Here is a 144179-nt window from a genome sequence, read left to right on the forward strand (position 1 = left end):
GAGATTGTTATTGTCTGTCACCATCAGCGGATAGTTGCCTTGGAGAAAAAGAAAACACAGAGGAAGGAAAGAATCTACAAGCAGAGAATAACACTCATCCACATGGAGATACTGGTAGCTGTATCCTCTTCTGACTGCTGCATTAGAGGAATGGGTTGTGGGGTAAGGTTCTCTGCCATTTCTTGTGTTTGAACTTCCACCAAAATATGTTGCAGCCTTTTGCAGTGTTTTGTGATTTTTTTAAGGAAGTACATGAAGCACATGCTTTTGCGCTGCGATGCAAGACTATTTTTGCACATGCGCTAGTTCGCGACGCCTCGCATTGTAAATATGATGCAGCGCTATTTACTTTCACGCACGCAGCGCTAAGGTTTTCTGGTGCAGTGTGAATTCTCCGTGACCTTTGAAAATCTGCCGCACCTATATAGGTGCTGCCATATAATCATAATTGTACATCCCCACATAGTCTGTTACCTTACTGTCCTGGACCCAGCCATCCAGTGCACATTCAAGCCAAGTTTGGGAACCAGACTTCTTGACGGTCATAAACTTTACCTTGTACTGCTCTGGGGTGAGACCTTAACTAGTGATCGGGCATCCTTCTTGGTAGAGTAGGTGAGATTCTGTGCTGGCCCTAGAGCTGTCAAAGTGTCCCTCTCCTCTACTTCAAAGTGCTTCCAAAGTCCTGTCCCCCCAGTGTATGTCAGGGACCTGCTACACATGGAGAACTGACGCATACCCCAAAAACCACCAGTGTATGCCATCCTCCATGTTGTAATCCTTCACTACATCTTTGGGGATGTACACCCTCCCCTCAGATTGCATTGGACGTGCACTACCCCCATTCATGCTGGACTCTGCCTGCTTGGCCTCAATGTCCAAATCCTTCAAATTTAGCTCATGAGCTAAAAGCAGTTTATTTTCCACAAGAGCTAGGGTCTTATCATTTTCCTGCCTTTAATTCTCCAATCTCCTGCTTTCACTTTCCAATCTGAGCTACTCAAGCTTGAGTTCATGCTCTCTGGCAATTTGTCTGTCGTCTAGCTCCTCTGGAGACAAAACCTTTGAAGAGACACTGCTGCTTGCCATGGGGGGGGGGGGGGGGGGGGGGTACCTCATCTCCAGGCAAGTCCAAAGTCAATAACCCATCCTGTTGCAGAGTTTTCCCAGCCTCCACCATAGGAACCTCTGAATTTCCACTTGCATTCTGAGCTGCTACCCAGGCCCTCTGAGCCTTTTGTGGCATCTCTTTCCTGGCGAGGCATAAAAAAACTTCAAAAAGGAGGAAGACAAAAAGAAAACAGTATGTGGTTGCTTAGTGGTCTGCAATTTGGTAGTAGTGTACACCAATCACTCAATGTCAAGTACCAATAAAAGTCCTATACTCACCGCTGACCACCAATGTTAGAAATGGGTGTCTCTAGCTCACAGTGGTTCGCACCCTGTCCAAGTTGGGATCCTTTCTTCTTGTCAGGGTAAGGGGATTTGTGGTAAATAAAAATTCCTTTACCGGGACTGAATTTGATACAGAAACATTATAAAATAGCTCAGTAAAATGAGAGGCAGAATCCGTGATATTAGAGTTTCGGAATGGGCTTTATTCCAATAATCGATTATAATCGGATGCTTCAAGTTCCATCACCACGGGGGTTCAGGAAGTGAAGTACATACTTTATTGACAAGAAGTAACTTTTATAGTACATACATTATAATGAAGTGAATACAGTAGGCGTAACAATTGATAAGGACATTGACGTTTGGTCTGCGTAACCGAAAATGGGTGTAATAATGAGTAAAAAGGAACATGATTGGTTATGATGTAATACATAGGTGGATCTATAAGATAATACTTGGCATAGATGCGCGCGCAGCAGTATGACGTGTAATTGACGTGTAACTAGGGGGTGACGGGGACTTGACATTTAGCTCTATATGTGGAGACGAGAAGTCTGGGGGGTCAAGTCAACCTAATCCCAAATCATATCTAACATCCTATGTTTAAAGAACTATGTTATCCATAAAAGAGGGACTCTCGGACAGAATCTATTCTATACTGACTGTGCGTGCGTGTACAAGCGTCTAAGTGTCTACACTGAATGCGAGGGGGTAGGAATATTCCATGGTAACAGGGCTATGAATTACTTGCATGAGGACAGAGAAGATGGGCCTTTTTGCTTGGTAACTGGAAGAATGTTTACTTAAACTACTAGGCAGGAATGCATCGGCTGAGGGGGAGGCAGATAATTCGAAGGTGAAATACAGTTCTTGGCAGAGAGTAGGCTGATGTCAGGCTTCGTGAGCCGCGCAGAGAATGAGACAAAGTTCATGGTCACAGATGCAGGCTCAGACTGGAGCTTTCAGAGGCAGAAGGCAAGAAGAGTTCGATGACAGAATCAGGGCCTACTTGCCTGGACTGTAAAATGGCATAAGTGAACCATATAAAGCCGGTGGCCTTTCATATTTAGGAATGGGATATCCGGCCTATTCATGGCGGATCTGTCAAAGGACATGTTGACGGTGGACGCACATGTATTTGCGTCTTCATAACTGGAACTGGAGGGAACATACATGTACTTGTGACATGCACATGGAACCGTTGGGGTCCAAGATAGGGGACATAACTGACCAGAAAAATCCATATTTCCACATTCCCTCCTTGTCCCCTACTTGCCCTTCAAGAGATATCAATCTTCATCAATCCATTGATCTGTTCATATAGCATCATTTGTTCTTCTTTCTTCTTCCGGGATCTTGAATGAAAATCTTGATGTGGAATGCACGATGTGGCACACAGACCACAAATTGCTGGTCCACATTGTAGACATAGACAGCAACTGAATAGTATGAGAAGGCCAATACCTAGGAAGGATAAAACTCTCCATCCCCAGGCTGATACCGCATTCCAAAACCAACTGGACCAAGTCCAAGTGCCTGGGTTCTGGTGTATCTGGCTTACAATCTTATGAAGGCGAGTGATGGCTTTATATACAGATGGCGAATTTTCTGGTATGAATACGCAGCAGCTTGATCCGATGACCCTACAAGCTCCGCCCCTATCAGCCAGGATGACGTCAAGGACAAGACGATTTTGAAGCACAACAATCCGCATAGCAGACTGCTCTTCCGTTAAATTGCCTAAGGCGGAAATAGTCTCGTTCACTACTGCTTCAAGGGTTCTAGTTAATCTACGTATCAGCTTACTATTAGTAACAGTACCTATATAGGGAAAGATGCCTTTATTAAAATCTACATACTTGTCCCATGCCGTCTCAGTGTAATCGACAATGGGGAGATCTCTCCGTTCTCTGTTGAGTACTAAATGAATATTTCTGTAATAATCAGGAGGAGCTAGGAAAACAGGTGGCAAAAGGAATGCAATGTAGCAGGTACCATCCCAATCTAGAGGTAGACGCATATATGCAGTCTGACCACATATAAAGTAGGAGTGGCGAGAAGCTCTAAATGAAGATTTTCCTTGATCACTGAATTCTACTATAGTAGTGCATTTACTATGGCCCATATGTATGGAACCAACCTTTCTTACACATAATTCACCCCTCGCTGGGAATACTGACATGGTGGGTAAGACTAGTTCAATTTCAGATACGACATTTAGAATCATGAGATTAGGTGTAAAATTACCTAATCCATATACTTCATTTTCTAGATCAGTTCCTGTTCTTTTGGGGCGACCCTCCTTGTCAGGGTAACAGACCTTGAGTAAAGCTAGGTTCAGATTTCCCCATACCCAATGATCTTGGTAAACTGCTGTGTCTGAGTCTATGGAATTAATTAAGCTAAACCATGCTCCACAGGAGCCATTATGTGTAAATGGATGTGGAAAGAAAGGCAGGACTCCTTCATAATTCTGATAGGGAGGGAGTCGGCCACACACCCAACAATTGGTGGCATTACTAGTCTGATGGGAATGATGTAACATACTAATGAAAGTGTTATTGCGCAGCGCAAGTCTATAAGACAATTCATGCGGAGGTAAGTCACTAAAAGAATGTTCAGCAGCAACATTATAAACATGTCTAGAAATAGGGTAATATATGTGCAACAACATACTTGTAATAATTATTAAAAGACTCAATAAAAACAAAATTAATAATGTCACTATGCAGTGGCTACGCAGTGATTTACAATACGCCTGTCGTTTCAACATTTTTCGGGTATTTTCTCTACTCAGGTCCAAGGGATACATGTCAGAGACAATTCAACCGCTTCACCTTGGAGAGGACTTAAACAATCAAATTGCTCGACTGGTTGGGCCTAAGCTTTAGTTTGTAATTTTCAGATTTGTTAGGTTCAACAAAAGGGAGTTTTGTATCAGTCTGTGAGGGAGTGCAGGGCACAATGTCTATATCCGAAGATAGTCCATGAAATTTCTTGATGTGGCTTGAATGAATCCAGCCCTTGCGGCCCTCGATCTTCACGGCTGTTCTTGTGGTCAACAGGACCAACTTGGGTGCTTTCCACCTGGGCTCCAGCTGAGTCTTTCGGTCGAAATTCCTCACAAAGACAAGATTACCCGGAACAACGTCATGGGGTTTCACCTCAGTGTTGTCGGGAAAGGCTGCAGCTACCTGTGAACGAGAAGATTGTAGTGCAGACATCAAGGAAGCCAAGTAATCTGTCAGCATATTACAGTCAATATCAGTTATTTTGCGTGGTATAGGCGTCCCCCACATATTCGGTGGTCTACCGAAGATCACCTCATACGGGGATAGCCCTGTTCGAGAGTGTGCTACCATTCTCATGTAAAAGAGTGCAACTGGTAACGCTACTACCCAGTCGACACCTTTCTCTCTGCATATTTTGGACATTCTAATTTTCAGTATCTGGTTATGTCTTTCTACGAGACCTGCTGCCTCGGGATGTCGGACACAGTGGAATTTCCACTGATATCCTAACAGAAGTGAAACGTGTTTCATTAATTCGGATGAGAACGGCTGACCGTTATCTGAGTAAACAGCACGTGGTAAACCGTATCGTGGGAAGAATTCTCGAACCAACTGTTTGGCAGTAGTCGGGGCAGTGTAATCTGAAACCGGGTATGCCTCCGTCCAACGGGACAGAGCGCAAACAACTACGAGAACATATTTGAATCCTCTGCATCGTTCCATCTGGATATAATCCATCTGGAGTACTTCAAAAGGATGATTAGGGGTATGAAATCCACCCTGTTCTACGGGAACGCTTTTTCCTGGGTTGAACTGACAACAGATCATACAGGTACGGACCTTTTGTTTTGCTGCTGCTCGTAAATGTTTATTGAACCAAATGTGTTGAATGCTGTCTAGCATAGCTTTTTCTCCTAAATGTGCTGGACTATGTATAGTGTTAATTATGACTTGGACCATTGAATCAGGAAGGAACCATACAGACCTTTCCTTCATCATCCATCCTTGGTCCGTTTGGATCCCTCCTAATTCAGTCCATTTCTTTATTTCGTCTGGTGTAGCATGTGTCTGTATGTCAATTACGTCAAGAGTAGGATCTTTAACTGTCATACAATGTGTCGGTGTCGGGACTATTGTCTTTGTCATATCGGGGGTTTGAGTTTGAGCAATCAGTTTAGCTGTTCTGTCGGCTAGATCATTGCCTTGGGAAATGATATCAGTAACCTTTGTATGGGCCTTACATTTCATAATTGATATTTCAGTGGGTAGATGTATTGCATCTAATAATGCATGAATGAGGGGTCCGTGCTGAATGTGGGCACCGTGGGAAGTTAAATAACCTCTCTCTCGCCACAGCACGCCGAAGTCATGTACAACTCCGAATGCATAACGTGAGTCAGTGTATATGTTGACTTTTTTATTCATGGCTTGAATACAGGCTTGTGTCAGAGCGATAAGTTCTGCGGCTTGAGCTGACAAAGTATTTATACGATTAGTTTCAATGACCTCAGTATCTGTTGTGACTGCGTAGGCGGCTACTAACTCTCCTGTACTTGTTCTCATGCATGAACCATCTACATACAAGGTCAGGTCTGGATCTGACAATGGGACATCGGTTAAGTCTTGTCTGGGTTTTGTTGTTATTGTAATAACTTCAATACAGTCATGGGCTAGTGGGTCTGTTCCGACTACTGGTAAAAGTGTGGCAGGATTCAATGTGTTACAGCGTCTGATTTCTATATGTGGCTGAAACAATGTAAGCTCGTATCCTGTAAGTCGCGCTACAGTCAAGTGTTGTGTTTGCGTTCTATTTACAAGAACCTCTACTGCATGTGGTACTTGAACTGTCAATGGATGTCCTAACACTATGGCATCGCTTTGTCTGATTGCTAAAGCTGTTGCTGCTACTGATTTTAGGCATGCAGGCAAAGCCTGAGCTACGGGATCTAATGTACTAGAAAAATAAGCACATGGTTTGTGTGCTCCTGCTTGTTCCTGTGTGAGTACTGACAAGGCCGTACCTTCGCGTTCTGTAACAAAGAGTGTAAACTGTTTTCTGTAACATGGCGTTGCTAAAACGGGTGCTTGACATAAAGCTTTCTTTAAGCTTTCAAAAGCTTGTGTGTGTTCCTGAGTCCAAGGGAGAACAGTCGGTGTGGCTGCCTCCTGTGTTGTCAATTGAATGAGTGGTTTTGCTAGAAATGCATACTGAGGGATCCACTGTCTACAATATGAAGTGAGGCCTATGAAAGCCCGCACCTCCTTTTGTGTCTTGGGTATTGACATGTTAGCAATTAACTGAATGCGGTCGGGTGTAAGCTGCCTTCCCTCCTTGGACAGCGAGTGACCAAGATAAACAACTCGCTGGACACAGAATTGCAGCTTAGAAGGGGACACCTTGTGCCCCTTTTCGGCTAGAAATTGTAAAACTGTCAGTGATGCTTTCTCACATTCGGGTTCGCTTCTAGCGGTGATCAGCAGATCATCGACATATTGAAGCAGGGCAGTGTTAACCGGCATGTGGATACTGTCAAGTTCTCGTTTCAGTGCTTGGCTATAGATGCTGGGGCTTTCTGTAAATCCTTGAGGTGCGCGGGTGAATTTAAAGCTACGCCCATTTAAACTAAATCCGAACAAATATTGGCTTTCCGGATCTATTGGGACGCTGAAAAAGGCATTTTTGAGATCAATTACAGTAAAGAATGTTGCTTCGGAATCAATAGCTGTCAATAATGACGAGATATCTGGGACCACAGGAAATTGTGGCACAATACATTTGTTTAACTCGCGCAGATCAATAACCAATCGATATACTGGCGGAGCTGTAGGATCTGTTCGTTTAAGAATCGGAATTATCGGTGAATTACATACATTGGAGTCTGTTTCTACAACTACTCCTTGGGCAATAAGCTCGTCAATGATTTGTAGTAAAGCCGTTACAGCATCTGGTGGTAACTTGTATTGTCGCATTCGTGGTAGCACCACTCCTGCCTTTAGTGTGACTCGATATGGTGTAATATTCATGCAACCAACATCAGTAGGGCCTTGTGCCCATAGATGTGTAGGTAAAGTCTGCAGTCGGGGATCCATGTCTCTAGATACATAGTGACCTTTTAAATCACGTAAAAACAACCTTACTCCTTCCGGAGAACAACATATTATGGCTCCTAGGGCTTTCAACGTTTTTATTCCTAACAAGTTTTCTGGACATGATTTAGTAAGCAATAAATCTGTAGTTCGGGTCAGAGGTCCTATCGTAAGTGGAAGAGGCTGTGACACTTCATTAACAATAGGTTTTCCTGAAAAACCAAGGGAAATATTCTGTGAGCCTGAGAGGGGTGCCCCTGGGACTTCACTTCGTTTTATAGTTGTTCGACTTGCCCCTGTATCGAGTAAAAATTTTCTATCTTGACCTAATAATTCACTATGTACATAAGGTCCTTCTTGATCTACAGGAATCTCGATAAGGGGTAAGTCAACTTCCCTCTCTAGGCTAGTTCATGCGTAACGTTGATACTCCGGATATTCATACTGTGCAGTCTGATACATTTGTCGTGTTGTTGTCTGTGTGGCAGCAACAGGCAACGGTGGTGCAGCTGGCACAAACTGTATTGGCTGTTGTGCGGCTGGCATGGCCTGGGCATGCTGCGTAGCTCCTTGTTCATTCTGATCTTGTCTTAGTGGCCGTGATCTTTCTTGTGTTTTACCTATGGCGATATTATGTTTTAGCACTGGACAATCGTGTACGTAATGACCTGGCTTTTTACAATAATTGCATGTCCCTTTTACAGGTCCTGCTGAATCGGAATGTGTCATACCCTTTTTATGTCCTTCAGCTGGAACTGTCTGGGAAACTAGCATTTTCATTTTCGTGTCTTTCATGCGTCTGTGTTCATGTTCTTGTTCCTCTTTAATTCTATTGTGGTGGTACTGTAACATTTGTAACATTTGTGTTGGAGTGTTACCTTGCCAGGTACTCTCGAATTTTAATACTCTATTCTTTACTGGGGGCAGGGCATTTTCCACTAATTTTGTTACAAACAGATGCGGGTATGATTCGCTACTTGCTTTTATGCCACTATTTATACCAAAACATTTCTCGAATCGGGCATAGTAATCGCTAGTGTCTTCATCTTGCTTCTGTTTACAGGCTGAAATTGTACCCCAATCTTCCTTTTTCGTAGTTAATAAACGTGGCAGTACCTGTACTAGTAGACCTGGTAGTGCTTTAGTTTTGTCCCCAAGCCCCGAACCTGGACCTCGGGCCCTTTCTTCTGCTTCTAATGCTGACCATTCTATCTTTTGATCACCTACCTCCCACTCTTTTTCCTTGAGTTTCTCATAAATGCCAGCAGGCATCAACACCTTTAATATTGTCATAATGTCGGGGTAGGTATACTCTCCCATGAGTAACATGTCTTTAATTTCTCGGTGAAAACCCGCTGGGTCCTTGTCATGACTGGGTACTACTTTCTTCATTTCTAACAATTCTATTTTCGATATAGGCGTATATACAAATACACGTTTAAACTGATTGTCCTCGCCTTTTATTGGGTGTACTTCTCGTAAGGGATTCTGTCTATCCAGGTGATACGTCGTTCTTTCCTTGACAGGCAATGAGACATGCTCTGAGCATACAAAAAGAATATACTGCTTTCTAGATACTAGAATTTCTTTAATTAATTTGGTACCTGGACCTCTCCATTTATTCATAAGCAATTCAGTCAATATGTCAGGTAAGGGACCAGGGTCCGAATGCTGACTCTGATATAGTATAATGAGTTGTTGAATCATATAAATCCCAGCTAACCTCTGCTCATCTGGGGTGAGATTCAAAAATGTGCGTACTACTGTCTCATCACTATATTTTCCGGGACTGTCCACCCAATGAACAGCTGCCCTCGCTAAATCTTGTTCATCCATAGAATCGAGAAAATGATAACCCCTTCGTTCTCGGAGTAGTTTGTCGGCGGTTTGGAACGAATGCTCGTTAGACCTTATGTTAATTATAGGTATTTGGAAATTCCTGTCATTATCTGGACATATTGGACGTATTGGGTCAGTATGACATCTAGTCTGATTCCTATTACAAGATCTTCCTCTACCTACATAGGCTATGGTGTCTGACTGTCCGGCGGGCAGTCCTGACCCTTCTTCCTCGCTTTGCTCGAACTCGTCTGTCTCTAATCTCTCTTCGTGTAGGCGTTCTATTTCTTTACGGATCTTTCGGCACATGGCTATTATACAATTTTGCTTATCGTGTCTCCCTTCTGATATATTCTGGCTCCATTTTGTAAGAATTTTCATTGCTTCCGGATCTACCCCCGGTCGGTCTTGATTTCTGATCACACAGTTTATGAGGAAACGCAACAGTTCCCCCTGTATCTCTACTTTCTGGTATTCCATAGCTCTGTTAATACATTCTGGATCTCGCCCTGTTTGAACAAAATGATATATTTTATCTAGATACGCAGTCATTCCTGGTAGCTTCGCTAAATACCCTGCGGCTCGTCTGATACGTAATGATGCCAGGATCATTTCGTCCTCTTTACCGAGCACCGGGTCATATCTACAATCTATAAGAAGTTCCTTAAGCGTACGATCACTTACGAATTTGGGTGTACGTGAATGCGCTGACTCTTGGAAAATAAGTTTATTTATTCTAGGTGGCGTAGAAAAAATATTGGTAGCACCTCCCGTGGCCCCGTCTGGGGCGTCGGGTGTGAAAGGATTCGTCGAACGTGACACAGCAACTATAGGTGTGGACTCAGCTATAGAAGTACCTGTAGGAACAGATGCAGAAACAGATGTGCTTGCCGGAACTTGTGACTCGATTTGTTGCTGCAGGGATACGGGTGCTGGATCTCGGCGTTGGACCTCCCTGGTATGCGGTCTACGTGGGGCGGAATTAGCATACTCGGGAGCTGCGTCATCTAAATATGAGGAAAGAAAAACATCTTCTGCGGTTCTAGGATGCCCCTTAGGATGTACCTTGATTGGGAATAATGGGGGTGGCAAGTCTTTCGGTATCTCTGGAGTAGCCTTAGGTAATCCTTCGGCCAGAAGGGGATACATACCATTCATAAGGGCATTTCTTTGTCTGTCTACTTGTTCTGATTTCACTCGGATACCTTCCTCAATTAATAGATTTTCTTGAATTTTGTTTGAACTCTCTTTACTCTTCTCTTCCTGTCTACGTGCTTTTTCCGTACGTCTATGAGATTCTTTACGCCATAACTCAACGGCGTCTTTCTGTGACTGTCTGACTTTCCTTTTCCATAACTCTTCCTCGACCTTCATGATGCACTCTGCATCCCAGGTTCCCGCTGCGGGCCATCTCTGACTTTCTGGTAATCCCTTGGTGTAGTCTACCCATAAATCAAGAAATAATATAGCGTCTAAGCCATGTTTGTGATACATGAAGTGCCCTGGAGTATCCCTAGGAGGAATAGGGACGGCTTCTTCAAGTACCCCTTTTCTAGTAGTGATCTGTCTTAATTTCGAGAAGAGCGGCATATTGACAATCTGATCTGATACTTAATCTTGAACACACTAAATACAAAAGCACAATAATGGACAACCATTCATACCACAATATGCAGGACGTTTAACACATTAAACATTAAAACATTAAACCTTTAACTGAAACAACAATGATGATCGTCTGCATAACTAATCACCATGCTTAATTCTTGACACTTACTAGATACTTCGGAATACTTGATATACTGCTAAACAGTACAGATACACTGCTAAAACAGTGCAGACCGGATTTGTGTACCCAAACCCGTCTTGACCGGCACAACCTATGTGCACGTCAGAAATGCCTCCCCAGTAATGGTACTCACCGGGTAGCTTCGGAAACGGAAGGCCTCGGTAACTTGAACTTGAACCGGACTGGACTCGACTCGCCTCGTCGGAAACTGGGCTTGACTTCGAACTGGTGGGTCTCTGTGTACCTCGGATCTTGCTCTCTCAGCTAGGCTCTGGTCGGGATACTTCGCACTTCTCACCGCCTCGTCTGGGTGTTGATCGCAGTCTCAGTCGCCCCCGCTTGACCGGAGGGAGATACAGGAAATCCTGCTGGTACGCGTTATTGTCCGTCCAGCTGTGGCAGGAGACCGGGCCTGCTACTCACCGCCGGCGCGTGAGATGAGAAAGTGTCCCTGTTCGGGCGCCATCATGTGGTAAATAAAAATTCCTTTACCGGGACTGAATTTGATACAGAAACATTATAAAATAGCTCAGTAAAATGAGAGGCAGAATCCGTGATATTAGAGTTTCGGAATGGGCTTTATTCCAATAATCGATTATAATCGGATGCTTCAAGTTCCATCACCACGGGGGTTCAGGAAGTGAAGTACATACTTTATTGACAAGAAGTAACTTTTATAGTACATACATTATAATGAAGTGAATACAGTAGGCGTAACAATTGATAAGGACATTGACGTTTGGTCTGCGTAACCGAAAATGGGTGTAATAATGAGTAAAAAGGAACATGATTGGTTATGATGTAATACATAGGTGGATCTATAAGATAATACTTGGCATAGATGCGCGCGCAGCAGTATGACGTGTAATTGACGTGTAACTAGGGGGTGACGGGGACTTGACATTTAGCTCTATATGTGGAGACGAGAAGTCTGGGGGGTCAAGTCAACCTAATCCCAAATCATATCTAACATCCTATGTTTAAAGAACTATGTTATCCATAAAAGAGGGACTCTCGGACAGAATCTATTCTATACTGACTGTGCGTGCGTGTACAAGCGTCTAAGTGTCTACACTGAATGCGAGGGGGTAGGAATATTCCATGGTAACAGGGCTATGAATTACTTGCATGAGGACAGAGAAGATGGGCCTTTTTGCTTGGTAACTGGAAGAATGTTTACTTAAACTACTAGGCAGGAATGCATCGGCTGAGGGGGAGGCAGATAATTCGAAGGTGAAATACAGTTCTTGGCAGAGAGTAGGCTGATGTCAGGCTTCGTGAGCCGCGCAGAGAATGAGACAAAGTTCATGGTCACAGATGCAGGCTCAGACTGGAGCTTTCAGAGGCAGAAGGCAAGAAGAGTTCGATGACAGAATCAGGGCCTACTTGCCTGGACTGTAAAATGGCATAAGTGAACCATATAAAGCCGGTGGCCTTTCATATTTAGGAATGGGATATCCGGCCTATTCATGGCGGATCTGTCAAAGGACATGTTGACGGTGGACGCACATGTATTTGCGTCTTCATAACTGGAACTGGAGGGAACATACATGTACTTGTGACATGCACATGGAACCGTTGGGGTCCAAGATAGGGGACATAACTGACCAGAAAAATCCATATTTCCACAGATTACACAGCTAAAACAACCCTTGCGCCAAAATCAAAGACGAAATCCGGCACAAGGGAGGTGAGGCACTGAAAAGCAAAGTGATGCGTTGGTTCCTTACATGCAGGGAAGGTTATGTATTGATTCCTTGCTCCCAGGGGAGGTGATGCGTTGGTCCCTTACTGTGAGAGGAGGTGATGCGATGCATATGTTTCTTACCGTGAGGGAAGGTAATGCATCATTTCTCCAGACACGCGGCCTCCCTTCCTTACTGAAGCCCAGCATTAATGTACACCTGGTGCATAGGTGCGATGTGTGGAAAATCGGGACGTACTGAGGTCAATGTGGTGGTGGCGAGACATGCGCTGTTTAGATTCTCTCAGCCATGAGCAGATGATGTGTCTAATCTTCAGCCGCACAGCAGGGCTTGCGTCCGAGTTGGAGCGGGTGCCTCAGATGGGTGCCTCAGATGTCAGAGACACAGGGCTGAGGACTCGGGCTGCGGCAATCTTGGAGCAGCATGACAGGTGCTGCATTGATTTTTTAGCCACACCATGGCGATGTGTTAATTTTTCAACCGCACAGCAAGCTTGCAGTGGGAAATACAGGTGCTGCTGACAGATATGTCGATTTTCTTCCTTCTTGCAGCAGAAGCTACCTCCAAGGGCCCAGAACTGGAATTGGTACCACTTGGCAGGTCAGAACTCCCAGCAGAGGAGTTCAGGGGCTTCACGTGAAGTCTTTATGGCCCTAAAACTTCCAACAGGAGGTACACACACACAAGCCCTTGGAGAACTTGTATAGTAGATGTTCAGAAAGCAAAGTCCAGTTCTTTTACTGCTCACAGACAGAAGCAGCAACTGCAGGACAACCCAGCAAAGCAACACAGCAAAGGGGCAGTACTTCTCCTGACAGCTCTTCAGCTCTTCTTCTTGGCAGAGTGCCCAGAAGTGTTCTAAAAATGTGGGGTTAATGGTCCAATACTTATTCCCCTTTTGACCTTTGAAGTAGGCAAACTTCAAAGGACAGTTTTGTAGTGCCTTGCCCTGTCTTGCCTCCAGACACACTAGAGGGGCGTGGAGACAGCATTGTGAGAGGACAGGCACAGCCCTTTTCAGGTGTAAGTGACAATTCCTCCCACCACCCTAGCTCAGGAATGCCCAACAGCCTGGTGATGGACAATCGGGATATGCAAGACACACTTCAGCTCCTTTTGTGTGACTTACTAGAGTGAATGCACAAACAGCCGAACTGTGAGTCTAAACCAGATGTTAATTCCACAGGCTGGCAGAGGCATAAGATGGTAAAGCAAAATTCATGCCCACTTTCTAAAAGTGGCAATTTCAAACACACAATTTAAAAACCACCTTCACAGAAAGATGGGTTTTCAAATACTGAGTTTAGAGATTCCAAACCTCTAGCTTTTCCCAATTGAAAGTTACACTTCTGAGATGGTACACGGCAGCTCCAATGATAAACTATGTGAGAGCTAGTCCTTGTAATAGTGAAAAATGAAATTGGCAGTATTATACCAGGACATGTCAAACACACTGCACATGTACTACCTGTCAAATACACTGCCCCCTGCCCATGGGGCTACCCTGGGCCTACCTTAGGGGTGACTTGCAGGTAGTAAAAGGGGAAGGTTAGGCCTTGACATGTGGGTGTACTTGCCAGGTTGACACAGCAGTTTAAAACTGCCCTTCTTAACACTGCAGTGGCAGGCCTGAGACATGTTTACAGGGATACTCATGCAGGTGACACCTTCAGTTCTTCAGGCTCGGTAGTAGCATTTGATTTACAGGCCGTGGGCAGACACTTTACTAGGGACTTACCAGTAGATCATATATGCCAATAATGGATAACCAATCATTATCACAAATTACACAGGGAGCACTTGCACTTTAGTGCTGAGACGCAGTGGTAAAGATCCCAGAGTTAAAAAACAGAAAAAACTAAGTCCAGCAAACAGTTAAAATATAGGTGGTAGAGGCAAAAAGACAGTGGGAACCATGCTAAGGATGCCGGGTCTAGCAATCACATTAGACGTAGGCAGAGAAAACACGGTGTCTCAGAGAGTGGGACCCCCCACCAGGCCTGGGGGTGTCATGTGTCCTAGCTAGGCCTAGTAGGAAACAATGCCATTTTTACATATACATGGATCTTTCCTAAAGTTGCCATCCTTTTGTCACATAGACCTTTGACGCACATTTACATTTGTGACACTTGGGTTAGTTTCTTGGAAACACCAACCATGCCACTGCATGATGAGGAGGGGGTATTTCTACTCTGTCCCCTATATGTTTCTTTATGTTTTTTTCTAGTAAAGGGGGCTGAGTTTCTGAGTCCTAAAATGTCTGGCATCACGTCGGTGTTTGATGTGGTGGCAACCAAACAGAACTCATCATGAGATCTGTTGGCTATGCAATCCTCCACAGTATTAAAGATCTATATTTGTTTTACCTTAATTTCTCTGAAACTACTGAACTGGATAACACCAAACCACAAAAGGACACTTTCTCGACTAAGATCTTGTTTTCTGCCAAATTTGGTGTAATTCTGTTTAGCTGCTTTGCCTGTAGCTGTGTCTAAGTTGAAAATATGGATGGATGAAATATACTTTGGGACCCCCACTTTCTCTGCCTCCACTTTACGGATCACCCTGAAACTCTTCAGGACGGAGCGGATCTGGATAAACTTTTTGTGTGCGTTTTGTGAGTACTCGTTAAACAGTGCCAAAGTTATTTGCATACCAAAAATGTTTTTCCTATGAAAACATAATCTTAAGTATACATGCAGAAAGGCTCAAATGGATAAGTTGCCCAAATCTTGCAAAGGTGGCCACCAGGGTAACTGGGTGATGTGCTTTTTGATTCCTGTGTAGAACTGTAGAGGCATGGGGCATGCATGTATCTCAGCAACTTATTTCACAAATGTAAGGCATGCACACATAAGACGCACAGATGCAATTGCATTTGCTATGCCTGGCAACCCATGTACTTGAACACTGATGCAGTGCCCAGGAGGCCCAGCAGAGATATGAGCAGTAAACCGATGGGAGTCTGTGGGTGAAAGCATTAAAAAAAACATATGTTGAGAGAGCTAACTTAAGTGTGCCTTAGTGTCAAGGGTGAAATGGCCGTGCCACTGATGACAAACAGCTGTCACTGTTGCAGCTGATTTTCTGTTCTTTATCTTGTTCCTTCAGCTATAATAGTACAGGCATTGAGTTGTCCTCCCGAAAATGTTTTTTCATTGGTTCAATAGCTCTATTGTTCTGAAGATTTCCTTCACCCTGCCTTTTTAATAGTGATGGCGAGTGGATTTAAATCCACTTGTGCCAGTTACACTAGCTAGCTGTTGGTGCCTAGCATGTGGGTTTCAAGGTGTGCAATCTTCATATACTTTTCACATAGATTGCAATTCACCTCCTGAAGCCAGACGCTTTGTTGCCTTCAGGTAATTTACAAGATAACTGATAAAATGTACACATTTAGCACCAGGGCAGCTTTATTGGTAGGTCTAGTCAGGTTACCTCAAAATATAACTTAACACATACACATCTGTTAGGTTGTGGATTTTCTTGCGCCTCTTACAGGTTGTTTCCTTTCCTTGAAGCACATAGAGTTGCAGTACTACAAAGGCCAGCAGAAATTGGGTTTTTCAATTCAGTTCAATTTTATTCACGACTTGGAACTCAAATGAGGTCCACCTCAAACTGGACATTATGGTAACTAAGATAGAGACCATTAATATACATTTAAAAAACATTCAATTTTTTTAAAACTTTTTAAAAGATAACTCCATTCTTAAGAAAGAAGAGAAATTGTTGAGCTGCCGCTACTTTCTTAGTATTGCGATTTAAAAATATTGGGCTTAAAATATGAGGGTGAGGAAAGTGCAGTGCAGCACAAACAAATAGTATATAATTTAAAACCCTGAGTACCCATGTTACACAAATTACACAGCTTCTTGTTATATTTGGAATTAGACCAACTCGCTTTGAACTCATTTAGAGGAAGTAAATGCATGGGTAACAATGTTCAAAAACGACGAATTGCATGCTCTAAATTCCAAGACAAATACTGGTGGGCTTCCTGTAACAGGCAGGAGGAGGTTATCACCTCCTATTTTGTCCTTGTTTTCCTTAATTCACTGTGTTTTATATCTAACTGTTGACTAATAAGAATAGACGAATGCTTTAACAACCTTTTAAGTTGAATATAAGAGATGGAGGCTGGTAATTCCTGCTTTAGAGCAAATTGATTCAACGCATAATTAAGATCCCTAGAGAATCCATATTTATTTAATGCTAAATTAAAAAATTATGAGCGCAGAAAACCCCTCAACGAATCCTCTTTGCCCTTCTTCTTTTTTCCAGAGAGGAAATGGACGTAAAAACACCTCATATTTAATGCCGGTAAGCCTGGTAATATTATGTATGTGTTGTAATTAGTTTCATTCTGGAAAGTATTGACACAGAGACACATTTGCTTCCCTATGGCTCATGTGCCAGAATATCGACTACAAAATGATCAGCATTCAAAAATATAGTGGCCTAACTATCAAAAATGTCAATATTGGAAATATAAATCTATTTGTAAGTGTAGGTTTACTATCTCAACTGCATATCTACGTGCTTTGACAATATGTATATCACCAAGGTAAATATATGTGAAGCTAGGTATGATAAACCTTTCCTTACCTTCACTATACTCTTGTTGTCGATATTCTGGTCTCAGAATTTGTGCATGGTGATATTTAAAACTCAGAATTCTGGCACACTGCCTTCTAATGGGCAATTGTGAATTGGAAGACATTACACGAGTAGCTATCAAGCATACGACTCACCTGTTTTTTATATATTTTTTCTTGGAATTGTTTTGCAATGTATGTGCTATTTTAACGTGCACAACTTCTAAACAGTGTTTTAAAATTAATATCTAGATGTGTGAATCATAGCATTCTAAGCTCTAATGTGCTAAAACATCTCAATACATTTAAAATTACCTCACTCCTGAAGAAGGCTCAATTAGGCTGGAGCCTAAACCCATTGGCAGCTTTACTGTATTGAACTCTTCCACACATCTATACATTTTAGACATCTAAAAACTGGGTGTTAAATATGACAGATGACTACTTAGTAATGTGACCCATGATTAGTATAAACGAGGTATTTTTTTGGCTCCAGTGTTGACTTTGAATCTGTGATATACATACATGTACACATTATGTGGTACACATGTCTTAGGTTCTGATGAAAAATACATTAAACCGATTTGATACTTATTTGGGGAAAAAAATAATAAAATTGAATTATGTAGATGAACATAATCGCTTGGAAAATATAATCTGTATCGAAGCATAGGGGCAATGAATAGCTTGAAAGAAGGAATGGCGGGATGCGTTCTGAATTACTGTTGATTTCTATGATATCAGTGTATGTTGATGACCATCTAGAGGCAGATTTACAAGCCCCATGAGCCACCAGTTCGTCACTTTTTGTGTCATACCGGTAGCGCATGTTACTGCCCCATATTTACAAGGACAGGGAAAGCCACCCTGCGTGACTTTTCCTGACCTTGTAAATATGGCCCCTTTACATGCAGCACTTTGAGTGAAAGGGGCATTTTATGGGTGTTGCTGTGGGTGTACTCACGCAGCACCCTTGGAACCAGACACATTTCCAGATTTACGAGGAATCGTAAATCTGGACATGCGTGTCAATGTTACGCCTCCGAGACGCAACGAGGAGAAATGTATTTATTTCTCCTCTTTTGCTTTTCCTCTTTCTATGCGTGCTGCATTCTGCAGCACACATAGAAAGAGGAAATCACCTCTGATGATAGTTTATTTACAGGAAGGGTTTCCTTCCTGCACATAAACAATCATTGAAACAATTACGTTTTTTAACTTCTATGTGTGCTAATGCAGCACACATAGAAGTTGAAAAACGGCAATTCAGATTGTTTTTGTGCAGGATGTGAACCCTTCCTGAACAAAAACAATCTCTCCATGATGCAGGCATCCTTGCACCAGGAGTGCCTGCGCCGGTGCATGGCAGCGGTTTGTGCGCCACCGCAGGGGGAAGCACAGAGATGCAACATATTGTTGTAAATATGTCACATCCCTGTGCTTTGAAAGTTACTCAGTGTGGCTCAGCCAAATGGCTTGCGTTCCGCACTGAGTCACTTTCTCGTAAATCTGCCCCCTAGAGTCTTCAAATGCAGGCTCTCAAAGGGTGTACATTCTGAATGCCTTGTTTACTTGATACATGGAAAAGCCCTGGTTTAGGTTACATTGTGTCTAACAGCTTCCGGGGCAGAGAGGCTGAATGACACTGGCCGAACTTGATTCACACAGTGACAGCTGGCCGTGTTGTTGGATTATGGTGATGTTAAGGGCACATTCAGCCAATGGGCACACTGTTGCGTTTGGACTTCTATGCAAATTCTACAAAGCAATGTCACATTAAGGGGCATATTAACAAGCCAGGCGATAAAATTATCGCCGCTTTAGCGGCAGAAAACTGCCGCTAAAACGGCGATAATGGGCTTGATAATATGCTCTATGGAATTCCAATTGAAGCCCATGTTAAATGTGAAGGACGTCTAACATGGGCTTCAATTGGAATTCCATAGAGCATATTATCAAGCCCATTATCGTCGTTTTAGCGGCAGTTTTCTGCCGCTAAAGCGGCGATAATTTTATCGCCTGGCTTGATAATATGCCCCTTGATTCGTAGGTTATGAGCTCACACATCTGCCGAGAGTAATCCATACAGGATTGTCCATTGCAATATGACTAGCCACAAAATCTGGCTTTTCAACTTTAGCCTTGGAGAAACAAGATTCTGAATTACTGCAAAAAATGCAGGCTGAATGTAATGTTTCTATTACTAGTATATTTCAGCCCCGCAGTCATGATGGGAAATGTTTCAAACAACATGCTGAAGGCATGGATAGTCATAAAATATTCAAAGGTATTAGGATCGTGCGATGGACCGGGCATTAATATTAGATCATGGACGAACGGCCTTCTGTTTTCCTGCACTGGAACCACCTGGGAGGAGATGGTGAAGCTGATCTGTGTGCATATTAAGAGGATGTGGCAGCAGAGGGCCTCTTCCCTCAAGCACCCTTCTAAACCAATTAATGTGGCCAATTGCGTTCTGTAAATTAGGTGAATAGTTGCATTGTGTAGGCGTTTATAGGTGAACTAGGCCATTGGAAACACCATTTCAATATCTTCATCTGTGGACATTTGTATTCAGAATAAAAAACTGATCGTAGGTCCATAAATAACAAGAGCCCCTCAGGACATATGTATTCTGCTGTGATCAATTAAAGAAAATGCATTTATTTGTTACTCTCTTTCCAAAGCAAACCCATCGGACATCCTCACGATTTTGTATTCAACATAAAAGGCGAAAGGGTTAGAGAATAGTTTTGCAGCCACATCCACTAAGGACATTCAGATGCAATTGGCTAGATTTGTCTTGACACAGTTTTATCAAGTAGCGCTATCTCCTGTTAGCAATATTCTCCATGAGGAAAGGGAACTCCTCCTAGGTAGGTATTGGGAGGATGGAATTGGAAGCAAATCCTGGGCTTTTTTCCTCCCTGGTCAATAATTTGAGGGGAGGGCCCTCCGAGGGCCCTCCCCCTTGGATAAAAATACTATTGCAAATCAGACCCTTAACATTTGTTGTGAAATTCAGAAAAAATGCTACATGATGTGTTTTCCATAGTGCTCCATCATTTTTCTCCTTTTGGAATGTATTGTAGTAAAAGCCAGGTTTTGAAGGTCACATAAAGGGTCTTAAAAAGGGCAGTAGTTTCTTTTAGTGGCAATGTAAATCATTTATTGGTGGTGCCATGCCGCAGCTTTGCTGGTAATTGATGAACTAAAATGAGGGCGAAGCACATCAGCTGGCTAAGGCAATCGCGCATTCCTTTTTTGTGATCCCCGAGGAACTGGACAAGAGGAGAAGATGAATTGGAGAAATCAACAATATACATAAAAAAACAACCATTGACTACACCTAATCAGAGTCCTCATGGAAACACTGATGAAGCACGAATCAAAGAATAACACTGAGTAGAATGCAACTGGAACCAGCACTACGAAACAGGTGAACACATGGAGGGGCCTGTTAGGAGCACTGGAGGTCCAGGATGATGGTCACGAGCACATATAAGTGGGGTTAATGGAGTAGGGTAATACTTCCCCAGTACAATTGACAGACTCAGAAACAAGCCACCGAAGCAAGCCAAATGCACTCATGTGACTGTCAACATGTGGAAGCCCAGGACCAAGAGAGAGAGAGGTGATGTTTGAAACTGGCACATGAGATAGGGAGCACTCCACAACCCATCTCCTGACAATAACTCTGGATCATGCCTACCCAAGAAATGGAACAAAGATGGGTACTAGATGGTAGGCACATGCACAATGGCAGCCACCTCACTCTTTTTCCCCCACTGTTTGCATGTATGAAACTCCCTAGCCATAGAAGCACAACATGAGCAGACTCTGGCAATTATGCAAGCAACTCAACACATTCTAACTATACCATTTCTTCCATCGTATGCCCCTCCACACATCGCAAATCCAAAATCGCATGAGGCATTGGCCCCAGCAGCAGCCAAGCCTCATTCTGTGATTCTTTTGTAGCATTCAATGCACCTTCTGTTAGGAAAAAACGTTCCTTTTCCTCAGCTACTACCCCTGCCTTCTCTCTAATGACCTACCCGCCCACATGCCCGCACCTACATTCCTGAATTGCTTGGAACAGGTGGTAAATCGGTGCAGTAAACCTCCATGGAAAAGCAAACCACTTGTGGTTTCACAACTATAAAAATCAGTCCCACACTGTGGCTCTCCATTCATAGGTTTAGCTCATAATTGCACCACACTAGTGCAAGATTACTGCAGGTAGCAGTAAAACTGCCTGCAAATTTACTGTTATCCCAGTACCATGCAAAGAGTAATCGGGGTCTTAGTAATCTTACTCTCTTCTGCAGCAGGCCCTTAGGTCTCTGTTCCTTACATTTTCCAGCCTCTTACATGGCCAACTCTCAATTCATGCTTTGATTGGAGATATGGAGAGATTGCGTATTATGGTGTAACTGTGTTCCAATCTAGTGATGCAGGATGCTTTGCGCACCATGTTTCAGTGAGGGAGTTGAGAGTTTTGGACTTCTCAATATGGAGGAAAAATCCATTCATACTGTGTCCACAGTACATATTAAGAGTGGTAGAAAAGTTGTTAAATATATTTTATCCATTTATAAAAAAGTTGTAAGTGTTGTACATAACAATGCTCACTTGTATGGGATACTATAATCCATGCAGAGCTCTCCAATTTCCGCTGACCATGAATCAGTAGCTCAATCGCTTGCATTTCTTTACTTGTAGTTCTGATCATCCCATCATAAAATCAGGACTACAAGTCCCTGAATGCCAAGCAAAGATCTAAGGGGCATATCAGCAACAACCGGTGATAATTATCGCTAAGCGCACTTAGCGCTAGGATAATTATCGCCGGCTAACGGGGATTTTTATCGCTGCGATAGCGTGCTATTAGCAACGCTTATCTCATTAGCGATAAAAATCCAAGCGCAAACTGCCTAACGTGAGTTTATCGGGGAAACTCAGCGATAATCTCATGGAATGTGGCGTTAGCTTGATGATAGGGCCTCACAAACTTAGCCATGATATCCACATTCCATAGGATATCATGGCTAAGTCAGTCCTGAAGCAGGCGTAAGGAAAGTAGCGATAACAGGGGTTATCGCTACTTTTCCTGCCGCTATGCTTCATAGCGTGGGGCTTGATGATAGGAGAAATGTCGGTTAGCGACATTACTCCTGTCATATTAGGTCAGGAACGCCCACTTTGCATCTCATTAGAGATGCAAAGCTGGTTGCTAAGAATCTTGGCGCTAAAGCAAGGTTTCACGCGTTAGCGTGACCTTGCTAATTAGGTGATAAAATTATCGCCGCTTTTCGTCCGAAAACAGCCGCAAAAGCAGCGATAATTTACTAATATATTGGATAATATTGGATACACAACCTATGCATGGACCTAGTAAACTTGAGAAACTGTTCTTGTAGTATTTATAGTGTGTGTTTTTTTCACATGACAACAATGATAAATATTGTAATTTGTAATGGGTGTAGCTTGTTTACCATGGTGTTTCCACAACAATTTTTAGAACTAGATCATTTTGGGGTCTAATGGCTGCGAAGAGGGTCAAACACAAGATACTATATGATGTTTAAATGTTTAATGTTTTCACGTGGCGCAATACCAATTGGTTTCACTCCACATCATTATACGGCCCGAGCTGATATGTTTTTAGATCGAACAGCCACTGATATTTCTTACAGTGAAGTCCACTAATAATTTGGGCATGCACATTTTCACGGGCAGACCATTTAAAATCTTCAGTTGTGTGTTACGCTTGGGTAAAAAGTTTAAAAATGTTGGCTGGGAGTTTGCGTAGTACTGAATCGACCTCATGGCTCTTCCATCCACTGTCAGGAACTCCTTTCCACTTTACCTCACTCATACAGGTTCCTGTTATCTTCCTCTTACATCGTTTTCCTTTCTCTCCCTTCCTATTTCTTTCACAGTTGTGTGCTTTACCCGCTCTTGTCCACGATCAATGTCTGATGAAGAAAAATACTTGCCGGTCCCCGAAAATGAGGATCCAGCATATACTACTTAGGGGCATATCATCAAGGGCTGGTGACATAATTATCGCCGCTTTTGCTGCCGTTTTCGGCCGAAAAGCGGCAATAATTATATTGCATCATTTGAAAGGACACGCTAGCGCGTTTCCTTGATTCAGCTCCCGTTTTGTTCACGCCTCGCTTTGCATCTCTAATGAGATGCAAAGGACGCGTGCCTAACGAAACACCATGGGAAAATATCGCTACCCCAGCTTCGCGATATCATCAACGAGGGATAGCGCTATTTTAAATCCCGTTAACTATGCCTTCATGCAGGAATTTAACGTCTGTTAAATTCCTGACTAAGGCATAGGTAACATGGGAGGTGGATTATGGTGATACGACCTCAGGGTCGTAACACCAAGGCTATCTCCATTTTGGGTGCAACACAGCTGGCTTTCCAGCGATGTTGGCCCATTTCCCTGGAATATTATCCCCCTGGAGTAACGCATTGTTAATAACGCGTTACCAGGGCGATAAATTCCTGCGATAGACTGCGATAAATAAACAAGCACTAAGCGCGCTTTGCGTTTATTTATCACTGTCCTAGTAAATATGCCCCTTAATTGTTTTGGGTTGTCATTGCTACGTCATGTATGTAGCATGGTTATGTTAGGATGTACAGAGCATCTTCCGTTAATACTCTCTGTTCCCACCTATGCATAAAGCCCAAGTCTAATGTCTTGGATTGTTCCATTTGTCCGCAAATAGTGCAATTATCACAAGGAAAGTGTCCCTAGCCCCTGGGGAGACTACAAAGGAGCATTTATGTGCTGTGGTTCTTCCTTGTCAGAGGAAGATTCTGGGCCAATTTGTTGTGTCGGTTACTGTTCCTTTTGAAGGGAAACAGGGGCTTGGAATAGTCACTTTGGCAAAAATTGAGTGGGAGTGCGGGTGTCCTTTTGTCAAACGATGTCCTAAATGATGTCCCCAGGGGTGCTTCCTGTGATTGCTGAATTCCCTAATTCGGGTTCTCTTAAGAAGTTTTCTGGGGTAGGGTCTAGTCTCCAGCCACTTGAGAATCAAAGAGTATTCCTCTAGTCTCTCAACATTGATACAGTTTTGCCTGATTCTCATTATTGCCAATGTGTGAGAATATCCTGAGGATCTTAGGGGGGTAAGTGTCATTAATGAAATGGGATGCTGGTGTGCAGGCCCACAGTATATTCAAAACCGTGCACATACGAATTGGCGAGGCTCAGGGAAAAAGTTGCAAGCTTGGACATACCATCGATATGTTGATGTCTAGAATCAAAGCAGTTTTATATGAGTGCTGTAGGAAGGTGGAATCTGACTACATGGTTGCCCCCACTTTTTTCCTGGTGTTTTGCTGGTTTATTACTTAGTTGGACTGGGACACTGCTATTCAGGGCCCCAGCCTATGTGCTTTCTCTGTAAAATGGTTTACATGTACATTAGGTACCTATCTAATTGGATTCTGGAGTGTCTTATAAGCCCCTAGTATATGGTATACTATGTACCTAGGGCATAGGTACCTCAGAGGCCTACCAGGGGCTGAAGCATGTATTATGCCACCCCTGGGGAGCACTCCTAAATGGCACCACAGGTCTGCTACTGCTTGCACCCCTTACTGTGGTATAGGCTACCTATATCACTACCCTATACAGACACATATAAACCTATAAGCCACTCCTATGGCAGGCCTTGACAATCCTGAAGGCAGAGTGCTTGGTTTTATGTGAGAGGGTGCCCAAGCATGAGCTGAGCCCCTCTGCAGCTTTTGAAAATACTTCCTTATGGTTGTTCTGTGATACAGCCATACCATATACTCTTAAGTGCATTATAACCTCGCGGTAAATGCTAACTTTGGCATGGCTGCGTCAAAACATGTTGTGTTTGGTGTCAAACTCTTTGGAATACTACCCCCCCCCCCACCAGTTCTGGCAGCAGGGGAAGCATTCCACCCTTCTAGAGGGAGAGACATGTTCACACTGGCTAAACCCGGTAGGACTTTCCTGAGCCCTGGCATCACAAAATGGATGCCTCTGCCACAGACACAGGTCTGGCCTCTTGCTGCTGACCGAAACTCCGGCAGGGGAGGCCTGGACAATAGGTTTCCTGTTGAGGGGAGGTGTCCCCACCTCCCCAGACAGGCTGATGTGTATTGGGGCTGGGCGGGAGCACTCTCTGGTGCTTTGAAGTCCTGCACTGGGGCACACTTTGTGTCCCTGGGCATACTCCAGTTCAAACCGGTTGCAGGGGCTACCTGCCGCTGCTCTGGCATGAAACTGGACAAAGAAAATGGCTTTAACCACCCCTCTTTCCTGGCCCACCCATAGGTAGGGCCTTAGAGTTAGTCCATCCCCTAAACTTACTATAAGTATAGGAATCCAGTCCCTAGGACTTTAGATTACCCTGGACGAAACTCTGCAACATACATCCTGGACCTTCGACGTTCTATCCTGACTAGAAGACTGAAGAGATCTCCCTTGGGGTCAAGGAGTGAATCCCCTGCTTGACAGGCACCAAAGAAGCAACTCACTAGCCTACAATTCTGAAGCTCCCGCCAGACGATGAAGTCTCTGCATCCCCAGAGGTAGATTTTCAGATTTCCCCGAGGCTACCCGGAGGCCACAGCAAAGCTGAGGCCCGTGGCTATCGTGGGTGACGTGGAACCGTGACCCATGGACACCGTAAACTTTTGCAGCAACACTATCTTCCAGGTCCTCCTTGAAGTTGTGCTTTGGGCTCCGAGTAGCCCCAGCCTCGAGCATTTCCTGCTCCGAAGATTGTTGGCCTCCACTCCACGAGTGACCCATGGGCCAGCTTCCAGTGTGACCGCTTGACGCTCCTTTGCGATCACTAGCCCGTTGGCTAGCAGGTCCCCATGAAGGCAACTCCTTTTCTGATTGGGCTTTCCTGGTTGCTACAGACATGCCCTGACTTACCCTTGCTGGGTGAGTCCCACAGACCTTGCTGTTCTGCACTGCAGTCCTTTCTCTGAATTCCAGTGACTTGCCGTTGCCAAGACTTGTTGGGTCCATTCTGGTTACCGACACCACAGCACTTTACAGACTTTGTGGCACAGCTCGAATCCAGTTTGTGGACTTCGTCGATGCCTCCTGGACCTCGTGGCTGAAGAGTCAAGACACCCATCAACTCACCTGAAGCACCCGACATATGTGGGCATTGGTCCATCCTGCCCTAGGTTACTGGCAAGTGACCCAGACTCCGTCCCCTCTGCTTTCAGGTTCCTTACATCCCAGGTCCAGGCTTGGATCTCTCCGTACACTTCTCCTCTTCACAGCAGCAGCAGTTCTTTGCAGGCTCCCTTTGAAATCGACGACGCGGCCCGACACCAAAAGACACCAATGCACCCGGCTTCCCTGGGTGAGGTAACTTGAGTACTCTGGTGCTCTCGTGGGTGCAAGCCCTAGAACTTCTTAAGTCCAAAAATGTTTGGTCCTGACTCGATTAGAAGTGTCCCTAATCTTTAAATTTCCAACCGTGACATTGCTCATAGAAGATAACGGGAACCTGCGGTTGTGTTTACACACTGCATACAGTCCCCGTGGGTCCCCTGTGTCACTACCTTGGGTGGTTCCTTGGGGTCTCAGCGATTCTACAGGCTATAGGACTAGTGTCTATTCCAGTCGTGGTTCTTATACCACTTTTTGGGTATTTGGTTTGGCACCCCCCTAGGGCCCCAAACGTGTATTTGTGCTAATACTGATGATTGCTCACTTGTAACTTAAGTACTTCGAACTCCAGTCTCATAAAGAGACTAGAGGGGTGTGTGTTAACCTAAATACATATAGTTTAAATATATACCTGGTGTGGTTGTCCTTTCATTTGATAATTCAAGAGATTATAGACTGGTAAAACAAGCTGCTTTACATTCCTTCATAACTTAGCCTGAAGGCTGCTCTCCATAGCTACCACTAGGATAGCTTTCATATAAGGTTGTCTTACACTAATCCCCATAAGGGGTTGTTTGGACTGATACAAGGTGCCCACTAGAACTAGTGGACAGTATATATCAGGCCACCTTCTCACAAGTGCAAGGTCAACACGTTGTGTAATGAAAGACACCGGTGTCATAGAAGGACGTGTCCTGTCACTGTAGTTCATCCAGCTTCAAGGATGGCTGGCTGGAGGATGGTTGTATATAATGACTCCACATCCAAACTAATCCATAGATGTGCATGTGGGTCTTGTGATAGTTTGTCCACAATGTTGACAACAACGTAACTGTCGTTCAGAAAAATTGTTATTTTCAACACCTTAGGGCAATAAAAGACAGGGAGAGAGGTTCTAAGAATGTTCTTATGCCTGGCAGTGTTGGGCTTCATTCTGGAGGAATCCTCCCCATGTGTATTTGGAGAGGGTATAGAAGTTTGAAATTCTGGGCTTCTTAAATACTAGAATATTGTGCTCCTTCTTCATTATCCATCCTGCGATCTGGAACTCCACAGCAATATTTATGGTTTTGTTCTGAAGAGCAGTACCAATAAAGAACTTAGAAATGTTTGTAATGCCTATGGGAAACTCTAAGTCCTCTCCGGTTAAAGACACATACTCTCCGGCCTTTGAAAATGCTTTGCCCCGCACTGATCAATTTTCATTTTCTGAAATACCTTTAGGCTGTAACCCTGGATAGAACCACAAATTAATTTGACTAGGTCATCAGAAAGCATTGCATGAACACTATCTGATCTACAGCATTTGCCCACAAGAGATAGAAAAGCTTTGACAGCCACGTAAAAGACACTTTTGAGGTAAGTCAACAGTGTCATTGCATGGCTTTTTTTTTCGGCATTGCCCAGTAAGAGGCACCTTCTGCCATGTGAGGCCTCTGCCTCTTTTTCACATGTATTCATTGCAGCTTCACACAAAAGTGTAAGAAACCTTGTGGAGCCACACTCGATACTTATGCTAGAAAATATTGAGCACCAAAGACCTCTTAGTCTGAAGAATACTGTGCTTGCAGCAGCACAATGCAGGTTTTATTTGGCAATGTCCACTTGTGAGTTGGCTTAACAGCTTCTGCTAATGGGACCCCAGTGTCCAATCACATGGTTTCCTTGAAATGGATACCATTCCCGTTAGGGCAAAATTGTAGGCGACAGAGTCCATGTAAATGAATCTACTAAATGTTCATAATTAAAATCAACTAAAGCTATTTTTCTTTGGTTTTTTTCTTTCATTTTGTTTCAGCTGTTTGTGTTGGTTAGGTAATGCATCTTGTTTCAGCCCCTAGGTATTCTCAGTAGGTCACTCTTCTTGACCTATGGGTACAAGTATGTGTCCCTGAGTCCCTTTCTTCTTCATCCAGCTTGAGGTGTGAGCAGGCTCAATAGACATATTCCTGGGCTTCATGTAAGTAAGCGCATGTAGGAGTGTCACTCACTACTGTTCACAAGTAATCTCTAAAGTGTACTTGGTATGGCTATGGCTTTCCAGCGCCTGCCTGATGTTTTTCAACCAGTCGTTATTGGATGAACTCTTACGATCATCTATGACAATTGACTTTATTCAGCCCATTCCTGTGAGATGATATTGTTTTGTTTTAGTGGTACCACACAAACAAAACAATGATTGTCTGTATCCAATGCAAGCCTTTCACTGTCTCAACACTCACAATTGTCTGTATCCTTCAGCCGCCTGCTGGTTGTTCTTTTTACCCCCAAGTGTTAGATGTGGGGGTGTCTAGTTGGCACAGGTATGCACTTGTGACAAATAGGGACCCTGCCTCTAGTCAGGGTAAGGGGGTACACTCCTAAAATAACCCCTGCTCACCCCCTTGGTAGCTTGGCACGAGCAGACAGGCTTATCTCAGAGGCAGTGTGTAAAGCATTTGTGATCACATACAGTAATCAAGTGACAACACTACAGATGGACACCACACAGGTTTTATATAAAAAATAAGTATTCTTTATATAGATTTAACACAAGACCATAAACGACAAATATCCACAATACTGTTACTTAAAAATGGTAGTTTTAGCTTAGTTATCTTTTAGATCTTAAATGCGACACTTTGAGTCAATGTACCTTTAGATGCGACACGCATGGCAACGAAAGTGTTGCAACGATGGTGATGCGATGAAAGTTCGGTGCAAAGAAATAAAGACGTGAAGATCTTCCTGATGCGGCACGCTTCTCTGATGTTGCGAGATGTCTCGGCTCGATGCGTCAGCTGCAGCGGCGACACCCTTATCCAGTGATGCGACGACAGCCGCTTTGGTGGTGACATTCTTCTCCGACGATGCAAGACGCTTCCGCTCAATGCGACAGCTGCAGCGGCGACACCCTTGTTCAGTGATGCGACGGCAGCAGCTCCGACGGCGGCACACTTCTCCGTGGATGCAAGGTGCTTTTGTTGATGCAGTGCAATGCGACAGCTACAGCAGCGACATCCTTGTTCAGAGATGCGACGGCAGCGGGTGCGACGGCGACACACTTATTCCTCGTTGCGAGACTCTTCTCGTTATGCGATGCAATGCGACAGCTCCAGCGGCGACACCCTTGTTCAGAGATGCGGAGGCTGCAACGGTGACACGCTTCTTCGGTGTTGCTTGACGCTTCTCGTGATGCAGTGCAATGTGACAGCTACAGAGGCGACACCCTTGTTCAGTGATGCGCCGGCAGCGGCTGCGACAGTGACACGCTTCTTCTCCATGAGTCGCGCTTCCAGCTCCTTGCGACACGCAGTCCCTCAGAAGGCCCAAAACAGCAGCAGGCACTTCCAAAGGACTCTGGGGAGCTGGGGGTTGACGTCTGTTGTCCCTGAGACTTCAGCAAGAGGCAAGCTATTTTCCAAGCCCTTGTAGATCCTTACACAAGTTGAATGAAAATGCACACAAAGTCCTTTCTCCTTTCTTTGGCAGTCAGGCAACCACTGAAGGCCAATCCCCCAAGCAGCACTTCAGCTTAGGGATAGTCTCTCCTCAGTTTCTTCTGGTTCCACTCCTCAGCAAATGTTTCTTCTTGCTTCCCAAAGTGATCTAAAGTTCTTGGATTGGGGTCCCAATATTTATACTAAGTTTTCCTTTGTTCTCTGAAGGCACAGAGGCCTTTGCCTAGTCCAAACCAGTTCTGGTCAGTCCTGGAGCACTTTATTTACAAGACTCCTTCTTTCCTTGCAGAGTGCAGGGCAGAGACATCAGACGCACCACAGGAGGTGGAGCCAGCATTGTGGAGGGAAGGCACAGCCCTATTCAGGTCCCAGGTGCAACTCCTCCCTCCCATCTAGATACAGATCTCTCTATTCACCACTGGGGTGCCTCTCCTGTCTCCTGGAATTCCCCAGCCCTGTCATTCAAACTCCAGACAAGGAATACACATCCCAGCAGAGGCAGGTTTGAATGGTTAGAGAAGAAAATACCTACTTTCTAAAAGTGATATTTTTAAACACAGAATGTTAAAACCAACTTCACTAAAAGATGTATTTTATCATTCTGAGTTCAGGCTTACCAAATTCGAATTTCTACCATGTTCCCTGAGTCAGTTAGGATTATAAGAGGTAATAATCAAACTGCCCATTCTGGCCTATGGAGAACAGCCTTGCAATAGTGAAAAACTAAAATGGCTGTAATTCACTATTAGAACATGCCACACACACCAGGGCATGTCCTACCTTATACTTACAATGCACCCTGCCCTTGGACCTACCATAGGGGTGTCTGATATGAAGAAAATGGAAGGTTTAGGGACTGGCAAGTGGGTGCACTTGCCTAGTCGGCATGACAGTACCAGACTGCACGCAGGCTCTGCAATGGCAGGCCTTAGACACACTTTTACAGGCTGCTTCTGTGGGTGGCACAACCAGTGCAGCAAGCCCACCAGCAGTATTTGGATTATCAGCCCTGGGCACTCCTGGTGCACTGTATTAGGGTCTGACAGGTATCCCAAACTAACCAATCATGGAAACACTAATTCATACATCAATTTACAATAGGGAGCACGTGCACTGTGGCACTGGACAGCAGTGGCACAGTGCCCAAAGCATCTAACACCAGCAAAAACACATGAGGCAACAGCAAAAAATGGAAGAGAGACCCACGCCAAGGTGCCAGGTCTAACACCAAGCAAATGAAATAAACCCTCAATCATGACTGCCTGTACCCAATGCATTCTGTGGGCGGACCAACAGAGTCCCCTATAGTCAGGCATAATCAAGCTGGATAAATAAAAAAATAATATAAAACGAATGCATTCTATCTCTCACACCTTATTCTTCCATTACATTGCTAGGCCCTAAGACTACATACGAACACCACTCTGGGCATCCAGGCACAACAACCAAAACTTCCAACATCAGCCAACCTGCAATTTCAACCACCGTGCAACCGAGCCCTTTCCCACGCTTCCGAGCTCTTCCCGTCTGCTAATGCACTTCAGAGCCTATTCAGGAATATGAAGCACTTTTTAAATGCAATTAAATTCAATTACAATTTGATTCCATTTGTATTTCCTAGCAATCACCTCAGTCATAGTAAGTCATGAGATCGATAAGAGAAAGTCGTGAGGTCAGCCAATGCTACCCTAGCATGAAATGGAGGGTATTCTAAGGAACTCTTGGCTGGAGCTCATAAGTGCAGCTGCTAAAGGACTTTTAGGAGCACTACAACAGTCCATATACAAGTCTTTGAACACGCTCCTCTGCAGCCCTTCAGATGGATGATTTTACATACACTTTACCAATTAGATGACTTTACATACAACTTATCGATTGAATGATGCCGCATGCCTGGTGGCACATCACTAAGGGGCATATTAACAAGCCAGGCCATAAAATTATCGCCGCTTTAGCGGCAGAAAACTGCCGCTATAACGGCGATAATGGGCTTGATAATATGCTCTATGGAATTCCAATTGAAGCCCATGTTAGATGTCTTTCACATCTAACATGGGCTTCAATTGGAATTCTATAGAGCATATTATCAAGCCCATTATCGCCGTTTTAGCGGCAGTTTTCTGCCGCTAAAATGGCGATAATTTTATCGCCTGGCTTGTTAATATGCCCCTAAGTTTGCAGTCATTTTAGAGCATGGAATGTAAGTCATGTTTTTCAGTTCTATATTAATGTTATAATTTTTTTTAAGCTGCAATCAAATTTGAAGTAGATAACCAGGGTCTCCTTCAGTCTGACACTACTTCTCAAGCAATCAGAATTCAATCGTTGGTCTTAACTCTTTCCTGTTTATCATCTAATGATATAAACTCTGCCATATTACTCATTTTATTATTTATAAACTTCTATCATAATATGTGATATGTAATTTGGATTCTTTTGGTACGACTTAGTGGAGAGGAGTATTTTGATAAGTGCACAAAGTCTCTCCTCCAGTACCTGTGACTGCATCCTCTAAACTGTATTTGATGTTCCAATCCAACGTGACCAGTTTAAGAGGATAACTGTGGGGCCTACCTCTCTGAGCTGGTAGTAGATTTATAAATTCTCCTCCCTTGAATGTAAGGAGCCCCCTAATATTTTCCAACAATGCTCCACTTGTGCGGCCAACAAAGAGAGACTCACAAAGGACTTGCTCAACCCTTGGGAGTGGAACACAAGTCCTATCCACACCGGAGATAGAATGCTCCATCAGTGCACATGACTCCCTTCCCTTGTTGGGAATTCAAGGGATTACTGAGTAAATGCCAGAGATACCCTATATCCCTTTAGTGTTGGCAGCATTCATGGTGGGTCTGCCTGGAGTCCCGGCACACATCACCAAGCTCATATCTGCCACCGCTCCACAATTCCCCCAGCAAAACAAAAACATAGACGCCCTTTTACGAGTTAACGCTGCAGATGGCGACCGAGGAATAGGTGGCAGCAGAATTCAGAGCAGCATGGAGATTGTACAGATGCCGCATCTGAATGGTGCTAAAGACATTCCAAAAGTTTACAATGTTTAAATGTTGATTCAGTTCATGGAAGTCCTTGGATTTCTGGTAACTATTGTGCCCTTCACTTTTGCCCCCACAGATTGACCTCACTTCTCAGCGGGTTGCCATAAACTCCAGTATTGTCATTTTGTGTGTAGTCATTCTTTGATCTCTTAGGGCCCGATTCACAATAGGAATCTAAGACAAAATCCTAACTTTACGACTTTCGGAATTCACAAAAGGCATTTAGTTGTAGTAAAGTTAGGAATCCTAACTTTACTACTACTAAATGCCTTTTGTGAATACCGAAAGTCTTAAAGTTAGGATTTTGTCTCAGTTTAGTAGTAGTAAAGTTGGGAATCCTAACTTTACTACTCCTAAATGCCCTTTGTGAATACCGAAAGTCGTAAAGTTAGGATTTCGTCTCAGATTACTTTTGTGAATGGGGCCCTTAATCATTTGCAAACACTGCTGCATCTAATCACCACACTGCACCGCAGCCAGTTACCAGGCTCTGGGGCATTACCTGTTGAATAACCCTACATTTTGACAGAGTCAATGACCACAAGAGTCCAGGACCACCTGCCTTTCAGACGCCAGCCCAGCCCCGCCTCTTCCGTCGCTCATTCCAGGGAAATGGACTGACGCCATCGCATGTTATGAAAAGCCTTTTAAATTGTCATTCAGATATGTGGCTATTCTGACAGGTGGCACAGGGGCAAAGAATAATAGCGCCGAGTCGCTTAATTTAAAACAGTGTCAGGTGACATACGTCGATGCAATTCGAGGAGAATAAAGACAGCAATTGAGGAGTGAGGGGAGAACTCAGCAGAAATATCTCGGGGCAGATCAGAGCAATTGCTTTTACTGCAGTCGACTGTGATGAATAACATTCACACTCTTAACACGAACCAATAAGGGGGCCAGGATCTCCAGACAGGCTCCTAACTCGAATTCATAAAGTAAAAATTATTGACGATCCTGCGCCTGGGGCCTTTGTTTTATATAAGCCAGAGAAATGGTGTGAAATTATGTCTTCCTTTTATTGCCTTGTTTTTCAAGTAGCAGGCTAATGTTTTAAAAACCCATTTTCTCAAAAACTATTTCTCCATAACGAAGGCTTAGTTAATAAATTCCCCGGGTGTCAGCGGGAGAATATTCCCGTCATGACAGACAGAGGAAATGAAACATTTTGGCCTCGTATTTCATATTTTTCCACGGAATGATAATGCATATAGGATATAGACATTAAAAAGGACAGCGGCGCTTTTTATCGGTCTTTTTTGTCCCATGCATCTGATAAGAATTACTGCGCAAATAAAATGATAGCGCAAGATAGTTCTAAGCAGCCTGCTTGTAATAATTAATTTGTAGACTACCCTAATTAAATTTCCAGGGCCCTGCGATTTCATCTGCATATCTTCAGAGCTGGTGCAGAGTGGAGGTTAGCATGCGAAAGGAAAGGGTGTCCTCAAGGGACCCCTAGAAGAATCCCTGGAGTGGAAGGCAAACTCGGTCAGAGATGGTGGCAAAGAAAATATGCGGCAATTCTACTGCGGTAAATGGTGCGGTAAACGTTGCATGAAAAGAGCACAGCTTGCAATACTTAACAGGGGATTGCACACTGGAACCGCACATAAAGACAAACATTGGTAGAACCAATGGATATTGTGTTGACTGTCAGTCTAATGGCTTTGCAAGTGCTTCTTGTTTTAGTTTATTTGTAAAGTTTTACTATAAAATGACTGCCTGTGTGCGCATGCATGCACACACACAGGCAGATGCCTTCAAATGTTTCTGTTGCAAAGTTTTACAGAAACATTCACAGGCGAAGACAACTATCTTTTAATGGATTAGAAAGAGAGTCAAAGATGGACACCCCTGTTTTCACATGCAAGACCAGTCATCTTTAAGTAGGATAACAACATATTGTCAAGGAGTCACTGAAATGAGGGCATCTCAATGTTCCTTTTTGATTGCATGAGGAAAGAGCAACACCTCCCAGTAGCCATGGTGCCAAAGTGCATTGAGTATGCATGGTGAAGGTTTGAAATATTTCCTTTGTTATAATCGATATAAGTACCCTATATAGGCACAGGTCACATTGCAACCTTTCACCTATATTCTTTCCCACATTACATACATAACGGTTCTTAGGGACTGACCTTTTACCTAGATATGACACTGCATTCAGAACTCACGTTTTTCCTTAGTTTAATCTCATACATCATGCATGAGGCTTCTTGGAAGCACAGCAGGACTATTAGCAGGACTAACATCTCCTGTGTAATATCTCTGTATAAAGTTCAGGACCAAAATCATCCTTTAGGCCGACACAGTAACACAGCAAGGTAGGACCCCTGTGGAGACCTATGGGTATATATACATCACATCTTGCTTAGAAGGAGAGAGGAGACGAGACATCTCGGCTGACACACTGACCAGAGACGCTAAGGTTCTTGCATTCAGACGCTCCAGCTCGAAGTGGTCCAACGTCCCTCGTGGGGTGTCCAACTCGAGACCTGGACGGGGTCCCTTATTCTCTCATTCTCAGGTAATGGGGTTGACTAGATCCTAGAGGGATTCTTGGCATAACACCTACACAGATGCTAGGTACATTTAGGCACATCTATCTAGAAAGGCATCGTAGGAGTACACACTTTTTATCATGTGTTTTATATACTTGTATGTATTCATGATCATTACAAAATGGTAGAACTTTACCACCCCTTTACTTTCATAGTACTTCTAATCATATGCCCTGCTACTGTCTAATGGTTGTTGCAGTTCAACTATTCTACTCTAGAATAACAACTGTTCAATAAATTCTTATTGAAAACGCCCAGCCTGTTTATTATGTGTATCTCTCTGAGACAAACTAAGGGGCAGATTTACAAGCCCCTTGCTTCACTTTTGCACCGTTGTTGCGTCACTTTTGTTATGCAGCGGCAGCGTAAAAGTTGCGGCCCATTCACAACGTGATGCATCTAGGGAGATGCGTAAAGTTGTGAAGCCCTGTGCCACATATAACCTGCGTCAGGTTTAATGTATGCAGGGTGGGCGTTCCGTTGCAGGAAGCCCCGTAAAAGTGACGCAGTGAAATCTACAAGATTGAAGCAGGCCTAAGAATTGACGCAGCATGTTAGGCACAGGGCGGCCCTGAGCATTGATGGAGTCGCGTCGTGCTTGCGACACGACTCCAGCAATGCGTGACTTTTCCGTCAACAGATGCGTCAGAATTTCTGACGCATCTGTCAATCCTTGCGCCATGGTGTGCTGTATTGTAAATACGGCGCATCCATGGTGATGCAAGGATTTGGCATGTTGGCGCAGGGAAAGTGACGCATCTCTACAGATGCGTCACTTTCTTGTAAATCCGCTCCACAGTGAGCACGAGTGACTGAGCGAAAAGTAGTATATTGTTTCCACGATTCTGAGGGATCAGAGTTGTCATCTTCTGAGGTTGCCAGGAACTATTCTCTCCCAGATAAGAGGAGATTCTAGTGTTACTGTGAGCTAGCTGATACAAACAGGTTAACGTATCCGGTGGGGGTGCACAGAAACAGTCTGCCACCAGTTTATGTTATTCAAACGCGCAGATCCTGTATAGGTCATATAGGATCTACACAACACCTTAAGAAGTTTCCAATTAGAAGGAAAAAGTCACTAAAGGCAAAAAAAATCCCCTTGACAATATGGATTGCTTGTTTAAAGGAGAATCCAAATACAGAAGTTGGCAAACAAGGCACCCTAAATCAGGTATCAGAAAGATCGCAGCACAACTAGAATTTCCAGGCAAAAATCCAATAGGAAAGCAGAGCAAAAGTCAGAGATTAAATGAATATCAAGTCGGCCATGGATGTAATGGAAAATAAGGGAACAAATGCATTGCAATGCATCCATCTCAGGACCGAGGCTCCTTATATATGGTCAAAGCAGGAGATGACATCACAGGAAAAATATTAGCACCATCTTGGTTTGGGAACTTTAGATAAAATCACTGGGAAGGCAACAATCTTGGATAGGAGTAAAGGTAAGGTTACACACACCCACTGCTGCCTAGGAATGGAGCCTTTCAATCATCGAATGAAGTACCCGTTTTGGCGTGATTCTTTCCATGTTATTTTTCATGCCCTGTCCAAGGACCTTGTAAGATAACACTGTGGAAAGTGCAAATCACCCCTCCATGTGAAAACAACAACCACAGAATGATGTCAAGCTTAAAAGAGTGGTGCAGATGACGATGCCTCTCTGCGATTTGAGCGCGAAAACCAGAGACATAATCCCATGGGTTCCAGGGAAGCCAAGTCCCACTAACACGCTGTTGCCTCCAATAAGATGCAACACCCATTTCAAAACATGTACACATCTAGCACTAGCAGTGGGCAGATAGAACGTGGTGCACTGTAAGCTGCATCAAGGGTTCGGTGAGAGGTGTGGCACAGCGGACAGAGCAGCTAACTCTGGAGTGCAGGGCTCATGGTTCGATTGCTGTGGCAGCTCAGCTCAGCACCAAGTGACTCTGGGTAATAGCTCACTTAGGGGGATATGTACAAGTAAGTGGCAGAGCGGGTTGTTATCCGCCTTGGCTTAACGACAGGCTCCGCCACTTCTGAAACGCAAGGCTGCATCATATTTACAAGAATTTGGTGCAGCCTTGGGTTTCCCCCTGCGATGGCACTAAGCTTAACAACTTAGTGCAAACACAGGCACCCTTGCACCAGAGTGCAAGGGTGTCTGCGTGCAGGCGAGGATTGTTTATGTGTAGGACGGTGTCCCTTCCTGCACATAAACAATCCTAAAATGCAATTCTGTCACTTTCATGTGTGCTGCTTCATGCAGCACACATAAAAGTGACAAAATGGCATTTGTTTAAATGTTTTGTTTCTGTACAGGAAGGGATACCTTCCTGTACAGTAACAAACCATTGCATTCTGCTTTTTCTGTGTATTCTGCACAAGGCAGCACACATGGTATAAGCAAAAACAGGGAGAATTAATGCATTTCTCCTCAATTTCGCCAGCTTAAGACCAGGGTTTTCCTGGTCTTCATTTTGGCGCTGCCTCCTATGTACGCCACCCTTGTACTTAGGGGGCAGCGTCAACTATAATGGGTGTTGCCAGGGGCGTAACACAGGCCCCCACCGCCCCCCCCAAGTGCGGGGGGCCCGAGCAGCAGGGGGCCCCCTCCGCACAGTACTTTGTGGCTCCTCGGAGTTCCTGCATGTCAGTGCTTAATGTGTGCCTGTGGTTTTCGGTGCTAAGCAGCACTGGGACTTCATTTTCAGGCCTGGCTCTACACCCGATATTGGCTGCTCATTAAATTCACTCGGGTCTCACCGGGGAAGAGCTGATCTCGCACGTGATTGTGTGTAAACTATTACAACTTGGACGCTGCAGCAGCCCACCTTAAGAGGCACACACTGAGAAACTGCCAGCGTCCCTGCCTCATTGTAAATTACAGGTCATTACAATCAAGTGCTAACAATGATGACCGCTTACAAACTATGGTGCACATGCATCAACATTCTGAAAAGCGATTCCTTATTAGCGATAAATAAAGAATCGTTATTAAGGAATCTCTTTTCAGAATGCATCAACAGATTCGGTAAAAATGAGCGATTCCTTAAAAATCACTAATATTTACCGAATACACATTTGCGAGTACAGCACACACCGAATAGCAATTACCGATATCGGTATTAGCGTAATCGGTAATTGCGACTTCGCTAATACCGATATCGGTAATAGCGATTTCGCATAAAACGGGTCGCTCGGGAACGTCCTGATGACATCAGCACCAGGAAGTACAGCTGCCCCACCCTCATTCACTCGCCAGAGGAGCACACAGGAGGAGCAACAGGAGGCAGCCTGATCCCACAGATTGACCACTGACAAGACTTCCACCCCACCCTCACCAGGATGGACAAAGATGCACCATCCAGCGCTGAATCTGCAAGGAAGAGGCAGCGCAAGTTCTCCGACCGGGAACTGGAGCACCTGATCGAGGGGGTGAGCAGCAAACATGATCGGCTGTTCGGGAAGCTGTCCCTCAAGGTGGCAGAGGCTGAAAAGCGTCGCATTTGGCTGCGCATCAGAGAGAGGGTCAATGCGGTGGGAGTGACGCCCCGCAGCATAGACGATTTAAAAAAGAGGTGGTACGACCTCAGGAAGCGGGCCAAGGAGGGGATCGCTGAGAGGCTCCGGGAGGCATCTGGCACAGGAGGGGGACCATCGACAGTGCCTGCTAACACTGCCCTGGAGGAGCTAGTAGAAGGGACCATCGAGCCAGAGGCGGTCGTGGGAGTGACACAGATGGACACCTCCGGCGCAGCCACAAGTGCCCAATGTAAGATGCATGGCTGTGCCCATACTCCGCATTGCGTTAAACCAATCCCATCCCCCCATCTCGATCACAGTGTGCAGGCAGAAGTGCACCACACATCTCCACCCATTACAGTAGTGCATCATGGGAGTTGTAGTCATGTTAGCCTGGTGTGCATGTACAGTAAGAATAGCAACAATATGTTCATCCAGCAGTAGAAGATAGACATAGATTCAAATATTGTGATTTAGAGAAGGACATGTATGAAATATTACAAACTGTAGTAGTAACAATCCCACTAACCATGCACTGTTTCACACACAGATGCATCTCCTGGCTATTCTGATGACAGCGGCCGGCTAATCATCTCAGAGACACCAGCAGATTCTGAGGGCGACACACCGGCGGAGGGTCAATCCCCACCTCCACCAGCATCCATACCACCACTACCAACACCTGCTGCTCCGCGAACCGCAACAAAACACCTGAGACGTCGGGTACAAGTACCCCCATGCAGGTGATGGATGCATGTCCGAGTCATGCAACACCATTGCCCAGAAGTCCAACACCCGTCCCACCGCCTGCAGCACCACCAGCATTTGTCCGAGTCCCACGGCGGCGCAGGTCCCTGCGCAGTACATCGGATGCAGGCGACCATGCAAGCTCCCCATATGTTGGCATCGAGGCACAGATGCTGCATGTCCAGCGCCTGCAGGGGAGACACATGGGTACCATCAGCATCCACATGTCGCGCCTAGCACAGGAAATGTGTACCCTGACTGAGGCAGTGCGGGACATGACCAGTGTGGTGGCAGAGGGTAACAGCAGACTCAGCGAGGACATCCAGGACCTCACCCGTGCCATGAGAGCAGGGCATCACTGCGAGAGACGGAGGCACAGGCAGACCTTGCTCCGTTCCGCTGCTACTACCAAGGCCATCACTAGGCTGTGCAACAGCACTGCTGTTCTGTCCCGCCGCTCGGTGTCACTGCAGGTGGACCTGGGCCATTATTGTGGTGACACTGCGAAGGCCCTAGGTCAGGTTACCACTGCAGTGGAACATTTGCAGACCGGTTCTTTCAGTGGCAGTGCCTTGGGAGGGGAGGACGGCAGTGAGGCTGCCTCAAGTGTCAGCAGTGTTTCCGTGGTGGAGGCCAGCACCAGGAGGCGCAGTTCGCACTGCTCCACAGCCACAGGGACAGGCCGTGGTGAGGTGGAGGAGACAAGTGAGAGGAGGCTGGGCGTTCGTGGCAAGCGCCACTAGATAGACTGTAAGCCATCCATGACCATGTGGGGGTAACCAGGGTCCTCTCCTATTTGACACTTGCACACCCGTGACTACAATGGGCAGGTTTAGTGACTCTTGTTTTTTTGTGCTGTTATTTTTGTTCATGAGTGCCGGCACATACATCAGTGCTCCTGTGCATTAAACAGTAGCACCAAAAATGAAATTGTCATGGTTCATTCTTACCTGGGTCAGAAATTATGTTGCGTGATGTATGTCCGCCTCCTTTGGCCCTCAGCTGTGTTAGGGACATGTGCCTGTCGGTGTTGTGCGGGTGGTTGGTCATCCCGGTAGTCGTCATTCCTGTCCACCTCTATGGGTATGCCCCTTCTGGTTGCGATGTTGTGCAGCATGGCACATACAGCTATTATCCTGCAGCAGGTGTCTGGTTTGGATTGCAAGGCACCACCAGTCTTGTGTAAGAGTCTAAATCGACTCTTCTGAATCCCAAAGGTCCTCTCAATTACATTTCTTGTGCTTATGTGCCCCGCATTGTATCGTTGCTCCTGTGGCGTTGCAGGATTGATGTAGGGGGTGAGTATATATTCCCGCAGGGCGTATGCACTGTCACCCAGAAGATGGAAGCAAAGGTTTAGCAACGGTGATGTATATACATGTGTGGTGCACATTTTAGGTAGAGGAATGTGTACGTACCAAGCAGGAGTCCCTCTCCAAATTCTCCGTTGAGTAGGCACCTGTGGATGCCACTGTGTCTGAAGATGTAGGAGTCGTGTGTGCTCCCCGGAAACTGTGCCACTAGGTCCGTGATGATGTGCTTGGCATTGCACACGACCTGCACGTTGATAGAGTGGTAGGACTTCCGGTTACGGAATATGTACTCATTGGCTGAGGGTGGACAGATGGGGACATGCGTGCAGTCGATGCATCCTATGACATAGGGGAATTGGGCCACCTGGTAGAAAGCCTGTTTGGTGCGGTCCAACTGCAGTGGGGTTGTGGGGAAGCTGATGAGGGTGTGTATCATTGTCAGCATGGCATCAATGAATTTGTGGAAGAAGCGTGAGAGTGCGCTTTGCGATACGCCTCCTGCTACGGCGATGACCCCCTGGAAACTTCCAGAGGCCAGGAGGTGCAGGCTGCATAGGACCTGGACGTGCGCAGGAATTGCATTGGTCCGATGTGTCTGGTGCTGCAGTAGTCGTTCCAGGTCTGCAATTATGCGCAGGATCATGGCACGATTCAGTCGATACTTGTCGTACACCTCATCCTCATTCTGTCCTAGCAATGTGATGCGCACTCTGAACACTCTCTCCTGGACCCTTCTCCTGCGCTGTCCTGCTGCATTGATTCGCATCCTCCTTGCAAGCACATAGAGGGCTGCCATTTTGTGCAAGCCAACAGGGTCTCCTGGGCCAATTTTAATGGCTTACTGATTGGTTCCATCTGTGGCACATGTGGCTTGTTTTTTTGTAAATATTTTTTTTAAATGTAACTTTACCTCCAGGTTCTGATTCCCCTTAATCTGCTCATGCTAAATAGCGATTTTTGAGATTTTCGGTATTTGCGATTTTTGATGCATCATGTAGCGAGTCGTAATTTGCGATTGGCACTTGCCGGGAGCTATTAGTGATTTCGGTGATTGCGATTTCGCTTTTTTAGCGATTCTTTATTTTTGCGAGTTAGCATTTAGCGATTCTGTATTTTTTCCCAGTTTGTGTTGATGCAGTGGGATTCGGTTTTTGCCAGTCGCTAACGGCTGATTTTTGCGATTCGGTATTTTACCGACTGGATTTTTGCTTGATGCATGTGCCAGTATATTATTAGCCCACTCCGTCCCTACTTGGCAAATCAGCAAGTGTGTGTCCTGAGTCGGACAAATGGGGTCAGTATTTTCGCCACGCCCGCCTAAGCCTACTGCGCAGCCGCAGCTCTTTTCAACCGATGACATGAAGAAAGCAGCGTGTTTCGCAGAAGGCCTCTGAATAATTAAAACTAAAAGGCAGTCCCAGTAAGTAGCGATTTATGGAATGTCGCTACGTTGCATGTCACATCATTGTGCAGTAGGTGGGGACTCACCATATATTCGCTTAGAAATTCCCAGGATAGTCACAGAGTTTTTTGCACATTGTGTTTTTTTATTTATTCGGCCCTCCCTCCGTTTTAAGTCTCTCCTCACACACCACCTCTGCACTGAAACAATAACACTACATGGTCCTCTAGCAGGCGCCAGCCGTGGGCACTAGCTGCTCGCCCCCTCTCTTGAGGTTGAATCGAGAGACGTGCGCTTATTTTGTTGGTAATGTTCTCTGCACACTCTCCTTTCTGTCTGCTTTCCCCTCTGTCATCCAGAGGCAGTCTCCCACCTGGGGAAATATGACAACCGCCCAACAAGCCTCTGAAAGGCTAGAAGAGCGCAGAAGGAGTCAGTCTGGTATCACATCTGTGGTCACAAAACTCAATACTGGTTTTATCTGCCTCATCAGGGGGCGAGCCCTCAGTGACAGGACTACAGGATGTCACCTCATGTTACATAGGATTGGGGGAACACTACTGCAAGGTCATTAACCTCAAATATTAGTCAGAGAGCCCTACGGTTAATGCCTGGCTAAAATGTTATTTTTCCCGCTAAGCTACAAGGGTTTCTTGTCACCTCACTTAAAAGCCTCATTATGCAGAAAACAAAGGTCAACTTTCACTGCCTCAGGTCCAGATGGGGATGTGTGAGGAGAAAAGGTCAAGCTCGGCCACGGAACCACAAGTCTTCCTGTGGCTGAATAAAGCCACATGTCATGCAGCCTGACTCGGGCTGAGCAGATAGGTAGAACGCAGCAACAACAGATCTGTGTATAAAGTCATGGCTGATACGAACTAAACACATTTTGTTTGCAAACCCAGTGTAAGAAGTGCAGACTTTCCAGGCCTACGGTTGTCAAACTTGATTCAGGAGCACTGACTGTTGGATATATTGGGCCTCAGGTAACAGTCTTTTAAATGTGTTGCACTTTAAAATGTTCTTTTCCCTAAGGTGGACTGCTCTACATGCAAATCGAAAGATTTTGTGATAGATCAAAATGGAACAAGACAGAAAAACTGTGACAAGGGGAAAAAAGCAGGGATGAGAAGGAACCTGCAAGAGTGAGAAAAAGTGGTAGGGAAAATTTTGGGGGTGGATTAAAAAGGCATACGGTGGATTAAAGAGTATGCAGCCTTCATACTCAGCCTTTGAACTTGTGAAACAAGTTATATAAGTACTTTTCAAGCTATGTAATTTGGCATGGATTTGAGCTTGCTGCAGATAATGTTTGTTTCATTACTAGGGAAATCAACAGGAACAATCCAGCCCAGTAGACCATAAAACACTCCACAAACAGCCAAAATAAATGGGCCACACAGTGACTTGTCTGACCAGCCCATCGGTCACTACCTACTTGCCCTGTAGGCTAATCCGACGCTGGTAAACTTGGCATTCTGCACGCTGACATTCATTAGCACTGGCCATTCTCTTCTCAGTAAAACTTTGAGCCTTGGCACTTACTGTTTTACAAATTGTAAGTAAACAATATCTATATGACAGTGTCAATTGATTTGACTATGAAAGTACTTGCATTACGTTTCCAAAATGCCTGTGAACATTGAAAGCTTAATGGGCCAAGGCTGCAGTCGGTACGGCGGACACAGTAGCCGGCTGTAAAGGGGCAAAGCAAAGCAACAGGGTCTCTTGGGCTGTATTGTCAGGGAGTGGGGGTGCAGGTTATTGGAGAAGTCTGGGTCTGTGGACGTGCAAGGGTCCCGAGGCCCTTGTGGTTACAGTGGACAATGGCGTGTGAGACACCGTGGAACAGTGAGGGTTATAAGAGGAGCCCTTGGAAAGAGGCATGTGCTGCCTGTCCATAAAACAGAGGCCACCCACCTTCCTCCAATGCAGAGATGGTGTCAAGTGTCCTTACTGCACACATTGTGCTGCTTTTCCATAATACCGAATGGTGGCAGACTACTCTTTCCTACACAGAGTGAGCTACTTGCCCTTAATGTAAAGACTGCCCTGTTCCCTTTAGCACAGACCTCCATCTGTCCTTAATACATGAGCCGGCCAAGCTGTAGCAGGAGGGTGGAAGGCTGGGGGCCACTTTTATAGCAGTGCAGCACTTTTAAAGCACTCCTTCTATATCCAACAGTTTTCAGGCAACAATAAACGTGCCAAGATAACTCAGTGGAATGCTGCTTATGTCACAGAGACCCTTTTGTTACTGTGCAATTAATAAGATACAGTCATGATCTAGCACAGTGAGCTATGAACTGCCATCAAAGTGCTAGATGTAAACAACATGGTACAGGTTAGAAAGTTAGAAGTCTCCCTTGCTGAAATTCAGATCGGGTATTACATTTGGCTTTCAGCAGTGCCAGTTGAGGATGTGGGAGGAGCCAATAGAGTAAGTGGGTGGGGCCAGTGGAGGAAGTCGATGGAGCTGGGAAAAATGGGTGTGGGCTCCTGGACTTAATATTTTACAAATTAAGCACTGTTGTGTGTACGCTAATTGTTCAGCTTGGGCTATCGACGAAGACAGAGATTTACTTATCAAAGAGGCTCTGTTGATGAATTGATTGTGTCAGTTTCCACAAAAAGGCACGCAGACAGCCACGTGACAGGCGACGCTGGTTTTTGTTAGTTTAAAGATTAAGTGCTAACAACCATGCTCTGTAGGATCAGTTGTTTTCTGGTTTTTGTTTGCAAAACAAGTCTCTAATTAAATGCTTTTAAAATGAATAGCTATACACCTCAGATTTTTAAAAGACGGGTGTAATTAATCGGTCTTGTTAAAACATGATGTTCATCAGCTGCCAAGTCTGGGATCTTTGAATGTCCTGCATACCAAGACTTGCAGGAGGGTCCCCTGTGCACCAGGTGGCCCCCTCCATGTAACTTGCAGGGGGGCCCCCTCAAGTTTCGTTACGCCACTGGGTGTTGTGGTAGAACGCCCACCACAACACCCACAGCACGCCCCTTTCATGCTGGCCAGAGCGTGAAAGGGTGCCTTATGTACAAGGCAGAGTTTAGCCATGTTAAGTGGCTTAACGCTGCCATGTACATAAGGCGCAACCCCTATCGTCACCACATCTGTAAAAGTGACGTTGTGGTGGCGATAGGGTCTTGTACATATGCCCCTTAATCTCCTCAGCGGTCTCCAGCATCTGAGAAGCTAAGGGGAGATTAGTTTGCGCTATACAAACACCAGGTTTATTTACATTGGCTTACAAGTCCCTGGCAGTGAAAAGGACTATTACAAATACTACAATTTCACAATTGAGATTACCGTCATTTGAACCCACTACATACTCTTTTAAATTAGCAGAATCTCACACTCTTTTAATGCCTCGTTCTAAGCTAGTGCACATTCAAGAAGAAACATTTTCTGTGCCTGTTTTTGCAACTGCTCTCAGTTTAAGTGCAGGGCAAATAGCGCTATCTTGTTCAGCATTTTTGATGCATTTGCCCACTCCTATTGCCATAACGAGGACATGAACATTTGCACAAACGGGCTGAAAACATTACTTGCAAACTATAGCCTCTCATTTTGCACAATAAATCCCCAAAATCCATTGGAAAATCAGTGCAAATATTATTTGCTCTAGGGATATTGTATTCTAAATTCAGCGCTTTACTTCGAACAGGGCTGCATGCTCGCCTTTATTTCCATATGTGCACTATTCCACTTAAGTGACTCCAATAACAAACCACAACCCACGTACACATTCATGACTGAACGGGAGGCAGCTAACATGTCTTCTTCAAATAGCAATAATCTGTGTGGGCGCTAATAATTAAATAGCATTCATTGCCAAGAGCGTGAATGCGCTTCAAGAATATGTTATTCAGTATGGATTGCAGAGGGCAGCCACAAACTTCGACTTCAAAGGTAGTTACATTTGAGATCACCAATGTAAAATCAATCTGTAAAGCAGTTTGACTAATAGATAATTTATAAATGATATGTCTAAACTCTTAGCTTTTAACTGCGGCGTTAAAATTTCAGAGCTACAACTATTGCTGTTTGATTTATAAGGGGAGAGCACAGGAAAGCCAGACCTCAACATTTGTCTCACACCGTGATTCGACCAGGCTGTAGACAGAGGTACTTAGATGGTATTAGCAATCAGAATGCAATGAAAAACATCTGCAAAACCATAATTCATGGAGTGCTAAATCACAGATACTGCATCGTAATTCTATCAAGAGGAGCGGCCTTCTGGGCACGTACATCTATAACAAATCCTCTCTGTAGTGTGGTGTGCAGATAGCAGGACCTCTCTGGTCCCTGACAGACTCCGTAGAGTAGTGATGTAAGTGATTCTGTGTGGTTAAGAAACTTCATGACTTAGTACATTGAATTACCCTCTGACGTATAAAGATGAGTAATACTGAGCTCCATGTGTACACACGTTGTCATCCACTTCTTCACCACAAGAAGTAACTATGCTTTTATCCTTCCTTCATATGGCCAGTTACTGTTCAAGGTATATACGTGACTTTGCCACTGTAAGTGCCCCGATGAGAGACCTAACAAAAAAACAAAAAATGTTCCATTTCGATGGTCACATGATTGTGAGCAAAGCTTCAAGAAAATTAAATATGTGATTGAGAATGCCACGGAAATGGCATACTTTGATTCAAAACTACAATTAGGGATTGTTGTTGATGCCAGCCCTGATGGGTTAGGTGTCATATGTGCTCAGCACAATGTTCATCCGAATGCATCAAGACACACTGTGGCTTATGCTAGCAGGAGTTTGTCACCGAACGAATGTGCTTATTCATAACCTGAAAAAGAAAGCCTTGCTGTGGTTTGGGCTTGTGAGCATTTTAATGTGTTCCGGTATGAAAAACAGTTCACAGTTTTCACCAGCCACCAAACATTACTCACCATTTTCAGCAATCATTAAGCCAAAATGCCCCCACACATTGAGGGGTGGAGGATGTGATTGCATGACTATATTTGTAAGATTGTGCATCATCCATGGAAAGATCAAAACCCTGCTGACTACTTCTGACATGTACCAATACCCTGCCACTGCATTATTTCTAAAGCAGCTGATGCTTATGTTAACTTCAATGTGAAATCCAGTACCCCTGCTGCCATATCGGTGGAACAAATCATTGCTGCCACGAGCACATGCAGAGATTTGCTAATACACAAAGACATTACTACACATTACTTGTGGTGAAAACATACTCGACCTCTCCTTGATGACCTTGAATAACAGATGTGTTGGAAGAACCTCTAGTTACCCCAGAGGGCACTATCTTGCGAGGACGAGAATTGTCATACCTGAGAGTCTGAGACAAGAAGTGATTGAACTGGCACAAGAGGGACATCGTGGAGATGTTACTTCTAAACGAACTCTATGGGACCCAGTGTTGTTCCCTCGTCTTGATGAATGAATTGAAAAATATTTACGTGCGTGTCTTTTGTGCAACTGCTTGCCAACAAAAACAACCCGCATTTTCTAATCATGTCTTATCTTCCAAAGCATGCATGGGAGAAAATTGCAATAGATTTCTTTGGACCCCTTGACAATGGACATCATCTACTAGTAATTGTTGATGAATACTCCTGTTTTCCCCTTGTGGAAGATTTGTTGTCAACTACTCATGACAGAGTCATTGAGATATTAGAAAGTATTTTTGCACTTTGTGGTGTTCCTTTGATTATGAAATCTGACCTTGGCCTGACTAGTGGAGAATTTAAAGATTTTCTCACGCACCTAAATGTCAGGCATCAGAAAAGCACACCTCTCTGGCCCCAAGTAAATGGTGTCATTGAGCAATTTCTGAGCACCCTGAAAAAAGACTGTTTAGCACAGGGTGCTGGAAAGGCTTGCACTCAAATCCGTTCATTCACTCTCTTCTTCGTGCATATCGGTCAACTTCCCATTCTACCACAGGTGAAAGCCCTGCCAACTTAATGTTTTGGAGAGCCATGGGAACTAAATTGCCCCAATGGTCCTCTGAAAGATATATTGACCTTGATAAACATTGCACTACTGATTCATCTCACAAACGGAAAATGAAGGCCTATGCGGACCAACATCGCTGTGCTCAGAACAATGTGTACAACAGAGGAGACCAAGTCATTGTCAGGCAGAAACTGAAAAGCAAGCCTGATGATCCTTTTGATGCTGCACCACTGAGGGTTGTGACTAGTAAAGGACACATGGCAACTGCTAATCGTCTCGGAAAGTCCATCACAAGAGATTCTTCTTATTCCAAACACTTTCCTTGAGGTTTATTGACTCCAGACATTCAGAGTGAGACCATTCCATCTGGGAGTCAGGAGAGCCCAAAACCTGCACCTGTGTCTGTGTCACCGGTCCCTGCCACAGATGCCTCTTTTAGGTCTCCTCAACTTCACACAACAAGATCTAGAAGATTGATTGGGGTACCTCGATGACTCATTGACGAGTAATGATGTATATATGTATTTTTCTTTATTCTTTGACAAGGGGGGGGGTAGTCTTGTGTGTATTAGAGATAGCGGGACCCTTCTAGTCTCTGATGGACTCTGTAATACAGTGACGTAAGTGATTGGGTGTGGTTAAGAAACTTCATGACAGTATGTTCAGTTAAAGGTTATGCTCTAAAACATAAAGACATGTAAAACCAAGCTCCATGTGTGGCTTGTCATTGACATGTCCCCTGGCTGGGGAGACCCCTACAATCTCCTTTTCTCTCAAAAGCCCATTAAAAACCATCTTTAGCTGCCAGCACAGTAACATAGGAGAACTGATGAACTGCACATCTCTAAAACCATGTGCAAGAATGACACAATCAACAATGAAGTAATGAGGCCCTCATGCTCAAACGCCAGCTGTGGTGCGTTTATCCTTTCCAGCAAGTCTGTAGAGGGAATCTAATGACACAATTCCACAAACAGAGGCACATTTTGAAGTGCACATTGGGGAGTGCCTGCGGTGGAGAATAGTGACGCTGCCTGCTCCTCTCGATATACTCATCATACGCAGTGTACGCTGTCAAATATTGACAACATATGCTTTGTGAATGCATACTGCCTTCCCATGGCCGTAGAGAAGCATTAAGGGGCATATCAGCAACAACCGGCGATAATTATCGCTAAGCGCATTAAGCGCTAGGATAATTATCGCTGCCTAGCGTGGATTTTTATCGCTGAGATAGCGTGTTATTAGCAACGCTTATCTCAAAAGCTATAAAAATCCTAGCGCTAACTGCCAACGTGAGATTATCACTGGAAACCCAGCGATAATCCCACAAAGTTTGGCGATAGCTTGCTGATAGGGCTTCACATACTTAGCCATGATATCCACCTTCCATAGGATATCTTGGCTAAGTCCGTTGCAAAGCAGGAGTAAGGAGAGTAGCGATAACAGAGGTTTTCGCAACTTTTCTTGTCGCTATGCTGTTTTGCGTGAGGCTTGATAATAGGAGAAATGTCGCTTAGCGACATTTCTCCTGTTATTCTGGGGAGGAACGCCCACTTTGCATCTCATTAGTGATGCAAAGATTGGCATTAGGAATTCAGGCGCTAAGTAGGGGTGGGCGGAATTTGCGAAATTCACTTTCTCAAATTATCGCGAAAATTTTAAAAATCTCCGCAAACACTCAGAAATATCGCGAAGATGCAGAAGTTTTTTTCACGCCCGTTCGTGGTATTTTCTACCTGGTCGCGGTTAGCCAACTTACCCATGCGGTTGCTCACGGACATGGCCATCTTGTTTTCACTTGTCTCGCGGTGCATGATCGCGAGAAGAAAGACGTGATCGCGCGACGAATGACGTTACCGCGGGCGTGAACTGTCGCGAGACAGAGCAAATGGCTACCAACAATCCAACATCTCGTGGAGAACGCGACCGGTTTGGAAAAACTTGTCGGGTAAGACGATTGCGCGCATGCGAGAATGTGTTATTTTACAGCGTGAACAAGCAAAATATTTCCGGTAAAATGCGGATTGCGGAAATTTTGACATTTTCGCGCTCTCCGCGGAATGCGAAAATATCAAATTATCGCAATTTCCGCGAGCGGAACGGAATTTTAGCCCAGGCCTAGCGCTAAGGCAAGGTTTCACGCGATAGCGTGACCTTGCTAATATACCGATAAAATTATTGCCGCTTTCGGCCAAAAACGGCCGCAAGAGCGGCGATAATTTTATATCGCCACCTTGTAGATATGCCCTTTAATGATTTGCATTCGCAAGTGTTCACAAAGCATTTGCGCATTGCAGTTTGAATTGCAGGGCAAACCGCTTTGCATCCCCATTCTCTTTTGACTTGCAAAGCTTTGAGATATGTGCATTGCAATTCGCAACAGCATGTATAACTCGCAATGCACCTTTGGGAATTGAAAATTGTGACTTTGCAGTCTCAAAGTCAGTGTGCTGGCTTTTAGAATGCAAAGCCTTTCCAGCATCGGGCCTTTGATTGATGAAGGGCTCTTCGGTCAATAAGGGGATCCCAGGAGTGCCAAATGGGGCGAAACAATTTATTATTTCCAAATTTTAAAATCTCAGATGTAAATAGAAATTGAGTATCACGAGTGCAATCCTAATTTACATTTCATTTTTCATTGAGAAGACATTCTTAAACTTACTGATAACTTTGGCTACCGTGAATAAAAGTGCAAGACATTTAACAGAGAAACACCATGAGTTGAGTCGTAAAAGAGTGGCAAAATTCACAGCGGGGTAGAAAAAGTTCTAAGTCACAACGCAAAATTTACAATGATAACATCTTTTGCTGATAACTTAACAATGGATCCTCTCAGGCATTGACTGTGTGGCCTGGCCTGCAGCCATGCCCTAAGTTCAATGTCCCAGGCATCCCAAGATTTCCAGCAGCCAAACAAAGGACTGATAACTTATTTGTTTTTTCTTGGTTTTGTTCTTAGATTCACAAGTTTCTTGTGATGCAACATTTCTATTCATATTCTTCCTATACCTGTCAAAGACTGATAGCAAAGGTCTCTTCAGTTGTCTTCCCAACTACTTGAGGAAAGAGTGACACCTCCCAGTAACAATAATGTCACTCAGCACACATATAAAATGTGTCAAGTATATCCTCATAAGGGTCCAATTATGGAGGAAAAAATAACAAAGGGCAGAAAAGGCCTCTGAGGCCATACATGCAATTCTTGATTGTAGTTGATAGTTGATGCTGAGACTGAAAAGCAAGGGACCAAAACAAACATGATGTCAGGGTTGAGAATGCGCCCATTACAAACCTCTCAGAAGATAAAATCGAGAGGATCCCTGCTACAAAAAAGGCAGCTACAAATCAGGGACAGAAATGCAACTAGGAGAGTGAAGAGCATGCTGAAAAAGGGGGAACAAATGTATTGTAACTCACCATTCTCAAGGCCATGTCGTCTCGAATAGGATCAGGGCAGGAACTGATAACACAGGAAAAGAGCCTGGTACAACATTGGATTTGGAATACTATGCAGTGAACACTGGAGAAATGTCTGTCTTTATCTTTAATTGGCATAGACATAATGTTAGTCACCCCTATTCTTCCATTAGAATGGTGTTTTCCTAAAATGGCAGACCAAGGAAGAACCTCATTTTTGAAATCCATCATATCTTTTCACTTTGCCAACTGCCTCCAGAACTTAGGGGCATATTATCAAGACAGGCGATAAAATTATCGCCGCTTTAGCGGCAGAAAACTGCCGCTAAAACGGCGATAATGGGCTCGATAATATGCTCTATTGAATTCCAATTGAAGCCCATGTTAGATGTCCTTCACATCTAACATGGGCTTCAATTGGAATTCCATAGAGCATATTATCAAGCCCATTATCGCCGTTTTAGCGGCAGAAAACTGCCGCTAAAGCGGCGATACTTTTATCGCCTGTCTTGGTAATATGCCCCTGAGTGCTCTGTATGTGTTTAGCATCTTTAACTACATCCAGGCAGAGTGAGGGGTAACCTTTTACCATATGCCAGGCATGGGAATCAAATGATGCACTGTCTTCTCATTGCAAGATGCAACTCAAGGGGAATACACAGCTACTTGTCAGGCCAATTCTGTGATCACAGATCCCTGGTGGTAGCTGTCCTATGTCGGTCCAACCACCCAAATCATAATACAGAGGTCGGACTGGCAGTGTGACAGTAGCTGTGCTGCTACCATGTATTTAGCAGTCCATCAGACCGCCAAACCTGTAACCAGTGCCTAAGTACCAATGCAAAACCTCGGTCCAGGTTGCACCTGTTTGATATATATTCTACTCACACTTCACCACGGTTAGTCTGTAATCACACTTAGCTCCCTCTCTGCAGAGATCAGTTGATCCTCATTGATGGTTATTGCTTTTTGTCACAATTTTTACTTAAGTCTTCTAAAATTCATATCTTTGGTTCCCTTTATTTTATTTTTGTGCTGTTCCGTTCATTAAATCATTATCTATTTTCATAAATTGGAGTGGGATTTTTACTATGCTGTATTTTTTACTTTTTAACTGTTTTGGAACTTCTAAGTGCTTTACATATTTTCTCTAAGTTAATCCTGCCTCGTCCATGCCATAGCTACCAGTGGTTGACATCAGGAATATATTACTGAAACTTTTAAATGGACCTAACAAGATAGTGACCTTATTACTTTTGGTAGACTACCATCTAGCCAATTTAATAATTCACTTTCTCACGAAAGTTGCTAGTTTATCATCTACTAAGTGTGTTTTTCATTTACTTGTTCAGTTTTTTTACATCTTTTTGTATATCTGTACACCAATTGTGGTAAAGAACCGGTCTTGGGGTCTGCACTTCTCTCATTTGCCATTTCAAGAACACATGAGTGTTTGCAAATTGGCAAAATTCAAGATGCCAGGAAAAAAGAATTCAATCAATTAACAAGAAATTCATATTTCATGAAAATTTTAATTTTGAGTTTTCAGCTTGCACACTTAACAACTTAGACACACTTGTGAATTAATCCTTTAAAACCCATGTTAATACCTTTTTCAAACACAAATATATCAAAAATTACTGAACAGACTTTCAAACAAAACACGCTTCTGAGTGGAGTTATCATTTTTCGCCAAGTTAGATGTAAATCTGTACAGCAGTCTTTGCTGCAGTGATAAGCTAAATTTCCCACTGGAGTTAAAATAGGAAATGTGTCTTTTTGACCTACCTTTCTCTAATTTCCCATGCATAGATATGCACAAAACTTGACATTCCGAATCTTATCCGGTTGCAGTATGTGTATGCAATATGTCTGCAGGACAGCATCAAAGTTATTATCAATCTCAAAATGCATTGCCAATGGAAATTGCAGATGAATCATAGTTAGAGTAGACTGAGATAGAGCTATAGATAGAGCTAGAGATGGAGAAAGAGCTAGAGATATATTAACTGAAAACAAAGTTATAGTAAAGTTATGGTAATTTGTGCTCATAACAACATAATGTATGTTTACTAACCGTTTAATTGCTGGGCTTCCCCATCCCAGGCTAAGCCCTTTTTTGGTATTTGGGGTAGTACGCATTAAGGGCTTTTCAACTTGTTACCACATAAGGTATCCACGCCAAATGTGCATCCTTTTCTCCAACATCCTGGGGATTCTAAAGGTATCCAGGGTTTTTGGATTCCCCTAGAGGAGACCGAGAAAAGTGGCGAAATGTAGCTACATTTTGAGTTTTTTTGGGAAAAACAGGAAAAAAGTGCTCTGGATAAAAGTGTCTGTTTTTTTCTCCTAAAAATGGCATCCACGAACGGTTTGCTATGATAAAGTCACCATCTTATCAGTTTTCAGGAACATGCAGAGATAAATAAAAAAACATTTTATACCACAGTTTTTGCATTTTTCGAAAAGGTGCCTATTTTTCCTAAGTGGAAACCAGTTTAAAACTCATGGGCAATCCATGACAGTTATATATTTCTGAAAAGTAGACAATATTCCGTATTCAAGAAGGGGTCATATGTGTAGATTCCTCAAGGTTTTCACAAAGAAATAACCTGTTGAAATAAAGAAATATTGAAAATGAGTAGGAAAAAATGGCCATTGTGACAATATTTTCATCTGTAACCAGTGCTTGATTTAAGCCGGGGCTTTCCGGTTCTAAGCACCGGCACTTAATTGGTTTCCGGTGCTCGACACCGCAGCTAATTGTCAACACCATACATAGAACAGTCTACCACATGGTGGCGCTGCAGGCTCCCCTATATTGCAGGAAACTATGGAGTTTTCAGGACTCTCGCCCTCTAGTGTTATTTGAAAACCTATTTTCTTGGAATCTGTGTGGTATACCAGTGAGCACCCTGCTCGTTTCGTTATGGCTGGATTATGTCCTTCAACTGCCTAATGATGTTGGTAGGCTAAGGCAACTCCTGTACTGACAAAGGTTGTGGGCTTCTCCAGAACTCTGTCCTTTTCGTATGGCCCTAGAAATGTTATGAAACAACCTGGGGCTTATAAGATTTCCTGGCTATGGTCTATAGAAGTCTGTTTTGGTCAGATTGGGTACTCCAGTTTGTGGCCCTCCCCTGGCGATGCAGGGTCAATCCCTAAATCTGAACTAAAATGTGCCTACTTGTGATTTATAGTTAACCAGGGACTGTGCTCCTCATGGTAAGGATCACTTACAGATACTTTTCTAGAATTTAAAGCGGATTTTTGTATGGAAGCATATTTGGATGAGATCGAACCTCCAGTGGAAAAGGTCAATATATTAAATTCAATTTAGGAATTTTTCCCATACATGGAACCATCACCCCGGTGTTGGAGATAGCTCCTGTTTTTTTGCCCCTTGATTGACAATACAGTTAAGCATGTCATTTTGTTTTACCCTGGTTATCAAGCAATTAGAAAGGAGTGGATTTTACCTGTCTGCCACAACCTGCAGATTATAAATTATAGGACCGCATCTAGAATTTTAAGTAGTAACACCAATCAATGTATTGTGTTCTCTGTCTCTCAATTTTTTATATAAATGTGGAGGTATAGACAGAAAAATTCCCTAAGTAAGTGGGTGTAGCTTTTATGCTGACCAATTCCTGTTCTTTTTATGAGTAATATGTTTTTAATGTTTAAAGTGATTTGAATTTTTATCTCGCGTTTTATGTATATGTGATTGTTAGCTAGTATGGATTGATGTATGTTAGGCACCTTGTGAAAGGTTGGCTGGACTAATCTATGAGTTGGAATTCTCTGCAAGCTGTTTTTTTATTTTTTATTGAAGTATGTCTATTTATTCTTTGATGGCCTTGTGCTGAAATAAAGATTTACTAAGTAAGTAAGTAAGAATTTAACTTATACAAACATGCATACACATAATACTTCGAAAGATTTGAGTGGCTGGAGTAAACCCCTCCTTATAAATATCCATATGTATATAGAAGCAGCAATATTTACATGGTGTGATGTGCACAATTATCTTGAGTTGAAGTATGCACATTAGTTTTTGAAATATCTGTATTACCTGTACATACACGTATACATTTAACCTTTTCTTACCGTTATATTTGCAGGCATACACTCTGTATATCCACCTGCATGTACATAAAAGCATCAATCATGACATGCACTGTTATACACATGTACCTTGTGGTAAAATATGCATTTTCCCCTTATATAAATGTATCTGCTTGTAGCAGGAAGCATAGTTCAATGTACAAAGACACATACATAACAACAACCTCATCGCCATATAGTGAGAATCATAGTTTGTCATGTTTAATTATACTGTTGCAGAATGTTGTGTTGTGAGAATAGCTGTCTTGTGGGAAAGAGCTAGCTCTTGACTAATATTTTGCAGCTGAGATAGTTGTCAGTGGACCTTATGTTTGTGGGTAGTGATTGCCATAGCATTTCTGCTTGAATAGAGAACAATGTTCCACCAATGTTGTTTTTTCTTATCTGTAGAAATTGCTGGGAAGTGAGTCATTCTTCAGTGTAGCTTCCTTTGCTGTATTTATTTGTTGATTTTCTTCCTGATGAAGAGTGGTTCTTTGCCATTAATTGCTTTGTGTGCGATACAAAGGAACTTAAATGTGGATATTCTGGCAACTGGTATCCAGTGTATGGCTATCAAGGCAGGGGAGATGAGTGTCCATGTCTATACAATTAGGACGGGTCTAACTGCAGCGATCTAATTTTTTGTATAATCTTCTCATAGTTGACAAAAGTGAGCCATGATACAGACTTCAAGTGTAGTCCAGTTTTGATTGGACAAGAGAGATGGTAGGCTGAATCTTGTGGGGAAATCCTAGGCGATGTTAAACTTGTCACAGTGTATTCATTGTGACAAAGCTTGATTTGGCTACCTTATTCACTTGGGCATTCATTGACACTTGGAGTCCATGGTCATTCTAGGTTTCTTACCTCATTAGATATTTTTAGGGCTGGTCTTAGAATGTTAGGGAAGACACAGAGAGGGTCATAGATTTTCCAGTTGCCACAGGTGAGTATTTTGGTTTTGGAGGCATTTAGCCTGAGGTGGCTCCATGTCATCCACTATTCAATGGCAACTTGTGATGTTCAAAATCCTTTGTGCTTTCCAATTTCAGAAGTATGTGTGTGTTATCTGCATAGTTAGAGCAGGAGACGTCAAAATCACTAATCGGATCTGGTAATGATTTCATGTAGATGTTGAATAGTTTAGGTGAGATGATTGAGCCTTGAGGAACTCCTCCTTTAGCACTGTATGACTTAGAAGGGAATGGAAGAGTATGCATAATATTTGTTTTATTGTGCAGATTGAATGTGATCCAAGTTAGAGTTGTGTCCTCTATTCCAGCTTACTCAAGTATTTCAATTAGTGTGTCATGATCCACAGTTTCATGAAAGGACATGAAAGGTCCAAGAGAAGAAAGGCAGCAACCCCATTCTGGTCCACTGTTTTTGAAGGACATCGTAGATAAAGAGTAGGGCAGATTCATTGCCTCTTCCTGCACAGAATACAGTTTGGAAGTCGGAAAGTATGGAATTGTCCTCAGTGAATTCTGTCATCTGGAAAAAGTCTAATCTTTCTATAGGTTTGCCATGGCATACTCTGTTTGCTTTGAGTGTGAAGTTATTGGGGTTTTGACCGTCCAGGTTAGCTTTTTTTTATACCATTAAATATAATGGGGTTGCCCTGTGTCCCTCTCAATCTGGGTTTACAATAATAAACTGCATAATGTTTTGTCGGTTAGCTCAATTCTCAAAAATTGTGAAGAATGTTGAACATTCAACATTAGTGACAAAGGGTCAAGAAACAATCCTTTTAGATAAAAAAGAGAGGGCTGTTTATTTCATAAACAAAATGTTCCCTTATCAATAGATGGGACAACACAAGTACCAACTAGTGAAAACAAATATAAAATCACTGAATGACAGCCCAGACACAACACAAAGCACTCCTTCTAATTTGGTTAATTCAGCATCATATATCAAAATAGCAAAATATATAGTTTTTACTTTTTGTTTTTTTACAACAAGCTGATCATAATGTATTTAAAATCTACAATAACTCAAAAAACACAACTCAGTGAAAATGTGATACATGGTGAAAATGGAATAATCACAGTACACCCACATATATAACATAAAACGTTAAAAACATAATATGTTCCAACTATCCTTTATCTTCATGTTCTGTCTTAGAATGGCTGATGAAGGACATTAAACAATGCCGTTAATGTTTCAACCGTGTGGTTATGTGTTAATAACTACACCTCACAGTGGGTCTTCCTCAGGACTAAAAAGATAAATAAATGGGGATAGCCTTCAAATGATTAATTTCAAGAGGACCATCATAACTTCTCCAAGACAGAATTACATCCTACCAAATGATCAACATGTATCCAACCGCAATATGAGCCCAAATATCACCATGGACCCCAGCCAGGGTTCACTTGGGATTAATGGGGAATATTGGCAATCCACAATTCCTTTACAGTAGTTCCCTTTATAAATGTTTCCCTCCAGTACATTCTGAGTGCAACATAGACCTTGCTCCTTTTAATCCATCACCGGAGTTTTCTTATAAAGCAGGTTTTTATGTTTCTTTTTTGTTTTCTGAGAAAACTCCTGTCATTAAGGAGTTATTGATAATTGTTCTGACTGGGACTGCCACTGAAGTTGATAGAATGTTTTTGAAGATTTGAGATAGACAAGGACCGGGAGGGCATACGGCTGGCTTGCTCTCTTTGACAAGATCCAGAAAATCAGTCAGTGATAGCTCTTTGACGGAGCATTAAGGTTGTGTTTGCTGGGTTTTCTTAGAAAGGGCATTAAGACAGTTGTTTTTTTGTGTTTAAGTAAGAAGCTAGCATGTTTGCTCTAGTTGTGCAATGATTTGCATATGATTGGGAAATGGGATTGGAAGCTTCTATGTATTTTGTATTTTGGAATTCTGTGAGTTTTTTAAATCAAATTCTATATTGGCACCCTTTGCATTGTAGATTTGGCTGGAATAGTATGGTTTTTTCCACTTTTTGATTGTTGACTTGTTTATTCTCTTGTGTCTTCATAGGCATATCTTGTCCTGAGGGTTGTCTGTTTGAGCCAGTTGCGTTTAGCAATTAATTTTTTAATCTTTTTTAATTTTGTACTCATTCAAGTACATGTTTTCTTTTGTTATGCATAGATGTTTTCAGAGCAATTACTCGATAAAAAAGCTTTCTGAAGCCATTCATAGATTGTGTATACATATTTGATTGAGACCAGATTGTGTTGCAGGGAAACAGAATTTCAAGTTCCTCCACGTTAAGATTGTTTCAAGGTTGATATGTAATTGAGCGCAAGATGATTTTACTTGGGGTGAGATGTGGTGTCCTGTGTTTGAAGACAACGAGGTAGTGGTCTGACCATGTGACTGGAGGAATTCTTTGGAATGTGACAGGGTCTGGGTTGGCAAATATGAGATCTAATGTGTGTCCAGCAATGCATGTGGGATTGTGAATGAACTTTCGTAGGTTTTGGATGTCTAGGCCTGTAAAGATGGTTCTGGAATGCTGCATATTTGGTTTGTCAATTCATATATTGAGGTCATCAAGAATGCATAGGTTTGAGTATATTGTAAAAAGGTTAGATAATGTGTCTAGCAATGTGTCTGGGAATATTGCATTGCTAGGTGGTTGCCTGTATAGAAAGATAATTTAATATCTTGTGTTTTTTAATTCTGTTTTAATCTTCATTATTGTTTTTAAAGTTTTTAATAAAAATACATGTATAATTTCTACTATTGACGTATCTTTGGTGTACTGGTTTAACTTGGCAACTAGACTCCACTGTGCTGAATTAGATTCAGCAATATTTGGTTTGGTGATTGAATGTGAGTGGTGTGGAGTACTAAGATAACCAAAGGAAGACTTCTTTTTTTACTAGAAGGAGAAAGTAACACATAAAGGTTGGAGTTGGGCATCATCTGACAAGGGGGGCCTCACAACATTGTACAGAAACATTTTCAGCTTAAGTTAGATCTGTTGTGTCTTTAAATATGATGGCTAAGTCTCTTCCTCTTTTTCCTAAGCAATTTTTTGTTACAGTTCGATATCCTGGTAGACCACCTTCATGCTATATCAGTGCCATATTTTCCTGCAGCCATGATTTAGTTATGAATAGTAAGTCAGGTTTTGTGTCTATCAATAGGATGAATATGTAGTACTTGTTTCTTTTTAAATTGAAGAAACATAAGTAGCCTGTTTAAAGAACCTATTTTGGAGGTGGCATAAGTTTAAGGCAAAGAGTGTGAGTATTCTCCTTTGAAATTGTGAGTGGTGTGCTATTGTTGGTGGTGTTAACTGTTGGAGGACAGAGAACATGCTGCTTTTGGTTTTTGGTCTGGTCGTGTGGTGATGGTGAGTTTGATTGAAATTAAGGGCTGTGGAGTTGCATGTGAAAGGCAGTCTTGGTTTACAATGCACAAGTGGATGCGAGGCTATAAAAGTGTTGTGGAGTTGCTTTCTTGTGCATGTATTTAAGGTGGAAGGTATATGGGTGAGGGGTGGTGGAGGAGCATGAGGTTCATGTTGTATGGCTCTGAATTGAGGAATGAATGATAGACATGTGAGCAAGTGTTGCTGTGTGTTTGTGGATTGAGCGATTGGTGCATTTGTTGCATGCAGAAAGTGAGGTAGAGATAAAATGTGTATTATTTATGCTGGCATTCAGAGAAGAAGAGAAACATGTAGGTATGTTGGAAAGGTGGGGACTTTTTAAATGTGAGATTTTGTTCAGATGATTTTTTTATGTGTGTTTGTTTTTGGGGGTAGTATTATACAGCATTTTGATAGTGACTTGTAGTAGTTGAGTATGAAGGACTGATGAGTTGTTTATGTCGAAGGAAAAGGAGGGTGGGATTGTGTGAAAGAGTATAGTCTCAGTGGAGTGTAAGAATGGGGAATTTTTGTTTTAAGAGATGGTTGTAGGCAGACTAGGGGGATGACTTTGCCTTATTGGTGAAAGGGAGTGTTAAAAGAGTGGTGTCGGGGCGTGGCTACGGCGCCGGACAGAATGGCAGCCTGAGGTGAAAGCTCCGCCGCATCGGGACGCTTTCAGGCATGCTGGCGCGTCTCCAGCGCCAGCCTCTCAAAGATGCTTACCTCTTCGTTCGTCGGAACAGGTCAGGATCCTGGTGAGCCCATTCTCGGCATTGAGCGCTTCGTCCATGTTGCGCTTTTGCAGTTTCTTCCTGCTGCTGCTGCCTGCATTAGAGCGCCTGCCATTTTGAATATGCGCGCGCTTCCTCAGAAAGTCACCTCATAATGGAATTTATCCCAGCTGCAACACTGAAGCCTCGTTTGTTCTCTTGACAACTTCCTGATTTTTCTTAAAGCAACAAACACTCATTTCTTAAATGTGAGGGAACCATGGAACCTGGCTTTTTGTTCATATGTTTTCTCTCAGGATGCCCTCACAGCTTATTCTTTTCAAGAGATATTTACCTTACATGCCCAGAACTGCAATATATCTCGTTATTGGGCAATTTTTCAAATCTTTTCTGGAGGGTCTACCAGGCCATTGTCTGACTGGATATGACTGGAATCTTTCTTTTTGCCTACCTATTTACTGATTACAGGACTGTTTTTGTCTTTTTGTCTTCCTACCAGGCGACCAAGATGTCACCCTTTTTTTTTTTTACTTTATTGTAATTATAATTTTTGATTCTTATGCGCCACCGTGCTCCTTCTCATGCTAGCTGCGGATGGTTTACCATTGACTGTTTCCTCTGAAAATTGCATTTTCATGGTCCCCTGCAAGGTGTAAACACCATTTTGAGGAGAGTTTTCACATTCAGGCACCTTGTGAGGGGAAATATCTTACAGGGTCACAACTGTTACCTCTCACACATTTGTTATTCCATTTTACTTCTGCATGACCATGCTTGTTTTTGCTCCGACTCGGCATTGTTTCACCTTGTGGTGACTTCAGCCTGTCTTTCGCGTTTGCCTGTCTTCCTTGGACTAATGTTTCCTGTATTTTCATCATTGACCTATTGCTTTCGTTCAACTGACTCTTAGACCCTTCATGGGAAAACTTCGGAATTTAAAGCGGGCTACTTCTTCTCAATTACCTGTGGACTCAGATTCGGATTCTCCTCCTCAGGACATGGCAGACGCCACGGCACCAAAATCAGATCCACTACGAGGAGCCATCCCAAAAGCGCGCAACAAAGGAAAGCTGCCGTCCTCTCTAGCTTCCTCTAAGCGCCTGAAGAAGGATCCACCATCCCCAGGGAGTAACTCCTCATCCGCTTCCATGGATCTCATCTTGGAAGAACTTCGTGCGTTCAAACCCTTTATGGAAGCTACCACAAAGAACATGCAGGCTATGCAGGAAAAATGGTCGTCTCTGGAGTCACGTGTTCAAACTTTGGAAACTTCTACAGACTCTTTGCAATCCTCTTGTTCCCAGATTCCGTCAGTGGAGGCGGAGATACTTCTACTTAAACGTCAGACGGAGGATTTGGAAAATAGGAATCGTAGAAACAATCTACACCTATATGGTCTTCCAGAACTTACAGAGGGGTCAAACCCCACCGTCTTCTTCCAATCCTTTCTTGCCAAGATCTTAGATGCTCCGGCCTTATCTTCCATTAACATCCAAAGGGCTCATCGCCTTGGCCCGAAGGTCGCTAGTAAGCCTAGAGGTGTCATTATGTTGTTCCTGCAATTCACTGACCTCCTACAGGTCCTTTCAGCTGCCAAGTTCAAGAAGCAAATTATGTGGGAAGGTCATCGCCTCTATCTTTCACAAGATGTCTCCAAGGCCACTGCAGATCGAAGGAAGAAGTTCTTGGATATGCGACCTCAACTACGGGCCCTGAATGCTAGATATGGACTACTACATCCTTGTCTCTTCAAGGTCACATATAAAGACAGAACAACCACATATGAAGACCCTGCAGCCCTGCAGGTGTTTCTCCAACGACAAGGCCCAGATGTTATGGATGTATCCAGACCTGGTTGACAAGACCTGCTATTTCTTTTTGGAGCTCGTTGTGTTATGATTCTGTTGTCTCTCCATTATTGCTTTGCTGATGTTGTGAATCCCCTACTGACTCTTCTTCCGACAGTCGTTTCACTCTCATGTGTCCCCTCTGTGGTTCAATTGTGGTTTGTTTTCTCCAGTTTCCCTGTGACACGTCTTTCCCTTCAATTGTATATCTCTCTTGTTTCTACAGACATCTCCTTCCTCCCTCCTACCCTGATGTGCCCTACTACTTTCTGTATGCTGCGTTTTTGGATCCATGGTATTTGAGGTTCGATGTCTGCTCTAGATGTTGTCGTCGATGTCTCCCGGCGCCATCACCCCATCCTCGTTCTTGAGTTTTTCGTTCCGTAAGTATGTTTTTCAGTCATTCGTTTCGAACGTGTACTGTCTTCTTGTTGGCTTTTGTTTCTGTCCTTTTTTTCTACACCTGATTTCTTACCATTTGCTCTTTCCTCTCTTTTTTCACTTTCTTTCATCTCTCATTTCCCCTTCTTGTTCCTTCCTCTCCTTGGATTCAGTATTATATTCATAGTGGTTTCTTCCTTCTTTTCCTTTCCTTTTCTTCCTCTTTGCTTTCTCTCCTTCTGCCCTCTCTCCTTCATCAATTCGTTACAACTCTCTCAGTTTTCTCAAGTTATTTTTTCTGCAATAATAAGCATGTTGCTGTTAGCTGTTTTTCTTTGCTGTTCCATGCCGTGTTACATCGTGGAATGTTAAGGGTTTAAACAATCCCATTAAAAGGCAAAGGGTTTTATCACATTTAGCGAGACTTAAGTCTGATGTTGCCCTCCTTCAGGAGACTCATCTCTCTGAAACGGAGGCTTTGAAACTCAAGCGTTGTTGGGTGGGTCATGTTTTTTGCTCCCCCACAGTTTCCAAGAAAAATGGTGTTGTGATTTTATTACATAAAAAGTTAAATGTTTCCTCAATTTCATCCGAATGTGATGTTGATGGTCGATGGGTTATTGTTACACTGCTTATAGATAATATTCCTATCACTCTTTTTAATGTGTATGCTCCAACTGGGATTGACAGATTATTTTGGCCCTCTATTTCAACTAAGCTGTCCTCCCTTTCTGGAGATTACATACTTCTTGGGGGAGATTGTAACCAAGTTGTTGATCCCTTCCTCGATCGTCATTCCAATGTTAAATTTGTCCTCTCTAGGATGCATTCTTAATTTGTTAACACCTTTCAAAATAATGCCTTGGTGGATATCTGGAGATTGTGCAATCCTGATCTTAGAGAATACCGTTTTTACTCACCTCCACATCAGTCACAATCCCGCATTGATCATATCTTTCTTAGTAAATCCCTATCCCAACACGCTATACGCTCTGACATTGATTCCATCCTAATCTCGGACCATGCTCCGATTCATGTGGACCTTGACCTACTTCCTTTTTCCCCTCACTCTGGCAGATGGCGTTTCAACAATGCTTTGCTTTTGGAACCTACTTTTTGTTCTGAATTTACTGCCTTTGCCACTGAATTTTTCCTTCTCAATCATACCCCTGATTCCTCTTTTGTTACTGTTTGGGATTCTTTTAAATCAGCCTCTAGGGGTTTTATTATTAATTTTGTAGCCTGTCGAAAGAAACTTCGAGAAGCCAAGTCCGAACGCATTTTAGCTAATATTAAGACTTTAGAGCTTGATTATCATGCTTCCAAATCTGAGATTTCTCTTAAAAAGCTTATTGATGCGAAGATTTCCTTCAATAAGTTTACAACCGAAGCTGCCTCTAACCTTTTGCTAAAATGTAATTCCAGGTATTATGGGGGTAGGAACAAGATGGGGAAACTTTTGGCCAATTACTTAAAGATAAGAAAGGAACGTACAAAGATTCAGTCCATTAGGACTTCCACTGGGAACTCTTGCTTTAAAGATAAAGATATTCTTTCTGAGTTTGTTAAATTCTATGACAATCTTTATACTCCCGAACACATCCCGGAGACTGCGGATCTTCTTTCATATTTTCATTCGCTTCCCCCCCTCCGGCTTCTCACGTTGACTTTATTGCCCTAGAACGGGACATTTCGCTTTCTGAAATCTCCCATGCTGTTTCTAAATTATGGCACGGTAAGTCTCCAGGCCCTGATGGTTTCACTATTGAATTTTACAGCCACTTTGCCTCTCTACTTCTCCCTAAACTGTTACTATTATTCCAATCCTTCCTTGCAGCGGGTTCTTCAAGCGGCTCCTTCCAACAGGCTTTAGTCTGTTTAATTCCCAAAGAAGACAAGGACCACTCGTTATGCAAAAATTACAGACCTATTTCCTTGGTCAATACGGATCATAAAATTCTAGCTAAACTTTTTGCATTGCGTATGGATCCCCTTTTACCTGATCTCATTAGTCCTGAACAATCAGGCTTTGTCAAGGGCCGTCTCTCATCTGACAATTCCTGTGTTTTTCTTAATATACTTAGCAAGGCTTCCTCTCTGTCGCTTCCCTTCGCGGCTATTTCTTTAGACGCGGAGAAAGCCTTTGACAGGATTGGGTGGGATTTTATGTTTCAGGCCTTACGCTGGATCGGCGTTTCTTCCAAATTCATCTCTATTATTTCTTTACTCTATTCTAATCCCCAGGCTTCCATTTTTGTCAACGGGATGACCCTGGATTATTTCTCGTTACACAGGGGAGTGCGACAAGGCTGTCCTCTATTCCCCCTACTTTTTGTTTTAGCCTTGGAACCCTTTCTTACCAAAATTCGTCTGGACAACAGTATTTCTGGTTTTAAATTTGGTTCGCGTCAGGTTAAACTCTCGGTCTATGCTTACGATATTCTTTTTTACTGCTCTGATCCTGTTTCCTCTATTCCCTCTTTTCTCCAGCAGGTGTCTTCCTTTTCCGCGGTCTCTGGTTATCGCCTAAATGCTGATAAGTGCGAGATTCTACCTTTAAACCCTATTTGTCAAAAGCACCTTTTTTCCCAAACTGGTTTTTCATGGCAACCATCTAAGATCAAATATCTAGGTGTTTGGTTCGCTCCTCTCTTATCTGATACGCTCAAATTTAATTTTGATTATGTCTTCAAGAAAATGGACACGGCTATTCAACGTTGGAACCCGCTCTTTTTGTCCTGGTGGGGTCGGCTCAATTCTATAAAAATGACGTTATCCCCTCTTCTTCTTTATACCATTTCCATGCTTCCAGTACACATTCCAGTTTCCTTCTTTAAACGGATTGATTCCTTGCTGCTGAAATTCTTATGGAATGGCAAGCGGTCTCGGATAGCTTTGGCTTCATTGCGCAAGGATAAGGCCCAGTCTGGTGTGCGCTTTCCGGATTTCAGAGAATATCATCGAGCTTTCTCTTTGAAACAATCGACCCGTTGGTTCTCTTCTGATCTTCCGCACTATCCGCCCGTCTGGTTAAGTATGGAATCTTCCTTTCTGTCCCCTTTTACCTTTCGCGAGTTCTTATCCTTCACGTCTCCTTTAGTTCGCTTTCGTACGCCTGTTATTTCTCATTCCTGTACTCTCCTTGTCCCTTACCTAATATCATCTTATCCCTCCCTCCTTTCCACTCACGAACAACCGATATGGCACAACTCTCTTTTCAAAATTCGTAATCGCACCATCTTTTGGAAGACATGGCATTCTCGAGGATTGTGTTGGATCTCTCAATTAATTTCCCAAGATACTCCTCTCTCATTCCAGGAACTTCAATCCTCTTTCTCACTGCCCTCTTCTGCTCGATCGCAATACAATGCCCTTCTCCCAGTTCTGATCTTATATCTTCGCTCCTTGGCGCCATCTACCGATATTCCTTTGGACCGCAAAGCTACTTCTTTATTATTGGAGACATCTCCCTCAGCCTCTGCTATTTATAACTCTTTCCGGTACTCCACTGACAGACTAAAATCTAAAATCGAGAATGCATGGGAATTGGATCTTTCTCAGGATTGGCCAATACCTTTTTGGGACAAAATATGGGCTAAGCTTCATAAAGCCTCTAGAGCTGCTAATACTACCCAAACCTTATATTTCATTTATAACAGAACTTTATGTACTCCACATGCTTTATTCCGTTTTTCACCTGACACATCCCCTATTTGTTGGTCCTGTTCCTGTCCCGTTGCAGATCTCAAACACATGTTGTTTGAATGCCCTCCTATCTCCAAGTTCTGGCACCTAGTATGGACGCAAATACAAAAGATATTCCAACTTCCAATTCCCTTTTCCCCTTCGCAAGTTTTTCTAGGTTCCTTATCACCGAGACTTCTGCAATCTCCTTCCCATTATCTATTACTTGACCTTCTAGTTGCTGTGGCTTTCCATACCATTACTTCTAATTGGAAACAGGCTGCAAATGTCTCCTACCACTCTTGGTGGAATGCAGTTTGCTTCCATCATCGCCTAGATACTAATTACGTATCTCCCGTTTCCCTGGCAATTAAACGCGATCTGATTTGGATCCCTTTGGTATCCTATCTCTCCTCCTTTGCTCCAGCGCACGCCTCTTCAGACCCTGACACAGTTGAGGTGCGTAAGCCACCATGATTTTCTGGTTTCTTTAATGCCTTTATGCTATGATATTACGTTCTACTATTTTATATGGTATTTTTCATTCCTGTACGTAGGTTCTGTTCATGTAAACTTCATGCTTGTTATTTTTGCTTTTAATGAGAGTTTCTGTTGGAATGCTTATTCTTTGTATATGCTTATCATGATGATTATACCCCTTTCCCCTCCCTTCTCCTTCCCTTCTTTATTTCTTCAATAAACTCAAACTTAAAAAAAAAATAAAGAGTGGTGTCATTGCTCGTGTGTGGAAGAAGAGGATAGTTGTGTGGTAATGCAATATGATAGATGGTTGAAAAAAGGGATTGGGGGTGCGGCAAGGGCAATGCTAGGTGTAGGCAAAGAGTAGTGAAAGGGTTTTGTTTGGAAGAGGTGGGTATTTGTGAGATTAAATGTGTACGTTTTGTGTTCTATTGGTATGTAAGCGAACTGTGAATATGGCCGTGTTGAAGTAAAGAGTAATGGTTTCCGTAGGGGTGTGGGGGAGTAGGGGTGGAAGGGTATGTAGGAGTTTGTTATACAACTAGGTAGAATTTGGTGGGTGAATGGAGAGTGGATTGACCTTGTTAAGTGGGAGAGACTGGTGTGTTTTTGTTGTGAGCTTGTGTGCATGACTGTGATTGTGTCTGTTTCCTGGAATGTGGTTATAGATTGTGAAATGGGCAGCATTTATTTCCCTCGGCCCTAGTCACCTTGAATCGGCCCGAACCGGCAATGCCCTTGTCCTGTCCATCCTTTGCTTCAATGCCTGAGCTAAGACCCCCTGGAGAGAGCCTGTAAATGCTGCCGGCCAGGTCACCTAACCTTCTCTCAACCTCTTAGGCTCAGCCGAAAACCCAGCTAAGTGGTTGCCAGCAAGAAAAAAAAGGTTGCACACCTGGGGGAGGTGTGTGGCCAGCTTTCCAAACCACATATGTTTTTGGGAGAGCTTGACACATCATTGTGGATGTTGCCCCGGTAGATTCTTGTAAACGAACTGTAGAACCGAGAGTCTGTGTACATTTTGCTTCCCTCAACAGAGAGATTTGGATAGACTCCCATGCTTTACCTAATATCACATAAATGTTTGCTAGCTTAAAAAGGGCTACAAGGTTTTCCAAATTGGACCTTGCCTCAGCCTATCATCAGGTCAAACGAGATCCTGAACCAAGGCATCTTACAGCCTTTGTTTTACCTTTTGGAACATATCAGTGTTGTCATATGTTGTTTGGCTTGGCATCAGCAGCTTCTGTATTTCCAAAATTTATATGTCACATGTTGAAAGGTTTACAAGGTACATCTCTTTTTCAGGATTATGTGCTTATTTCTTCTCCCAGTCATGAAAATCATAATAAGATTTTAAAAGTGTTAGTAGGATTTCAACAACATGGTGTTGCTCTCAATCAATCAATCGGGAAACATCCTTTACCACGCAACCATTACAACGCGGTATGGTTACATCGTGGTTTTAACAACGCAAGTCGTTACACCGACTTGCACTGGAGGGCGCTGTAGGCTAAGGAATAGTGTGAATTACTATTCCAACACCTTCCCTACTGTACGTAGACTGGAGTTGGAATAGTAATTCACACTATTCCTATGTCCAGCGCCCTCCAACGCAAGTCGATGTAACGACTTGCGTTGTTAAAACCGCGATGTAACATACCGCGTTGTAATGGTACGCGTTGTTACATCATACATCCAATCAATCAATCAAAAGAAAGCTTTATTCGATTCTTACAGAAAAAATCATAAAAGAAAACATACATAATATCACGTTTGTCATGCCTTAAAAATATAAAACGAATGTTATTTAAAAATGTCTGTACATTAAACAAGTTACATTTAAAAAAAAAAACACAAACCTTTTTAGTGATTTCATACTGTAACAAACGTTCTACATTTATTTACACTCTTTAAAAAGGAGACAATTGGTGTGGTTAAACATTCATTCTCTAAAAATTGCAATAGTAAAAATGCTGGGTGACATTGTCTCAGGCCCAGTACCCTTAAAATTGGTAAAATCCATCTTTTCATTTGTAATACGTAAAATTTGCGAAATAAAGTTACATACATTATCGACTGCCAAGAATTGTTGTCGCATGGGCAGTTACACATTCTTTTGGACCAATCATTTATTACTGGTAAACTAACTAAATGATGAAATGTCCTGAGTCTGAAGCAAGTCAAAACCAGCCTTTCATACCCACTCAATGTGAATTTTAGATATGGCTGCATACTATATGAGGTAAGCACCAGTTGATTAGACTTTCCCGATGGTTTCAATGCCTTAGCTGCAAATCTATTTATCTCCAGGTGCGTCAAGCAGTTTACTTTAAAATCTTTTCTGCTAAGGGGGATTATAGAGGCAGGATCAACAAAATATTCAGGATGATCAATATCATTCATGATGGGCTTAGGATCACAATATCCCCACATGCCTGCTCCATACACAGCTGCAGTGATGCATTTAGCTTTGAAAATGTGCAGGAGCTCCTCCGGGGTCTCTGCCCAATTTCTTTGCAAAATGTGCCAGTGCAGCTGTGGTATTAATAAATAATCGCTTCTTTGCTTTAACTTCATGCGACCATGTCCCATTGTGGTCAAATAAAATGCCTAAGTAGGGGAACATATTGGTCGACTCTACCTTTTTATTATTAATAAATATATCCCTGCATTTCCCACACTTCATAATGAAGGTCTTTCAAATATTAACTTTAAGGCCCAAATTTTCCATGAATACATTGTAATTTCTCAGCACCCTTTGGAGCCCTAGTTGCGTACGGGCCATCAGAACTGCCTCGTCAGCATATAAAAGGGCGGGAATAGGTCGTTAATCTATTTGAGGCAGATCCTGAGACTGCTCCACCAAGGCCTGACCCAGACCATTGGTGTAAAGAGTAAATAAGTGTGGCGCCAGGACATAGCCCTGTCTAACTCCCCTCTCCTCGCTAAACACCGCCGTGCATTCACCCTTGGCCCCATAACGGACTCTAGCTTTAGGTTTACTGTAAAGTTGTCTCAGGAAATGTATTAGTGGGGCTTCCACTCCCAGTTCAGCTAATATATTCCATAATTTAACATGGATTACACTGTCAAAGGATGCAGTAAGGTCTGCGAAAGTTAGGAATAGTTTTACATGTTTAGCCCTTGTGTACTTCCCCATTTAAATATTAAGGTTTAACCCTTGCTGAACCGTGCCAAGACCCTGTCTCAATCTGAACTGTAATCCAGGTAGTAGGTTATTTTTCTTCAGCCCAGTCCTGTTACGATCACCTTTTTTAAATATTGGGACTAGTATAGATTCCGAACAAGTCCCTATAAACCCCATAGATGAACAGGCTGCTAAGACCTCTGTTAATAAGGGCCCCCATAGTGATTGATCTGATTTAAAAAGATCTATGGGATGCTATCCGGACTGGGTGCTTTCCCCCCCTTGCTTGCCTTTATTGCACAGTTGACCTCGTCTAATGTGAAACAGAGGTCATTGGGATATTTCAGAGGTGTAGCTGTCCCGTAGAGCAAGGGAAGGGTACTCGAGTGGCTCATTTCTATTCTATTTCTATTATCTGTTCATACACTTTTGAAAAATAACCCACCTATTGGCTTTCGTCGATAGCTATCACAATTGCAGGTATATCTTGGGCTCTAAGAAATGGAGCTTATACAGCAGGCCAGAAAGCTGTATTATCTCTGGTCAGGGTTGCTTCGTGCAGATTGGCCCATGCCTGCTCCTTCAATTCAGCCTTACGGCCCTTCAGCACTTGATTATAGGCTCTTCGACTGTTTTTTTATTTCTCTGGCTATTTTTTGGTATTTTATGTAGAGAGTGTTTGAGATCTCTGTAGGCCTTTGTAGACCTTGAGTTAAACTACCCTTGCTTGCTGTTATGAGTCTTTTTAGTCTCCACCCTTTATGCATTCTTTATTTTGCAAGTAATTTGGGCAAAGGAAGCTAAGATCACATCATGAGGAGCTGTTTCCTCTAAATAAGTTAAAAAAGATATCTGGCACTTATTCATAACTTTCGTAATAAGCTCAGTTGGTTGTATATTTGACCAGCGCAGATAATACCCGTTAGTTTTGTCCAGTGCTATATTCTGTGTTGTTCTCAAGTGTGAAAAAATGTGCATTTTGTTCGTATGAGATTGAATATCTACGACGTGTCTCTCTGGAGAGTGTATAGTCCTAGTTAAGAGAATTGTAGAAGACGCTCACCCTTCCAAGACAAGGCAGGCTTAAACTTGTTTGTTAGTTTTATTAAATTAGTGCTTAATTTTGCCTCCAGATTTATGCTTTTGCCACAAAAGTTAAAACGAGTTTAATTGGTGAAAAGTCAATTGATGGGGTCGAATTCCCTGAAGCAATGGTCTTTAAAAGAAGAAACCAAACAAGAGGACTCATTTCCCATCAGCCATCTGCACAGGAAGTGACATCACTGAATTTCCTATCAAGCCTCTACTCTGGAGGTGACATCACTGGATTTCGCATCATTCAGCTGTATAGGAAGTGACATCACTGGACTCCCACAAACTGTCTTTAAGAGAAGAAGCCAAAAAAGAGAACACATGTCTCATTATCCATCTGTGCTGGAAGAAACACAATTTCCCATCATATATCTGCACAGGAAGGGACATCATCGGTTTCCTATCAAAAATATCTTCACTTAATGGAGAATACAGTGTGGATGCGCAGTGGATGGGTGCAGAGGGTGTGCAACTGATGTGCCAAAGGTTTGTCAAAGGTAAGCCCACTGTGCCCGTCCACCCTCTGCCCTTGTCTAGTGCCAGGGCCCATGGTTGTCCTCAAAAACACTTTCGCCTGTGACTACCTCATTGCAACTCCCTGTGTCGTGAACCACAGCCATAACTCACAGCACTGCACCTTGATGCCCAACCCTGAAGGAGCATTCCCATGTGCCAATATAAATGCACTCTCCCGAACTCACCGAACTCCCTCATGCATCTCACACACTTAACCCACTCAACACACACAACACCACACACCCACCTACTGCTACAACAACCCTCTCTGTCCTGCATACTCCTTAACACTTGCTCCCTCACTAAGCTCGCCAAGGAAATTTGGGACCTGCTACATGACCACTCACTGGACCTTCTCTTACTGACCAAAACCTGGATCATTCCCTTGTCAGCCCCCATCTTTGCCACAGCAGTCCTCCAGGACACAAGTTTGTAAGAAAGGCCAGGACAAACAGAGCCTGAGGCGGAAATGCTATAATCTTTAAAGAATCCATTCAATGCTTTACCATCTCGGAAAGCACCACCACAGCATACAACACATGACCTTCAAAATCCTCATTACCGCAAATTACACCCAGAACAGCACTCTGTCTACCACCATCCCGGATCACATGACAACTTCAGCCACATTATTGTGGACTCTGGCACCACATGATCCATGGCTCCAGCACCTTCCCAATCCCAACACGACCACCTCCTTCAGCACCTCTCCAACCTCGCACTTACCCAATGGACCCCACCTTTACCAGCTTCAGCCACATTACAGTAGACAAGGCCACAATAATCACCTGGTATGACAAACCTATCTATGGCAATGTATGCACATACATGTATGCAGAAATGTTGTCTGCACAGTGACAGCAATTGGATTAATTTGGGAAGGAGATATTGTAGTGATGACTCCACGAAGGTGGTGGGTTAAACCGAAGTTTAATGAAAAGAGATACATCCTCCTAAGAAGGGGCACCGGAGTAACTGACTCATAGAATCAAAGACCTCCAGTGACCTCAAAGGATTCTAAGACCAACCTTCCAAGCTTTACATCACCACACATCTCCCTTTTTTAATGAAGCAGGAACAAAGCAACAAGTAAAGAAATAACAATGCAAAATGTTGTACCCCTCCAAAAGCAAGAGACAAAGAATAAAATAGCTAAAAACACAGAAAATCTATTTGCATCTAAATGAAAGAATACACTTTCATTAGTAACATAGTCATCCCATTTATTTGGTACAATTTTGGAGCCAGCATTTTTACTTGCAACTTTGACCATCTGGCCAACATTCACATTCCTTTTCAATTTTCCATGTTTAAAACCGCTATGAGAAGTCAAGGCTACACGAGAGACATTCCACCAATTCCCATCAGAAAGTTTCACAGCATTTTTCATTAATTCACACACCTGAACAGGATCTCTGAATTTCGATAAACATTTCTCAACCAATCAATTATTTTGATTTGATTCAGACTACAACTGAGGTCAACAAATACAATGACATAAGAATATAGCATTTTAAATTATATTTTTAAAAGTGATTAAACTCTTTATAAGATTAAACAGGTTAAAGTACTTTGTGGTGCGCAAGAACAACATACATTAATTAAAACTATTAGATTTGTGCACTTTTTTCCTAATCAGAACAGGATTCTTGACACACACCCACTCTCCTACTTTTAATTTGCATTATTTTCTCAAACCAGAACTCATTTTATTTTCCCTTCTAGAATTGGGAAAATTGCAATTATTATCAGCAGATTTCCACCAGTCTTCAATGCCCCCTTGCTTGGAGACTAATTTGGTACCCAATAGGGACACCAACCTTCCAATCTTTACATCACCACAGATGTCCCTACCAACAAAATCAAACTGACACTGATTAGGTCAAAGCACAATTCTGACACAAACTCAGCCCCTGGAAGCTATGGCACATGCTGCTTGGAATCCCCAAATAAGTGTGTGTTAAGCTCAAACAGTGCCAACAATTTTGAAGTAAGGAACACACCCAATTAAATTCCCAACCTAATTTAGTTAAGTAAATAACAATTCGATGAGCGATGATCACTCACGCACACCCTTCTCTTTTTTCCCTACCCCCTGTCTGTCTACCATCTTAAAACAGTTAAAATAAACAATGGCCACTGGGTATTTCCTTATGTATGTGTATTTGTGGAGATACATTTGCATTAATACATCATCATGCTGGGCCACAATAGATTTTTCTTGTGCCAAAGGTAATCAGGTTTGGCAAACAAACATTTTTTTTTAACTTTTGCTGACACTAAACAGGTGGCATCATAGGCATAGGCAACATGAGGATGTGGCCTAAAGATTAGATCAGTCGACCTCGAAGCTAGGGAATCGGATCGAGTCTCGGCAGGACCGCTCAAAGTCCTGTGACTCTGGGAAAATCGCTTAATCTCCACGTGCCTAACAAAAAAACAAAACTGTCTATAACGCAACTGGTAAAGCACTCTGATACCTTCAGGTCGAGTTTGCGCTATAGAAACAAAAAAAATGGCTTATTAAATCTTAGGTGGCATGCAGAAGGAGGTCAGAAAGAGTCTGCTGGGAATGTATTGTGGATTTTCTGGGGGTTTGTGTGGTCAAGGATTCTCGTACACGGACATCATTTTGGGGTAGCAGCTGCTACCCCTGGTTTGCCCTTTGTTACTTCTAGCACAGCACTGCCCTTGCTATCACAGGTCACAGGAGTCATAAAGGCAGAGTCAGAAACAAAAAACAAACAAGACTCTTCAGCAGCAAGTAGGAATCCGCTGAGTGGCTAAAACCTTTTGATGTCTTTGGCCGGTCAAAGGATGTGGGATTTCAGTTCTTCTAACCCCGACCTTTCAGAGAATCTACGTCCTTGCTCTAGTAGAGGGGCAGTTTGAGACTAGACCTTCAAAGTGAAGATCAGCCAAGAGGCTTGGCACAGGGCAGGGCTAAAGACCGGCACTATAGCCCAGTAGCACTGTACATGGGGGGTTGATTGCCTTTGATGGGCAGGATGCAGAGCTGAGTCACTGGCCAGGTCCTGCAGCTATCCCATGCTGAGCGTGGACAAAGAGCATGTGTAGAATGGTTTGGCAGCATGGAGTTGGTATAGGGCCTGGCCAAAAAGCAGGGCTTGTAGCCAAATCCCACTGTGCATGACCAAAAGTCATATGCAGTGAGGGATGTCCGCCTGCAGGAGAGCAGGCACATGGTCTGGTTTACAGACCAGGCTCTGTCCCGGAGCCTGATGCACATTTTCAAAGGCAGTGACAGAGTGGGTATGTTGGCTGTAGGGAGTTTGCATTGAAAATATTAAAGTGGAGTGAGTAATGGTCAGGGTTTATTATTTCACGTTATCATATGTTTAAACAGCATCTGAAATTCACTTAAAACACATTTAAGTACAGTATTGATCTCAAACCTCTGAAATTCACCAGTTATGGTTGGTCTACAAACCATAACGCGCCAAAAAGCCAAGCAAACCATAAACTTTCACAATAAACACAAAAAGCGTATCATACTGTTATGTAACGCTGCCTAAAAGAACAGCACGATTAAATAACAATACATTCGAGAAAAATGAATAATACTAAATTCATACTCATCCTATTGATAGTTTTAATGCTATTGTTATCAGTAATCTCAATTATAATGTAGGTGCCGTAATTTGCAACAACATATGACAGTCCAGGGGTGAGGTCATGAGAACTGTATTTGATGTGGAAGTTATGGTGTGCATTACTGTTGTGTAGATAACGATTTTAGAGCTAAACATAGGGGGGCATATTATCAAGCCCCTATCGCCACCACAACATCACTTTTTGTGACGTTGTGGTGGCGATAGGGTCAGCTCCCTATTATCAAGGCAGCGTTAAGACACTTAACTTGCCTTAAAGCCACGTTAAGTGTCTTAACGATGCCTTGATAATAGTGCCCCTATCACGCAAAATTTAGCGTGAAAGGGCCGTGCAGTGGGTGTTGCGGTGGGCGTTGAACCGCAACACCCATTGAATTTGACGCTGCCACCTATTATCAATGGTGGCGATAAGAGGTGGCAGCGCCAAACTTAAGACCAAGAAAATCCTGGCAAAAAGAGGAGAAATGCTTTATTTCTCCTCTTTTTAGGTCTCGCCTGACCCAGCGCATGCACTGGTCTGGTGAGACTTATTGAGAGGGCTCCAAAAAGTGCTACAGGCCAGCCTAGAGCTACAGTGCATGTGCGCGGGCGCGCGCGCCGTGCTTTACCGAGATTACTTTCACTTTCGTGGCCACTTCGCATAGCCAATAGGTCTCGCTTTTGGGACCTTATAAGTATTTAGTTATGCAACTGTTGCATGGCTAAACACTTATAAGGTCCCAAAGGCGAGACCTATTGGCTATGCCAATGCTTGTTTGCTTTTTCCATGTGTGCTGCCTTGTGCAAAATGCCATGGTTTGTTTATGTACAGGAAGGTGTCCCTTCCTGTACATAAACAAACCTTTTTTTAAAATGACATTTTGTAACTTCCATGTGTGCTACATGAAGCAGCACACACGTAAGTTACAAACTGGCATTTTAGGTTTGTTTATGTGCAGGAAGGGACACCTTCCTGTACATAAACAAACCTCCCTGCTCACAGACACCCTTGCACTCTTCAAGGGTGCCTGCGTTGGCGCTAAGTTGTAAAACTTAGCGCCATCACAGGGGGAAAAAAAGGCTGCACCATATCCTTGATAAAATGGTGCAGCCTTGCGTTTCCGAAGTGGCGATGAGAGGCGTTAAGCCAAGAAGACTAACGCCTCTCACTTCCTTGCTAATATGCACCAGCTTGTGAATATCAGTGTTGTTTTGCACACATGCATTTAAAACGTTTCAATTGTCACTTCTTACATCAAATAACTGACACAATATGCTGACAAGAAGAGGGAGACAGCAAATACATAAATACCTATTTTTGGAAACTGTAAGTGAAGAACTCCATAGTATGCACAGGTAAACAAGCATTGGCAAAGCAAATAGTTAGGTTTACCGTGGAAATGCATGCACATACATACATTCAGAAATGTAGTTAGTACAGAGTCAGAAATGGGGTTAATTTGGGAGTGTGATACCCTTACCAATGCAACAAACCCACACTGAGTAGGTGAAAGCACAGTTCTGAGCAGTTCTGGCAGCATTGACACATCTGGCTGGGAATCCCCAAAGAAGTGTGTGCTAAGCTCAAGCAGTAGCAACAATTTTGAAGTAAGGATAGGCTTAAGGGGGACTGCAGATGAATGTGGGCCACTGAGAGGTATACGTGCTGATGTTGCAAAGGGTGGAGGAGTTGGCTATTAGGACCGAGGGCATATGAGGGAAGCAGAGGCCAAGTGTAAGCAAACTGAAGTTGTCACACATCAACATTCTCAAATTATATGGGTGTCTATTTCACCTCTTTCTAAAACAACTATGTTGGACTCTTCTATGCCTCGAAAAAATGTAGGGCCAGTCAAAGGCGGGCAGAGAGCTGAGGAACCCAGAGAACTGAGTTTTGTTCTTCTGGTCTCCATTTGGCTGCTATAAAGTCTTCCGCTGCTCTCCTTCTGGTTATGAAAAAAGGTGAATTGCTAGAGATGTGCCAGTTTCAGCCCAACATGCTGCAACCGATCTATGTAGTTCATTTAGGTATACAAATACCTTAAACGATCTAGCACCTCTAACAAATGGCAAGCCAGCCTGTTATCTACCTGATTCAGCATGCATGGTATTATGGTGGAGAGATGAGTTGATATTTGTCTGCTTCACTGTCCTACTTCTGTTGCACAGAGATTGGCCACATGCACATCTGTTGTTTTTGTGATTTCAAGTGTTTTGTATTCGCCTCATGAGTGCAGAAATTGAATACACATATTTGCTCAGAGGTCCTGACCAATTGTGCTCTACTAATGAAGATGTTGAGTAAGTCAGATGGACAGACAACAACCAGCAGTTTCCTCACCCCATTGGCCTTCTTTTGTCTACCTATGAGGTCTTGAACATTTCATTCATTGTTCTGTATGGTAAGGGTAGCTAGGATTAAAAAGGTAGCTGAAAAAAGTAATAGATTTTTATGAGATAAATCTGTTCTCAATATCCAAACTAAAATGTAGGCAATGCAACAATTGCATAGATGTGTGTTGCCTTCCAATGGAAACATATTCAATGTAATCACAACTGCTTTATCGCGTTATTACTATCTTTTCATTTCTATATAATGTTAAAAGGTAAAGCTAGTGGTAATCGTACTGCAAGGAGAAGGGATACAAGTGATGTTTGGTGAGTGAAGTTGAAGTCGAGGCAGAAGGGGAGAGTGAATAACAAAGAAAGGGCTGGGCAAAGAGGAACACAGGAAGAGGAATTAGGCTGAGAAAAAAAGAAACCAAGAGAATATTTTTATTGAGAAAGAGTTAAAATGGGTGCATTTTCAGTTTTGTTTTGCAGAATATGAAGAGGTACTCTAAAAGTCTGAGGTCTTCCGAAATGCAGTTTCAAATGCTTGTATTGCAGCCGTGTGAGATTTTCATTTTTTAGCTGTAGTATAACCATTCTTCTAAGACGTGTTGCATTTTAAATGTTTGTTGTTGTTTGGATGTATTAATAAAGTTGGTGGTGGTGAGCTATAAAGGTTATGCAACCCAGCTCAAATATGATTCAGGCTTTTAGGGCCAGCCATCGGAATTCTTTCAAAAGAAGGAGGTGATCAAATTCCCTTTCTCCAAATGTAAGTCTAGAAAATGAATGCAAAATTTATTTGAATGGAGCTTAAGAGTATTTGGAAATTCCCATTAGAAAGGAATCAAAGTTCCAACTGAAGTCTCCCTCACTCAGGGCATGCCCCAGAAGCTCTGAAGACAGGCCTGATCCTTCCACAAATAAAGAAATCTACACCCATCCCTGATGACCTTACCAACTACCAGCCTATTATTGACCCACCCTTCATCGGCAAGATAACTGGAAAAGCCGTCTAGGCTCAATTCTAAGATCACATCAATTCCAACCATCTGCAGTACAACCATAAATCTAGCTTCAGATCAAGCTGCAGCAAGGAGACATCTAACTTACACATTGTAAATAGTAACTCCCTGACCACAGATGAAGATGAAGCTTCTCATATTTCTGGCCCTCTCAGCTGCCTTTGACGCCATCAACCATCCCATCCCTATCCACACTCAGAAGTTGTGAATGGAATTCACTGTCAAAGTCCTTCAATGGTCTCCCAAATACCTTTCCAGCAAACACCAATTCACTCACCGGGGCACCTCCAGGTCCTGGAATATCCCAATTAACTGTAGAGACCCCCACCCAGGGTTTTACACTGTTCCTCTTCATCTCCAACATCTACACGGCACCCTTAAAGAACTGATAGTTGAAAACATCATCACAATTCACCAATAAACCCATACATCATTATACTTGAAATTAGCCAGGCATTTAACACCTCATAACTGCCTGCATCATGTCCAGACCTCAATGTCTAGCACATACCTGAAGCGCCCCCACTCCAAGAGAGGATTCTAGCTATTTGCTAAGAACAACAATCAAGAAGTAGTTCAAACTTGGCTCAATGGCATGAATCATGAGCTAAGCATTCACTGAAGGCCATTTCTTTTGGATTCACCTTAAGCACCACCCTCATCTTCAAAGAATGCATTGGTATTAAAACGTTGACCTTTTACAAGCATTCTCTACTGAAGAAATTCCAGAAAGTAACTTCAGAACTGTTGTTCAAGCCCTTGAGCTCTTGCATCTGAATGATGGAAATGCTGTGCTACATGACCTCGCAGACTGTATACAGTCCCCCCTTGAGAACATTCCACATGCAACAGCATGTTTCATCCAGGACTCCAAGAAATAAAATCATATCACCTCATCTTGATGGAAGTTCCCCAGCACCACTTGTCATCCTCAACATCTTCAAAATCAAGTGCATAACTTACAAAGCAATCACAAACTGCACAACATTGCTTTGGCTGACAAGCCCATTTCTGGTCGATCCGAGGGAAACCAACAGCAAGGAAACCATCAAATTCAAGAAAAGGAGGTGCAAAAAACAAAAAATCAAGGCAGCAAGCCTTCACAATCTATGATCTGTATCCACATAGACTGCTGTAACCCTGCCCCAATGCTGGAAAGAGTTACAGATAAATCTCTTAAAAGAACATGCCATAATATAAATATAGTCCACAAGTCAGCTATGTTTTAAATCAAAATGGTAGCTTTGTACTATACAAATACCTCATACATTCATACATGTTTACATTACTCAAACAAAGATTCAGTCACTTCTTTGAGACCATCTCAAGGAGCTGAGACTGGATCAGCTAGTTTGTAATTCAAGGAATACCATGCTTAACACCTCTAGGATCATTTCTATTGAGGAATAACACCATCTTGCTAATCTCATTGACAAAGCCATTTCAGACTTATGCATTTGATAGCCAGGGCCCGACTTTACCAATGTACTGTGCTACCTTGCCATTGATATATTCTATTGTGTTTTGTGTACATTCTACCATTTAAATTCCAATTTGTACTGAAAATATATTTATATATTTTAGAGATTTGATTAAAGTATTAGGTTCTTATAGGAAATTCACATTTATTAAAATTGTCATATTTATGTTGTGACTTGTGATTAGGAGGTGCTTCAGAGAAAAAAGCTCTTAGTCTAATTTTGTGTTAAGCAGTTAGGAGTTCTATCTGGATCTGTAGGAAGTCTTTTCAATCTGTTACTTACAAATGATAAGCCTTTGCTGAGCACAGAGATTTCAATGGATGCCAAAATGTATGCAGATAAATTAAACAATGGAATTGTTTCAGAACCTTCTAATGTATGTGTCATCTGCAAGGTACCTACTGCTGGGATACACTATATGTTATGTGTAATCTGTGATGCCTCTAGATCTGACGTGTCTCAATTGATTAGAAGTTAGTAAAGTACTTTTCCTAAAAATCAAAACAGCACTTACCAAAGCGAAACTTTCCGATACCAAGCCATCAATCATCCAATATATGTCCAACCTAAATAATTTAGGCCACCAGGTATTACACCTCTATAGACTTCTACGGCCCAGCTCAACCAAACTTAATGAAAAGACACACAAATACTGGGAAGCCCAACTTGGAGACTGTTAGACCTGGCATCATTGGCATGAGTCTCTCCTCCATTTTTTTCTGTTTGCCTCCTCTGTTTACGATGTTTTTGCTGGATTATTGCTTTGGGCACTGTGCCACTGCTGATCAGTGCCACAGTGCAAGTGCTCCCTATGTTAAATTGTTACATTGATTGGTGTTACCATGATTGGCTTGGTTGACTTACTGTTCAGACCCTAGTCTAGTGCACTGCGTGTGCCAAGGGCGTGTAAGTTAACTGCTGCTGGTGGGCTTGCAGCACTGGTTGTGCCACCCACAGAAGCAGCGTGTAAAATGTGTCTCAGGCCTGCCACCGCAGCGCCTGCGTGCAGCCCCTGACTGCCATGTCGACTTGGTAAGGAAACCTACTTACCAGTCTCTAAACCTTCACTTTGCCACATTTCAGACACCTCTATGGTAGGCCCTAGGGCAGGGTGCATTGTTGGTAAAAGGTAGGTCATGCCCTGATGTGTGTGGCATGACCTAATAGTGAATTACAGCCATTTTCGTTTTTCACTATTGAAGGGCTACCTGCCTCCAATAGGCCAGACTGGGCAGACTGATTATTAACTCCATTATAATCTATCTGACTCAGGGAGCATGGTAGCAAGTCGAGTTTAGTATCCCTGAACTCAGAATTTAATAACACACCCTTTAGGATGGATGGTTTTTAAATTCTATGTTTGAAAATAGCACTTTTAGAAAGTGGCTATTTTCTTGTCCAACTATCTACCGGTCTCTGCTGGTTTGGTGTGTGTGTCAGGGGCTGGGTGGCTCCAGAGGTCTGAATGAGTCAGTGTGGGGTGAATGGGGCGTTTACACATAGAGTGAGGGAAGAGTAGCCTGCCCTGCCTGACACAATACTGGCTCCGCCTCCTGCTGGGCGACTGATAGCCCTGCTCCTGCCAGTGACAATACTGGCTCCGCCTCCTGCTGGGCGGCTGAGGACCCTGCCCTGCTCAGTGAATAGGCCAGGTGCCTCTGCCTGGCAACACCCACAACAAACCTGAGATGGTGGGAATTTCCCTGCTTGGACAAAGGGAACAAAGGAGAAATGGGGTATAAGAGAAGGACCCCTGAACCAAGAACTCAGATCACTTCTGACAAGGAAACCTGTACCAAGGACAAGAAGCCTGCTGATCTAAGGACTTGCCTCCCCTTTCTGCCAGAGTGCTGTTTTGCTGTGGAGGAACCTGAAAGCTGCTTCTTTATTTTTGCCAAGGAACAAGGAGAGAGGAACTTGGTGTGTACTCTCTGAACACTTGCTAGGAAATCTCCAAGGACTGGAAGAGTGCCAGTCTCCTGTTGAAGTCACAGGGCCAAAGGACTTCACCATCTACTGAATTGCTGAATTGCTGGAAAGTGTTGTTTCCAGTACACAATGGAAAATCTGCAGTCTCGACGCCAGCAGCAACGCCAGTGAGCAGTGGGTATCGGCCCCGGCTCCAAGTGACCCCGTCTCGACGCCGGTATCAACGCCAGTGATGAGTGAGTATCGGCTCCACCTCCAAGCGACCCCGTCCCGACGCCGCTGCTGATCGCATCGACTCGACGCCCTTCTCAACGCCGTGAGCGCTGCTCCGGCCCGACATCCCTCGACACCGCTGCGGATTGACCCGACTCCGAGGCACGATCGACGCCGACCTCGACGCCGACATCTCGACGCCGTGGATCATCGTTTTCTTCGTTTCTCAAGGTACTGTACTTGTGGGGTTTGTTGCAACTCCAGGCTCGACGTAGCGCTCCTCGCGGTCGACGCCGAACCTTGGGAATCTTGTAGACTCGACGTCGTGTGACTCCTGTGGGGGTTACATTGTTGCCAAAGAACTGTGCTCAGAAGAATACTTTGCTAAAGAACTATTTGCCAAGAAGAAACCTTACTTGAACTATTATTTTTCCTTCCAAAGAGTATTTATTAAGACTGTGGTATATTTTTGTCGTTATTTGGTCTTGTGCTAAGCCTTATATAAAAATACTATTTTTATAATAACTTCTGTGTCGTGTCCATCTGTAGTGTATTCACTTTATTACTGTATGTGGTCATAAATGCTTAACACACTGCCTCTGAGATAAGCCTGTCTGCTCTGCCAAGCTACCAAGGGGGTAGCAGGGGTTATCTGAGTGTGTAATCCCCTTGCCCTGACTAGAGTTGGTTGGTCCCTATTTGTCAGAAGTGTATACCTCTGCCAACTAGAGACCGCCGGTTCTAACAGAGACTCACTTAGTGAAAACGAGACACAGTTGCTATGGTCCTCCCCCACGCAATGTAACATATCCCCAGTACTAGCCCAGACAAAGTTCTGGACACTACACAAAATATTCTGGACACCAGCGCGCCTTGCGACCCTGGGACTGAACACCAATGACCAGTGCTGGAATTGTAATAAGAGAAGGGGGGATCTGGCCCATCTCATATATTACTGCCCCAAAGTCAAATCTTACTGGGAAAGGATCTTCGCCTTTCTTAACAACATGCTAGGCTGTTCTCTGAAAAAAGAGTTTGCCACTCTGGTAACTGCTTTTGTTAGGACAGATATAGACTCACAACAGGACAGAGACCTACTCGATCTCCTACTAACAGCAGGCGTAAATATGGTACTCAATAAATAGAAAGACACCTCCAAGGCAACGTTCAAGGGATAGCTCAATTGGGTGACGCACCTCAGAGAAGCAGATACAGTGGCCCTGCGAGACTCACCATGGAGACAGCCTGGCTGAAAAATGTGCAAATCTCTGGACAAATACCTAGACCCCTATGACCCGCCCTGAACAAGTCTAACATCATGCCCCTGATAGCAACCCTCTTTGGTCAGAAGTAGCAGCCCAATCCTCCATACATGAGATACCCCCTCTCTCTCTGCTCCGGTTTCTCTCTCCTTTTCCTTGTCCATCTCTGTGTTTGCTGTGACCCATACATGGACAGTGGATGGGGGTCAGCCAAAACAGTCAAACTATTCCATAACCAACACAGCCAGCGTGGGCTGTCCTGTAACAACAAGCGATGCGTGTGCACGTTTTTATGTTATATGTAGATACTATGGGCCATATGTAGGTAGGGACACATTTACCACTTCATAAATACCGAATTTTACCGATTCGGTATTTATGAAGTGGTAAATGATATGTAGGTAATTGGTCGGTAAATATTACCGATTCGGAATAATTCGGTAATTACCGAATCGGTATTTACCGATTCGGTAATGAGGCATACCTTCCCATTGATGGGAAGGTATGCCTCATTACCGAATCGGTAAATACCGATTCGGTAATGGGGGGAACACATGCAAGGGTGGCAGGGTGTCACATTGACACCCTGTTGCACCCCTGAAACGGCCATGTGTGCACATGTGGCACACATACATGCCCGAAGGGCATGTATGTCTGCCACATTGCACACTTGTAGGCGCTATGAAATGCATTTCACCATCCATACTTTATTTACCACCAACTATTAGTTGGTGGTAAATACCGACTCCAAACATCACCCACACACTCCCCCTACATCTCATTTCTGTATTCGGAATTTACCGAATCGGTAAAATTACCGAATCGGTAATTTTACCGATTCGGTAAATTCCGAATACAGAAATTGTCCCCTACATACCAAAAGCCAAAATACCGGTCGGTAACGGTATAATTACCGAAAATCGGCCGTTACCGACCGGTATTTGGCTTCCTACATGAGGCCCTATGTTTTATGTTTTTTATGTTAAATGTATTTTGTATGTGACAAAAATAATAATAAAAATTCTATTGAAATTTAAAAAAAAGAAGCTAGTAAAGTACATCTTTAGAAGCAGAGAAGTAATCTCACATCACACTTGCACAATGATATAGATTTGCATTCGATTATTTTCTTAAGGAGTCATTCATAAGGAATATGAACCTATATTTTACTTTGTTTTCACAAGGAGTGTTCTATTAGGACTGCAAATTCACATTGTTGTATGACATTTGTTTACACACAGAGTCTCCCCATTGGGTTTCAAACTTTATTTTGCATTTTGTTTATTTCCACAAGAAGTCAACCATTTAGTATTAGGAACTCAATATTTAATTGCATTGTTTCTACAAGAGGAGTCAGTGGAAACACATGAGACTTGGACTTATTATTCTTAGAACACAAATGGATTTAAGGTAGCAAGAAGAGCAAACATATCTTTATTGAAGATGAAGGCAAACTATATAATAGTAATGAACTTTTTTCTTATTACAGTTGACAACCCATTTTTAATGTAATCAGAGCCACAGAATGTTATCACATAATATTAAAGGTAGCTCTCTTTAGCAAATAATGTATAATTACTCTGAGTGTAAGTTGTCCTTAATTATTTTTCAGCCCGGGAAAAATACCAAGTTTCACTCCACAATAAAGAGCAGGAAATAAATAAATCCTTTACAGGTATATCGTACATATGAAAAATATATCTGGGTGTAGAAGCAGGAGGCTGGGACGGCAATGCTTTGGGAGGTCGTGTTGAGTTTGTTGTCGATGGTTCCAATGTTCATGGCACGGGCAGTGGGGGTGGGTCCTATTTCAGCTGGCCCTAGATGGAGTTCCACAGCGAGGTGTCCTGCAAGAAGATTATGACTTCTGTCTGGTTGGTGTTCAGTTTGAGACAGTTGGTCTTCATCCAGTCGGGGACTTCTGTCATGCAGCGGGTGAACCTTTTCTGTGAGTCTTGTGTGATAGGGAGAGTATGAGCTGAGTGTCTCCAGTGTAGGAGAGGACATTGATGTTATGGGCGCGAATGATGCTTGCAAGCAGGATCATGTACACAGTGAAGAGGGTCGAGCTAAGGAATAATCCTTGCGGTACTTTACAGCTAAGGTTGCAGGTGTCCGAGGTGTAGGGGGCTAGGCTGATTGCCTTGGTCCTGCCTGTCAGGAAGGAGCAGGTCCTCAGGAGAGCAGGTCTTTGGAGTCCAGTTTGGTGCAGGTGGAGGATGGGAACAAGGTGGGATACACCGTTGAATGCAGCAGTAAGGTCCTGTAGGATAAGGGCAGTTATGTCGTCTCTGTCCAGGACCAGGCTGATGTCTGTGGTGGCGATGAGAGCTGTATCTGTAATTTGGTTGGGTCTGTGGCCAGATTTTGTGATGTTAAGGAGTTGGTGGTGGCTGAGATGATAGGTGATGTGCTTGTTGAAGAGTTTCTGTAGGACTTTGGCTAGCTACAGGAGCAGGGAGGTCAATGTGTACTTGCTGAGAATTATTGGGGGTACACACTAGATTTCTTGAGCAGGGTGAGGAGTGTTGTGTGTTTCCATGTGTCCCAATGTTGAAGAAGAGATGGAGGTGTTCATGATGTGGATGAATTCTTCACGGATGGGTTGAAGACCTCGGGTGAAGGCATGTTTGGGGTAAGGGTCCAATCGGGTCCCAGAATAGTTTACGGCATGGTGGCAGAGGCTTTGTCCATGGTGATGATGGGCCACATGGTCATGGTTAAATCACTGGATGAGACAGAGAGTCATGCTGCGAGATACATTGGGTCTGGTTGAGGGTCAAAGTTGCTGTATATGGAGGTTATTTGGCTTCAGGAGAACAGTGAGAGATTATTGAAGAAACCCTGTGAGGTGGCGATACTGTTAGAGGTGGCCACTGGAGAGGTAAAATCTGTCATGATGGTGAAGATATGTTTGTTGATTTCGGTGTTGGGGTCGATGAGATTTGCAAACACAGTGCATTTGGAGGTTCAGATGTGTTTGTGGTAGTGTCTCAGAGTGGATTTAAAACCTGTCCGTGAGGTCTTCAGTCAATCTCCATCTGCATTGCAGTTGTTTCTAGTGGTGTTTTGTCATCCTTGCTTTCTCCATGTACTAACTTGCTTGTGGTCTTGATCTTGTGGATTTTCAGGCTTTAGCGGGGGGCAGGATGTCAGTGCAGGTGGCGACGCAGTTGTTCAAATTGTTGATTGATTTAAAGTTTAGGCCTGTGTGTTGTGTGTGCTATTCCTGACTTACTCTGTGATGTTGTTTCTTTTACGGTGGGCTGGTAAGAAGATGGTCAATCTGAGGTTATGCAGAATGAGGATGCTGAACTTGATGATGGTGTGGTCTATCCATGTGATAGGTGTGGGCTTGTCAAGCAAGATTTTCTGGAAGGAGGTGAGGATCGAATCCAGGAGATGTCCAGCAGAGTGTTTAGGTCTTTTCACGCATTGGGTGAGGCCTAGATTCTCAAGTTCTTTGAGTAGTGCTTTTGAGTTTGCATTGGTGCTGTCTTCCAGGTGGAAGCTATGGAGGATGAAGACGCTGGAGTATAGGAAGAGGGGTGTGACAAAGTCTGCAATGGTGTTGCTGAAGTTAATGCATGGTCCTGGTGGACTGTAGATGAGGGTGCCAATCAGGGTGAAGTTGGCTGTGAATCTGGAATTACAAGTGTTCAATGTTGCTGGGCATGTATCTGAAGAACTGGTGCAGCCTTTGGTGCCCTTAAAAATCATATCAATTCAACCTCCAAGCTTGTGCTTTCTGTACTGCCTAGTGGTGCGGGGTTCAGTCAGGTCTTCATGAGGAACAGCAGGAACAGTGGGTTCATTGTGGGATCGTGCTGCAGGCCCTGGATTTCTCTGGCATGTTTTGTGAGTGAGTTTTTGTTGAGGAGCATGCTTGAGAGTGTAGAGGGTTGAGTAGTCAGTGACTGATGATTGAAGGTATGAGGATTTTGAGTGTTTTGTGCTGTCAGATTGGGCCTCTCTGACAACGGGAGTTGTGAGAAGTGAATTTGTGAAAGTGCTTGAAAACTTGCAGGAATGCCCTGTAATGGCCAGGAATAGCCAGGAGGTGAAAGGAAACAGGATCCCTCTGCTGGCTTGGGCATGCTGGATTGTGGTCTGAGTGCGCTGTGCAGGCCAGGGCATGTGCTGCAGCCTTTAGATAAATACCTGCTCTCATGGTAATAATGGTGCCGATAGAATTGCTGTGAGTGGCAGAATGCCATTTCCTTGGAAGTAGTGAATGTGGATCACCCAGCTACAGATATATCCCAGCCATGACCTTAGTCTGTTCAACTCTATTAGATGGGATGGTGACCGAGGCTGACGCAGAGAAAGACAAGTAGAGACATTGAAGCCAGCTCGTGAATGACAGGTACCATTCCTGGAATCTGACAACAGGAGCTCCTCGGGTCTGTAGAGGATTGATAATCTCTGGAGGATGTGGATGCAGCTGAAGGGCATGAGATGTACCCCATGTATTAGCTGGAGACTGCCATGCCTGAAAATGAGCTCCTATTCGACAACTAGACTGCAATCTGACCTAATTCTTCAAATTGCAATCCTATTCTGAATGGCAGCAGCCACGTTTTTATTGTTGACAGTCAGACATGCAAAACTGGGTTATGAGGCCTGTCAACATTTCCTTCTTTTCTCACAGGGCAATTGTATTAGTGCATTTTCCAACTGGTGATGATCTTCATTGCACCCTGTAAATAGGAAAATATTAGCCTTAGTTTTCTTTTGTATTTTAGCCTTAAAATGGTGCTTATGGAAAGTGCTTGAATGCAGTTGTAAACTGTCCTTATGTAAATCGCTCTGATACCTATGGGGTAATGTTCATTCTATAATGACTTGTAAATCAGTAAACCTATAGGCACACTGTTGGTCAGTGTGAGAACCTAACACTAACACTCATCATCAAGGCCATGTTGGTGCGCAGTACAGGGTCATCTCAGCAGGGATGTTATACTTTTCTTTGAATCCCAGCTGCTGGATAAATACTCCAAGGTGTTTTTTGATTTTTACTCTCTGCTTCTGCTTTAAAAATACAGAACGATGACTAATGTTTTTTCTCCCTTTAGTCGTACACACACACAAACACATATGCACACTTTGCGTGCCATTAAATTAGGGCTATTATGCTCTGCTGAGACTGCAGTGAATTGGCAGCAACCTCTCCCAGACACAATCTTGCCAAATAATAAACACTTTATACATTTAGATACCGGGCCAGACATTGTTTTTTTTATTTTTCAAAGCTTGTTTAGCATGTAGCAGCCTTTTAAGCTTTACGTGGTTTAAACTATCATTACATGAAAATGTTATTTATTTATTCTACCTCAGAAAACATATTTCCTTCTATTAAAGAAAAGTTATAAAAGTGTGTAAATGTGTTTATTCATTTACCTCTGGAAGCTAGAACACAAGCTGTCAGCCAATCTGTCTGCCAGCAAAGTCACCTCTGCAACAATCTTTGTTGTTACATTTTTAATCCATAAATGTTGGCAAATGTCTGATTTATCACCTCTGCAGTAGAGTTAATTTATGTTTAATTATCCCCTTCAATACCGTTGTCTCTACCTGCAATCATGAAAACTGGAATGTTGCCGCCATACTACATCTGCAATTAGTGTTCTGACTGGGGGTCTATATCTCTTTGTTGGTAGGAGTTATTAGAATGCTTGCTACTGATCATAATTTTATTTTATTTTCCAAATATATTGGTTGAGTTAAAGTACGTAAAATAAATGTTTTGCCCATGTTTTGAGCCTGCAAGGTTCTATCACCGGCCTGTATTTGTTGTTTCTCTTCATCCATCTCCTGAAGCCATTAATTATTTTTCAATTTATGTGTTTTCGGTGCACCTGCTTTGTGTTATTAGGAGGTCTGCAGATTTTAATGTCACTGCAGTAAGCTCCTGAGTCTTAATTTCTATTTCTGGCACACATATTAACTGTCTACAGACTTTCCAGTTTTTGGCACACAGTACACTGGTCCTTCATAGCTGTGGGCTGTAGCGATTTGCCTGTTAAAATAAATATGTCTGAGAACTGTATTCTCCTTTTTATTTTGAGGCATAGACATCGCTATGGTTTTCATTTGATACACGTACCATAAATAAAGAGATTTACACATTGACTAGAAATGGTTGCTACATTGTTAAGTATATTGCACACTTTCAATTTTTTCTTAACCCACCCCTTAACCATAAAAAATACTCTTACCATCCTATTCCCTACCCACATTAAACCCTAAAAATACACTCACTAAGCTACAACCCTACACACCCTAAACCCTAAAGATATCCTTACCATGCTATACCCTTACTCATCCCTACATCCTAAAAATACCCTTCCCACCAATACACTCTCTCTTACCCACCTATAAACCTTAAAATACCCTCACTATCCTATACCCTTACCAACCCCTAAACACTAAAAATATACCCCGACTGACGCATGAAGACCCCTGAACACTATAAATACCTAATTGCCATATAGATATATATATATATCCAGGTATATTCACTCAAAAAACCAAAGATTACAGGGATGTTATAGTTAGGGTCACATTTCACTCATATAAAACCAGAGAAATGTATTGATTATAGTTAGCTGAGTTAACTATAACTAACGCCTCCACAATGCACTGCTTCTCACCTAACGTAATACGCAACTCATGACATGGTCAGTGACATCACTGAATACATCTCAAATAGCCACTCAAGACATCAGTAGCAACATCATCCAGTGACTGTGGGTGTTTTTAAAAGGTTTATGAGTATTAAATATATATACCAAGGTGTATTGGTGAATCAGTGGGTGTATGAGTGTCTGTATGGTTGACTCAGTGGGTGCGTGACTGACTGTATAAGTGAGTAATTTGGTGTCTCAGTGAATTTATTGATGAGTGACTGGTTGTGTGAATGTGTGTATCTGTCATTTGATGTCTAAGTGGGTGTATGAGTGTGTTAGTGGGTACGTAAATGGCTAAATGGGGGATTGGTTGTCTGACTACCTCGATGGTTGTCTGGGTGTCTGTGTATGTGGGTGTGGAGTTGTGTGACTACGTGGTTGGATGAGTGAGTGGGTGGGTGATTCAATGGCTGTATGGGGTACTGAGTGCATGTGGTAGAATATGTACGGGTGAGGGAGTATGTGTATGGCTGTGTTGGTGACTGAGTGCATGTGCCAGTATGAGTGAGTAACTGGGTAAGTGAAAGGCAGTATAGGTGAATGACAGGGTATATGAGTGACTGTATGCTTGAGTAAGTGAATGTGAGTATGGCTATATGGATGACTGCCTGCTTCTGTCAATGACTGTATGGGTGAGTGAGCATGTGTTACTATGTCTATGAGTAAGTAAGTGTGTGTGTATGTGTAACTGTTCAGGTGAGTAAGGGGCTGTGTAATTGACTGTATGGGTGAGTTTCTAGGTGTGTGAGTAGTTCTATGGCTGACTCACTGGTATTGCTATGTGAATGGGTTTACGAATAATTATAGTGGGAGTATAAAGGATTCTATAGGGGTGTGAGTGGGTATGTCAGAGATGCTGTGGATGATGTCATGACTGATGTCATCAGTGATGTAATTTGAGATATCATCAGTGATGTAATCAGTGATGTCACTGACCGTGTCATGAGTGATGTAATATGTGAGGTCATAAACAGTGCATTGCGAAGGCGTGAATTACTGTTAACTCAGCTAACTATAACAGCTGAATTTCTCTGCATTTGCACAAGTGAACTCTGACCCTAACTATAACGTCCCTGTAACCTTTGTTTTTTTCAGTGAATTTTTAAGGTTTTTTAAATGCTAATTCCTAACTATAACGTCCCTGTAATCGTTGTTTTTTCAGTGAATTTCGATGGTTTTGTAACTAGTATTTGTGTTTGCAGAGTGATGGAGAAAGGGGCCTGGCCTCCAACCAGCTTTCAGGAATCCCGCAGTTTAGGACTTACAGGAGGTACCAGGATTGCTTTTTAGCCCCCAAGGTCCCTCAGGAGTGAAGTGGACTGCATGGCCTAAATAGTAGTGCACCCCGAGCCATGTTTGCAGAGTGGTGGAGAAAGGGAGCATTGCCTCCGAAGACGTCTTACCAATCCCACTCTGTGGAACTTGCTGGAAGTAAAAGGTCTTTGGGGGCCAACTACCCCTCAAGTTACCTCCAGTATGTCCCACACAGCGGATTTGCTGAGACCTGGTAGGAGGCCATGCCCGCTTTCTCCACCACTGTGCAAATGAGCATCCTGGTGCACTACAAGTACGGGGGTTGAGGTCCCCTTTACTCTTGAGGGTCCTTGGGGTCAACTACCCCTCCTGCAACCTCCAGCAAGTCCCACACAGTGGGTTTGCTGAGAGGTTTTCAAAGGTCACACCTCCTTTCTTCACCACTCTGCGAAAGCACCTCCTGGCACTCTACTAGTTGGTGGTTGAAGTCTCCTTGGCTCTTGAGGGTCTTTAGTGGTCAACTAGCCCTCCTGTTACCTCCAGTGAGACCCACACAGCTGGATTGATGAGAGGTGTTCGGAGGCCATGCTCCCTTTCTCAACTACTCTGCAAACGCACCTCCAGGCGCACTCCTGGTTGGGGGAAGAAGATTACTTTAGTCCTGAGGCCCTCAGGAGGCAAGGGGACCTCACCCCCCACCAGCAGTGCACGGGGAGGCGAATTTGTGGAGTAGTGGAGAAAGGGCTCATGGTCTCAGACCACCTCTTAGCAATCACATTATGTGGGGCTTACTGGAGGTAACTTGTTGTCCCCTAAGGACCCTCACCACGGTGTGTGCGCGGATTCAAGCCACCATATTGGTAAAGTCGTGGAGTATGCATGTTTGATATGCGACGGGTGTGCAGTGTCCGGGTCGGTGTAATGCCACGTGCACATGAGATCGCACAGGGTGCTCAACTTCCGTAAAATAATATTATTTTTAAGTATATATATATATATATAACTTTAATATGTGTTTTAAATCAAGAGATTATTTAAACTAATTTGAAGAAACATATATTAGTAATTTTATTAAAGGTATATTAGTGTTATGTATATTTTACGAACTTCGCGATCGATGCACGTGTGGTATGTGACGGGTGCGCGGTGTCCGGCCTCGTGTAGCATCACAAACATATGTGGTCGTGCCGGGTCCGTGACTCCTGTAAAATGTTTATGTTTTAAAAGTATATGTATATAACTTTAGTATGTGTTTTAAAGGAAGAGATTATCTAAAGTAATTATAAAATGTATATATTTCTATTTGGATTAAAGTTATATTTTTGTTAAATACATTTTTTGTAAGTTGTGCCGGGTTGCGCAACCCCCATGTGATTTCAAAAGAAAGCATTTCATTGGTTTACAAGAGTTTGTTTCTAGAATGTGAAGGACCCCCTCCCTTTTTTTCATTCCTTTAACTGCACCCTAGGAGACACACCTGTTGTTTTCTTTTTACTAGGCTGTATATTTTTTGGTGTTTTTTGCACTCATTTTCACTTCATCTGAACCTGTGAATTTGGAAACAGAAGAAGAAGAGTTGGAGGAACCAGTGAAGAAGAGAACCGACATTTCTCCAATTAACAAGCTGCACGCTAAACAGCATCGCGATAAGAAAAGTAGCGCTAACCTTGGTTATCGCTACTTTCCTTACACCTGCTTTCAGTCTTACTTAGCCATTATATGCAATGGAAGGTGGATATAATGGCTAAGTATGCCCTGCCCTATCATCAAGCTTTCGCCAAACGTTGTGCGATTATCGCTGGATTTCCAGCGATAATCGCACTTTTGGCAGTTTGCGCTTGGAATTGTATCGCTTTTGAGATAAGCGTTGCTGATAGCACGCTATCTCAGCAATACAATCCTGCGTTAGCCGTCGATAATTATCCTTGTGCTAAGAGCACTGAGTGATAATTATCGCCGGGCCTTGTTGATATGCCCCCAAGTTCTGATCGTCTATGTCAGCTCAACAGACTGAAAATCTGGGCAAACTGTCTGTGCCTACAAAATAAATGTGCCCGTATATAATGTAACTGGTGAAAGAATAAATCTAGGAGCATGTCCAGGTTTCTTCTTCCCCCGCACCCCCTTCTCTGTTCAAGCTTGCTCGCTGTGCTCGATCATATTATACTTGGGTTGAAAATGTACTACTCTCCACTTTCAAAATCCACCAGCTGCCCCTGGAATGGGATTCCATTTCGAAGTAAGAATAGAGAATCATGATCATTCCTCTATTATTCACATATGGGCCCATGGGAATTTACACAATTTTAATGGGGTTAGGGTCTGAATTTGTTTATTTTATTAGAAAAGTGTACTCCACTTCCAAGTGACTAACTGCCGGTTCTATTTGCTTAAGTCAAATAAAATAAAGGTAGGTACCACAGACATTTGGCAAAGTAAGGTAATGCCACGAGTCTGTATTTAGGCCATTTAAAAACATCAGCAGTTCTTAAAACACCTTGGGGCAAATTTACAAGCCCCTTGCGACACTTTTGCATCACTTTTCCCATGTTAAAAGTGACGCAAAAGTGGCGCAAGGGGCTTGTAAATCTGCCCCCTTGTTGATAACCTGCTTGGTACAGCAAAAAATGATGGGGTATATCATCAAGGAGCGGCGATAATTATCGCTAAGCGCGCTTAGCGCTAGGATAATTATCGCCAGGTAACGTGGAATTTTATCGCTGAGATAGCGTGCTATTAGCAACGCTTATCTCAAAAGCGATAAAATTCCAAGCGCTAGCTGCCAAATGTGAGATTATCGCTGGAAATCCAGCGATAATCTCACAAAGTTTGGCGATAGCTTATTGATAGGGCAAGGAATACTTAGCCATGATATCCACCTTACATAGGATATCATGGCTAAGTCTGTCTTGAAGCAGGCGTACCGAAAGTACCGATAACTGAGGTTACCTCTACTTTGCTTGTTGCTCTGCAGGTTAGCATGCCCATTGATAATTGGAGAAATGTCGCTTAGCGACATTTCTCCAGTTATGTCAGGGCAGGAACGCCCACTTTGCATCTCATTAGAGATGCAAAGATGGGCATTACGGGAAAGGGCGATAATGCAAGGATTCACGCGATAGCGTGACCTTGCTGATTAGGCGATAAAATTATCGCCGCTTTCCGTCCGAAAACGGAAGCAAAAGCAGCGATAATTTTATATTGCCTCCTTGATGATATGCCCCTTCGTCATTTGTAAAAAGAGAAGTTTTTGATTGGATGACAAAATCTAGTATACTAGTGAAGAGCCATCTATTCTTATTGTTTGTCAGTTTTGGCGATATTTGCGTTTGAAAAGGACCAGAAATACAGGGGCAGATTTACAACTTCTGGCGCATCTCTGCAAATCAGCAGGGGTGCGCCAGAACAGATGCGTCATGTAATCCCTCCCTTGCGCCACCACGGAAGCGTCGCATTTACAATGCCGCGCACCATGGTGCAAGGAGGGGAAGAGGCGTGACGCATCTTGTGGCGTACGGGCGGCGCATTGCTGGAGTCGCGTTGCAAGCGCGATGCAACTCCTGCAATGCACAGGGGCCACCGATACTTCACATGGTGCGTCACTCCTTACGCCTGCTTCAAGCAGGCGTAAGGATTTGACGCAGCAGCGTCGTAAAACTGACTCAGTGAATTCTTGTAGATTTCACTGCGTCAGTTTTACGGGGATTTCCTGCGAGGGAACGCCCACCCTGCGACAGAACGCCCACATGAGACCTGACGCAGGTTTTATGTGGTGCAGGGCTTTACAACGTGATGCATCTGCCTAGATGTGTCACGTTGTAAATAAGTCGCAACGTGGCTCATGGTTTACGCCGCCGCTGCGTCACAAAAGTGATGCAACGGTGGCGTAAATGTGTCGCAAGGGGCTTGTAAATCTGCCCCACAGGCTCTACCGAAGAAATAAGCAACCTTTACATATTGGCATTTATCTTCATTAACATAAAAAAGCATGTCCAAACAAATGTTCGTGCTAAGCGCGATGTATATCAGACTCAGGAAAGGTTGCTTACTCTTCACCGATTCAAACTGGAACACCTACTTCTGCCTGAGCATAGAAATCTGTTACAAACCCGGAAGTGGACGCTTGCTTTGCGTCAGTCAGGTGGTAGTTTAGAACAGAGGTAGTTGTAAGCTTTCTATAGTCATCTTTTACAGCCCGTCTGCAGAGTAAGACGTGACCCTTTGGCAATAAGAGGGTGAGTTTAAATTAAGAAATCGAATGGAGACGTTGCATGCTCAGCGTATTTTTTCTAAGTTATCATATATTTATTTAGAAAAGGAGATCAGTGGGGAGGGGGGTGTTTGTCCATGGCACGAGGGTATTGATGCTTATTATTATTGATTTGCAATTATTTATAACGAAAAAAACATCAATTGTCCAAATAAGGGGATTTCTGGTTTACATCCTAGACTGAGTTTGCACGTATATATAAATATCGAGGCGAAATGTTTTTTTTTCCAAATGTTATCAATAACATTATTACTATACCATAGAATTCAAGGGTAATCCCTTAGCTGCTAAGGCTTTCCCACCCTCAGTGCTGAGCTTTTTGTTGATGTTTGGGGCAGTTTGTGGTTAGTTAAGCCTTTAAATTTGCATGCTTTTTTTCCCAACATCACGGGAAAGCTTAAGCTACCCAAGGTATAGCAACTAGTTGGTTATTTGAACAAGCATTGGCATAGCCAATAGGTCTCACCTTGGGGACCTTATAAGTGTTTAGCCATGCAACGGTTGATGTTATTGCACCAAGGATATTGTGCTGCATAACTAAATACTTAGGGGCAGATTTATGTTGCACTTGCGCCACTTTTGCGCCGCCGTTGCGTCACTTTTGTGACGCAGCAGCGGCGCAAATCCTGCGCCATGGTGCGGGGTATTTACAACGTGACGCATCTGGGAGATGCGTCACGTTGTAAAGCCCTGCGCCACATGTAGGCGTTCCAGGGCAGGTGGGGGCGTTCCGGCGCAGGAACGCCTCCTAAAAGTGGCTGAGTGAAATCTACAAGATTTCACTCAGTCCCTTTTAGGCCTATGCTGCGTCAAAACCCTGCGCCTGCTTGAAGCAGGCGTAAGGATTGACGCAGCATTGTACAGATAGGGCCCCCCAGAACATTGCTGGAGCTGCGTCGCGCTTGCGACGCAACTCCAGCAATGCGCCACTTTTACGGCACAGATGCGTCACGCATCTGTGCCATTTTTGCCCCATGGTGCGCCACATTATAAATGCGGCGCATCCATGGTGGCTCAGCTGTGGCGCATAATAATTGGCGCATCCCTGCTGATATGCAGGGATGCGCCAGTTAACATAAATCTGCCCCTTAGAAGGTCCCAAAAGCGAGACCTATTGGCTATGCCCCCTCTGTTTAGTCATACCACCCCTCTTGCGACATGTGCTCGGAGACTTTATAGTCCGAATTAAAGTGTGAATATTCCAATGTAAAAGCGATCATTTTTTTCAGCAATCTAGTTTGTAGAATCTAAATAGGTTTGGTTGAATAACCCCTCCAGAAATTACATTTCGACAGTTGGGAGACAGAGAAGGGATGGATTTCTCTTTACCCCTACACGCCAAAATTGAATCCAGATAGGGACAAAACAAAACTAAGAAAGATTTCCGTGAGATAGGGCTTGTTTCAGAAATTTCAGAGTATTGGGAGAAGCCTGGAGACGAATCCCCGAGACGTCACCCTAAGCGCCAGCAGGGCACCCGAGCAAAAGTGATGACAAATTCTAAGATAGGTTATTTTGGGATACCTGAAAAGTTTTTGTTTTAACACCTTAGCGAAATTGAAGTTTGGAGCATAATTACATCTGGAGCAGAAGGTTATGAAAAGCAGGAACCTTAGTGAATGAACTATGCAAAACTATGCTTGCCTAATGAAAAATTTCTATACTTCAACAAGTCAGCAAGCTCTCATCCTTTCAAATGAAACACCATCTTTATATAAAAAAAACGCAACGTAAAAGCAGAACTTTCTATAGGATAAAAGTGTACAATATCAATGACAAAGACCAAAGGCGGAAAAATAGAATAAATTAAATACACTAAAATAAAAAGAATAAAAAGGTAATGGATTAAAACATAATCCCTTCATGGGTACAGTTTTACAGCGGTTGCGCGAAGGCCATGGGCAGGAGGTGAGGAAACCCCAGGTTGATCCAAGGGAACAGGGAAGTGCAGTGATGAGAGATCATTTAGCAGCAGCAATCAGCAGCATAGAGGATTTAAGCGGTAGAACACCAAACAGTGATAAGATCCTGGTTTCATTGTTAGCAGACGGTCTCAAGCAAGCAGTGATAATTCTGTCAACAACCCTCATGTTGACACTGAAGCTGGAAATCCACTGGGCGACACCAACTCACGCAATGCAGGAGGGGCAATCTTCTATTTATTGGTTTGAGGTTATTTTACGACTGGAAATAGATTTGGTACTGCTTCTAGTGTAAATAAGTTTTATTAACTTTGAGGATGCCGGTCTAAAGAGGATAGAAACAGGACAGAATGCCGGGAGGCATGATGAAAATATTCTGGCTAAACCATATCAGACCATGATCAACCCCCACCCTCCAGGGAATTCTGCCATCAATTTGCATGTTGGTAACATCCAGAACTTACACATTTTATGTTGTACTTTTATGGTGGAAACACGCTGGGACACCTAGGTCATAAAATAACAAATACAAGTCCACACACATAGTACTGAATTTAATTAAACTGGTGAGTGGAGAATATACATTTAATTTTAAACACAGAAAGGGAAAAAAACGGGGGCTCCGCTGAAAGTAAAAAAAAAAAAAACGGAATGCAGCGTCCTGCGATTGGCGCGCACGCAAGAGCGAGCACCAGGCCATATGTTTTGAATTATCGCGCCCGTTTCTGGGCACGATAATTCAAAACATATGGCACCCGTGCGGGTAACAGCAAGCAATAGGCCCGCTCATGCGTGTGTGGCCTATTGCTTGCAGTTACCCGCGTGTCGTGAGCTTTTGAAAGCCCCTTACAATAAGTCTCGCAGAGCAATGCATGCGCGTTGCTAAGCGAGACCTAAAAATGAGAAAAAAGTCCTGAGCCTGAAAGTATGTGTTTCTTTACCTAATAACATCAACAACTGTTTTGCTATGCCAAGATGACCATCTCCCAGCTTTCAGAAACAAACAGAGTTGTCATTGAAAACCAATTTTTTACCCACAGTTTTTCTTTTATCTGTTAGTCAATTTTTCCGATTTTTTGCAGATTGACCCTACTTGCAGATTATCATTGATAAGCTATACTTTTCTGAAAACTGTGAGGAATTCAAATTCTGAATTTAAAAGGGGGTCATTTGTGTTGCTTATGGTTTTCCAAAAGTAACTAATTGCTGAAATCAAACACAAATAGAAATAACTAGGAAAAAATAGCAACTGGTAACAATGGTCTCACCTGTAATTTTTTGTCCTGATGGCTGATTTAAAAAAGCATCATACCATTACATACATGAAACTCTTCTAGTTACTAGGATTTATAGTGTTTGTTGGCTGTCCAGAAAACATGGGATACCCAGACAGAGTCAAGCTGTGATAAAAAATAGGCACCAAAACAAAAGTGACCCCCATTAGTGAATCAGATAGCTAAAAACATTGACCAACATTTTCAAATCGAGGCAGTTTTGAATATGTAAAGCCATCCTGTTTGGGTGTTTTGCAAGGTATGAGAGTCTGCATGGATCTGTTCTTACTGCAGGCAATAGTTGTGGTAATTTCAGGGAAATCAGCAGTAAAAACCAGTCCATCAGACCATAAAAGAGGCCCAAAAGAAGCCAATAAGCCAGCTCCGACCATCCCTTCTGACACTGTTATATTGCCCCTTAGGCCAGTGTGCCCCTGTACCTAGCGCTAACAGCTGAGCAGTGGCTTGTAGTTATTTTTCATTGTGTAATGACCATGCAGCAATTCATATGGCAAAATCTAATGAATTAAAAAGATACATGAAGAAAATCTATGGGGCAGATTTACAAGCCCTTTGCGACAGTTTTACGCCACCGTTGCGTCACTTTTGTGATGCAGCGTCGGTGTAAACAATGCACCACTATGTGACATATTTACGAACGTGACGCATCTAGTCCTGCACTACATTATACCTGCATCAGGTATAATGTATGCAGGGTGGACGTTCCGTCGCAAGGAAGCCCCGTAAAAGTGACGCAGTGAAATCTACAAGATTTCACTGAGTCACTTGTACATCCCTGCTGCTAGAAGCAGGCGTAAGGAGTGACGCAGCATATCAGGTATAGGGCACCCCTGAGCAGTGCTGGAGTTGCATCGCGCTTGCGACACAACTCCAGCACTGCGTCACCCTTACGGCAACAAATGCATCACGCATCTGTCTATTAGTGCGCCATGGTGCGCCGCATTGTAAATGCGGCGCATCCATGGTGGCGCAAGGGGGTTTTTGAGTCACGCAAAATAACTGGCGCATTCCTGCTAATATGCAGGGATGCGCCAGTTATTGTAAATCTGCCCCTATGTATTTTTGAAATGTTTATAAAATACTGAGTTTAGGGATAGTGGGTATTTGTACATATCAGAATGTGATGTTATCATACTCACCTGAGAGTCAGAGAGTGGTTTGCAAAATGTGGTCTTCTTTGCACGTGAACATGTGAAAGCCAATAATGGAGAGAAATTCAATTAATAAAAGCAAATGTTTTAATGTGCTGTATTCCACAATTCTCCTCATAAAACCCTACCCTCCATATGTGGTTTGAACTAGCGTCCCTGACAAACAGGCCTCAAAACATATTGTGGAGAGATCAGTATTTCCAGAAATAAATTACCTGAATTGGCTATGGGGGTAGCAGTAAGTAATATTTTGTTGTTTTTGGTTAATTAAAAACATTTCAAAAATACACGTTAAAAAAGATTTCATACGTATTTAAGCAAAAGACATGCAATTCTAAAATTAAAAGTCTATAATGTATTCTTTTGTGCAACTGCAAGCCTTGGATTGCCCTAACGAAGGTCACCCTCAATTGGTATGATGGTGGCATCAGTCTTCCAGATCTCAGGAAATATTATTGGGCGGCCCACTTGACAGCGATCAATTACGGGATGTATGGTCGTGTGGATGATCCAGGCTATGCCATGGATAGATGGATCCTACCTGGCGGAGACTACAATAGAGCTCTTTATTCCAAACCCCGTAAATACCCCCTGATGGGTCCAACCGCGCACTCGGTACACGTGTGGCATGAGGTGAATAAACACCTGGGATGGGACTGAAAGCTCACGCTGGTGACCCCCCTCTGGAGCACCGAACGGCTGGGGAACCTGTGGCAGACTAAAGTGTTCGACAAGTGGGATCTCATTGGTATCTCCCAGATCAAGGATCTCTTGTTCAAATACAGGATCCTCTCCTTTGCCGCTCTCCAGCAGCAATACAGTTTGGCGGGCGCCGAATACTATAGATATCTTCAGGTCCGGCACGCACTTCATGCTCACCTGACCAGTAATTCTTCCCTCTCTGACGCATCCCCCTTGAAGATAGAATCCTTGACGGTCACCTCCCCGAGAAAGCCATCTCTCTGATCTATAAAAAGCTGATAAACAATATGGAAGACCCGCTTCAGACCCTAATGGACAAATGGGTCACAGACCGCCTAGAAATAGATGAAGAGGACTGGCGATAGGCGGTCTCCTCCCCGAGGGAGGTGGCGGTCCAGGCAAGACTATGGTTGGTGCAATTAAAAATTCTGCCCAGAGTTTATGTTACTGGGCCGGGTTTGGTACGCATGGGAAAGGTGGATAGCGATGAATGTAGATGCGAATGTGGGGAGGTAGGCACATTCCTTCACATCATCTGGGAATGTGAACACATACAAACAACCTGGCAGGCCATCCACCACACACTTCGGGAGGTGCTCACATTCGACCTACAGCCTGAGGCACGGCAATGCCTCCTAAATGTTTGGGAACCAACTGATCTCACCTCCTACACGAAGCTATGGGTTACTTTAGCAGTCATGGTGGCTAAAAGGAACATAGCACAACTCTGGGGGGCCCGCCAACCGCCAGCACTGGGGAAGTGGACGACGGACTTGGATTGGTGCATGTTCCGGGAGAAATCAGTATATGTGGCCAGGGGGTGCCCCGGAAAATGGGGCAGGGTTTGGGGGCCTTGGAATTCTTACAGGAGAGATATCTGTACCCCCCCAACAGCCCCACCAGATGACGAGACTCTATCAACCCCTCAAGAGTAGATCTGCATTTAAGGTGTTCTGAATTTCTATTGAACAGTTCCGTGATTGTAAAGACGTATGGTCTCCTGCTCATGTGGAACTGTGAAATGTCGTGTCGGTTGGTTTATTATTGAAAAAAATAAAATAAAAGATTTATAAAAAAAAAAAAAAAGTCTATAATGTAAAAGCGCCTTTGTTTGGCTTCTTCTGAAGAGGTTCAAATGTCTGTGCTCAAAGTTTTCAGTTGTGTAGGTTAAAACCTCATTATGTGTTTTTTGCCTTTACACACCTCTTCCTTGCTTTGATTCTACTAGTGACAGAAATTTCACTAGCTTCTCATTTAGTTGAGGGTCCTTGGAGTCAAAGCATGCAATCACAGCCTGTCTCCGGGTACGAATCCCTTGTTCGTTAAAATGAGCTTTAAGTAATCCTACTCTTTCCTCCTTTAATTTGATGCAGGAGCAGATTAGGTATTCCATATCTTCAGTGCCATTCCAGCATAGACTGCATGTGTTCCCACATTTTCCCCTCTGCCAGGGTGGAAGGTGCGGAAAGGCTGGTAGGATTCCTAGCCTGTATTTTAAGAATTGTTCTTTGGTCTTCCTGGAGTACCCCAGATTGAAGTATGCCTGTGACCCAAGTAATTTGTAGCCCCTCAGAGTCATCCAGGCTTGGCTCATGTGGGCAAAGGCAGCTTTGTCTTCGACACGGGAGATTTTTTTGATTATCTTTTTTACTGCTTGCTTAAAGAGGGAATGGGTAGTTTCAGTTTCCCATAGGTCGACTAGCCCAATAGTAGCAAGTGAATCCTCCAAGTACTTTCTGGCCGGCGAGTTGGATATGTTACAAAATTCTTGCCAGAGCTGATGGTTCTGTGTATTCCGGGGAGAGTTCTTAATTTTATGCCAGCTCATTATGATGGAACCCTGCCTTGCCAGGAGTTGTTTAGTTAGGCTGAACTCCAATCAAAGCTGCGCAGGTGAGGCGTAGGTTGGAAGGTTAAACATAACTCTATAGGCCCTGGTCATGGTGGTGTCCAGCAGTTTTGCGTTCCTACCCTTCAGTGCCTCGCTGCCGTAGGTGATGGAGGGTAGGATTGTAGCTTGACCTACCCGGAGGCGAGGTGTAAAGATAGGCCCTGTGAGCTTTGTTTTGAACTGCCTCAGTGTTGTTGCTATTGCCATCCCCGTCCTCCTGATAGCATCAAGTTGGATGGTGAATTGACCGCCCTCATTGATGGTTACCCCTAAGTATTTCTAGGCAGGGGTGTTTGCAATTGGGGTTTTTCCAAGTACCAAGAGTGGGACCCTCGTTTGCAGTTTATTGTCAATGTTTTTGTTTTGTTGGTGTTCACATATAGATGGTTTTGCACTGCGTACTCATGGATTTTATTGAGTAAGCGTTGCAAGCCGACTTGGGTGTGTCTTACTAGGACAACGTCGTTGGCATACAAGATACTGGAGATCGCTATGACCCCCAGCCGTGGAGCGTGCACGTTGCAGATGCCGAGTACTGATGTCATATCTCCTGTGTGCAGGTTGAACTGTGTCGGTGCAAGCACACATCCCTGTTTAAGCCCTTTGAAAGTTGGTATATGCCTCGAAAGATGGGAGAGGTTACCTAGTTTTACCTGTATCCATGTGTTGGAGTGGAGGTGCATTAAGAGTTTCAAAAGAGATGACAAAATTCCCCAGAGGGCCAGTTTTCTCCACAGTCTTGCTCATTTGAAAGTGTCGAAGGCTGCCTTGAGGTTGATGAAGCAAAAGTAAATCCCGTTTGGATGATTTTGCCTTGTCAAGAAGCAGTGACATGGTCAGTATGTTGGTTGATGTTCCTGTGTCTTTGCAAAACCCTGTTTGGTGAGGGGGGATTATCTCCTTCTTTTTTGCCCAGTCCTGGAGTTTTGTCAGTAAGGTACCGGCGAAGTATTTTGCCTCTATGTCTAGAAATGCAGTCAGACGATAGTTTTTTGGTGAGGTTTTGTCGCCGTGTGTGTAAACCGGTGAAATGATGGAACCTTTCCATGAAGCAGGTAGGAGCTCAGACTGCCTCACGGTATGAAAGAGAGCTGGTGGAATCCCGTTTGGCCCTGGGACCCCTTCTCTCCTCCCTTTTGAAATTTGGTTCTTAATTGTTGTCACTTCATTTCGCTTTTCCTCTTCCCCCAGCTTGATTGGGATGGATCAGTTGGTTGTCCAGAATTGCTTGTAGTCCAGGTGTTTGTTGCTTGAAATGGGATTCTAAAAAAGTTGTCCATGAGTTTTCTGTGATGTATGATGTGAGGCCTCCCGGTGCTGGTTGTAGAATTTTGTTGATGGTAGCCCAGAAGCACGCACTGTTGTTTGCTTGGGAGTCGTGGTAGAGTTTTGCCCAAAATGCAGTTTTGTTGGACCTTTTGATATCCCACTTGAGTTTTTTGATTTGGGCTTTCCTTTGGCGGAGTAGGTGGTTTAGGTCCTCGCCCCCAGGGTTAAGCCTCAGCGATCTAAGACGTTTGTTTACCGATTTTGTAAGTAATTTCAAGTCAGTCAGCTGTGCACTCATTGTCCTCCCCTCCACCGTTGGATCATTTGGAGAGGTATATCTGGCTATAGTTGAAAAAGAACTTGCAAGTGTGACTGTGAAAGTTTCCCATGTACTGATTGGGGTGTCAGTGAAATTACTATAATCATGTAGCAGTGTTTTTGCAGCCAGAAGAACCCCCCCAGAGTTTTCTAGGGACGACTTGATTCTTTTTAAGTTTGTTGTGTGGCATTCCTGCCTGCCAACTAGATTAAGCAACGGTTTGTGCGGAATTGCTTGGATTGAAACTTCCTGGGGCCGGTGATCACTGTCCCCTTTGTCTCCTAAGCAAAATCCTGATATTTAGTGAAAGAGTTGAAGGGAAACTAGAGTATAGTCTATGGTGGAGTTTGCAGTTTCCGAGTAGAATGAGCCGGCCAGAGGGGAGTCATCAGTAAATTTTCCGTTAGTGCCCTTAGATTGATGTGCTCCAGGTCTTCTAGCAGCTCTTTCCCTATCTTGGTTGGTCTGCCGTGATTGCTTTTGGCTTGGGCTGGAATGTTCCAATAGAAGGACTGAACCTGTATGTCGTCGTTTGATGATGCGCCTAGGATTTGTTGGTTTAGATCCCCAGAGAGGATGAGGTTGGAGGTATCGTGCGAGCTTATAATAGTGAGCAGGTGTTCAATTAGATGTTTTTACTCTTGTTTTTTCTGTTTTTGTTATATATATATATATTTGTTGACCACTAGCACCTCGTCTTTAGAGCCATTGAGGTTTAGGTGGATCTTAACTGAGTTTACTGATGGTAGTAGAGATAGAATTTATTGTGCAATATCAAATTTTGTTATGGCAATGTAGGTGGCTAGGCCCCGTGATAGGTGACCGTATTTGGATTTTCCCAGTGCTAGAGTGTGAAAGCAAGTGTACCTCAATAGTTGATATGGATCCACTGACTATGTTCCCCGCAGAAGGACAATGTCAAAGGTTTTAAAATTTACAAGGAATTCAGCATCGGCTACCTTACTGTTCAGCCCATTGATGTGCCATGAGCATAGTCTCAGGGTTGTTTTGTCATGGTTTTCACAGGATTTTTGTGCGATTTTTTGTCATTGTGTCGGTCTGTTTATATTAATAGTTCTTTGAATCTGGGCGTTTACAGGCAGCGTGGGGTGATGGTGATTGTGGCCAGTTTGGGTGCCCCGTGCCAGCTCCCTTTGGGGTGACTGGCCTAGAGCTCCCTTGAGCACTGAGGATGTTCTTTCTCTGTTGCTGATGGTTCCCTGCCGCTTAGTGGTAAGTAGTGGGAGGGAGTATCCAATGTTGCGATGCGGTGAGGTTCGTATGCCCCATGATTTGAAGATTTCCCATTGGTTCAGAACTTTCTTTGCAATTTTGGTTGAGTTCAAGGTTGCCTTAGCGGATTCCCTGCCCTGGACCCTGTCTGCCTTTAGCAATTCAATGGAAAGGAGATCGGTTGTGTTGATATCTCTTAGGGTTGGTATTGTGGCCAGTAGTTGAAGAATATTCCCTCTATTCAGGGTGTCGCAGTTCCCTTTGGAGTCGTACTCTGGAGTAAAGAGAGTGAAGCTGGAATTTACTGGATGCCCTGCTGGAGGAGCTCCGGGATGGTGTTCCCCTAGGTAGTTTTGCCCATAGGGACAAGAGTGCTGCCAGATTGGCCCGTTGTAGTTATTGGACTTTGGACTTACATGGTGGCAGAGACCCCAGGAGCCTTCTGAGCCAAGCTCGGTGTTTCTGTTTTGATGTTGCAGTAAGGGAAGATCCAAGGTTGTTGTGAATGTCCTGTGGGTCGTTCCCTGTGCCATGACTAGGGATGTTTTCTCACTGGCATTTTCTCTTATCTTTACCCTTGTCACTAGAGTTGATGACTGGGTGGGGCTGAGCACTGAGGGCTCATTTACCGTAGTTGTTGTGTTGTAGTGAATGCTTTGTTGTTGTGATAGGGTTAAGTTGGGGATAGCCTTGTCCCATGAGTTGGCCCCATGTTCCATCGGGTTTTCGTTTGGTGCCCGTACCTGCTTAGGTTCCTGCGAGAGAGGTGTCTCACTTTCTTCTGTCACCGATAGGAGCGGCTTTGGTTGTTGTCTTGCTGAGTCTGTGTGACTGTTTTGTTGACAACTAGTGTGCCAATTGAGCTGCCCACAGCCTCCTTGTCAGCCTGGCAGGGAGATATTGCCGGTTGATCTGCATTCCGAGTTTCCGCTGACTGATTAGCTGTTTCATGTGCTGTTGATTCTTGTGCTGTTATCACCTGTGGTTGTTTTTTGGTATCGGAGAGAGAGTATACTGCTGTGTGGCCTTTCCTCCGAAGTTGGCATCATTGCTTAGCAGTTTGTGCTGTAGTTGGTGCCTTTTATGGCTTATTTGCTGCAGTGGCTGGGCTGCCCCCGGGCAGCTCACTGGATTTGTAGAGGTATGGTATTTTACAGCGGGGTCCTTTGTGATTAAATTCTTGGGTACGTTTTTTTCTGAGTTAACAGTGTCTTTTAATTGTTATTTGGTACCTTTGGTAAGCCCTCTAAAAGTGTAGACACAATTGAGGCAATTGAAGACAGTTGGTCAATAATAGGTCCACAGCTACCACTCAATTTGGCTTCCTGTTGGGCTCTGCTGATTAGTGAGTTTAATTGCCCGTGTTTTTCATCTATCCCCCTACAAAAAGAGCCAAGGTATCTAGTAGTGTCAATTGCAGGTCCATTTTATCAAACTGATATTGCAGAGAATCAGCAGTTTTTTGCATAGTGTTTAGTAAAGTGTCCCAGGTGTTGGTGGCTCGGCTTGTCAAGTCCTTGGTGTGGATTCTGCGTCTGTGACAAGAATGGTGTGTGCTCTTGGCTGCATTGTGGACCTGGCCTTGTTCTGCGCCTGTATAGCCTGTGGGCGGGGGCAATTTTTCTGGGGTGTCCAGGGTGTAGGAGGCAACTACATCAGCCCACTCCTGGGACCCTAGGTAAGATAGAGCATTGTGCTCACCAATAGAATTGGGGCCTGGGCTTGGTCGCCAACCAGGGAAACATTACACACCCAGACATTTTTGGAAATTAGGCTCTTAGGGGAGGCCAGGGTGGTGTGCCTTGCATGAATCCCACAATGTGTTCCTACTCACAATACCCTGAAAACCTCAACATTTAAAACCATACATTTTCTTACCATATGTGTGACAGAAACATATGAAATGTTTGTGGATCCAATAAATTACTACCACCCAGCATTTACACATATGTCCCGATAACAATTCTACCCATTTACATGGATGGACCTAGTGCCTATGACAGGAACTGATTAAATCAGGGACAATGCAACTCACGTTTTTTGGATCTGCACAGATTACGGAAGTTTCTTTCATAGAAATGTGAGGATTTTAGCCACTTAGGCAAAGTTTGAGGTTTGCAGGGCATTGTTCGTAAGTGAGTGGATCCAGTCAAGTCATACAATCCTGGTCTTCTCTTGGTATTTGGTTTTCGAAAATGTCAGTGGTTGTTATTGTTCCTTTAGAACCCAACCACTACTCAAGTTCAGACTTGACTGGTTGATTATGGCACTACCAGTAGTCATAGGTCAAAGAGTAAATAATAGTATCAGTATCAGAATATTGAACCCTTCATTTAGTATTAAAGACACCCTGTGGGCACCAATCACTTTATAATATATTCACATACCTTTCATGTGTGCCACACTGATAGAATTGGGGGTCTCTAGTTGGCAGAGGTATGCACCTTGTGCAAGTAGGGACCCTTCCTTCTAGGCAAGATAAGGGAGTTACAAACTTTAGATAAGTATCTGATAACTATTTTGCACATTGGACCACTTCCCTTTGTCTTAATTGGCCTTTTGTTGAGGACAAATCAGTCCCTTGCTGAAATTTGTAACCAATATTAAATTTTGCTTATTATATTATTTGTGGCAAATTAAGGTGTGACCTAATGTGCAACATGTAGATTACTGTGTACTATATAGACACAACTTATTTGTGCTGTACCCAGATATGCACGGTTGCATGTTTGGAATAATGATGTTAAAATATAGCCTAGAAAATTGCCTGTTGTCAGTTGGACCTATCACAAATGTTCTACAGAAGGAAAGCAGTAGAACTGAGGCTGAGAGTGGCCGGGAGAAAGAAGATACCCCATATGACCAAGATGGTAGTTAGAATTCTCCAATTAAGTTCAGTTTAATAAAAGCAACCTCAGAATTGGCAGTGTAGAGCCAGTTTAAGAAAATCACTGAGCCTATAGGAAATGGCAAGATATATAGCTGGTCGTCCAAAGTCCCTCAGCCTACAGCTAGAAGCGATCTACCTTAAAGGGTAATTAAAATGTGATGCAAATACGCTCCTCTTGGTTACCATTGTTAATTAATTTATTTCCTCAGCCCCCTTGTTTCAATGCTGATAGGACTCAGCATTAAAATCAACTTCCAGACAAATTGGTGTCCTCAAGAATGCACCTATGAAGACAAACTTAAAGGTGGCACAGAAATTACTTCAACTCACAAAGCCAACCAGTATCACAGGAGGTGTAAGGACAACATACTGCAAAAGTGTAAATGAACACATGAGCATTATAGAAGTCAGAGACATGTTTGTAGCACCCTCCATAGCCTGGGTACCCGACAATGACTATGCCACATACAGAAGTTAGGATTACACGACTTTATTCATCTGCGTGTAACCACAAACTCAACATTCTGAACCTGCATCCACTTCACTACACACTCACTCTTATGTCACATCTCTATGAAGTCCATCAGAAGCCAAAAGGGTTCCGTCATTGCTAGGTCATACAACACTATATCCCCCTCTGTTAAATAAAAAACGTAAAAAAATGTTCACAAATATATACACAATCATAGCTCTGCAATGAGTCATTGTGGCGCTCTGATCACATGCCCCAATTGTGTCTTTGGAAACTGGGGACAGGCAGTAGAGATGTCTGTGATCTGCGTTGGCAAAGTAGAACAGCTGCAGTCCGGGGGATTTCACTTGTCCTTTCTGACTGATTCTCTACATTGACTCAGTGTCTGAGGATGCAATGAGCCACACGTTGGAAATGAGAGGAATCTCGTGTAATGGACTTCCCAGGACATTGGGCAGTCACCATGTGTCCTTTGCTGGTCACAACATAAAAAGGCTGAGCATTGAATGTAGCATCAGGTTTTCATTTTCTAGATTGACGGAAAGTACTCAATCCCCTTTAGTGAAAGTAGCATCTTTTGCATGTCAGCGCTTGTCTGCTAGGCCTTCAAATTCATTTTAAGATCCAAGTATTTTATACGGATTCCTTCCTAAGTATGTGATCTTCTTTTGATTCATTGAGGTAACTTGGTTGTCATGGCTCTCTTGATCATCAAGGTTGCAGGGCTTTCACCTGTGGTTGAGTGAGAGGTCAAACGATAAGCTGAAAGGGTACAATTCAAGACAGTTTTAAGGTAGACCTTTTCCAATGCAGAACACTAAACAACTTTCCTAAGAGTGCTCATGAAACTTTAACAAGGACATTGGCATGTGGCCAAAGAGGTGTGCTCTTCTGATGCTTCATTTTAAGATGACTGAATAAAGTTTCTGAATTCTCGACTGTTGAAAGGTGGGCTATTGTCAGATTTTTAGATCACAGGAACACCCCATGTCATGAATATGCCATCTAATCCCTCGATGACTCTTTCTTGAGTGATAGATGAGAGATGTTCTATCAGTGGAAAATAAGAGTACTAATCAACAATCACCATGATGTTCATTGTAAAGAGGACCAAAGAAGTCAGCTGCAAGTCTTTCCCATACATACTTTTGCAATTTTGACATGTTTAAGGTGTGTTGAGTGCTTTTTGCTGAAAGGCAGTTGCAGAGATGATAGGCCTTCAATTCTTTTGCAACTCTGTAATCGAGATGAGAAAATCAGACTTGGTCTTGAAGAGCTCATTTTGTGGCAACAATTCCATGATTCCACAATGTCCTTCATGGGCCACTTCAATTATCTGTTGTCGCAGCCTCTCTGGAAAAATAATTCTCGAACCTCTCATGATAATGCCTTCTTGAGTAACTGACACTTCACCTTTTTAAACTTCTGGTTCTCACTGTCACAGGCAAGAGGTCAGGTGTGCTGGTTCCAAGACTGATGCCTAATAATGTGTTTCTGTTTTACCATGTCACACTGTTGACTTCAACCATCCTGGAAGGGGTACCATGGCACTATAGAGGCACTTATAAGAAGTAGTTGGCAGGGTTTTGATCTTTCCCTGGAGGGTACACAATTGTGTTTTTTATATTCTTGTAATTGTGGACTCCAGCATTCAATGGGAGGAGGCATCTTTGCCTTTGGATTTACCAAAGATGGCCAACAATGCTTGATGATCTGTCACAAGCATGAAAGCTTTCCATATAAGAATATATGGAAATGTTCACAAGCCCACACCATGTCTAAACTTTCTTTCTCAGGTTGTGAATAAGCACATTCAGTTTAGGACAAACTTCTGCTTGCATATGCCACAATATGTCATTAAGCCTTTGGGTGTCCACTGTGTTGTGCAAGGATTGCGCCTAACCTGACGGGCTAGCATCGACAACATTCTCGGTATGAAGCATTGGATCAAGTATGCCATTTCAGTCGCATTCTCAATAGTTTGTATGAACTTCTTGAATTTTTGTTCACATTCAAGTGCCCAATTAAATGAAACTGTTGTAAAGTATGAAGAAAGAAGACAAACGACGTAAGTGTTGAGTCTCCTTTATTCAGCCATCCACTCTCCACCTCCAACTGTCTGAAAGTTCCAACATTCCATGGCACGCTCCCTTGGATCGTTCAAAAGGGGAGGTTACAAGGGGGGAAATGGGGAACATACCAGGTGGCAAAAACTAGCTTTAAAACATAGAGTAAGAATGCAACAAACCTCCCATATATCATATAAACAACAATTCATTTTCCTTACTCTTAACAATTCTATCAGAACTCCATAGCTGACCATCCTCCAGCAACACCACGTTGTTGTAAGCTTTAGAAATGCAGCATTGAAGGATAAAACGTACTGTGGGTTTGTGATCCTTCGTGTTCCTTTTAATCTTTACCCAATATCCCTCCTTCCATGAGTGATTTCTCCCTCCATTCCTCCGATCATACCCTTCTTTGTATTTGCTTTGGTGTAGTTCCTCCTTCTTGCTGGTAGCTGTTGTATCAGGGCTAATACCTACACCTACACCCAAACATAAGGGGTTCAATTTGTTACAAGGTTCTCTCCCTCGGAGGGAAACAAAAGGAGAAATGTCTGTGACAAGATTAGGAGATGTGTGATATGCCCAAAGATAATCTCATAAGGACTGTTCCACATCATGACCATCTACAACAGCCAGTTGAATATGTTCTTTGATAAGTTGATTGGCTCTCTCAACCAAACCATTTTCCTTTGGGCAATACAATGCAGTCTTCTCATGTTTGATATTGAGGTAATGCAGAAAATCAGTCATCTGTTCGGATGTGAATTGGACATCATTGTCAGTAACAATGGTTGAAGGTATTCCTTCCTTGCTGGAAGCATCTTTAAGGAAATCAAGGATGATGCTAGTACTGGTGTACTGTACCAATTTGTACATAATTTAGTGAGAGGTGTAATCAATCAAAACCACCATAAAATTCTTGCTCAATCCAATGATATTCAATGGTCCAATTATATCCATGGCTAACCTACACCATGGCTTCTCTGGTATAATCACAGGAGAGAAAGGGGACTTGTGTATGCACTAAGATTTGTCACTCTTTGAACAACTATAACAGTCCTTTCCAATTTGCTCCACTAAAGTATCTAATTTACATAACAAGAAATTTACTCTGACTCTTTTCTTTGTATCACTTCTACCAAGGTGTCCCTCATGGGCTAATTGGATTATTCTTTTCCTTAAGTCTTCTGGGATAACTATCTTATTGTTACAGCGCACTTTGTCCTCCATAGTACAAAGTTCAAATCTCACTTGCCAAAAATCCCCGAACTCTCCAGCAACTTCGCTGCATTTGTTAGGCCAACCTTTGACAATTAATTCCTCGACTATAGTGTCCTTCTTCATGCATTGTTCCCATTATTCTTCTGATAATGCAGGTACACGAATAGCTAATATGGAACTGTCCAACTCTTCTTCTTGCGAATCAACTTTTAATGGGGCTCTGGACAAAAAAGTCATCAATCTTGTTCACCCCACCTGGGACATACTCAACATTGAAACAGAAAGTCTCAAGATGCAATATCCATTTAGATATGCGGGGTGTACCGTTACTCCTTCCTTTGACAGAAAACATAAACGTGATGGGTTTATGATCAGTGTGAATAGAAAATTTTAAGCTTCTGAGCAAAAACTTAAAATGCTTCACTGCCCCAAAACATGCCAGGGCCTCTTTCTGAACCACAGATTAATTGCTCTCTGCTTTAGTAAGGCATCTGGATGCAAATGTGATAATCCTCTCTTCTTTACCATCTTTCTGTGAAAGAGTAACACTAATGCCTTTGTTGAAAGCATCAGTTGTGAGAATGTTTTTTTTTCTTTGGTCAAAAGTGCCTAAAGCTGGTGAATTGATTATTTCTTCGTTTAAGGAATCAACAATATTTTTTATGTTTAACTCCCAAATTCTTTGCCATTTTTTAACAGATCACGGAGGGGTTTACATTTACCTGAATGTTTTTTAATGTATTTTGCCATGTACTCTAACAATCCTAGCAGGGATTTTTGTTCATCTTTATTCTGAGAATAAGAGGCTTCCCTTACTGCGCGAAGTAGGCTATGTTTAGGTCTGAAACCCTCTTCTGAAATTGTGTCACCTAAATAATCCACTGACCGTACTTTGATCTGGTAATTGCTATGCTGCACTGACAACCCAGCATCCATCAATTTTTTTCGAAAACACACCTAAGGTTTTGGTCATGAAATTCTTTTGAAGGCCCATATACCAAGATACCATCTTGGAAACAAAGAGTGTTGCTTATATCCTTTAGGACCTGGTGCACTATTTTCTGGAATACCGTGCCAGCAGATGCTAGCCCAAATGGCATTCTCAGAAACATGGATGCACAATTGGGTGTAATGAACGCCATGAGTGGTCTGGATTCCAGATGGAGATTCACCTGATGTTAGGCCATAGAAATGTCAATTACACTGAAGAATTTGGGCTGAACCATCATACTTAGCATTTCGTTCATGTGTGGAAGTGGGAACCTTTCAACCCATATGTTCTTATTTAGGCTGCGCAAGTCCACACATAAATGGATGCCTTATCCATTTGCCTTTGAAGCAATGACAATAGGTGCAAACCACTCTGAGGAATCAATAGGTTAAATAATACCCATGCTGCACAACCTCTCAAGTTCTTTTTTCAAGGCTCTTTCATAAGATGTGGCACAGGGCGAGAATTATGCACTACAGGTCTAGCTCCTGATTTGAACTTAATCCTGTGCTGGAAATCACGAATCAGGTCCAATTTTTCTGAAAATAGCTTAGGAAGCTCATCACATATCTCTGCTCCATCCTTGTATTCATCCATTATGAGCACTTGTTCCTGGTATTAGGTTCAGGAATCATCCCTAATTCTTTTTTATGTTGCCATCCCAATACATTTGAACCCAACTCAACAATGTAGATCTTTCCCACCTGTAGATCTCCCTTTAAATTCAATGAGCATTTCCTTCATGCCTACAAGAGGATTTTTTTTTTCAATATAACCTGTAGGAGAGATATCTGGTTTAAGCAAGATTACATCACCCCTTACATTCATATTTGAAAAAAATTAATAATTTAACAAAGTGAAAGTCATACATGGTAACTGAAATTTTGTTGAGAAATACTTAAAATTTAGGATTAATCAGATTCACATTTGCCTCAAAATTCTTTACTTCGAAAACATATTTCTTTTGATTAGATGCACCCCAGCTAATTTCATTCACTTGCGAACACTCCTCTCCCAATTCCTCACTGTTTAATTCTCTATCTTACAAACCCTCCCAAAATGTCCCCTCCTATTGCATTTCTTCCATGTTACATTTTTTGCTGGACATTGTAAATTATTTGCTAAGTCATTACTTCTGCCACACCTGAAGCACTTGAGCTTCCTTTCACCCAGGTTTAATTTACTTGAGATCATCTTTATTCTTTACTTTACAAATTTTGCATTCACCCCTGCTCTCTTGTACATTAGCTACAACCTCAGGAGTACATTTCATCTCCTTGATACACTTGGCTGTGTGTTCCACAGATTGTGCCTTGGCAACTGCATCTCTAAGGGAAGGATTTTTAGCTAACAATTGTTCTTGTATGCATATGTTGTTTGTACAACGTACTAGCTGATCCCTGAATAATTAGTCAGTGAGATTACCAAATTCACACAACTTACTCAAACCCTTCAAGGCAGCAATGTAATTGGTTATGGATTCTTGTTTCCCTTGCATTCTACAAAAGAACTTGTGATGCTCCAAAGCCCCATTTACTTTGTCTCCAAAGTGTAATTCTAGCTTCAACAATGTGGTTGCATAAATATCTACTACTTCTTGCGCCCCTTCTCCCTCATTATCTGGTTCTGGCAGAGTTTCATAAATCTTATGACCTTGTACTCTCACATTATGGAGCAGGATATGTTGTTTACGTAAGCTGGTAAATCTTTCACCCCTATAGCAATTAAGTAAGATTCAAACAGATTCACCCAGTCCTTCCAATGCACGTTAGTTTCACCTATCTCACTGAGAAAAGATGGGGGCTGGCTCATACTTGCAGCAGCCATCATGGAGATATCAGGCTGGCCAAGGATTCCTTCAGAAGAACTGAGTAAGAACAATATAGAGGATAATATATAAAATCACTGTTCAAACTTGGAGAAAGGAAAACCTCTTAATTTGCAACGGAAAATACCCGAAAGTTATTTGGAATACAGGTAACAAGTGAAATTATATCTTTGAGGTACAGGTTTCCAGCTTCATTACAATGATGTCTGACATCCACAAGAGAAAAGGGATAAGAATATTTCCTCAGAAACTCACTGTACTTGAAAAAGTGTTCAATTATGATAAGTCACAAACACAGCCACTTGAAGTCTTTTAAAGAACTCCACCTGCAAATGTACAGCACACACTGAAATATGCCGAGACAACAGACAAAAAGGGAAACTCCGAAAGGGCAAGGATACTGCCAATAGTACACCTCAAAAGAAAAAAATTTAGAAAACGCTTACTTCCTCTTGACAGGACAGTGCTTATGGAATATGCGCACTGACAGGAAGATACAAAACGAAAATCAGAAGGAGCTCAAGCATGCTTAGACGAAGGAACCGGATCCAAAGATAACATGCGCACTACAAAATGCAGACCTTCTACGATCATACGCACTGCCAGGGATGAAGCAGCTTCTTCTTAAACATCTGTGCAGATCATGAGGAATGGGACAGGAGGGAGGAGCACTCGGACTTCTGCTGACAATGATCCCACCGCAATACACTATGTCACCACCACTGCAGCTGATATACATGGGCACGTCAAGGTGAAAGTAAATCCAGATTACCTCAACTCGGTAACAGCCTAACACAGCGCTCACTGAAAGCAGTAGGGAGCACAGTTTTTTTTTTCTTGCAAACTCCTCAAAATCTGTAATTCTTCGCTGCCCTCGCCAAACACCTCAGATGAATCACAGCTCAACCCGCAGCTGACCAGTACAGTCACCGGTGATCTTCTTCTGACACCATGCAAGAAAATGGAAAGAGCACACAAAGGGGAGATGGCTGAACTTCCCCCCCACAGCAGATCATCACCAGTGTTGTAAAGTCTGAAGAAAGAAAACAAATGAGGTAAGTGTGGAGTCTCCTTTATTTAGCCATCCACTCTCCAACTTCAATTGTCTGACAGTACCAACATTCCATGGCAAGCTCCCTTGGAATGTTTAAAAGGGGAGGTTACAAGGGGGGGAAATGGGGAACATACCAAGTGGCAAAAATTAGCTTTAAAACAGAGAGCAAGGTTACAACTGAAACCTTATTTTTCGTCAAGCCTCTTAATGGAGCACTTACCTTACAATGGCAATGTCTTTTATATATTTGGCATTGCCAAGGAATGAAAATAACATATAAACATCTGGTAGGGGATTGGCAGTTGACAACGCCTGCACTTTAGCTGGATCAGGTGTCATAACCCTATCAGAAAAGATATGGCCAAAGAATTTTATCTTTGTCTTATGGAACTCACATAAAGTTAAACCTGCATTAGTGAGAAACCGACACAGTTGCGTCAGAGCTTTATCGTACTCCCTCTGTGTAGCTCCAAAAACCAATATGTCATCACTATAATTGAAAGCAGGCTGTGTGATACGTCGAATGACATCTTGAAAAAGCTCTGCAGCTGATGACACACCAAAACTTAGGGCCTGATTTAGATTTTGGCAGATCGGTTCCTCAACGATGACGGATATCCCATTTGCCGAAATATAAATCACATAGGATGTAATGGGATTTATAATGCAATGGCCGGGATGTCGGTCACTGTTATGATGAAGTAACCCGCCCACCAAGATCTAAATCAGGGCCTTAGTCCTTTATAACAGAACAGACCAATATGTGTAGAAAACGTGGTAATGCAATTCTCCTCGAGTTCCAACTGATGATATCTTCTTTTATTCATATCAAGGCGAGAGTAGACCTTCGCACCATTCAATTGTGTTATCATGTCGGCAAAGTGCCGACCTAGATGGCGTTCTCTTTCAATTTCCTTGTTCGTTTGATGCATATCAACACCGATGCATACTGCTCCTTCACTGTCCTTTTTTGGTACCGCCAATATGGGAGAAACCCATGGCGTGGGACCAGTGGAACACTCAATGATATCATGTTTGAGTAAGCATTCAAGTTATTTTTCAACAGCTTCCTGTAAATGAAATGCAATTTGACTGTGTCTTTGAGCAATAAGATGGGGATCTTCATTAATGTGTAATTGTATTTTCATAGTCTTGAGCTTTCCTAACCAGTGAAACAACGAAGGGAACTGACTTACTATTCCATGATGTTATAGTCCACTGATATTGGTCCAATATCAGCAGCTGTGCTGAAGCTGAGTAAACAGGCACTTGACGCCGTACCTTGAAGCACATGAATGTGTGCTTGTACTTTTATTTTCTTGTTTCTCAGCAGTGTTACAAATGAACCTTGACTTTTTAATGGCGTTGATAGCGCTCATGTATATACTTTGGATTTCGATGTCATATGTTGAGGCAAGGGAGATAGCTCACTGTATTTCTCTCAAGGCATAATGTTTATCAAGGCACCACTGTTGACAATAAAAGGTATTGAGCAACTGTTTATTTTTTGTGTAATCTTCAGTCAATGCTTGAATGACTTTGGTGCTTTTTCATGTCGACTTATCTTTGACATGTATTTTTCTTCACATTGGCCAGTCAAACATGCAAACGTTTTTCTGAGGTAAACATCGACATTTCACAACCATCTTCTTACCTTTCACTTGACATTGATACTGAAGAACTATTTGACGATTATTTAGATGACAATCGACTTCGTTTGGTGTCGAATTGCCTTAACTGGTGTGGTCACTTGGCTTTGTGGGTGTGTTTTGAATGTCACATCTGGGACTTTCGGTGGCCATTTTGTCTTCACACTTACTTTTTCCATCACTTTGCAAATGTTACAAAATGGTTCCTCTTCCCACAGTCTTTTCAGATGTGTCCAATAGCAGGCCATTTACCTTTGTGTGGAATCAAAAATCCACACGTGAAGCACAACTTTTTTTCCATAGAGACATCACTCTGTGTTCCTCTGACTTATACTTTTGCTTACTTTTCATGTTAATGACTGGCTCACCCTGGGCACCTCCAGCCTCCATGTCAGCAGCTTGTTGGTCAGAATTCTCTTCAGCTCTGGCAGCCATGAGAACTCACCCAGACTAAGAGTTTCTCTCTGCATTCATCGTATGAATGAATGTGACAGGCATCCATTAATCACTGTGAGATGTATAATATAATGTCACATGTGTACTTGTAATGAGCACGTTCATCTAGAAGGGCATCTTGGTGCTGAATAACAGATATTTATGTGTATAGCTTCCTCATTATTAAATTACTTGAACACACAGTGTTTCATGTTCGCATCCAATCTCTTAACAAACATGTTGATGGTTTCACCATTTTTTTGTTGTACTGGTGTGAAAATATTCCTTTTGTAATCTACATTTGGCATTGGATTGAACAGGAGATTCAAGGCTGCTTTGATTTGACAGTATGTAATTTTTTTCTTTATGACTTCTCTTATACTTTCACCAGCAAGATTCTTAAAGTTTTTGATAATTTTCTTGTTATCTGCTTCTTTTATTGCATCAATTAAATGATCAAATGTCGCTATCCAAGCAGTCTGTCTGATGCCAATATTTTGCTTTTTAGCAGTATTCAATGGTAGTAGTGGTTTCAAGAAGGTGGCGGCATTGTATAAGATTGGCTGACACTGAGATTGGAGCTCTCTCCAACATGGTCTGGTGCCCATTAGGACCCTCTTTATCCATGCCATCTCTGATGCCCTGTGCTGCCTTCTGGGTAATCTTGGACAGTCTGTGAAACCTTGACCGCCCTTTTGGTCTCCTTAGGAACCCTTCACTGTTCTGGAGACTTTTGGAGTTGCTCTGAGCTGCCACCCAGCAGCTTTGGTGGTGTGCTGCTTCTTGTGTAGATGGCTCCATGAGAGCGACCCCGGGCATTACTTCTGAGGACCACTCCACCAAATGATGTGATGACTCTTTTTACTCAGCTATAGCAAGCAGATGACCGTTTCTTGTAGTTGAATTGCTTGGCTTTTAGACGTCTCTTTGTACTGTCTGACACATGGTTGATCTCCACCTGGCAGCACTTCTGATCACAGCATTATCTTACAATTTGCTGTCGCTATTTGCTGCTTTTTCAAAACTTGGTTGCACCTGCCTTGACACTCTGTATTAAGTAGTAGAACTGTACTTCTCTTTACAGCCTTACCAGCAGGTTCTTGGACAATGATGTTTAGACTTCTGAATGAAGCTTTTGTTATCTTCAATCCTTCACACTGGTTGGAGTTGTGCTTTGACTCCACATATGCCAAACTCCGATTCTGAACTTCGAATGAGGCACACGGGGCAGGCACGAGTAGTTTGCTGGACCACTGCAAACTCACTGGGACCACACTGTCAATCTTTGGGTTACTTATCACCTATCTCTGCACCAATTGTAGCGTCCTTCCCAGCCTGGGTACCTGCCAATGACTATGCCACACATGGAGCTTAGTAATACACATCGTTATTCGTCTATGTGTAACTGCAAACTCAACATTCTAAACCTGCATTCACTTCACTACGTTCTAACACCTACTCCTCAGGTCTACGGATTCCATCAGGAGCCAAGAGGGTTCTGTCATTGCTAACTCATACAACACTACAGTGGTCAAAAGAACAATCCAGCAACTAAGGAAGGATGAATGTGAGTACAGCAGTGCACAACAGTGAATTTACACTGTTACACGCAGTAATGACTGCGTAGTTACCTCCTCTAAGTACAGTTTTAGAAACACAAATTAGAAGAGACAGGAAGAAGACAGGAAAATACATCTCATCTTAAGAAATTACAGACATTTACTACAGAATGGCTGTTAAACAGGTATGAAAACTATCTCTAATTTTATAACACTCTGGGGTATATTTACTAGAATTGCCACTAAGAAAATTTGACTTTGTTTAGAGGCAATTTTTTTACCGCTATTGCCAAAATTCATCGCCATGTAAGCGCCGTATTTCCAATACGTCGCTTCATGGCGATAGTATCAGCTATCCTTGGCAAAAATTGATGCTAGTGAGAGGAAAGTGACAAAATGCCAATTAGCGGCAAAAAATATTACGTTAGTCAGTCTGTCACTTTTCAGCCTCTAGAGGCAAAAATTGGTTATAAATCCACCTCTAATGAAAATAAAATGGAATGCAGAATGGAGAAGCCAGGGCCAAGTACAGCACAGGTCAACAACCCCCTCAACCCCCCCAACAGCCAGGATGCCCAGCCAGAGTCCCTAGGGAAGAGGAAATGCAGAATCAGGGCCTCATATATGTAAATTGGTGCATCACTGGGGAAAAACAGTAATGCAGCACTTTTAATAGTGCCCTCCTTGCAACACCATGGTGGACAATTCCTGGAATCACGGACAGTCCCCAGAGACCCCACTGCGACTGCATCTGAGACCTGGAGTGGGAGGCGCCGGTGCTGTGGAGTTTCTGCGGCCTGACGGTGGAGGCGGTCTGCATTGAGCGCAAGTCTGTTGGCCATGGCAGTAGATATTGAGGCATCAGCGATCGCCCTTACCTGGTGGTGTAGTCGGCAGGTAGCATGGAGACACTTTGCTGACCTGTGTGAGAAGATCGGCTGGCACCCCTTGGAACTGTGATCGGTAGAGCGCTCCTGCATTGCATAACACACGCCACCACTACACCAGGATGCACAGAGGAGAATGCCAATGGGGTCTGTGCCTCTCTGTATCACAGGTCGGATGATGTTGCGTTGGCCAGACGCTGTGGAGGGTGAGGCCCCTGAGCTGTGCTGAACTTGTGTGGCTGGAGCACTGCAACTTTATCCCTATGGGGGTCCTATTGCATCACCTGCATCGGGGTTCCCCAGCGGACTTGGCGACGACTGCTGTACCCAGGATTGTGAAATCTAGCCTGGCTGAGGCTCCTACTGGCTGAGTCACAGATTTTGAGAGTGAGTGGCTAATTGATCCCTAGTGTCCATGTCCAGGTATGGAGAAGGCGGGATTAGGATTGGAGGAGGCCTGTGGGTAAATTTAGGCCCAAGCCTAGCACCTGTGGATGGAACACACCGTGCTCTGAGCAATCCCTGCACTGCGGCAGACCTACATCACTGAGGGCACTGCACAAGACTGGTGGGGGGACTCTACTAACTGGCTCTAGTCACTGATATTGGCCTTTAGTGGTGGCTGGTGCCATGGACACAAGAGTGGTTCAGGCACTGCCCTCACTCACTGGGACACTGGGGAACACAAAATCTGGTTGCCACTGTTAGCTCGGAAGAGGCAACCAGGTGGTGCTGCCTTTCCTCAGCCCATGGTAATAAGATCTAGGGTGTATGGAGGATTTCCAACGATGACACCTGAATGAAGATTCCTGGCTAGTATAATCTGACTGGAGGAGAGGGGCTGACTGGCCACACTGCAATGCACCACATGTCATACATGGGGCCTGAGCATCTGGCTCAACCTGTGTCAACATTTGCCTGCTCCTCCATGTCGGTGAACGGAGCGGCTGAGGTTCTCTGTCCCGCAGGGCAGGTGACAGAGGTCACCCTGGGCTCCAAACTAGACTTTGTAATCGCAGCTGGTACCTCCCTTGAACGAATACGCACTTTGCTTGAGGGCCACATAGACAAAATCACAGTTGCCTTCACCCTGGAGTGCGTAGATCATCACAAGCTGACTTACAAAGTATACGACACTGAGCAAGAACTGGTCAAAGACCCCTGATTACCCTGAGCACAGCATTTGAGGTGCAGCAGTTAATGGCACGTATGAAGTCACTGGAAAGAACAGCGGGGGAGGTGAAAGTGGATAACGCCTCTGTCATTTTCTTCCCTGACTACGCCACAGGAGTGGTTAAGCGATGCCTCCGAGAGTTGGGCATTAAATACTCCCTATTTTACCCATAAAGGCTGCAAGTGATCTCAGAAGCTGAAATGCAAATGATTGACGACGCTGAACAGGTCTGGACCTGGCTGCAAACTACTAGTCGCCAGGTGCTGCGGACAGAGGGTGAAGGGTCTGCACAACAAGCTGTGATTTGTGGAGCCAGTCGCACTGGGAGGGGTAGGAGGAGTAGGCGTCCCTGCCACAACTACAAGCAACCCCCAATCAGCAGCAGGTTATACAAGAGAGGCAGAAGGCATTGCATGCGGCGGCGACGATGCACAATCGCACTCAGAAGCAGGATCCCGACACTTCCCCTGAACGCTTCCCCAGCAACGTAGGCTCCACTACTACATGGTCATCAGGTGCGGAGTCTGTGCAGACCGCAGATGTGACTTTTCAGATGGCAGATTACCTAATTTAATGTTGACTGGTTGTGCATCTCTCCTTGCACGGTTAAAAACAGCTCTGGAGAGTCTCTGGCTTCCTGTTACTGAAGTTCCAGTCTATCGAGGTTAGCACTTAGAGGGGAACAGGTCCAGTCATCACCCATAGGGCATGGAGCAGTTGTTTAGGTGCATATCAGGGGTGGTAGTGGTTGTCTCCTTGGTGCTCCAAGATGAAATGGCAGGAGGTTACATGGCATTGTTGCCCTTGCCAAGAATTAATTGTGGGAGTTCATTTATTTTTCAAGGGCCTCATAACGAGGCCGTTGCGGCACTCTTGCAGCGCTGTAACATCACTTGTTTGACCTTCCAGTGGCGCAATGTGCCACGACATGTTTACAAAGCCAATAAAGCAATTTTGCATGGCATTTCATGTCCTTGTAAATATTTGCCCCTTTCACGCATTAAGCAGCGTGAAAGGGGCATTCGATGGGTGCTGCTGTGGGCGTTCCCATGCCAAAACAATGGAATCTGAAGCATTCCCAGGTTTACGAGAAAATGAAAACCTTCGGAATGCGTCAGAATCTAACACCACCCCAAGGATGGCATTTGGGAGGCGCTACGAGGATACATGTTTTAATTTCTCCTCTTTTTTTCACTTTCTCTATGTGTGCAGCATTCTTCAGAAGGAGTAAATACCCTGGATTGATAGGTTTTGTGCAGGGAGGTGTTCCTTCCTGCACAACATCAATCAACTCTGCAACACATCCACCCTTGCACCATGGGGCAAGGGTGCCTGCGTTGGTGCATGGCAGCCATTTTGCACCAACAGAGGGGAAAAACACAGGGGGGGCCTATTCAGGAGCCCCTTGCGACAGTTTAGCACCGCCGATGCATATTTTTCTTGACGTACTTGCATTGTGAATTTTGCACTAGATTGCTCCGTATTTATAAAGTGACGCATCTAGGCATATGCGTGACCTTTTAAAGCCCTGCTCCACATTATACCTGCGTCAGGTATGATGTATGCAGGGTGGGCATTCCCATGCAACAAAGCCTCATAGGAGTGGTGCAGTGAAATCTATCAGATTTCAATGCAACAATTTTAGGACAGCACTGCGTCAAAATCTTACGCATGCCTCATGGCAGGCATAAGGGTGACGCAGTGCTATACAGATAGGCTTGCCCCATGCTTTGCTGAAGTTACATCATGCTTGTGACACAACTGCAACAATGCATAACTTTAGTGCCAACAGGTATGTCAGGAATCCAGATGAATCTACCATTGATTGCAGCATGGAGTGCCATACAGTTAATACAGAGGAGGGTGCAATGAAAAGTGTCCAATCGCTGTTTTATCACAGCGATGCAACACTTTTAATGAATGGGGCCCAGGAATGCACCTTAGCCTATTAATAGGACGCATTCCTGACTATTTGTTTTGGCGCAGGGCAGCAATATACCTTGCAGCGCTGTCCAGCAACCAAACAGCTTATATGTGGCCCCAAGAGTTTGCACCAATTTTAAGACCAGCTATTTTTTGGCCTAAAAAACCGGACTTAGAGGCAGTTTTTTGGTTTTGCGACATACAGGGAAATCCTTGTAAATATTGCACTCTATGTTTTGTTGGAGTTTATACACAGGAATGCCTACCATGCATCTTATTTTTGGTAAGTTACGCTAACAGAAGTGCCGATGTGATCATTTCTCTTTTAAGCTAGAAAATTGCTGCTAACAGGAGTTAGTGGTAACTTGTAAATAAGGCGAGAAAAAAAAGCAGCTGCAACTTCAAAAAATTGATGCTACAGCAGTGTTAAGTTCTTGTAAATATGCCCCTCTATTTTTGATGTCACTAGACCCCAGTAATAGGCAAGTGACATGCCTACTCTAAAATAATCTATTATTACAGTCATATTTGGCCTTTACAGGCTGCTTGAGATAGCATAAAATGTGAATGCTAGGACAAAGAAAAAGATTTACAACTGCTGCTTAACCAAATAAAGGGAGAGCTAGCTTTTAGCTTAATTTCCTTTTAACATTTTCCCTAAACATTAAAGTTCAATAGCTGATGAGTAGGCAATTATAGCAGTATGTTTATTTATCGCCCTGCTGGAGTTCAGTACAATAAAACAGGAATTTAATCTGAAGACTACCAAGCATTTTAAAAGTGACTCACCTTAAACTGCAGAGCATATGTTTTCATGACAAATTACAAACAATTGTATTATTGTGTTTATTTTTTCAAAATAGCGTTTTACATGTTTTTTTCATATACCTACAACCTAAAGACGTGTTCAATTATAATGAGCAAAAGACTAAACATTTAAAAGAGGATTACAGATACGCTGATGGAGTTTGTAACCATGTTTCACAAGGAATACAATACACCCTATCATACTTAACAAGACCATTGCAAGTTATATTGGATTTCTGTGACCCAAATAAGGAACATGATCTTTGTCCTCGTTCCTTACCTGGTCACAGAGCCCCGCCATGCATTTTAGTTACCTATTGAGATGGTACTTTACCCATATAATGCATTAGAATGAACTGTATTGGTAAATATTTGTTCTTATCTTAATGTTCATATAGTACATGTCGATTACCTTTAATTTATGGTGCAAAACTGGTTGTAGAGCTTCATTGTGAACATTGGGTTCTTCCATGAGGGCCTTTAAGATATACAGAAAGGTTTCTAATTAGAGAACATGATAAATGCGAGCACAGTGACTCTATACTGCTGACTTAAAAAAATTCTGAAAGAGCAGCAAAGAATGGGAGGTATTTGCCTAAAATGACATGTAAGAGTCAGGGTGTGAAGTAGGAGCTCCACTGTAAATAGGAAATATCCCAACCCACTGGATGCACAGTTCCTTCACTTCATGTGGAGTCAGGGGAGGAGCTGTGCTTACACCAGTGGAGTCTGAGCTTGCTGTGCTGGCATAAACTTTGGAACTTCCTGTCCGCCTGCCACAGGGCTGAAAGTTCACAGCAGAGCTCATTCCGCCCCATTTAGGATGGTGCAAGTCATTCACTGATGTTTTCCCTACCTTGATCATATGAGGCGGTCTCAGCTGGGGAAAAAGCACAATGACACCTGGGTGCAGAAAAAAACTCCCTTGGTTCAAGGCATTTGATTTTTTTGTTTTCTGAACAAAACTCCTTCTTTGGGAGTTTGTTTTCATAAAACTAAAACTTCACCGCGTGAATGCATCGAATATGGTCCCTGGCAAAGGAGCAGTGCCTTCAATGAAGCTGCTGCAGCGGTGGTTCCACTGAAACATAGAGACCCCCTCCAGGCTGTAGATGATCTTTCGATAATAATAGCAAGGAGAGCACTGTCATCATAAGGAGGTGTAAAATGTATCAAATGCTGATGACATGATGATTATAAAATTTATACCAACGGATATTGTAGTGAAATAAAAAAAACTAATTGCCTGCCAAGTTTGTTAGTGTCTTTGGGCTTCCACTAATCTAGGAAATAGTTAGGAAGGGACACTGGAGAATCTGAATTGAACCTAGACATATGTGATTTAGAGGGATCTTGAGCAGCATGTGAATGCTCAGAATGATCAAGGGAAGGCATCCTATTTTCTCATTAGAAGAAGTAAATACACCCATCAATGATAGTGATAGTTGGAAGGCCCCGGAACCCGATGGGATGGCAGTTGACCCTTTTAAGACCAATGTGGACATATGGGGTCCTTTATTGATCAATGTCTTGAGAGTAGTTTGTTGGTCCAGGGCTTTGAAGACCTGGTCTATACCTATAATCGTGCCTGATTATAAAGATCTTTTCCTATAACCCAAATGCTATCAGCTGATCTCACCTTTAGATTTGTTACTCAAGGATTTAGGCAGAATACTCGCCAGACTACAGACTTGGGCTGAGGAGAATAACGTGATTTCAGAAGTTCGGGTGGATATTAGAAAGGGGGTGTAACTGTCAAAGAGTGCCTACATTTGAGTATTTTTGTTGGTAAAAATACACTGGTCAACAAAGGACTCCTCTATATGGCATTTATGGACCTTTTTAGCACGTTCAACTGTGTAAACCCCAGTAAATTATGGACTCTGATGCTTGATATATGCAGACTAGAGATTCAGATAGTCAATTTTGTCAGAGATATTGCTATGGTGAAGTATGGCATTCATGGAGACTGTACACAAGGCTTTTGCATTGGCAGAGGAGTGCATCATGGATGCATCGTGGAGACTTTTCTTTTAACGCTTTACTTTAGTAAGTTGAGCTTGGCATTGGAAGAACAATGTAGGGACACTCCTTAGATCAGGCACCATCCTGTGCCTGTATTTCTTATGCAGATGATGCAGTGTTCATGACACTAACCAGTAGGGGCCTGCAACCAACAACTGACGCCTTTATAAAATATATGACCAACTTGGATTTAATGCTCAATTCATCAAAATCTTTTGTTACGAAATGCAGCCCGATTGCAGAGAAAATCTATCAATTTAAAGTACGGAATAATAGACTTGCACAGAGTCCTACATTTTGTTATTTGGGTCTACCTATCGATGTCCAGGGCATATTGACACAACTGGTTACAACTAGAACTCTGCAGTTAAATAAGGCAATTAACATCTTTGCGGCAAAATTGGTGAGGAGACGGATGAAAGAGCTATTCACTTTATATAGAGAGAAATGTGTCTCTTTGGCCACATATGGAGTGGGCGTCTAGGGTTATGGCAATTTAGAATACCTCCAGGTAGCAGAAAATGTCTACTTCAGAAAGTAATTTTCTGTACTGCAGTGTGTCTCTAAATATGTTTTCCATAATTAGTTGGTTCATCCTTTTATATAAGACCTCATTAGGATTCGCCTTTTTCTGATTTGGTTTAGAATATGGAAACAACTGAAGACTGACTTAAATAGGAAGATAATTTTAGATGGTTTATCGTTGGAGCATGTCAATAAAATTCCCAGTGTGTGTGTGTATGTGTGTGTGTGTGTGTGTGTATATATATATATATTTATTACGTACTGGTGGTCGCCAGTAGTTAGTTATAGTTAGGACCTATTTTCCAAAGGAAAAGCATTTTTTGTTTTTCCAATAACTTTAGTGCCGGTTGACAAATCTTCGCGAAATTTTAAAAACTAGTGGGGTGCTCCTGTCAGCTCCTGTCTTGAAATTTTCGGGGTGATTCGCCAAGCGGGGCCGAGAAAAAAGGGGGGTCCCAAAACGAGGAAGGGGGAAACTTCTCCCGGATCAGTAGAAACGGGTGATCAAACAACAAATAACACAGTAATCAACCTGGCAGACTTAAACCATGATGCTGCAGAAATTCAACTTTTGGCCTTAGGACTCTCATTGTGCCCCAAATCAGGATTTAAATATGTACAGTCGCGAATTGATGTTTATAAGTTTATACAAAAATTGAAACTTATTGAAACTTATAACATTTCATAAACTTAACAAAGCGAGTAACACGGCTACAGCGATAGGAACTGAAAATCGACCCAGTGTCCAGTTCCAGGTATCTGATGTGCCAACATTGAGAAATGTCTATTCATTAGCAGGACATACAGGAGAAGTAATGGGAAATACACAGGAGGAGATTCGAGAGATGGGGATTGTGAGTACTAGTCCCGCCATCAGCCCTTTCCGCCCCCCCATCAACCTTCAACCCAGTTATGCCACGGGATGCCATAGACGTTTTTAGTGACTGTGTCATTGATGATTTAAAAACATTGAATAGAAGTGTAATGTGTAAAAATAAACATAGAAGTTACAGTGAACAACAGTACTCCAAATTGATGAAAAAGATTAATGAGCACAAAAACATAATTGTGAAAAATGTGGATAAAGGGGGCAATATTGTGCTTTGGCCGCGTGATGCTTATGTGAAGGAGGCAAATAGACATCTTGGGGATCCTTTATGTTGTAGGAAGGCTGCATTCACTGAACTAAGAGCTGTAAAAGATTTGGTATTTAAGGAGCTAGCACAATGGAAGAGGGAAGGTCTCATTCGTAAAGGAGAATACAACGTCCTAAAAACTGACCACCTGTGTACACCAACTCTGTACTTTATACCTAAAGTGCATAAGCAAATGAATCCTGTGCCTGGGCGTCCAATAATATCTGCACAACGTGGATTATTGGAATCCATGTCCAAATATGTGGACTTCTTTCTCAGGGAATATGTAGAGAGCCTTCCCTCATATATAAAGGATACTGGCCAAACAAACTTAAGGAGATCACATGGGACAGTGAATACTGTTTCATTGTGATGGATATATGCTCCCTATACACAAGCATAAAACACAAAGATGTCCTTGAAGCCATAAAGCAATTTCTCAGTAATAAGGATGTGAGATTTAATGAACACAATAAGATGCTGTTGCCCATGATACACATATGTTTGACTAACAATTATTTTCTATTCAATAAAGAAGTCTACCAGCAACTCTGGGGTGTGGCTTTGGGGGCATGCTTCTCCCCCAGCTATGCATGTCTTCATGTAGGCTGGTGGGAGGAGCGTGTTCTAGGCCACACCCTAGGAGAAATGTGTATGCTGAATGTGGTTCAGTGGTGGTGTTTTATCGACGATGTCTGCATAGTGTGTCGTGGTTCTGTTGAATCCACACAAAAGTCGATACCATCAATGTCAATAATTTAAACCTGGAATTCACAGCCAACATCAGTAAAGAGAGGGTCGAAGTCCTAGACGTTGAAATATACATTAGTAATAACACCATACATACTAAGTTACACAGGAAAGCAACTGCTGGGAATTCGATCCTTCACGCTAGTAGCACCCACCCCAGGCATCTGATCAAGAGCATCCCCTATGGGGAGTTCCAAAGAATTAAAAGGATCTGCAGCCATGAGAAGGATTTAATTATTTGTTTGAACGAATCTGTACAGAGATTCTTAACAAGAGGTTACAATATGGCTGATTTAAGAACAGCCTTATCCAAAATACATAGCCCACCGAATGTAGTAACAACTCACATTGAGGAAGATATAGTTCCTTTGAATGCATGTAGTGAATGTAAAATTGAGAAACCACCGGTCAGATTAATAACTATGTACAGTTGTCATCACAAACAGGTCAGACGAATTATTACCAAGAACTGGCCTATTTTGAAATCTGACATCTCTCTATCATCAGAAATAGAAGATGCACCATCTATTACATTCAGACGGGCACCCTCTATGAGGGATGCCCTGGTAAAATCTAGCCCAGAAGTGCAAGAAAAAGGAAACTGGTTATCAAACAGGGCAGGATTCTACAAATGTAGCTCCTGTAGGGCATGTAAATTTGGTGTTAATAAAACAGAACTGTTAGATGCTTTCTCCCCAAGTCCATGTAAAATTAAAAGGACCGTTCACATGCAAAACTGACTATGCAGTCTATGTTTTAGAGTGTACTTGTCAGTTAAAATATATAGGCAGTACAAAACTTCAATTGTTCAATCGCATTCTCCAGCATTTACGTGCGATTGTTAACTCTGATTCCAGTAACCCTGTGGCACGGCACTTTAAATTAGTATACCAAAATAACTTAAATGATCTTAAATATTTTGTAATTGATGCCGTGCCAAATTCCATCAGAGGCGGCAACAGGGAAAAGAAATTACGACAACTGGAAAGCCAATATATTGTACAATTCGATACAAAAATGCTGAATGGTTTAAACAAAGGGGAAGACTTAACTTTTTATGAACATTGTACCTCTAGAATGCTGCTATGCTCTTAATTTTTTATTATGATTTTAGGACTGATGTTTTAATTATGTGTAGATGGTTTTTATATGGTTTTTAGCTTCATTTCTATTGGACTTTAACTAGTTTTACTGGTTAGCTGTTTTACTGGTTTTTGTCTCGTGTTTGTGAGGTGGAAAGCTGCACTGATTGCTATTTGCACATGATTTTAACCTATGTCTATGGATTATTATCGTGTACTTTGCTGGTATCAAATATCTTTTTATAAACAAAAAGACATAAAATTTGCGCAATAATCAATTTGTTATGTATTTAAATGAATTAGATGGGTTGTCCATATATCAGTATGACACTTTAGTTTAAATGCGCTCTGTTTTTACACTAATTTGCACTTAGCACTTTATAGCAATAAGCATTGAATAATTGCGGGCCTATGCAACTTGCCTCTGAACTGCTGAACGGAATTACACCAAATTTGGCAAAAAGGTAATGTTTGGTTCAGAAAGCAACCTTTTTTTTAAATGATGTAAATCCATTCAGCAGTTTCTGAGAAATTCAAAAATAAAAGTTTTGATATCTAGGGACGCGGTGGATTCGCAAACCCTCCCGACCACGAGCTTCACTGTGATTGGCTTCCAACACTCCAAACCAGGAAGTGTTGGCAGCCATCTTGTGACTCAGTAGAAGCGAAGGTGGGAAACAAGAAAAGGGGGCAGGGTAGAAACACCCTGACCCCCCAGGACTGCTCAGAAGGTCCCACAAGGACCCCCAGGTCCCAAAAAAGTATATATTTTTTTAATTTCGGCGACATTCACGCTGGGTCAAGAATCCCGCCAAAAGTTTTTACAAAAATGAAGCGCGGGCTCCCACGCTTCATTTAATCGAGGCCCCCGGGTGGGCCAGGAACGTTATAGTTAGCTGGACAGTTCACTCTTACACAACCATAGAAATTCCACAGTTATAGTTAGTTCAGCTAACTATAACTCACACACCCACAATGCACTGCTCATGACATCACTTATTACATCATTCATGACATGGTTAGTGACGTCCCTGATGACATCACTGATGACATCTCAAATGACATAACTGATGACATCACTGATGACATCATCCATGTGAAAATCTGATGCACCTCCTTACACTCTAATATAACTTTTGATACACCCACAGTAAAATACAGACTACCATTTTCTAAATCATTGACACACCAATACCAGTTACTACATACACACTCACTGATTCCTAGGTCTACACATACATCCACTCATTCATCCATACAATCACTCATACATGCCGTCACTCATCAATACAACACTATCATATGCACTCATCCATGCAGTTACTCACACACCTTGTCAGTCATGCTAAGAATCAATCACACTCCCATTTACTCACCTATACAATTATACACACACCACCTCACTCATTCATATTGGGCCCGATTCACAGAACTAACTTAAGACAAAATCCTAAACTTACTACTTCTGATATTCACAGAAGTTAGGATTTTGTCTTAAGTTTGTCTTCAGACAGACTTAAGACAAACTTAAGACAGACTTAAGACATACTTAAGCTAGGATTTTGCCTTAAGTCTGTCTTAAGTCTGTCTTAAGTTTGTCTTAGGTTTGTCTTAAGTCTGTCTTAAGTCTGTCTTAAGTCTGTCTTAAGTCTGTCTTAAGTTTGTCTTAAGACAAGATCCTAACTTCTGTGAATACCAAAAGTAGTAAGTTTAGGATTTTGTCTTAAGTTAGTTCTGTGAATCGGCCTCACAGATACTAATGCATACTTACTCTCTTATATAATCAGTGATACAAGTACACACTCATCCATACAGCCAGTCTTACAATAACTGAATATCATGTGGAGCCATTGATATTCTTAAACTATCACATACACTGCCTTTTACAAATGTAGTTACTTGGACATGTACCACTGAGACATCCATTCACTCATCAATACACCCATACTCACACTCACGCACCCATACAGCTGTTTCCACATACACTGTTGAACGCATACACCCAGTGAATCAACCACTCACACATCTATGCACAGTCACACACCTCCCACCCACCCACACACACTCGATCTCCCCAAAAAATACTCAGACAACCAAATTAACCTATATAGACACTCATGTAGCTACTGACCAACCCATGCAGCAGTTCGCACAACAACAGACAGACTGATACAGACATTCACACAGTTTAGTCACTAACCCATGCATTCAGTAAGACACATTTAATCACTCACGTATACAGTCAGTCACGCACCTACTAAATCCTCCATCCAGACACTGATACACCGACTCATTCTTCAGTACACCTCGGAATATATATAAAACATATTTAAACTTTACAGAAACACACAGTCGCTGGATGATGTCATCAGTGATGTCACTGACCATGTCATGAATGATGTAATACGTGACATCATGAGCAGTGCATTGCGGGTGTGCGAGTTAGCTGCAGTAACTATAACGGTGGAATTTCTATGGTTTTGTAAGAGTGAAATGTCCAGCTAACTATAATGTCCCTGCAACCTATGGTTTTTACAGTAAATATATATATATATATATAGATAGATAGATAGATAGATAGATAGATAGATAGATAGATAGATAGACAGACAGACAGACAGACAGACAGACAGACAGACAGACAGACAGACAGACAGACAGATAGATAGATAGATAGATAGATAGATAGATAGATAGATAGATAGATAGATAGATAGATAGATAGATAGATAGATAGATAGATAGATAGATAGATAGATAGATAGATAGATAGATAGATAGATAGATAGATAGATAGATAGATATAGATATGCGTTTCACCAAATTCCCAAAACTGCTTTCCAACAGGCGAGACACGGACACCAGTTAAGTGCTGCAATTGTTTCTTTATTTGCTAATATTAAGTAATATTAAGACTTTCTGTTTTAGACTACGGTAGACCGAATTTTTTTAATGATCCTTGTTCTCTACGAGGAGTAACTAAGGCAGAAATTATGTTCATGCCCAAGAATTTGGTGGAGGAGGAAAGATTTGATTAGGAATGCATGACACCAAGTGTTTTATTTCATGAGATCTGCTAAATAATGGGGGTATTCAATAATGGGGGTATTCAATTTTATCTGAAACACGTGAATAACAGGCAATATAGATTTGTGCTAACTTGCTTCAGATGTAATATAATTCTTGGCTCGTGACTTTTCTTAGCTAGAACGCCTGGTCCTCTATACTTGAAATTTGCCCATGCGATGGAGTTTCTGTACAATAAACATGGCACTTTGTTCTTTTTTGTAAATTGTATGTGGAACCACCAAAACAACAGTTAATAACTTTATTGCGAAAGCACAAGGTTAGACAATACAGACCAGCTATGTTTTTTTTTACAACAGCTTCATACTCTGGAAACGTGTTTTGCTGTGTCTAAGACCTTGTGGTCTGCCAAATGCATACGTAAGAAACTAGGAAAACAGTTTGAATTGTTGTGTGCTGATGGAATTTTATGTACTTTTGTTAAATGTGGTATGTCTTTTTATCAACCATGATTTTATATAATAAAGTTTGAGATTATTTGATATGATATTTTTATATATGTAATGTTTTAACTACGCGCTTTTTTTTTGTTGTAAAACCAAATACAGCTTATCAAATTGAATTGAATTAAACCTAGTTGTCAAACTAATTGTGTGGGAGGGAGAAAAAATAAAAATGCACAATGGCAAGAATCCTAACCCAGTATGATGAATGATTGAGAGCAATTAATACTGAGACTCTGTTCACATGTAAGAGAAAGGTGAGAATTACCCCATAGTTATATAGAATGTAGCAGATGCAGGCTTGATGCTACCAGATCGTGACTGATATGAATTAGCCAGAGGAGTTGACATTTTTGTCCTACAAGAGACTTGCCATTTCAATTCACTATCACGACCAGCAAATGTGATTCTAAAACATTGTCAATAAAACAGTAGATAGGACTAACAATAAGGTGATTAGGAGTTTTAAATTAATTACTATGTGCCTAAAATCATGAAACACCAATTCCCTCAAACAGGGTACTCTTGTGAAATATATTTTTAATATTCTCCCAAACAAAAATAATCTTGAGCTGAGTCCCCCCAAAAAAGAGAGAAAGGGCCAGGGTAGGTATACCCTGACCCCTTAGGCCTTTGTGGGACCCCACTAGGGCAAAAAAAAGTAAAAACAAAAAAAAACACTTGGCGGGAGCAGCACTGGAGCTACGGCTCCCGCTGAAAAAAAAAAGTGCAGGCTCCTGAGCTTCCCTATTATTAAGGTCACGGTGGGCCAGGTATCAGGGTCAAGCAGCCATAAATATGTAAAATAAATGGGGGCCTCTCGGACTCCCCCGTGCCCTGAGGACTGCCATCTCCCAGGGACTATTGCAAAAAAAATCAAGGGGTGCCACATGGACTGCCCTGGGACCGCCACCTCCCTGTGCCAGGCCCTACTATTACAAGGGCCCCCACCTGGAGCCATAGAGTCCCCTGGGGACCACCTCCTCCTGGGGCTGGCTCCTGCTATGTCCCACCCCTGGCATATAGCTGTTTGCTGTGGCTTGGTGGGAACTTTAACGGCTCCCGCCAAGCCACAGCAAGCACTCCGCTTCCAGCAAGCATGAGCAGTGAAGAGGTTCTCACTTGCAGGAACTGGAGCATATGTCTGTTTCCCTTCCCACTGTCAAACGAGCAGGGAAACAGACAAATTGCTTTCCGAAACACAGGGAGCTGCATATTTAGCAACTTACTGTGTCTGAAAGCAATGCAGACTCCCGCAGGAGGCTGGGAGCCAGCAGGGCCACTGGGCCATGAGTTCCCCCTGTTGTCCCAATGCAATGCAGGACTAATGGCCAGGCCCCAGGGGATGGGGTCCCCGGGGCCGAAATGGGCCCAGGGAGAGGGGCCACGCAGCCCCCTCCCTCGTTTCCAAATGGCCAGGCCTCAGGGGGTGAGGTCCCCTGAACAAAAATGGGCCTGGGGAGTGGGGCCACGTGGCCCCCAACTCCCATTGCTAAAAGGCTGGACACTGGGGTATGGGGTACCCAGGGCCAAAATGGACCTAGGGAGTGGGGTCGCGCATCTCCTTCCCTTAAAAAAACAAACATTTTTTTTAAATGGCTGGCCCAGGGAAAGTCACCGGAAGCCCCACATCCTTTCTCCACCACTCTGCAAATGCGCCTCCTGACACACCCTTTGTTGGGGGATGAAGTCCCCTTGGTGGGTGAGGGTCCTTGGGACCAACAACTCTTCCTGTTACCTCCAGTGAGTCCCACACAGTGGGATTGCTGAGAGGTCTTTAGAGGCCCCTTCCTCCATTCTCCACCACTCTGCAAACCCACCTCCTGGTGCAATACTGGTTGGGGGAGGAGGTCCCGTTGTATGCTGAGGGTCCTTGGAGGCCAATAACCCATCCTGTTACATTCAGTAAGTCCCACACAGCGGAATTGCTACACTGCCCCCTTTTCTTTTTTTAAAACTTTTTTTCTGGGACTCGACTCAAGTCGAGTGCCAATATGGCTGCCAACACTTCCTCGTTTGAAGTGCTGACAACCAATCAAATCTCAGCATGAGATTGGGAGCCTTCAAAAACTACTGAATGTATTTATGCCAATTTACAAAAAAAGTCACTTTCTGGAATAACAGCTACCTTTTTTCCAAATGTGGTGTAATTCCATTCAACAGTCTGGGCTGTAGTTGTGTCTAAAAATTAAAAGGGGAAAACATGCTTTGGGATCCACCCTTTTACTCAGCCCCTACCTGATGAATCACCAGGAAACTTTCAAGATAGCAGTTGGAGTGAGCGTCAGACTAGTTGTTAACATTTAGTGATGATTCTTCAAATGACGCCACAGTTATTGGCAAATGAAAAACGGTCTTCGTATGGAAACTACATCCTAACTATAAATACCTATGTGTGACTGCTAATCGTATATATGTATTTATATATATAGACTGGCGTTTCACAAATCTTCAGGAAATTTTCAAAACAAGTATGACTGTTGGTTCAACTTGTGTTTTGAAAGTTTCGGGGTGATTTGTCAAGTGGGGCTGAGAAAAAGGGAGGGTCCCAAAATGCGCTTTCCCAAAGCAATTTTCCATAGGGATTTTAGACAAGATTACAACCAAAACCGCTGAATGGAATTACACCAAATTTGGCAGAAAGGTAGCTTTTGGTCCAGAAAGCAACCTTATTGTGTGTTGGTGTAATCTGTTAAGTCATTTTTTAGATATAAATAAAAATGCAAACTTGTCTATATATAGAGACATGAAGGCTTCGCTAACCCTCCCCATCTCGTGCTGAGATCTGATTGGCTGCCAGCTCTTCAACTAAGAAGTGTTGGCATCCATCTTGGGGCTCACCTCCAGCTGAGTCCCTCCATAAACATTTTGCAGAAGAAACGGCGGCAAGGTAGGAATACCCTGACCCCTTAGCTCTGGTCATGGGGTTCCAGAGGGACCCAGACATGGCCAAAAAGCACTTGGAAAACACAATTGCCATGAAAACATGTCGGAAACAGTGACTCCATGGCAAAACATTTTATTTTTAAAGTGCGGGCTCCCGGGCCATGTCCCTGGGGCATTTTTATAAAAAAGGAGTGTAGTCACGGGCCCCCCAACTGAGGCTCATTGATCCACGGAGACAGCCCCCTCCCCAAGCTAAAGAAAGATTATGGGGGTGCTGCGGGGAACACCACTTCCCAGGGGCTAAATATCACCCACAAGTAAGTCCCTCACATCGAGTTTGCTCAGACCTCATTGAAGGCCCATATTCTTCTCATCCACTCTTGAAAGGGGTCTCCTGGTGCACTATTGGTTGGGAGATGAAGGCTAGGTATGAGCACACCAGTAAACTCTGCTCTGCCGGTGGTTGGTAGAGTTTTTGATGAACTCTCCATTCCTGGCAAAGTGCAGGGTGGCAAAACTCCACTCTGCCCTGTCAGAGATTCACTCACAGACCCACTCAGATACTCATATGCCCACTTACAGCTCCACTCATACTCTTTCACACAAACATGCAAACCAACTCAGATACTTATACAACAACTGAGACATTTATGCCCTCACTCACACACTTAGGGCCCAATTACAATTTTTTTCATGGTGCGGAGGCAGGTGGCATGCCACCGCCGTGCCGCGCACTGCCATAAGTAACCACCGCCTGCCAGATTACAACTTAAAAGTGCTCTCGCAGTTGGGCGGTTTGGCAGTTTCCGCTGTGGTGCCTCTTTCAAAGGCAGCGGTGCTTTGGAAAAAGGAACCATAATGGGAATGCCACACAAGGTTCCTGAATGGAATGGAGTATAACGTCCATGCCGTGCAGGAACTGGTGTGCATGAACACAGGTGGCACATGTTGTGCTCCCCTGTGTGCATCTGCAGGGCGTGAGGCTCCAGGGGGGCCCATTTGCTTTCTCTCTGCCAAGGTTTTCCTGGTGATGGGATTGCCATGAAAACAATGGCAGGGTGGAAACTCATAATATGCTTGGTGGGACCATGGCAGTCTTGCCAAGCATATTGCGGCCTCTGGATCGTGGCACCACCTCCAGTGAACTTGGTTCCTTGGCAGCTTCGGCAGTACCGTGGTGGTCCGACCACCCAATTCATAATGAAGAGGTCGGACCGCTGGTGCAGTAGTAAATGTATTTGTACTTATATAGCGCACTTCTACCCAGAGGTCTCGTAGCGCTGTATTCATACCGCTGTGGAACCCTTCCTGGTTTTCCTGTGAGATGTTCACTCCTGGGCACCCCCAAGGTGAAGCCAGGCATCCTAGCACTGTGGGGGCCGTTGTGGAGATTAAGCAAGCTATTGCCCAGAGTTGCACAGTAGGACCCATGATTAGAATAGGCACCGAGGCGAGAATTATCAGGTCCGGGGAAATTGAATCCAAGAACCGCCGAGGCAGGAATTGAACCCTGGTCCTGGGCCAGACCTCTGCATCAGGGTCTGCCGCTCTGACCATTGAGCCACACTTCTCCACTGGAACACCACCACCATTAGTCTGGCAGTCCTTGGACTGCCAGACTCGTAACTGGGCCCATAGTGTCAAAGGTTAGTGGTTACAGTTAGAAAATAAAGTTTAAAAACCCTTACAAATTCACTTACAAAAACCAAAGGTTACACTGTCATTATAGTTAGGAAATAGATTTTTTTTAAATGTAGAAATGCACTGAAAAACAAGGGTTTAAGGGATCTTATAGCTAGGAAACAGAGTTTTAGAAAACATGGAAATTCACTGAAAAAATGAAGGATACAGGGACATTATAGTTAGACTCGGATTTCACTTGTACAAAAACAGTGAAATTCAGAAGCTAAAGTTACCTGAGCTAACTATAACTTAGGCCCTCTGTTGATGAGGTCACTGAAGAAATCATCCACAGAGCCACTCACACACCCACTCATACCCAATACAATCTCTGATATGCTCATTCATGCAGCCATACATTCACCCATACAGCTACTGACACACCCAGTTATTAACCTATACAGCCACTCACCCACCAACTCACTCACTCATATAGCCTCTCAACAGAGCCCCTCACTTACCTATGTAACCATTCACACACCACACAATCACTCACAATCCATACAACACTCGCATTGCCACTCACTCACCCACACAGCCAATCCTACAGACAATCACTGTACTGGTGAATCAGTGAGTGCATGAGTGACTGTATGGATGAGTCACTGGATGCGTAACTGACTGTATAAGTGACTGATTAGGTGTGTTAGTTAATGTGTGGGTGAGTGACTGCTTATATGAATGTTTGCATCAGTCTGTCAGTTGGTGTCAAAGTGGCTGTATGGGTATGTGAGTGGCTATATGGGTGGTCATAGGTTGTCTGAGTGCCTTTATGGTTGTATGGGTGGGTGAAGAGGTGTGTGAAGGTGTGTGTGACTGCGTGTGTGGATGAGTGAGTGAGTCAGTCAGTACCTGTATGGGTTAATGAGTGTATGTTTGAGGGGCTGTATGGGTGATTGAGTGTGTGTATGACTGTGTGGGAGAGTGAGTACATATGTCAGTGGTATATGGGTGAGTAACTTGTATTTGTGAAAGGCAGTATTGGTGTGTGAAGGGGTATATGAGTGACTGTATGGGTGAGTGAGTAAATGTGAGAGTGGCTGTATGGGTGCGTCTGTGCTTGTGTCAGTGACCATATAGGTAAGTAAGTATGTGTTAATATCTGCATGAGTGAGTGTGTTTGTGAATATCTGTATGAGTGAGTAAGTGGTGTGTTATTGACTATATGGATGAGTGAGTAGGTGAGTGAGTAGTCCTGTGGGTGAGTGGCTGTATGGGTGTATGAGTGGATATATCAATGGCTGTATTAGAGAGTGAGTGGGTATATGACTCGATGTATGGGTACGTGAGTGGATGTGTTTGTAGATCTATGAATCAGTGAGTGGGTGTGTAAGTACTGGAATGGGTCTGTGTATGGGTTTGTGGGGGTGTGAGTAGGTGAATTAGTGAATTTGTAGATGGTGTTATCTGTGAAGTAATCAGTGATATAATTTCAGATGTCACTTATAGAATAAATTGTGCACTGCCGGGTTTGCAATTAAGTTTCCCGGTTTGTGCCGTGCTCCTGGGTATCACTCCCTGCTAAAGAGCGTAAAACTAATCAATATAGTAGCATCCCCACTTCCATGGGGTGTCTACCTGGGCACAGGACAATGGCTGAAAAAAACAGCTGTTCACTTTTTAAAGAAGACGCTCTTCTCAATCCGTTCATTTGCTCAATGTTCTTAATTGTTTATTCTCGCAATTAGAGATTTGAGTTAAAAAAACGTCATTTCCCAAAATGCAATGTTTCTGAATTTGTCAATGCAACTTCTTGATCACCGTTCCAATGCATTTCGGCAGAAAGCCTTCATCAGGGAAAATCTATAAGAGTCAAAATTAATGTGTGTATATTATGAGGAATATACACCTGAATCACTATCATTGCCACACCCTACCAATGCTACAAAGGGTGCCTTATCCGTTATGGGCTAGTTCACCATTTCATGCCTATTCCACTGTTTTTTAAATGGGGGTGTTTATTAGTAGCGTGCCTCTGGTGTGATCCATTGGCTACTGGTGTCTTGCGTATGTTAGCGTGTTGGTTATGCTTATAAACATATGTCCAATTACGGTTAGTCAAAGTACCTCGTGCTGGTATTAACGTGTCGGTCATGCTATCGTTAATAACATGCATCGGATTTCGGTTAAAATCCTGTCTCAAATGCCCAGTTAACCCAAAACCGTATAGTTTTATATCTTACCGGTGTTATGCGGTAACGCGCTTCTCTCTCCAGAAGCTGCCGTATGTGTTGTCGTGATCCGTAACTTCCTATTGGGTGGTTTGTGACGTATTTACGTACTCGCGTGTTTAACTAAATATGGAAAGAGGACTGTTCTTATCGTGCTGAGAACCGCTTTGTGTGTTAATAAAGCTATGTGAATACAATACCGGCAATGTTATCGGCAATGGTTTATAAACATGAATGATGTGATTAAAAATCTAATCTTGACGTATTAATTAATAGCGCAGTATTTAGGAACTAAAATATATTCAAAACTCCTTCCTTTGAGTTTTATGCTGATATAGATGTGCAAAATATGATCATTATAAATAATCAATTGACAACAAATAATACAAGATCATTAATTTAACAAAACGATATATCGCTAGCAGTCCGATATGATGCCCGGAATGGCCTTGTGTTGGTTAATCTCTTGTTCTTAATGTAGATTGCTACAGTTCACATGATTTTTTTTTTAAAAGTGCATAATGTCTGTCAGCCACTTATGATTATATGTAACATTGAAATTCCACTCTCTCATTCATTCCGTTAGGTTGTAATGTGTTCAATTGATATATCCAAATGTTCTCTCGTTGAAGTAATGAGTTGCGATTATCTTTGCCTTCCTGTTTTTCTACGATCTCCAGTATGCAGACTTTAGGTTGACTGATATGGTGGTGTGCTTCAATGAAATGGCTGGCTACTGTTGATTTCACTTGTTCAGTCCTGATGTTTCTTTTGTGTTCATTCATCCGGACCTTCAATTTGCGCTCTGTTTGTCCAATGTAGGCTTTTCCGCATGGGCATTTCAGCATGTAAATTATGTTAGATGTGTCACATGTTGCCGTAACTCGCAGTTTAATTTTATGCCCTTTCATGGGGTGAGTAATGTATGTACCTTTAATTATATTGTTGCAATTATTGCAATTCCAACACGGAATAGTACCTTTATGTGACGTCTGGGACTTATCCTTGCTGGGATGTTTAATGAGTTCACCTATATTTTTGCCACGGGTATAAGCAAACACGGGTTCCTGGATAAAGATGTTCTTGAAATCCTGTTCTAGTTTTAATAGGATCCAATGTCTTTTGATTATTTTTTTGAAATGCTGGCTCATGGTAGAATATTTACACACACACACGTCATTTTGTCTACCTTTGTTTTGGGTTGCATGATCAATAGTTCTTGTCTGGTTTTATTCTTAATGCGATCTTTTGCTTGTGTCAGAATATTTTCCGGATATCCTCTTGAATCTTTGTAGCATATCTTCTTGCTGTTCTTTTTCTTTTGTGGGGTCTGAGACAATCCTCCTAACTCTCAATAATTGGGAATACGGTAAGTGTTGCTTAAGAGGTTGAGGATCGAAGCTGTCATATGCTAAAGTGTTATTCCTATCTGTGGTTTTTCTATATAAGTTCGTTTCAAAACCTGTTGGAGTTTTAGTGACTTTCACATCCAAAAAGTTGATAGTGTGTTCATGTATCTCGTACGTGAACTGTATTCTGTCGTCTATTAAGTTGAGTTGGGAAATTTGTTCCTGCAATTCTTCTTCTGGACCTTTCCATATCATACATATGTCGTCAATGAACTTCAAGCATAATAGAATTCGATTTTTCCAACTTTGGAAAAATCGAATTCTATTATACTTGAGGTTCATTGACGACGTATTTTAATGATAGTAATTATAACAAAATACTTTCAATAAAGTATTTTTACACAAAAAAATATTAAACATTTCTTTGAGTCTTTTTAACATGTTTTAGGCCATTAAGTGCATCCATATAACCAAGCAGAAGAGATTCCAGCTGAAGCATGTTTCATAAAACTATGGTCAGCTCTCCTGGGGTTATGGATTCAGTCACTTAGGAGACTTACATTGTTTTTTTCACTGTTCCTGGGTCGATGCTGTTTTCCCTGCAGCCCCCCACAACATAATAAAATGTTGGCGGTTCTGCTTCTAGGAGCACCACCAGCTTCAAACAGTATTAAAAAAGCACATGCAAGGCAGTATGGCATCCTCCCCTCTTGGGACAGTGGATGCAAAATGAGCTACTACTCCACTCACTTCATATTCACTGCTTTTTATTTTTTTTATTACATGGAGAGAGGCATGGGCCCCCCTGCCTTCAGCCATTTCATGGCCCAGTGGACTTCATCCTCTGAGGCTGATATCTTTTAAATGCAGCCCCCCTTCCAAGCCTTCTATAAGGCCATGAGGATTACATCCCAAGGGGGGTTGACATTTTTTGATTAGGTGGTTGGGGCCCCCATCCCCAAGGCATGGAATGGTCACAGGGATAATATCCCCGGCAGGCAAATACATTTTTTGTCAGTGGGGCCTGGTGCTACCCAGTGTCCCAGGGAACTCGTCCCCAGGCCATATGGCAGCAGTGTCACAGGGAGCTCAACTCCCAGGACACTGCTGCACACTGTTAGCAAGAGCACAGGCAGTGAGAACTTCAACTCCCTGCTCGCACTCTTGAACACCGGTTTACTCACTTGTGGTGGGATCAGAGAAAAGCTGTTCCTGCTGGACCAAGGCAAGCAAATGCATCCAACTCAAACCGTATTTGGGATGGGTGCAGGCAGAGTAGCATCAGGGGCCTCAGCAGCCAGGGGACTCCCCCTGTAGTCCCAGGGCCTCTCTTCACTGTGGGTTTCCCAGGTGAGGTAATTGGTGCGATGCTATGACTTGGGGAGGTGGCCAGTTACCCCCTCCTCATAAAATGTATATCAGACCTGGGGGATGGGGTCCTCACACCCCCTCCCCTTCAATGTGATGTTGCCCAGGAAGATGGGATCCCCGGGGCCTCCTAATGGCTTTGCGAAGGTGGCCATACACCCTTTATCCTAGAAAAAGAAGAAGAAGCAACCCCCACCATCCCTGGGCTACCCATGGGGGAATTAAAACTGAAGTGAGTAGGAGACACCCTGTTTTCAAAGTAA

Source organism: Triturus cristatus, chromosome 5_1, assembly GCF_964204655.1.
Source record: "Triturus cristatus chromosome 5_1, aTriCri1.1, whole genome shotgun sequence".
NCBI classification, from domain to species: Eukaryota; Metazoa; Chordata; class Amphibia; order Caudata; family Salamandridae; genus Triturus; species Triturus cristatus.